General features: G+C 41.1%; 1 protein-coding gene and 1 pseudogene across 2 annotated transcripts; both read right to left on the bottom strand.

The window, feature by feature from the left end:
* Positions 1–25,262: 25,262 nt before the first annotated feature.
* On the bottom strand, positions 25,263–53,673 carry LOC132377652 (D-beta-hydroxybutyrate dehydrogenase, mitochondrial-like). Of its 2 annotated transcripts, none has more exons than XM_059943858.1 (6): positions 53,429–53,673; positions 46,617–46,677; positions 37,337–37,450; positions 36,294–36,435; positions 35,470–35,622; positions 25,263–27,229 (listed from the first exon to the last, which is right to left on the bottom strand). In XM_059943858.1, the coding sequence occupies exons 1-6, from the start codon at positions 53,524–53,526 to the stop codon at positions 26,760–26,762; spliced, it is 1,038 nt and encodes a 345-aa protein (XP_059799841.1). In that variant the 5' UTR covers positions 53,527–53,673; the 3' UTR covers positions 25,263–26,759. The 2 variants fall into 2 exon arrangements, with proteins under 2 accessions (XP_059799841.1, XP_059799849.1); XM_059943866.1 differs by having other exon boundaries at positions 37,337–37,447.
* A 33,946-nt stretch (positions 53,674–87,619) lies between these two features.
* Positions 87,620–132,891, bottom strand: LOC132403356 (D-beta-hydroxybutyrate dehydrogenase, mitochondrial-like; annotated as a pseudogene).
* Between the last annotated feature and the right edge of the window lie 11,288 nt (positions 132,892–144,179).

Raw genomic sequence — 144,179 nt, 5'->3', positions numbered from 1 at the left:
AGTCCTCCAACCAGTGGTCTTCTGGGCACCTGCAACCCCTACTGGTCACCCAGCACCCATGGTGCCACTTTGTCATGGATTCTATTATGGGTTTGCAACCTACCGACGGGGCCACGGTGATCATGACAGTGGTAGACCAGTTCCCCAAACTTTCATTAGCCGCTGATTCGGTGGACTTGGTTCCCAACATGTAGTTCATCTCCACGGTTTCCCTCAGGACATTGTGTTGGACTGGAGCCCACTATTTGTCTCCTGCTTCTGGCAAGCCTGCTGCTCCATCCTCTGCACCTCAGTGAGTTTGTCATCTGGCTAGCACGGGGAGCCAATCAGCAAGTGGAGAAGTTTCTGTGATGCTTTGACACCTCTAACCTTTCCACGGGGAAGAAGTATCTGCTCCAGGCCACACTATCCAACAATCTACACACCTCCTCTGCCACAGGTATGACACCCTTTGAAGTTTTTCATGGTGACAAGCCTCCACTGTTTCCCATGGAGAATGTCCCAGCTGCCAGGGCCCTGGTCTGCCAATGCCATTTCCAACCTACTCAATTCCTCAGTTGATGAAGGCGAGCAGACCAAACACTTTCCTCACAGTTCTACCTGTGCTGCAACCGTAGGGAGCACAATTCTTGTACCCAAAATCTTGCTGTTCAATAACACTCTCCAGGGCTTTGCTATTCGGTGTGTTTGTCCTGGCTTGGTCTGATTTCCCAAAATTCATCAGTTAAATTGCGACATTAAAGGTCTGGGAACTTATTCGTGCAGCACAGCACTGGTTACACGTATTCAACCAGAAAAATAATCTTTTATTACCGCCTTCTGCTTCCTGTCACAAGCCCCGTACTTTTCCAATTCTGGTCTTAATTCTTTCATCATTGCAAGCCATACCTTCACTTGTTAATGCCCTAAGATTATAGTCCTTAATTCCAGACCTCTTTGGAAATCATCTATCTCTTCACCTCTCTTTATTAAAAAAGAGCTTTAACCGGCGGCCAATCCAGAGATCGGATGTTTTGAGAGAGGGGACATCACTCAGGTCCACTGCCTGAGGATAAAAGTAGCTAGTCAGTTCAGCCAAAAAGAGCTTTTACTAGTGGCCAGTGGGCGTTTGGGAATGATTAGCAAGAGCAAATTAAAGGAAGGCGGGGTGGGGGGGGGGGGAGGGAGGTGCAGCAGCCATCGTCACAGTGACTGTTGTCTGAATGGACACAGTCAGAGTGGCGTTCTTGAGGCTTCAGCAAAGGGAGCTTTCAGGCAGAGAAAGTAAAGGAATGAAAAGTTCACTTTTTTGTTCTCTTTTTTTATATCTGCTCAGCTAGAACAGCAGAGGTGCCAGGCAGGATGGTTGAATGCTCATCTCGCAGGAAGTTTGAAGGCAGGGAGATCTCCAGTATCCCTGACCACTACAACAGTGACAAGTGTATCCAGCTGCAGCTTCTAACAAACTGCATTAAGGAGTTGGTGCTGGCACCAGATGAATTCTGGATCATATGGGAGGCTGAGGGGGTGATAAATAGGACGTATAGAGAGGTAGTTACACCAAAAGTGCAGGACGCAGGAAACTGGATGACAGTGAGGAGGAAGAAATGGGTTAAGAAGCCAGTGCAGAATACCCCTGTGGCCTTCCCCCGCAACAGCTGTATCACTTTGGATACTGTTGATGGGGGAATGACTTAACAGAGGAAAGTCTCAGTGGGCAGGTCTCTGGCACTGTGTCTGCCTTTGTGAATCAGAAGGGAAGTGGGGAGAAAAGGCACACTGTGGTGTTAGAGGATTTGTTAGTTAAGGGAATGGACAGGAGGTTCTGTGGGCAAGAACGAGATTCCCAGATAGTATGTTGCCTCTCAGTTGACAGGGAATGGGATATCTTGGATCATGTACTCAGCATTCTTAAGTGGGAGGGTGAACAGCCAGAAGTCATGGTCCATGTAGATACAAATGACCATGGGTAGGGTGAGTAATGAAGTTCTGTATTGGGAGTTCAATGGGTTGTAGCAGGTGTTAAGGGGCAGGACCTCCAGGTTGTGATCCCAGCATTACTAACCATGCCACATACTAGTGAGGCCAGAACTAGGAAAATTATACAGTTTAATGCATGGCCAAAGGAGTTGGTGTAGGAGGGAAGGCATAAGAGTTTTGGATCATTGGGCTCTCTTACAGGGAAGGTGGGGCCTGTACAGATGGACAATGACTTGCACCTGAACTTGTTGGTGGGGGGGTGGAATCTAATATCCTAGTGAGAAGACTTGTTAATGCTGCACGGTGGGGTTTAAACTAGAGTTGCAGGGGAATGGGAACTAGAGCACCAGAGTAGTTAGTGGAGAGGCTGTGGAGGTGGGTGTTGGAAGACCTCAGACAAAGTAAGGAATTAAAAGTTTGAGCATGGTGTGACGAGTGTCCTGAGCTGCCTATATTTCAATGCAATGCAAGAAGTATCATAGGAAAGGCGAATACTAGTGCTGAGGCAATTGGTTTACAAACAGAGGCAATGTGTAGTGAGGAGAGGCTGTTGATAGGGAAAAGCTGCAGTCAACAGGATGATTTGCAACTTAAAAGGCAGACAAAATCGAAAAGGGTGAATAGAGGACTGAAGGTGTTATATTTGAATGGATGTAGTATATGGAATAAGGAGGATGAACTTGCAGCACATTTGCAAATTGGCAGGTATGATGTTGTAGGCACCACTGAATGATGGCTGAAAGAAGATTATAGCTTGGAGTTTAATGTCCAAGGATACACATTGTATTGAAAGGATAGGCAGGAAGGCAGAGAAGGTGGAGTGGCTCTGCTGGTAAAAAAATGAAATTAAATCAATAGGAAGAGGTGACATAGAGTTGGAAGGTGATGAATCATTGTGGATAGAACTAGGGAACTGCAAGGGTAGAAAGACCCTGCTGGGAGTTATAAGCAACCCCCCCCCCCCCCCCGAACAGTAGTAAAGATGTGGTCTACATATTACAATGGGAGATAGAAAAAGCATGCCAAAAGGGCAATGTCACAATAGTCATGGGGAATTTCAAATGCAGGTAGATTGGGAAAATCAGCTTGATGCTAGAATCCAAAAGAGGGAATTTCTAGAATGCATACGAGATGGCTTTGTAGTGCAGCTCAGGGTTGCGCCCAGTAGGGGATCAGCAATTCTGTGTAATGAACCAGAATTAATCAAAGAGCTTAAGGTAAAAGAACTCTTAGGAGCAAGTGATCATTATCCAGTATGATCGAATTCACCTTGAAATTTGAGAGGGGGAAGCTAAAGTCAGATGTATCAGTATTACAGTGGAGTAAAGGGAATCACAGAGGCATGTGAAAGGAATTGGCCAGTATTGATTGGAAAAGAACACTGGCAGGGATGATGGCAGGGCAGCAATGGCTGGAGTTTCTGGAAGCAATTCAGAGGGCACAGAATAGCATGCCAAAGAGGAAGAAGTATTCTAAAGGAAAGAACCGTGGCAAACAAGAGAAGTCAAAGCCAACATAAAAGCCAAATGGAGAGAATATGATGGAGCAAAAATTAGTGGAAAGTTAGAGGCTTGGGTAACTTTTAAAAATCAACAAAAGACAACTAAAAAGTCATTAAGAAGGTAAAGTTGAATATGAAAGTAATCTAGCCAATAATATTAAAAAATATATTAAAAGTTTCTTCAGATACATAAAGTGTAAAAGAGAGGCAAGAGTGGATATTGGACCACTGGAAAATGATACTGAGAGGTAGTACTATGGGACAATGAAATGGTGGACCAATTGTGAATAAGCATTTTGCATCAGTCTTTACGGTGGAAGGTATTAGCATTGTGGTGGAAGTTCGATGTGTCAGGGGTCATGAAGTGTGTGAGGTTACCATAACTAGAGAGAAGGTTCTTGGGAAACTGAAAGGACTGAAGGTAGATAAGTCTCCTGGACCAGATGATGTACACACCTGGGTTCAGAAAGAGGTGGATGAAGAAATTTTGGAGGCATTAGTAATGATTTTTCAAGAATCACTAAATTCTGGAATGGCTCTGGACAACTGGAAAATTGCAAACGTCACTCCACCCTTCAAGAAGGGAGAGAGGCAAAAGAAAGGAAACAATAGGCCAGATAGTCAGTGGTTGGGAAGATGTAGGAGTTGATTATTAAAGGTGAGGTCTCAGGGTACTTGGAGGTACACGATAAAATAGGCCATAGTCAATATGGTTTCCTCAAGGGAAAATCTGTGGATTTCTCTAAAGAAATAACAAACAGGATAGACAAAGGAGAATCGGTTGATGTTGTATTCTTGAATTTTCAGAAGGCCTTTGAGAAGGTGCTACACTTGAGGCTGCTTTAAAAGCTACTAGCCCATGGTATTACAGGAAGACTTTAGTATGGATAAATCAGTGGCTGATAGGCAGTAAGCAAAGAGTGGTGATGAAAGGAAGCTTTTCTGGCTGGCTGCTGGTGACTACTGGTGTTCTACTGGGGTCTGTGTGGGATTCTTTTTACTTTATATGTTAAAGATTTGGATGATGGAATTGATGGCTTTGTTGCAATGTTTGCAGATGATATGAAGTTAGGTGGAGGGGCAGGTAGTTTTGATGATGTAGAGAGGCTACGGAAGGACTTAGACAGATTGGGAGAGTGGGCAGATGGAATCCAGTGTTGGGAAGTGTATGGTCATGCACTTTGGTAGAAGAAATGAAAGACTGTTTTCTAAATGGAGAAAAAATACAAAAAAAAAACTAAGGCACAAAGGGACTTGGGAGTCCTTGTGCAGAATTCCCTAAAGGTTAGTTTGTAGGTTGAGTCTGTGGTGAGGAAGGAAACTCCTCAGATGTTAGCATTCATTTCAAGAGACTAGAATAAAAAAGCAAGGATGTAATATTGAAACTTTATAGAGCACTGGTAAGGCCTCAATTGGAATATTGTGAGCAGTTTTGGGCCCCTTATCTTAGAAAATCTTCACTGAAGCAAGAGAGGGTTCCAAGGAGGTTTACAAAAAATGATTCCGTGAAGGAATGGTGTGTCATATGAAGAGCATTTGATGGTTTTGGGCCTGTATTCATTGGAATTCAGGAGGGGTGACCTCATTGAAACCTTTCAAATGGTGAAAGGCCTTGATAGAGTGTCTGTGGAGAGGATGTTTCTTATAGTGTGAGAGTCTAAGACCAGAGGACACAGCCTCAGAATAGAGGGGCATCCTTTTAGAATTAAGATGAGGAGGAATTTCTTCAGCCAGAGGTTGGTGAATCTGTGAAATTCTTTGCTACAGGCAGATGTAGAGGTCAAATCTTTATGTATATTTAAGCCAGAGGTTGATTCAGATTCAGTTTATTTTCATTTAGAAACCACAAATGCAATGCAATTAAAAAATGAGACAACGTTCCTCCAGAATGATATCACAAGAGCACATGACAAAACAGACCACACCAGAAAATCCACATAATGTTTGGCAATCCCCGATCCAGAGTCCGGAGAGGCTGCTGCGTATTAATATCGCGCTGTCTTAGCGCGTCCCCAGAAAGGAGCTCCAAATCCACCAGACAAACAAGACCAAAAACTAAAGAGATAGATCTGCACAAAACCACATAGTTACAACAGTGCAAACAATAGCATAATTGATAAAAAAAAACAGACCATGGGCTCAGTAAAAATAGTCCAGAGATGTTAGAAGACTATAAGTTCGAAAGAAACCACCACACAGTTTCCACAAGTCCTCAGGGTCCCGATAGACTCATCATCCCACACAGGTGGCAGAAGGGAATACCCCTGCTATGGACTTCCATAGATTGATAGATTCTTGATTGGTCAGGGCATGAAGGGATACGGGGAGAAGGAAAGAGAATGCAGTTGAGAGAAAAGTCAGATCAGCCGTGATGAAATGGTGGAGCAGACCCGATGGGCAAATGGCCTAATTCTGCTCCTATGTCTTATGGTCTTATCTTTTCATAGTGTTACTTACAACCCATCTCTTCGATCAATCATCATTGGCCTTGATAATTCCTCCTGCAATCTGATGTCAGATTTTTGTTGATAATACTTTGGTGCAGGATCTCAGGATATTTTGCAGCACTTAAGTGTACATTAACATTTAGATACTAAACACTTAAATCCAAGCTATTGTTAGAATAGGCATCATCTTTCCAACGTTGACAGATATACCACTGCCATCTGTACTGAGGGTGACGGTGTAATTATCAACAATCTGCGAAAAGACATACACTATGTTGTGCTAATTATATTACACTGGGTAAGTGCTGAAACTCTCTTCCTCAAACTACTAGACATTGTTCATAAAAGATTAAAGATTAACTTTATTTTTCACTTGTAATTGAAACATCAAAATGCATAGTACAGTAAAATGTGTTGTAAAATCTGTCGACAACCATCACAATCCAAAGATGTGCTGGGGGCAGCCCACAAGTGTCACCATGATTTTGGTACCAACACGGTACGCTCATAACTTACTAATCCTAACTTGTGGGCCTTTGGAATGTGAGAGGAAACCGACAAGGACAGATGGACAGCAGTCAAACTCCTTATAGACAGCAGCGGGGACTCAATCCGAATTTTACAGCTGGTGCAATAGAGCATTGAGCAACCTGCTACGCTACCGTGCAAAGATTGTAAACAAAAACACAGCAGCAAACATGTATTCAATAATTTCTAAATGTGGAAGCTCTTGAGCTGCTTTTTAAAAACTTTTTAAAAGCATGAACTTTACAAAAGTAATTATCAGTTCGCTCTCCAGAACTCGAGAATAGTGAGGGACAATAAAGTAACCATTATTCATACAACAAACTTACCGTTGTAAGACAATTGCACCCTCTACTGTTGGTATGCACTCAGCCTTCACCACTGAAAGGGGAGGGCCAAAGAAGCTTCACAGTGGCTGTGAAATAGCATTTAAAAAATAATGAATTCCCAAATTTCTGGCTTGAGTCTATCAAAAGCCTTCACTAACATACGTAAAAGGTGAAATTCAATTATTTTGAAAGGCTGATCTTCCAACTCCATCTGGGGAACATGAATTAAGTTATGTTATGTTAGTTAAGTCATACAAATAAAATTCAGGCAAAACGTGCAAAACATGATAACTGTCATTTTCCTGTTCATTTTTGTTGACAAAATGTTTGTAGATTGATAACAAAAGGGCAAAGCTGGTAATGAAAATCCAGAAGAATGAGATAGAATAATTTTATGAGAAGAACATCAGTTAAAATAATAAGAAACTTCCTCATTAGTTGCATTACAATTATATAGTTCCTATCAGGTTCATACTGCTCTTCAAAATATGAGATATACATGAGAACCAACTAAAGACTTAAAATGTGATTCTTTGCTTTTTTAATCAACGTGCACCAGGCATTATAGCTCGAGTGAGTGAAACCTGTAAAATGTGGAAATATATATTTCTATACAGGCATCCATTAGTCTCGAGAGACCATGAACTTGGAAAGTTCCCAGGGCACAGGCCTGGGCAGGGTTGTATGGGAGACCGGCTATTGCCCATGCTGCCACCAAGGGCCGATACAGCTTGGCACCAGTGTTGTCACAGTGCAATGTGTGGTTAAGTGCCTTGCTCAAGGCACAACATGCTGCCTTAGCTGAGGCTTGAACCAGCGACCTTCAGATCACTAGACCAACACCTTAACCACTTGCCAACACTGGAAATACCAAAACCAGTGCAATTTTTATTGATAACTAGTGTCAACCCTTTTACAGCTTTTGCTACCTCTGATGCTTGGACAAACTGATTTATGTGTCCTAACCAGCTAATCATAGAGTCATCATCATAAAAAAAAAGCACAGAAATAGGCCCTTTGGTCCATCTAGACAGTGCTGAACCATTTAGGCTGCCTAGACTCATTGACCTGCACCCAGACCATGGCCCCCCACAGCCCTGCCATCTATGTACCTATCAAGACTTCGCTTAAATCAGGCTCACAAGCACCACTTGCAGCTCATTCCACACTCTGAGTGAAGAAGTTTCCCCTCATGTTCCCCTTAAAGTTTTCAATTAATAAAATATAGCTCCTTAACAAGTGGGTGCAATGTCCTAGCAATGCTTCCTTACAGCACGACACTCATCTCTGCGTTGCTTATCCCATGATACACACAGTATCCAATGGAATCTTCTAAAGGATCTTAAATGTAACTAAAGCAATGCGGACAAGATGCTGGAGGAACTCAGCAGGTCTGGCAGCATCCATGGAACTGAACAAACAGATGATGTTTCAGGTCAAGACCCTTCTTCAGGACTAGAAAGGGATGGGGGAAGATGTCAGAATAAAAAGATGGGGTGGGTAGGGGGAAAGGGAAAGAAGACTAGCAAGAACCCGCTTTAATATCACTGACATATGTTGTGAAATTTGTTTTTGGCAGCACTCGGCAATATAGTGCAATACATAAAACTACACATTACATAAGAAATAATTATGATTAAATCAGTAGTGCAAAAAAGGAACTGAAATAGTGAGGTGGTTTATTGTTCATTAAGAAAACTGATGGTGGAGACGAAGAAGCTGTTCCTAAAACTTTGAGTGGATTTCTTCAGGCTCCTGTACTTCCTCTCGGATGGCAATAATGAGAAGAAGGCATGTCCTGGGTGATGGGGGTCCTTAAAGATGGATCCCACTTTTTAGAGGCATTGACTTTTGAAGATGTCGTCAATGCTGGGGGACGGGCCATGAGGTACACTTGAAACATCCCAAGACTTGTTGCAGCAGCTTTGTCAAACATTATATGACTTATCAAAAGAGAGTTTTAAAGCGGACAAGCAGAAGCTTGGTTAAAAAGTATTTTAAAGGCAGAGATCTGGAGACGGAATTCTAGGGTTTATGATCTTGTCGGTTGAGATTATCAGTGAGGGTGAGGTTAAAGTCAAAGGTGCACAAGAAGCCAAAACACAATGAAATCTGAACAGTGTTTAGGATAGAAGAAACTATGAATATAGGCAGCGACAAGGACCCTATTTTGAGAATTTTGTGATTTGAGGTTATATATGCTCGTGGTGTACTTTGAAGCCTCAGGAACTGCTCTACATCTCAACACATAGCTAAATGAGCACTGGAGGTATATAATTCACATTTTATGGTGATTGTATATCTCTTGAAATAAATTTGATTACTGACAAGCAACACAGAGTGCTCTTGAAAATTAGGCTAGAAAATGCTGGAAAAAGAAAAAGATGAAGGCTTTTTTTTAAACTCAGATGAATGAATGTGCAAGTGACTCATTTGTTCATCAAATACAAAATAAGAGATTATGTTTAGCTATTCAGATCTTTGGACTCTTACAAGCTGGCTCACAGCCTGAGTTGACAAGCACTGCAAATACCTGTTGCTTCATCTTTCTGTACATGACATGTTAATACTTCTGCTAAGTATAGCATCAAGCTTTCAGCTTCTTTGGAAACATATTTACTTACCAACTTTTCCATATTCTTTTTCTCAAACTACCTTTCTGTCCCTGACTGGGAAGGCTAGAGTGTGAACCACAAATCTGTCAAAATGAATTCAGGCCACTCCAAATTACTGAACAATTTAGATGCAGATGGTGATTGGCTCTCAGAAAAGGCTCCTGGTTACTTCCAGTTCTCCACTTTTTCCATAACCCAAAGAGTTTTTAAAAAAAATATATATTGATCCAAATCCCTTCTGAAAGTTATTGCAGAATTTTTTTCTACTACTCTTTTAGGCCGTGCATTCTGGAAACATTGTTGATCATTCATTGTGTTCTCATAGTTGTTCTCATCTTCTCATGCCAACAATTACTAATTATTTTAATCCTGTCTCCTCTAGTCACCGATTCTCCTTCTTGGAAATTGGTTCTTCCCATCTATAGTATATTAACATCCATTGGAAATCCATTTGTTTCCAACTTCATTCCCACATACAAATCTCCTAAAACATGTTGGACTTTGTTACAGGCATCTTTTTGGATGAGTAAGAACCAGACTCCTCAGTAGTGTAATTTGTGAGGCAACAAATGTATTGAAAAATAACCAAGGTTGGAGAAACTTTTCCTTTAAAGCTTTTCAGTATACCTAGCCAATGAAAGCAATATATTGCAGATGGTGGACATCTGAAATAAACTCAGAAAATACTGTAAGTACAGATTAGGTCAGACAGTATTGTGTTGAGTTAAATCAAATTAACACACTTATCAAAATCAGGTTATTTTCTTTGACAGATGTCATGAACTGTGTTGTTATGCGGCAGCAGTACAGTGGCATACATAAAAAAGACTATAATTTACATTAGGAAATATAAAAAGTAAGTATTGCAAAACAAGAGTAAAAAGTGAGGTAGTGTTCATGGATCATTGGATCATGCAGCATTCTGATGATGGAAGGAAGATAGAGTAGGCATCTTTCAGGCTTCGCTACCTCATCCATGATGTTAGATTTGTTGATCTACCAAGATGAACCTGGGTTTCAGTACCTAAGTTACAGAGAAAGGTTCACCAAGTTAGGTCTTTATTCTTTGGAGTGTAGAAGGTTGAGGGGGGACTTGATAGAGGTATTTAAAATTATGAGGTTGATAGATAGAGTTGATGTGGATAGGCTTTTTCCATTGAGAGTAGGGGAGATTCAAACAAGAGGACATGAGTTGAGAGTTAGGGGGCAAAAGTTTAGGGGTAACACGAGGGGGAATTTTTTTACTCGTAGAGAGTGGTAGCTGTGTGGAATAAGCTTCCTGTAGAAGAGGTAGAGGCAGGTTTGATTTTGTCATTTATAGAAAAATTGGATAGGTATATGGACAGGAAAGGAATGGAGGGTTATGGGCTGAGTGTAGGTAGGTGGGATTAGGTGAGAGTAAGTGTTTGGCACAGACTAGAAGGGCCAAGATGGCCTGTTTCCATGCTGTAATTGGTATATGGTTTATATGGTTATAAGATCAGTATCTCAACATTATAGAGTACCTGGAGGCACATGGCACAATAGGCCAAAGCCAGCATGGTTTCCTGAAAGGAAGATCCTGCCTGACAAACCTACTGCAATCATTTGAGGAAATTACAAGCCGGGTAGACAAAGGAGATGTAGCAGATGTGGTGTACTTGGTTTTTCAGAAGGCCTTTGACAAGGTGCCGCACAGGAGGCTGCTTAGCAAGATAAGAGCCCATGGAATTACAAGGAAGTTACTAGTGTGGGTAGAGGATTGGCTGTTCAGCAGAAAACAGAGAGTGGGAATAAAGGGATCCTATACTGGCTGGCTGCTGGTTACCAGTGGAGTTCCACAGGGGTCTGTGTTGGGACCGCTGCTTTTTATGATGTATGTCAATGACTTGGACAACGGTATTAATGGATTTGTGGTGAAATTTGCTGATGATACAAAAATAGGTGGAGGAGTGAGTGGCGTTGAGGAAACAGAAAGCCTGCAGAAAGATTTAGATAGTTTAGGGGAATGGACAAAGAAGTGGCAAATGAAATACAATGTTGGAAAGTGTATGGTCATTCACTTTGGCGGAAGAAATAAATGAGCAGACTAGTATTTAGATGGGAAGATATTTCGAAATGCAGAGATGCAAAGGGACTTGGGAGTCCTTTTGCAAGATACCCTAAATGTTAACCTCCCGGTTGAGTCGGTTGTGAAGAAGGCGAATGCAATGTTGTCATTCATTTCTAGAGGTACAGAATATATGATGTTGAGGATGTGATGTTGAGGCTCTGTAAGGCACTCATGAGACCACACGGAGTATTGTGTGCAGTTTTGGGCTCCTTATTTTAGAAAGAATATATAACCTTGGAGAGGATCCAAAGAAAATTCACGAGAATGATTCCAGGAATGAAAGGGTTACCATATGAGGAATGTCTGGCAGCTCTTGGTCTGTATTCCCTGGAGTTCAGGAGAATGAGGGATCTCATAGAAACATTCCAAATGTTAAAAGGCCTGAACAGATTTGATATGATAAAGTTATTTTCCATGGTAGGAGATTCTAGAACAAGTGGGCACAACTTCAGGATTGAAGGATGTCCATTTAGCACAGAGCTGCAGAAAAATTACTTCAGTCAGAGGCTGTTAAATCTGTGGAATTTGTTGCCATGAGTGGCTGTGGAGGCCAAGTCATTTGGTGTATTTAAGACAGAGATAGATAGGTTCTTGATTAGCCAGGACATCAAAGGGTATGGGGTGAAAGCAGGAGAGTGGGGATGACTGGAAGAATTGGATCAGCCCACGATTGAATGGCAGCGCAGACTCGATGGGCTGAATGGCCTGCTTCTGCTCCTATATCTTATGGTCTTATATGAAACTTACCTGTCTTTTGGATCAATATTCTTGAAAAGGTTGCCGAAGGCTATTATTTCTTTGGCAAGAACTTTCTCTTATCAACAAAGGAATCCAAGCAGGTGGATGGTCACTAACATACAGGTTTCCTATACTGTATGTGAGTTTAAGTGATTATATTTCTTTTACAAGATAAATATCACAATAAGATTTACTATCTCTGATTTATATGACATGAAATGTGTTGTTTTGCAGCAACAGCACAATGCAAGGATATAAAATTACTATAAATTTCAGAAGTAAAGAAATAGAACAAAAATAGGAATGATGAGGTGTGGACCATTCAGAAACCTGATGCCAGAGAGTCAGAAGCTGATTCTGAATCACTGACTGTGGGTCTTCAAGCTCCTATTTCTCCACTCGAACAAGAAGAGGGCATGTGCTGGTGAGTCAGGGGCCTTCGTGTTGTATGCCACCTTCTCAAGGTGCAGCCTCTTGAAGATGTTCTCGATGGTAGGGAGGGTTTTGCCCATGTTGGAACAGGCTGAGTCCACATCTCACTGTGCCCTCTCGTGATCCTGTGCATGCCACAAGTCAGAACGCTCTCCATTTATGTAAATATCCATATTTTCAAGATAGAAAACCTTTCTTACAATTAAAATACTAGAAGAAAACAGAACATTTTCCAACCCTAAATACTGAAAATGAATTTTTGTACTATGGCAGAAAGACAGGGGCAAATAGAGAAAGATTAGTGATTATTAGTGTGACATAATATTTTTTAAAGTGGGAGACAGAAGTTTGAATCTTGAGGTCAAAGAAAAGCACTTGAAGACTCAACCACCAGCTAGGTGAGACAAAGGAAACACAAAGTACACTGCAGATGCTGTGGTCAAATCAACACATACAACAAGCTGGAGGAACTCAGCAGGTTGGGCAGCACCTGTGGAAGTGAGAGTCAACGTTTCGGGCCGAGACCCTTCATCAGGACTGGAGAAAGAGGGGGCAGGGGCCCTATAAAGAAGATGGGGGGAGGGGGAAGGTGAAAACCAATCAGAGGAAAGATCAAAGGGTGGGGGAGGGGAAGCAGGGAGGGGATAGGCAGGAAAGGTGAAGAAGGAATGTAAGGAGAAAGCACTATGGGTAGTAGAAGTAGACAGATTCATGAGAGAGGTGATAGGCAGCTGGAAGAGGAGGCAGAGTGAAATTGGGATGGGGGAAGGGAGAGGGAGGGAATTACCGGAAGTTGGAGAATTCAATGTTCATACCAAGGGGCTGGAGATTACCCAGATGGTATATGAGGTGTTGCTCTTCCAAACTGAGTTTGGCCTCATCATTCAGATATGTCCATACGTGGCCTACTCTACCGCCATGATGAGGCCAAAGTCAGGTTGGAGGAGCAACACCTCATATACCATCTGGGTAATCTCCAGCCCCTTGGTATGAACATCAAATTCTCCAACTTCCGGTAATTCCCTCCCCCTCCCTTCTCCAATCCCATTTTCACTCTGCCTCCTCCTCCAGCTGCCTATCACCTCTCTCATGATTCTGCCTTATTCTACTACCCATAGTGCTTTCCCCTTAGATTCTTTCTTAACCTTTTCTGCCTATCCCCTCCCTGCTTCCCTCCCCCACCTTTTGATCTTTCCTCTGATTGGTTTTCACCTTCCCCCCTCCCCCCACCTTCTTTATAGGGCCCCTCTCCCTTCCTTCTTCAATCCTGACAAAGGGTCTCGGCCCGAAACGCTGACTGCTTGTTTCCACAGATGCTGCCTGACCTGCTGAGTTCCTCCAGCTTGTTTGTACGTGTTGAGATAAAGGAAAGGATGGTCAGGAGGCCAGAGTTAAGAATGAAGGTGGCAAGAAGGAAGGTGTAAAAGCTGGGCAATATTTCATAGAGAGAGTTGGAAGATGATTAGTATTATTGAAAGTGGTATACTTCGTCAGTCAGTCCATGATACATTTGCAGCAAAATAACAAATCTGCACAATATTCTTCTGACTGAACGATTTGACATGTGGAGGTTTGTAGTTTAGATCCCAGCTTCAGCCTTTTCTACTGGTTGAGTTATTCAGGGCTTATACTGGATAGGCAGTCTGATATAACTGTAGTGGCTATAGAGTGGGGAAATAGGTCAATGTTTGAACATTCTCAGTAATCATTTCAAAGTTGACTCCTTTCATATGGATCATGTTACAAGTAGAATAATAAAAATCAATGGATACTAGTAGAAGAAATGAAATTACTGTTGAGAAAAATGATAAAATATTAATTAAATGAAATAGGAATAAAACAATGAGATTTAGCAATTGTAGTTTTAAAATCAAAGGGCAGGATTCATTCCATTTTAATTAAAGCTAATCCTGCAATATCTACAGCTGCAATATTAAGATAAAATAGGGTTTTCTGATTTTTTAATCTCAAGTATTTCCTTTTGTTCTTTGGTTTCAAGTTTGACTGTGACCCATTCTGTGGTGAGGAGTTGAGATTTGCCTATAAACTCCATACTCCCTTGTTATTATGTTTTGTTACAGCAAAACATCAAACTAATTGAGAGGAAATCATGGACCTGGGGATAACTCGTGTACATTTCATTTTGCTTTAGCTTCTCTTTTAGTGAGGCACACAGCTTTAATGTGGTGACATGGTGACATATGCCATTCATGTACTTTTATATATAAACAGTAATGAGTTATGTAAACAACAAAGAATGCTTAATCAAACAAAACATTTACAATTCTAGTCATATTACAGAAATATTAAATTCACAATGCGCTTCCTTGCTTAGCTATAAATTCCAACTCAATATAGAATGCATCTTGACTCAAATCTGTAACTAACTGCTCTCTAGTTATCGCACACACACACACAAAACTTTATATAATACAACTATGATATAAACATCCACAGCATATTAAATTTTAAATTGCCCCATTCAGGCCTAAAGATTGAATTGCTGTAGAGGATTTCTTACTCTTGTGGGATAACATCTTTCCTGACAGGCGTGGTCACTCTATTTAGCAGCTGACACCTGAGGCTGTGAAACAATCCCAGGTTCTGGGGTTTGCTACTGGTGGTTGTAGGAGTTGATTCTGAAACTTCAGGAAGTCGTTCTGACAGCTCTGGACACATTTTTTCTCTAACAGTAGACTCTGCTCTCCTCAACTGATCGATGTGTGCTCTCCAGATGATATTAGACACAATCTATACCTGGTAGAAGAGCAGTACGTATGTATGTATGTATTTATTTATTTATTTTTCAGTTTTCAATCTTTTTAATTGTCAGTGCTTATTAATAAAATTAAACAGATAGATAAAGCATATTCAGTTAAACCTACTGAAGACCTATATAAAGAAAGGGTCGAACTTCAATCACAGTATGATTTACTTCTGACCTTTCCCATTGAACAGCAAATTTTTAAATCTAAAAGTTTACTTTATATACATGGGGAAAAATCTGCTAAACTTTTAGCAGGTCAGTTAAAGGCTGGGATGGTCAGAAGACAGGTTTTAAAAATTCGCCAACCAGATAGAACAGAAACTTTAAATCCTTATGAAATTAATAAGATATTTATGGACTTTTATTCTTATCTTTATAAATCTGAATTCTCCGATAGTACTATGACTATGAATAAATTTTTGCAATGGTTAAACAGCCCCCAAATTTCGATTCAAGATGCTGATATGTTAGATGCACCTATTAAACAAGAGGAGATAGCCAAGGCTATATCCTCTATGCAACTAGGTAAAGCTCCAGGACCTGATGGTTATACAGTAGAATTTTACAAGACTTCTCATGAAATGCTTATACCGGATCTTCATCAAACGTTTACCGATTCTACATCCTCTGGGAACCTTCCTAAAACTTTTTTATGAAGCACTAATTTCATTGATTCCAAAAAAAGGAAAAGACCCACTGGAATGTGTATCCTATAGACCTATTTCTTTACTGAATGTAGATTTTAAAATCCTCTCTAAGATTCTAGCAAATAGGCTTGAGACTATCATGCCTAATGTTATCTCAAACGATCAAACAGGATTTATTAAAATTGGTACTCACATTTTAATATTCGGAGATGATTAAATGTCATTTATTCCCCCTCAGCCAAAGAATCGGAATGTATTGTATCTTTGGATGCAGAGAAAGCCTTTGATAGGGTGGAGTGGCTTTATCTATTTCAGGTTTTGATGAGGTTCAATTTTGGTCCAGGATTTATTTCCTGGATTAAATCGATTTATCATGCCCCGGTAGCTGTGGTTATAACTAATAATCAAAAGTCTCCTTACTTTAGATTATATAGAGGTACCCGTCAGGGTTGTCCCCTTAGTCCTTTATTGTTTAATTTGGCTTTAGAACCACTTGCTATTGCTCTTAGGGATTCTAATTCTGTGCAGAGTATTAGGAGAGGGGATAAATTACATAAGGTTTCGTTATACGCGGATAATTTATTAGTTTACATTTCAAATCCTAAGAAATCTATTCCTTCTATGTTATCTATATTTATGGAATTTGGTACTTTTTCTGGGTATAAACTGGGTATTACATAAAAGTGAATTATTTCCTATTAATAATTATTCTGATTATTATGACCAAATACCTTTTAATCTTGCCCAGAACCTTTTTACTTGCCTTGGTATCAATATTACAAAAAATTTTAAAGGCCTATATAGGTATAATTTCTTCCCTTTAGTTGAATATACTCAACAGGCGCTTTCTAAATGGTCACCTATGTCAATGTCACCGATTGGTCGAATAAATGCTATAAAAATGGTTATTCTACCAAAATTTTTTAATATATTTCAAGCAGTTCCCTCTTTTGTTCCAAAAACATTTTTTGATAAAATAGATTCTCTGATTTTATCTTATGTTTGGAATAATAAAAGCTCTAGAGTGAATAAACTTTATTGCAAAAATCAAAAAAAGATGGAGGACTGGCTTTACCAAACTTTAGATTTTATTATTGGGCAATTAATATTTGTTATATAACTTTTTGGATTTATGATATAGACGACCAAGATCACCCATCATGGTTACAGTTGGAGGAAGATTCAGTAATGGGGTTTTCGTTAGCTTCTTTATTAGGAGCTCCTCTTCCGTTTTCACTCTCCAGAATAGGTAGACAAGCTCTCAACCCCATTGTTAAACATACTTTAAAAATTTGGTTTCAATTTCGTAGATCTTTTAAATTAAGTAATTTTTTACTTTCTAGTAATATTTATTCTAATTTCTTTTTTAAACCATCAACTTTGGATAAGGCTTTTTTAACATGGAAAAATAAGGGAATGAAAACTTTTTTAGATTTGTTTTTACAAGACTGTTTAATGTCTTTTTCACAGTTAATGGATAAATATAATATCTCTATTACATATTTTTTCAGGTATTTACAGGTTAGGAATTTTTTACGTGATTTTTTACCGAATTACCCCTCAGTCTGCTCTTTAAATTTGGCTTATGCTATTTTTCAATTTAAACCTTTTCTAAAATGATTAATACCTATCATTTATAAACAGTTAATGAATGCTCGCATGTCGCCTAACGATAGGGTTCAACGCACCTGGTAAGTAGAACTTCAACATTCACTTTCAGATAATCAATGGAGTAAAATTTATTATTTAGTCAATAATTCATCTATCTGTGCACGCCGTATCTTAATTCAGTTTAAGACAATACACAGGGCCCATATGTCCAAAGGTAAATTAACGCATATTTTTCCTAATGTAAGCCCTAATTGTGACAGATGTAACGCAGAAGTGGCTATTTTAACTCATATGTTTTGGTCATGTGTAAGTTTAAATAATTTTAGGAGGGATGTGTTTGGAATATTATCTAAAGTTATAGATGTGGATGTTCAACCTAATCCACTTACAGCAATATTTGGGATTATTCCAGAGGAAGCAAGCAAAGTGTCTGCTTCTGCCCAACATGTGATAGCTTTTTCAACTTTACTGGCTGGGAGAGCTATCTTGCTACACTGGAAAGAATCTAACCCACCTACTGTTTTCTATTGGCTCTCCTCCATTATGTCATGTCGAAGCTTGGAGAAAATTAGAAGCCAGACATTTGATACATCCTTTAATTTTGAACAAGTCTGGCGACCCTTTATTCAATATTTTCATATGATTTAATTTATTTTCATTTATTTATTTTTCTTTATTCTCTTTGGGGAAAATCCTTGTCCATGAAGATTCAGAGATGACTGGAAGGATGTGTTTTTTTTACTCTCTCTCTTTTTTTAAAATTTTATCCTCAATTGGACTGCCCAATCTTTATTTTTCTTTCCTTTTTTTTTCTTTCTTTTTTTTGTTTCCGTTTAGTTAGTGGGTTTTTTCCTTAATTAATAAAATTTCCAATCTTTTTTCTTTTTATGATTGCTATGAGGAGTTGTAGTTTTTTTGACCATTGTATATATAACAGCATAATATTTTACCTATTTGATTTTGACATTATATACTTTCTGTTTTTACTGTTGCTGATTATATGTCTTTTATATTATCTACTTGTTAAACTCCTCTTCTGATTTGTATATTCTTTATTTGGAAATCAATAGTAGAGTGGTATAGTTCTGTCCTTAATCTTTCCAAGTACCCACTTTGCATCACCTCTGTAGTCCCTCACCAGGACTGCTTGTCCAGGAGTGAAACATCAAACCTTCTTGTTGGAAGAGCCCTCAATTTGTCTCAGCTGTTTGTCCCGTAAACTCCTTCTGCGACTGGGTTTGAGGAGATCCAAGCAAGGATTGACCCAGGAACAGCATGCCTGGTGAGTTATTGGTTGTGGAGTGCACTGCATTGTGATATGCAAGGAGGAAATTGGCAGACTTCTGATTCAGTGTCAGTCTAGTGTGTTCTGCTGACATTGCTCACAGAGTATTCTTTAGACTCTGGAAAAATCTTTCCATCAAGCCATTTATAATTGGGCCATATAGTCTTCTTCCAATCACTTTCAGGAATGACTGAAACTGTTTCTCAACAAACTGCGGGCCTTTGTCACTGACAAGGAAAAAGCATGCTGCACTTCAACAGATTCGTTTTAAAACTACCTCATCACCACCATTATGTTTTGAACTCCAAAATATAAAACTAATTGAAAGAAAAACATGGAACTGAGGATAACTTGTGTACATTTTGTTTTACCTTAGTGTGGCATGCACAAGTGACATGGTGGTGCAATGATATATGCCGTTTACGTTCTTTTACAAATAGCCCATAATGAATTACTTAAACAGAAAATGCTTAATCAAACAATATATTTACTCAAAATTTACTAAAGTATAAAATATACAATACCTGTATATTTATTATTTCAAACTACCCATTTCACAAAAACCAACGCTACTGTTTCTATAAATATAAACGAGCTTTCCAGGAACATTGATGTTTTGGAACAAAGAAAGAAGAATCAAAGCAGGAAGATTCCATTTGCAACTTGATTACTGACTTCCTAATCAGAGGACCACAATCACTATTGATCAGAAATAACAACTGCTCTTCACTAACAATCCACACTGGTGCACCTCGTTGAGGTGTGCTTAGTTCACTGCTCTAGGCTGTGTGGCTAGACACAGCTCAAATGCCATCTCTGAATTTGCTGACAATACAACATTGTTAACGGAATTTCAGCTGGAGATGAGAAGGTGTACAGGAGCGAGATATGTCACTAGTAGAGTGGTGTTGCAGCAACAAACTTGCATTCAATGTCAGTAAGACCAAAGAACCGATTGTGCAGAAAAGTTAAGATAAGGGAACACACACCAGTCCTCATGGAGGGATCTGAATTGGAAAGAGTGAGCAATTTCAAGTTCCTGGGTGTCAATATCTCTGAGGATCTATCCTGTGCCCAACCTACCGATGCAGCTAAAAAGGAGACATGACAGTGGATATATTCCATTAACAGTTTGAGACAATCTGATATTGTGGTGACCCACTTTCTGCTCAGGTGAACCGACTCACAAATAGCCAGCGCATGGGGGCAGATTTTGGTAATGCACCTCTGATGTCATTTCCGGCTGGAGAGGGCGGGCGCTGGGGATTAAATGCCAGCGCCGCAAAGTTTGAATAAACTAGTCGTGAAATGACTTACCGACTGCATGTCGTTATTTTAGCGCTGTGTGTGTAGCACATCGCTACATTGGTGACCCCGACGGTCCAAACGGGATTTGGACCAAAGATGACCGACTCTTCATCTGTTCACGCAGTTTTGCTAAAACTGCCGACTTTCTGGACGCTGCAACCACGCGTGTGGTTTAGCCAAGCAGAAGCCCAGTTCCAGAGTTGGCAGATATCCTCTGATTCCACGCGTTACTACCATGTGGTGAGCGCCCTTGACCAGGAGACGGCCGCCCAGGTTGTGGATTTCATACAGTCGCCCCCGGAAGAAGGCAAATATGAAGCATTCAAAGTGCTGCTCATTGGGACCTTTGGCCTCTCACGGTGTGAGTGGGGTGCCCGCCTGCCTCACCTGGATGGTTTGGGAGGCAGGCTGCCGTCAGCATTGATGAACGAGATGCTGGCCCTGGCTGACGGACACAAGCCCTGCCTCATGTTCAAGCAAGCGTCCCTAGAGCAACTGCCCGAGGACATACATCTGCTGCTGGCCGACGCAGACTTCAGCGACCTCCGGAAGGTGGCGGCCCGGGCAGACGTGCTGTGGAAAGCCAAGAGGGAGAGCGTGGCATCCGTTGGTCAGATTACCAGGCCATGTGCCCAACAGCAGACCAGACCAGGCCCGGCAGGGGGGCGCACACAACACAGAGGCAGGAGTGAGGAGGACAGTGAACAGTGGTGTTTCTACCACCAGTGGTGGGGCACAGAAGCCTGCCGTTGTCACCCGCCCTGCAAGGGCCAGGGCCAGGGCCAGTTGCCACTAATGACTGGCAGCTGGCCACCAGGACAGACTACGCGAAAGGCTCGGCAACCTGGCTCCCGTACCGACTTCACAGCACGGACGGACCCCAACCCATGTACCCAAAGACCTGCAGGACTGTAAGTTTGTGTTTGTACAAAGGGGCGGACACCGGGCACCACTACAGCGGCCGTACAAGGGGCCGTTCAAGGTGATCAACAACAACGGGTCCACGTACGTTCTGGACATTGGGGGAAGAGAGGAGGTTTTCATGGTGGACCGACTCAAACCAGCCCATGTGGACCTGGCGCAGCCGGTCGAGGTTCAGGCACCGCGGCACTGAGGCAGACCTCCCAAACAGAGGCTGATCCAGACTGTGGACATTGGGGGGGGGGGGGGGGGGGTTATGTGGCAACCCACTTTCTGCGCAGGTGAACTGGCTCACAGCGCACGGGGGGAGACTTTGGTAATGCACCTCTGAAGTCATTTCCGCCCAGAGAGGGCGGGCGCTAGGGATTAAATGCCAGCGCCGCGAAGTTTGAATAAATTAGTCTCGAAATGACTTACCGACTGCTTGTCGTTATTTCAGCGCTGTGCGTAGCACATCGCTACAATATATCACCCAAGACTTTCTTAAATTTCTACAGTTGTATTGTGGAGAGCATTCTAACTGGCTGCATCACCATGGTATGAGGGGGCTATTGCACAGGATCGAAGTAAGCTACAGAGAGATGTAAACTTAGTCAGCTCCACCATGGATACAGTTGCTTGCCCACAGAAGGGTGGTTGTAGACGGTCCGTATTCTGTATGGAGGTCCGTGACCAGTGGTGTTCTGCAAGGATCTGTTCTGGGACTCTTTCTCTTCGAGATTTTTATAAATGACCTGGATGAAGAGTAGAAGGGTGGGTTAGTAAGTTGGCTGATAACACAAAAGTTGGGGGTGTTGTGGACCACTTGGAGGGTTATCAAACATTACAGCAGGACATCAATAGGATGAAGAACTGGGCTGAGAATTGGCAGATGGAGTTGAACCCAGATAGGTCTGAAGTGGTTAATTTTGGCAAGTCCAATTTGAAGACAGAATATAATATAAATGGTAGGACTATTGGCAATGTGGACTATCAACAAAGATCTTGGGGTCTGTGCGCAGGTTGACTGTGTTGTTAAGAAGGCGTCATGGTGTGATGGTCTTCATTAAGTGAGATTGAGTTCAAGAGCTGTAAGGTAATGTTACAGTTGGTTAGGCCCCACATGGAGTTCTGTGTTCAGTTCTGGTCTCTTCACTACAGGAAGGTTGTGGATACTACAGAGAGAGTGCAAAGGAGGTTGACAAAGATGTTGCCTGGATTGGAGAGCATGCCTTATGAGAATAGGTTGCATGAACTTGGCCTTTTCTCTTTAGAGCGAAGGAGGATGAGAGATGACCTGATAGAGATGTATAAGATGATGAGAGGCATTGATTGTATGGAGAGCCAGAGATTTTTTTCCCCCAGAGCTGAAATGGCTAACATGAGGGGGCATTGTTTTAAGGTGCTTGGCAGTAGGTACAGAGGGGATGTCAGAGGTAAGCTTTTCACACAGAGAGTGGTGGGTGCATGGAATGCACTGTCAGCAACAGGTGGATACAAAAAGGTCTTTTAAGAGACTCTTAGATAAGTACATAGAAACATGGAAAATAGGTGCAGGAGTAGGCCATTTGTCCTTCGAGCCTGCACCACCATTCAGTACGATCATGGCTGATCATCCAACTCAGAACCCTGTACCTGCTTTCTCTCCATACCCCCGATCCCTTTAGCCACAAGGGCCATATCTAACTTCCTCTTAAATATAGCCGCTGAACCGGCCTCAACTGTTTCCTGTGGCAGACAATTCCACAGATTCACCACTCTCTGTGTGAAGAAGTTTTTCCTCATCTCAGTCCTAAAAGGCTTCCCCTTTATCCTTAAACTGTGACCCCTCGTTCTGGACTTCCCCAACATCGGAAACAATCTTCCTGCATCTAGCCTGTCCAATCCCTTTAGAATTTTTTAACATTTCAATAAGATCCCCCCTCAATCTTCTAAATTCCAGCGAGTATAAGCCTAGTCGAGCTTAGAAAGAGATTGCTATGCGGTAGGGTAACTCTAGGCAGTTTCTAGAGTAGTTACATGGTCAGCACAATATTGTGGGTCAAAGGGCCTGTAACATGCTGTAGATTTCTATGGCCTATGCTCTATGTACACTAGTCTCCGTAGTACTTAGGACATCTTCAAGGAGTGATGCCTCAACATGTTGGCATCCATCAATTAAGGAGCCCCATTACTCAGGTCATGTCTTGTTCTCATTGCTACCATCAGTAAGTGAGGTGCAGAAGCCTGAAGGAACATACTCAATGATTCAGAAACAGCTTCTTCCTCTGTCATTTGATTCTGAATGGTCACTGAACCCATGAACACTACCTCACTACTTTTTGATTTCCATTTTTGCATTGCTTATTATTCTAAGACCATAAGATATAGGAACAGAATTTAGGCATTTGGCCCATTGGCTCTGCCATTTCATTATGCCTGCTCTAATTTTCCTCTCAGCCCCAATATCCTGCCTTCCCCTTGTATCCCTCATGCCCCAACCAATCAAGAATCTACCAACCCGTCTTAAATATACATAAAGACTTAGCCTCCACAGCTGCTTGCGGCAAAGAAATCCAGATACACCATTCTCTGGCTAAATTCCTCCTCATTTCCATTCTAACAGGACACCCCTCTATTCTGAAGCTATGTCCTTTGGTCTTAAGACTCTCCCACTATAGAAAACATCCCCTCCACATCCACTCTATCATGTCCTTTCACCATTTTTCTTCACCCTCATTCTTCTGAATTCTAGTGAATACAAGCCCAGAGCCAAATGCTCTTGATATGACAAGCCCGTCAATCTTGGAATCATTTTCATGAAAACCCTTTGAACTCTCTCCAGTTTCAGCACAACCTTTCTATGATAAGGAGCTCCAAACTGCTCACAATAATCCAAGGGAGGCCTCAGCAGTGCTTTAGGAAGTTTTAGCAGTACCTCCTTGCTTTTATATTCTAGTCCTCTTGAAACGAATGCAAACGTTGCATTTGCCTTCCTGACCACAGACTCAAACTGCAAATTAACGTTTAGGGAATCCTGCACAAGGACTCCCAAGTCCCGTTGTAGCTCCATTTAGAAAATAGGCACCCCTTCCATTTCATCTACCAAAGTGCATGGCCATACACTTCTTGACACTATATTCTACCTGTAATTTCTTTTCCCATTCTCATAATCTGTCTAATCTATCCTTCAGCTACAATATATTAGATGTACACAGAGAGCAATGCTGACTCAATTATTTGATCAAAGAGGTCGGGGTGTGCATGTGAATGAGGAGTTAATCAGGGACATGGAACTCTCCTCGTAATCATTCACCTGCACCGGACCCACAAACACAAGTGAATTATTAAGTGTTTATCATGACATTCTGAAAGCAAATTTAAATTCTTACGAGCAGCCCTGTGAGAGTGAGCTAGAAGAGGCGGAGTTTTGGGTAACCTCAAGCTTAAGGATGCTGCATGATTGGAAGATGACCAGATTACGGGAACATACATGATTTCAATTTCTTTTGTTGCAAAATTAATAAAAACAAACTTTACATCACCAATAAGGACCAGCAGGGACATTGTTCACAAATATTCTAATGGTTAGCCTAACACTACTACAGCACCAGCAACCCAGGTTCATTTCGCCACTGTCTGCAAAGATTTGTATGTTCTCCCAGTGGGTTTCCTCCTGGTGCTCTGATTTCCTCCCACATTCCAAAGACTTACAGGTTTGTAAGTTTAATTGGTCACATGGGTGTAACTGGGCTGGAAGGGCCTGTTACTGCACTGTATCTCTTAATAAATAGAATATAAATAAAATCTCTTCATATTTCTGCAGTCATGGAAATACTAAAGATTACTCTATCTATACACAAGACAGTTCAATGCAAACAAAAATAAATATCAACCACAAAATATTCTTTTCAGTGCAATTTTATTGGGTATGTAACATTTCATTTGGAATCTTAAACATAATTCACCAAAAATATTCTTGAACATAATTTTGAACTACTTTACAATAAATAAAGGCTAGAAATCATAGGGTCATAGAAAAGTACAGCACTGAAACAGGCCCTTTGGCCCATCTAGTCCATGCCAAACCATTTAAACTGCCTACTCCCACCACCATTTAAAATTCGTTAAATGTGAGACGATTTTGCTGAATTACCTTTAAAGGCCCTACAAAAATGCACACCAATGTAACTTACAATTTTTGCTGCATTTTAGAAAAGGGGTCTAAGAAAAAAAGCAGAGTTCTTTACTGTCTAAGGATTCCTTTTAAAGTTTTATTTAAGGCTTCGTCTTTTCAGGAAGCTGAACAGATATAAATACACAAAATCATATGAAAACTGTGCAGGATGTGTTCTTTAATGCAAAAAAATGTGCTTGTATTTCCAAAGATAAACACAGAGTGCAAGTTTGGAGCAGGTAGATGACTAAAATAGTTCACAGTCAAGCTAAACTGTTTCTGTAATTGCATTTTCATCAAATGCGGAGTTTAGGTCTTGGTTGGCAAATGATGAATGGCTCCACAGAAGAGGCACCAGAGGTAACAGCTTTCATGAGAACATAAAGAAATGCTCAAGGTAGTACTCAAAATGTCCTTCAGATTCCCTATTTATTGAACTAGAGTTAAGAGTGCATTTCATCAACATTCCACATGAACTTAAGGTATGAAGACCTGAGAAGGTACAAAGGCTTCTTAGAAACATTTCCCAAATGCACAGGGACAGCTCTCATGTTGCAATACTTGCACTTCTAAGTCGCACAGCATCCTGAATTGGAAATTACTCATTCCTTTATTGAAAAAAAAATCAGGAACTGCTATCCACTGACATTGCAGCACCTTCAGTAGAAGGAATAAATCTTAACCTTCTGTAATAATAAGATTTTGAGTTCAAACAGCATTCTGAAAACTTGGGCATAAAGGTTGGCACGTCAATACAGTTTTGAGGGAATGTTCCATTAGTGGATTTAATACTAAATCAAGGCCCCCATTTCCCTGCTAATAGAACAACTCCAAAAAAAATAGGAGAGTTATCTTTGCTGTTCTAACCAATATCTGATCAACAATTGTCAATGCAAAAGAAAATTACTGGTTGTAATCTGACTGCTTGCATCACAATCGTTATTGCACTTTGGAAAATACTTGCTTGATTACAAAAACACTGGGACTATCCATGCCTGTTAAAGATGTGATGGAAATTTCCAGTTGTGCTGGAGGGCAGGCATCTCATTTCACAAACCCCATCCATATCCTATGAAAAAATTAAAAAACTCTCCAGTAGTTTAGCAAGATGTTATTTTAGGAGCCAAGTCAGCAACTGTAATATATTACATTACAATCCAGGAATCCAATATTACAAAAACCTAGAATTATAATATCCCTTCTGTATCACCATGCAGTAAGTTTGCAAACTTAGTTCCATATCTGCTGCTATAATACTTCCTACATAAATCCAAGTAATTCAAGTTATGGAAATTACTGAAAAGAATTAATAATATTGAATTCTTCACAGATTCAAATGTGTAACTGTTATATTAAAACACTATGCCAACCATTTTAATTATTACTTTCATGAGCAAGTGGTACAAAGCCTATTAAAAAAGTAGCAGGCACCAGATTGACAATTATTTCAATAAATGTATATCCGGTCAGATATAGCTGCAGGAAAGTGTGTCATAATCTGCATCCTCAGCCACCAGTAGTAATCCATTGGATTGTAGCGGGTGTAGGGGGAAGCAGATGTCAATGCATGAGTGACATCGTTAATAACCACTGAAAGGTCGGCGGAACCGCTCTCAAGATAAGATTTCATTTTATCAACCTGTTCATCAAAGTAGGCCCTCCCATAATCTTTACGGACAATGTCTGGCAGTTCGTTCCACATAGTTTCTAAGATCATTTTGACACGTTCAGGACTATAAAGACTGGTGCCAGCAATGAAGTTACCAGGCTCAACAACACTAACTTTAACCCCCCAGCGATGCATTTCATAGCGCAAGCAGTCTGAGAATGCCTCCACTCCAAATTTAGTGACACAATAAGGAGAGCGTGATGGATTGGCCATTCTTCCCAGCATACTTGTGATGTTAACCACACGACCTTTAAATGAGAATATATTAGAGATTCAAATATTGTATTTTTTTATATACACAAGTATAACCCTTACACATCATTCATTCTTGACCACATATCGAATTAGCAACAGCAATGATTCATGTTGTTAAAAATGTTAAAGTCGAAAGGTCAGTTTACCTATTAAACAAAAACTAAAATCCATAGAGGCACCTGCTACTTTTTGGGAAGTTTAACTTGCTTTTGTAGACAGTTGAGGAGATAAGAAAGAGTTAAGTAGAAGAATTAAAAAATAATGAAAGTAGTTGAAGAGACAAAGTGGGGTCTTGCTGATATTTGGCATCAGATTAGTATCAGTGTGGGAATTCAGCTGCAGTAATTTTCCAACTTGCACAACTTTACAGTGCTGTGAACACTTTCCCCTACTGTCCCTGACTGAGAATTTTTTTTTTGAAATACTGTGTACCAACGACAGTCTTGTAAATTCCACAACTCTGAACTATGATAATCGCAGACCAGCTGGTTATGGAGATAAGCAGGAATTTGGAAGTATTAAAAAAACAAGTTATACAGTGTATGGAAAGGAAGTTGACTTCTATCCATATAATTGATGGTAAACTCAAAGCAATGTCCAGAAAGTTTACAAAGAAGTGTAAAGTAAGGTGCCTCATTAGATGACTGGCAGCATTAATTCTATAGACAAAGAATTGCACAAGATCTCAGTGGATGACTCAAGTCTCTGATTTGGAGAACTCACCACAAAAATCCGGGGCTAGGTTCAACTAGGGCAGGTAATATCTGAGTAGGATTAATGGGTTTTGGAAGGTGTGAAACTAACTAAAAGAGTTGTCTGTTTAAACAGTTAATGCAGATTTTTCGGTTCCTTATAGTCAATTGTTGAGTTGTACTAATTGTGATTAATAAAGAAGTGTATTTAATAGGCAAATTCATTGTCTGGTGTGACTTGTTGTGTACTGCATTTAATTCTATTTTTGCCATGTTCCCAGTAGGATGTGCTACAAAACACTCAACTCTATTTTCAGACCAATCTGGCCTTGAAATGGACAAAGTGAGGAATTTCTGACGAATTGCAGTTATTTTACCTCATTCTATCCCCTTACCTCGGCAAAATGTCTTGAGCTAGATCAATGGAATCTGAGAAAGAAGTAATCTCTGATTATTTCAAATTTGATATGTCATCAAAGACTTGCAATTTCTACAGAGGTACCATTCTAACTGGTTACAGCAGCATTTGGTATGCAGAGGTCATTGCACAGGAATGGGAAGAACTGCAGAGGGATTTAAACTCAGCCATCTCAATCATTGGCAACAGCTTCCCCATCATTGAGGACATCTTTAAAAAGTGATGCCTCAAAAAGGCAACATCCATCATTAAGGTCCCCACTACCCAGGACATGTCCTCTTCTCATTTCTACCATCAGAGAGGAGGTACAAGAGCTTCAAGACACACACTCAACATTTTAGAAACTGCTTATTTCTCTCCACTATCAGATTTCTGAACAGACAATGAACTTATTACTTTGGTTCTCTTTTTGTACTGCTAATTTAATTTAAAATTTTAATATACATTTCATATTTCTTAATATAATTTACAGTATATATTCTGTATTGCATTGTACTGCTACTACAATAAATGCCAGTGATAATAAATCTGTTTCTGGTTCAGATTCCAACAGATAATTAAATAACATGATAAAGTGAACTAGATTGGGAGGCACATAGAGTGGTTAAAAGTACTGACTAAGTAAATTGCAAAGGCACATTCCAAAATTGTTCTGTCAACACATCTTGTATTCTTCTTTGGTTTTCCATAATATAATTATTTTTTTAAACTTCTATTTGCTAACAGATCTGTCCAATAGTTCAAATGAATGAATTGGTTAAAGCTAGTTTTCCAAAGATGATTTAGGTTTTAACCTGTGGGGATTCAGTGTACTGGACCGTGTATTTGGCATCTGCTGAAAGTGCAGGATGTGCACATTTTGTGTTAGTTTGCTGGCCGCATTGCAAAATGAGACAATATCATGAGCATAGATATTAAAAACAACCTTAGCAGTGCTGAAAAATTGGAGGAAAGCTAATGTTGACTTTGTTTAAGAAAGGTTCTAACATTAAACCAGGAGATTATAGGCTGGTGAGCCCAACATCAGTAGGGGAACGTTATTGGTAGGTATTCTAAGGAACTGGATATATAAGTATTTGGATACAGGGACTAATTAGGGATAGTCAACATGGCTTTGGGTGTGGTAGGTCATGTCTAACCAAACTTATGGAGTACTTAAAGAAAGCTTTTGGCAGATTGGCCTTCATAGATTAATGTTTTAAGACCCTATCTACCTGTTAAAACAATTTCAAGGTATTATGGATCTGTATTCCCAGATCCCTCTGTTCTACCACACTCCTCAGTGCCCTACCACACACCATATACAACTTACCTGAGTTGATCCTCCCGCAGTGTGACACCTCACGCTTGTCTGCATTAATTCCATCTGCCACTATTCAGCTCATTTTTCTAGCTGGTAGATCCCGCCGCAAGGCAATGATAACCTTCCTCACTGTCCAGTGCACGCCCAGTCTTGGTCTCATCCGCATATTTGCTGATCCAGTTTACCAGATTATCATCCAGATTCTTGATGTAGATGACAATCAACAATGGACCCAGCACTGATCCCTGCAGCACAACACTAGTCACAGGTCTCCAGTCAAGAAGGCAACCATCTACCAGCACTCTCTGGCTTCTTCTGCGAAGCCAGTGTCTAATCCAATATACTACTTCATCTTGAATGCCAAGTAACTGACCCTTCTTGACCAACCTCTCATGCAGGACCTTGTCAAAGACCTTGCTAAAATCCATACAGACAACATCTACTATCTTGCCTTCATCAGCTTTCCCCAGTAACTTCTCCAAAAATCTCTGTAAGATGATGAAATTGTTTAAGATGTTGAAATTATATCAGATGTTGGTGAGGCTGTATTTGGAGTATAGTATGCAGTTTTGGTCAGCTACTTACAAGAAAGATGTAAATAAGATTGAAAAAGTGCACAGAAAATTCACAAGGCTATTGCCGGTACTCAAGGATCTGAGCTTTTGGGAAGGGTTGAAAAAGTGAGAACATTATTCCCTTCAGCATAGAAGATTGAGGGGAAATCTGATGAGAATATAGGAAATTATGAGGGGTATAGTTGGAATAAATGCAAGCAGGCTTTTTTCACTAGGTTGGGTGAGACTACAACTCGAGGTCAAGGGTGAAAGATGAAATGTTTAAGGGGAATATGAGAGGGAAACTTCTTCACTCTGATGGGGCTGAGTGTGTGAAATGAGTTGGCAGTGCAATTGGTGGATGTGGGGTCAATTTCAACATTTAAGAGAAATTTGAATAGATACATGGATGAGATATGTATGAAGGGGAATGGCCTGAGTGCAGGCCGATGGGACGAGGCAGATTTATGGTTTGGCACAGACTACAGGGGCTGAAGAGCCTGTTTCTCTGCGGTAATGTTTTGATTTTTCTATGTCTCTGTGAGATCCCAAGGTGATTTTGAAATAATTTATGTATTAATGAAGACAACATCACACAGCAACAAAGATAGCTTCTGCTCTGAAAAAATTCCTCATTTGTTCATTGAAGTACATTTCAATTTACTATCAGTCAGAAGTTAATGTTTTGCCAAGATCTTCCAGTGAAGATTTCATGTTTTCCTTTCGCAAGATTGGAGGGAATAGACAGCAAAGGAACATTGACATGATTAGAACAGTACAAGTGTGTTCTATCTATATTTGGAATTAATATTGAAGAATTGTCAACAGATTTTTTTCTTATCAATGCAAGACATAACTAATTATGAATTTAAAACTACCATCTCTAAATTGTGACTGGATTCAGTTCAATTTATAAACTCATGGAAAATAAGCTCATGTCAGTAAATTGATGAAGAATTTTTGCACATCTCTCTATATCCTTCGCCTAACTTGCCCTCTCGTAAGAAAAGCTTTTGTTTTATTACATCTGAAAACTGCATACCACATGAAATTTTGCTCCTGGATTGTGTGGCTTTTAAGTCCATTTCAGAAGACAGTTAACTGGCTACAGCTGGTCATAAAATCACGCAGGGTAAACTGGCAAAGGGCATCCATCTTGGATGGATGTCCACCGAATCAAATCGTCCTCAGCCCAATCCAATAGTTTTACAGATCGAGAGAACTTCGAAGAATGATAGAGAAAACAAAAATAAGCTCAAGAGTAGGAAGTGCTCAATTGTACACCAATTAAAGCAACGAGGGAGATTGAAACATCGAGGTGAATACGGATGGTGAGCATTGGTTACCTGCCTTTGGGTCACGGGGGGGAATTGGTCTGCTATTGGAGAGGGAGACTGCATCTTGATCATGGGGGGGGGGGGGATTGATCTGTAATCGGAGAGGGGAGACTGCCTTTTGATCCCGGGGGCATTGGTCTGCTGTCGGAGAGAGAAGACTACCTTTTGATCGCGGGGGGGGGGGGGGAGATTGGTCTGCTGTTGGAGAGGGATGCCTTTGGATCGCGGGAAAATCGCTCTGCTGTTGGAGAGGGAAGATTGCCTTTGAATTGTGGCGGGGGGGGGGGGTGCGGATTACACTGCTTTTCAAGAGGACAGACTGCCTTTTGATTGCTAGGAGATCACCCGGCTATTGGAGAGGGGAGAGGCTGCTGCTGAGCCTGGAGATTGTTACCCAGGTTTTCTGCGTTTTGGGTATGGCCTGGGACTGTAGACTTATCTTCAATCTTAATGTTTTAAAATATTCCGTTCATTTTTCCCCATTTTTTTTTTGTTTTTTGTGTGTGTTGTGGGGGCGGGGGAGATTTGGGAGTCAAGGTGTCTGTTCTGTTTCTTTTTGTCTGGAGAGGAGGGATATTGGGAGTTGGTGATACTGCTGCCGTTCTTTTCCTTCTTGTTACTATGACTATCTGGAGAATAAGAATTTCAGAGTTGTATACTTTTATAATAAATGAACCTTTGAGGAAGAAAATTCCATCAAAGCACCTTCTTCCCTGATGACCGATAAAAAAACTTGTTTAATGATTAACATATCCTCAGTATTCTCATTTTCACCCTTAATGGGCCCCAATGTTTCACTATCATCTTTTACTCTTAATATGCCCATTGAATACTTTTTGATTCTCATTTATCTATTCTTTTCACTTATTTTACTTTCCACTTTTGCTCTATTATTTTGTAATCAGCCTGGTTCTCACTGTCATTACAGCTTCTTTAGCTTTACCATACTCGATATCATTTTCAGGGAACTCTGAATATTATTTATCCTCTTTTGGGAACGTGCCCCAACTCTACCCGAACCATCTTCCTAAAGGAAACTCCATCATTTTCTTATAGGTTTGTCAGCTTTATGTTTCACTTTACCCAGGGTAGATCTGCTCTCATCCCACTGGTCTTCTTCTAATTAATAACTTTATTGGATTACTCCTCTTTCTTTTCTGTTGCTAACCTAACATTCTGATGTCACGACCATCATCTCCCAGATGTTCAAGAGAAGTTAAAAAAGGAAGTAATACGGTTAAATGGCAGAGATATTAAATTTATAATTTGTCTCTGCCTGAAACAAAGGTTCCAATGAATGAGTGAAATTTACAGAAAATGTTATTAAAAGAAAAGCACATGAGAAATTTGTGAGATGAAAAGCTTACAGATCTGATATTTTGATCTATCTAGGGCAACCAACATACTCTTTACCTAAACTGATGCAATCCTTTGAACAATATGGTCAATTATCAGGATACAAGATCAACATAGATAAAACCCAATTACTTTCATATTACTATAGCCCACCAAGAGAAATTGAAAGTTGGTACCTCTGGGCATGGCACACAGAGTCTTTCAAATATTTGGGCATCATTATGCCAAAAGATTTGGCAAAATTATCAGAATGTAATTATCAGTCTTTATATAAAAAAATTAAGGAAGATGTGGCAAGATGAAACCCGATTCCTTTTTTCAGTCTCAGTTCAAGGATTGAGTCTATTAAAATGAATATACTGCCCAGACTGTTATATCTCTTTCAGACCCTACCAATAGAGATTAATCAAAATCAATTCAATGAATGGAACAAGATGTTATCAAGGGATGTTTGGCAGGGTAAAAGGCCTAGAGTTCTTCTCAAAACTTTGCAATTAGCAAAGGAAAAGGGGGGATGGGGCCTAACTTCTCTTAGAGATTATTACTTTGCAGAGCAGTTAAGAGCTGTGATATGTTGGTGCAACCCATCATATGACGCTCAATGGAAAAACATTGAGGAGTGGGTACTTCCCATCCCCATACAAGCAATTTTGGCTGATAACAACCTGCAAAGGTACATAAATACTATTGATAACCCATGGGTGAAATTGACTCTTAAAATATGGAAAACTACTATAAAAGAATATAATCCAGAGGGATATTTTGCAATTCTTAAATGGTGTGCATATGACTCAGATTTTACACCAAATAAATTGGATGCTAGATTTAAGGACTGGACAGCTCAAGCAATAACAGTTCTTTGCAACATAATGAAAGAAGGTACACTGTTCAGTTTTGAAATGCTTAAAGAGAAACACTTATGAGAAAAACAAGATTTTTAAAATTGGTATTTACAGATGCGACAATATGCTAATAAGACGCTTAAAAATGTAAGCAACACAAGTACATGCTTGATAGAGCTATTTAGAAAAGCATACAATTCAGATAATGGTAGTAGAATCATTTCAAGCATGTATAAGGGTTTGTCAAATCTTAAAACACATTCCACTTCATACATTAAAACAAAATGGGAGAAGGAGGGATAATTATATTTGAGGAAGAATGGACAATAATATGGAGATATCAATGGAAGTGTACCAGTTCACAGAAATGTAGGGAGTTTGGATGGAAAAACTTGATAAGATATTTTATTACACCCTCTCAGAAATCCCATTATAATAGTAACCTCACTGTTTGCTGGAGAAATTGTGGAAATCAAAATCCAAATCTTTATCATATTTTTTGGGACTGTCCTGTTATCAAAGACTATTGGAGGGGGATACACAACACCCTACAAGACTTCCTTAAATGTGAAATACCCTTAGAGAGTATATATTTTGGACCATATATTTTGGATATATACCTCAAGAATGGTTGAAAGGAGATAAATATTTAATGAATATACTGTTGGTGGCTGGTAAAAAGACTCTTACTAGGAAATGGTTATCACAGGAGAGCCCAACTTTAAATGCATGGATGGAAATTACAATGGACATTTACAAAATAGAGAAAATTACAGCATCTGTTAATCATAAGCCGGAGCAATTTGATTCATACTGGGAAAAATGGTTTAACTACATAATGCCTCATAGGCCTGATTTTATTCTCACTAAATATCAATGAATATGTTGTAAAAAAAAGATCACTCCCTAATTGTACATAGTTCTTTCCTTTTGCTTGTTTTTTTCTTTCCACTCTTTTCTATAAGTGTATACCCTCAGATAAATACTATGTGGAGATTTGTGACATATATGATTATATGATATATATTTTATATATATATATATATATATATATATATATATATATATATACATATACACACACAATGCCTGAAATACATCTTATGGAAATGATTGTTTGATGATGAACTTCAATAAAAAAAATAAACTACAAAAAAAAAGAAAAGCTTACAGATCTGCTGGACTGAAGACCAACTATCTAGGATTTTAAAAAGAGTGCCTCTAGAAATACTGGATAAATTGGATTTGATAATCCAGACGTTCTTCAATTTGATAAAAAAAATCTGATGGATTGGAAGGCAGGAAGTTAAAACAAAAGGCAAGGGAAATATGACAGGAATTTATATTTAAGTTAGACTGATATTGAAAATAGAGAAAACGGATATTTCCAACAAGAACATAACATAGAAGCACTTCGAGAAGCAAGAACTTTGCCGGATTTCCTATTATAATTTAAAATCAGTTTCTGAGCTTGCAATGAAACACATAAGAACTATTGCCAATTTTATTATGAAAAAATCCAAATAGAAATGTAGATCAAGTCATTCACCAGTGTTTGTGGACGGGCAGAGCAGCTTCCCTTGCCCACCACATGCCTGATGAACAGATGAGAATTTAGCCCCAATAAATTTATAAAGCTTCTGTGTTGTGTAATGTCAAGTCCAATTAGGTTACTGAATATCAATGTGCATTATAAGCAAGATACACATACTACTCAAGGTCATCACTTACCTTTTGCTCTGCGAATATATGGAAGGAAACCCTTGGTCACACGGATTGTCCCCCACAAATTAACCTCTGCAACCTCCTTATAAGTCTTCATGGTGGTGAACTCTACTTCACCAAAAGTTGAGATGCCAGCATTATTAATCAGTCCCCAGAGACCTAATCAAAGAATTGTGTTGAAACAGCCCAAGTGTGAGATATATTTGAAAAACATGACTGATTATAATATATATATCTTAACAGAGCAGTATACTCCTACGTTCCATCTTGTAAAACACATGCTTTTTTATTTCTTGTGATGTCCCTCTTATCACAGAAACGCAAACCATTCTGTCAGGTTTCTCTTTCCACTCAATGGTATAATTTTGCTACATTCAGCAGTTTTGATACTTGAAACTAACAGTACATTGTAATCAGACCGTAGAAATAATCTCCGGAAAACAAGAGAATACTGTCATCAACTTAAATCACAAATACAAAGCACCAGTAATTCACTGCTCTGCAATAAACACAGTTCCATTCAATTACTAGACTTGAGATGCTGTATAAACACAATAACCTTGTCCTCACCTTCTCATCTGGGAATCAAGTTAAATTGATGGGAATTTAAGGTAGTTACCTTGTAAATTTTTCTGTAAATTATACCAGAATGTTTTAAATGTCTGCACCATAATGAATGCTTAGTGCAGACCTCCATCCTGCTTAATCTAATAGATGTGGATTGAATAAATTAACTACAACAGATATTTAAGAAATATTATTTCATCCTTTTTTATTTTAATAATGTGAACATTCCAACCTTTATTGAGAATTCATTAAAACTAACCAACCTTTTTCTGAATCCATTGAATGTTCTTTCACAAACTCTACTGCTTTTTCCACGTCCTCATCTTTGCAAACATCTAACTGAATCACAACCATCCGATCACTCTTCATATCCTCCAGCTTCTTAGATCCTTCCCCATCTTTATCCTGAAAGCAGAAAGTCACAGTTCGTGAGCAAGTTAGTAATTAATTCACCTTCAGCACAATCAATGGATTTTCTATATTCATGGATCACCACTGGCATTCAAGATTTGTCACAGGTTGGGCTCTTGATGCTCACATTACTTTCAGCACAATAGCAAGATGAGGGTATCCAGGTTGGACTGACAAGACGAAAATCCACTCCGACCAAATATTACCAAATGTAACTGAATGTTAAGCTCCGAAAGAGTTTGACCAAAATACATTTTTGACCCAAGCCTAAACTAGCAATTTAAAATTATGTAAATATGGATATTGATACTGGGCATTCCTGTGATATGTTCACTACTTCCAGCTTCCAAGCAGCTAGTTGATTAAATATTTATTACGACTTTGGCAGTTCAATCAAATTTATTCTTATGGAGTATTCTGAAAGCAGATCTGGATAGCAAAATCTTAGCAAAAATATGAATTACTTTGCAGACCTGTTGATCACATTCCAGAAGAAATTCTATTGGTTGCAAATATTTTACTCAAACGTTAACGCAGAATGTGTTGAATCCTCTGAGAGTTAGAGTCAAAGAGTGGTGGTTTCCTTCCAGTGCTGTTTAACATGTGAATTGAAGATTATGCAACTGAACATTTCACAGCCAAGCTGTTCTGCCCTTTCCAATATCCGCATTTATATGCTTGCAAATTGATAGCTTAAGCATGGATCAAATTAGTATTTTGGTCACATTATAAGTGTATTTAATTATTTTGGTGATGATTAATACAACATAAGAGATTACTTTTCCAATTCAAAATCAATTATTTTTTAAATAACAACTATTACACCAAATAAATTCCCTTTGATTTGAAATTAGATTCTAAATCTTGAAACGTAAAGAAGCAATATCATCTGTACCTTTAATAGGCACCCTGCAAAAACTCTGAATCCTTTTTTGTGCAGGTGCTGGGCCAGTGAAAATCCAAATCCAGTGTCACAGCCGGTGATGACAATACTTTTGCCTTCATTCTGCTTTAAGTAACAAAAATAAAATTATTGCAACTACAAGGCAAATTTAATCAAATAAGGACTTCTCAAAGTGCTCCTCGTCGAGAGAATGCTTTTATTAGCTAGATGGCGGATATAATGGTTGCTGTGCATTTTCTTTTATTCAGTCATGTAATGGAGATGTCATAAGCAAAGCTGTCAATGACTGCTCTTGAGGTGGCTGTGAGTCATCTTCATGAACAATAGGGCAATAGGGGGCAAGACCTCGTTAGTGAGGGTTTAAATGAATTCACTATGCGGAAGGACATTGTAGTAAGAAAAATCAGAGTTGGGAGTAGTGGAATCTCAGAACAAATTATCAGTGAAAAGAAAATATTAGATGTCTTAGAGGGAAATTCATTAGGCATTTCAGAGATTGGAACTTGTTTTCCTTGGAGCAGAGAAAGTTGAGGTATATAGCATTATAAGAGTTGTAGATAAGGCATAGAGTGAGAAATCTATCTCTTAGCAGAAGTGTCTTTGACTAGGGGGCTCAGGTTTAAGGTTGGGAGTAAGAGATTCAGAGTGGAATAGAGAAAGGATTTTTTTTCACCAGTCATCTCTCTCTGCTACCACAGCAGGCAGAACCAAATGCCTAATTCAAGCTGTCATCTGACTGGCACTGCATTCAATTATAGTATATTCTCCATGCTTGGGGTCACACTGGAAAATCAAAGGGATGTAACACAACCCACTCTACTGACCTATTTTGCTACTCATAAGAATCCACAGATACTCCAAGGACCTTTTGTTCCAATGTGCAACTCCTCCAATATCCTCCAATTTATTGCATTTTTCCCTTTGTTCAATTTCTATATCGTGGAGAGGCACCCGACTCTCCGTGACGTAGGGTGCAGCTGTCCAGCAATCGGCCAAATTATGACACCCAGGTAGCCCTAAGCTCCTTATGAGGACTCGGTCTCCCGGCATGAGTTCGGAGAACCTAACTTTTTGATCATACCTCCTCTTATTTTCTTGATTCTGCTTGGTAGCCGCAACCTCAGCTAATTTATAAGCCCTTTTCAGCTCCCTACTCGTATCAGACACATAATTCAGATAAATGTTGGGTGGTAGGTCTTTCTCGCCAGTCTCAAAATAAAGGTTGATGGGCAACGTCGCCTCACACCCAAACATCAGATATCATGGCTAGTACCCGGTAGCTTCATTTCGTGTACAGTTGTAGCAGTAGACCAGATGTCCAATTTGTTGACTCCACTTGCTCTTCTTGCTGATGTCTAAGGTTCCTAGTGTGTCTAGCAAGGTCAGGTTAAACCTCTCTGGCTGGGGATCAGCCTGCGGATGATAAATAGTCCTCAACTTCTCGACTCTGAGCATGCTCAGTAACTCATGAATGAGCTTACTCTCGTAATCCCGTCCCTGATCACTATGTATCCGCCTGGAGAGGCCATAATAAATGAAATACTTCTCCCATACCACTTTGGCCACCATGGATGCCCTTTGGCCCTTGGTAGGGAAAGCCTGTGCATATCTGGTGTAGTGATCCGTGACGACTAAGACATTCGCCGTGTTGCTGGCATCGGGTTCTATTGATATACACACCAGGTCAAGGGGCCCCACACTATGCAAGTGGGACAAGGGAACAGCCCTCATAGGCAGCGTCTTCCTCCACATGCATCGAATGCACGACTTGCAATATTCTTCGAACTCCGGCTTCATTTGGGGCCAGTAGAACCGGTCTCTGAGCAATCCATAGGTCTTTTCAACCTCCAAATGTCCAGAATCATCATGAAGCAACTTCAACACAATCCTCCGTTACTTCTCAGGTAGAAACAGCCGGGAATGCCGAGGTCGGTCCGGAGGTGACGTGACCCGGTACAGGATCTGGTTCCTCGACTCCAATCTGAGCTTTTCTCTCAGTAATGGAGGCACCACAGCGTGTTTTGTCTTCTCCGCTTGGGCCATGGCTCCCCTTCAACCGCAGACCAAATGGTACCGACGCCCGGGTCATCTCGCTGAGCAGCTGCCACTTCCCCAGAACTCAATTCTGGCAACTGATTTGTCTGTGGAGCTGTCAGGTTACAGTAAACTTGTGGAATGGCGTCACCATAAGCTCCCAATTGATCCACCGCTCAATCCAGCCCCTGTTTTCCGTCTGCCTTCACCATGATGGCAAACTGGTACATGGCTTTCACTCCTGGGGAGGAATGTTCTCCTGTTCCTCGTCCCTGTCCAGCCTTCATGTGCGTATCGAGACAAAGCATCAGCATCGATGCTCCTACATCCTGCTCAGTACTTCAGGCTGAAATCATAGTCAGACAACGCTACCAACCACCGATGGCCTGTGGCATCCAATTTCTCCGCTGTCAGGATATAAATTAGGGGATTGTTGTTCGTCCTCACCTCTAATTTGGCACGTTAGAGGTAATCACTCAGCTTATCCAGCACAGCCCATTTCAATGCCAGAAACTCCAACTTGTGTGAGGGATAGTTTTTCTCAGGGAGTGACAGACTCCAGCTGACAAATGCAACAGGTTTCATCCCAGTGCCCTGATCCTGATACAGGAAGCTCCCTAAGCCCTCTCTGCTGGCATCTGTGTGCAGTACATATGGCAATTGGGAGTCTGCAAAAGCCAGCACAGGAGCCTGGGTCAGCAGCTCCTTCAGTGACTGAAAGGCCTCTTCACATTTTCCATCCCACCTCGGTCCAAAGGGCTCTGACGAGCTAAGATACTCTCCACCCTCCTCTCCTTTTGTCCTCCTTCCTTTCTTCCCCAAGTGAGGGTAACTGCGCAGGAAATGATTTAAAGGGTGATTCACTTCACGATCCTCCGATAGTAACCACAGAACCCAAGGGACAAGTGCAAAGTGTTCACAGTCTGGGGCCTTGGCCATGTGGTCACCGCCTCTATCTTAGACGGATCGTACCTACTCCATCCGTGAAACTATGTGCCCAACATAACTGACAGACAAATTGCAGAACTGGCACTTGTCCAGGGGAAGTTTTAACCCTTCGGCTTTCAGGCAGCCCAGCACCTTCAGTAGACTCACTTCATGTTCCTCCAAGGTGGACCCAAACACTATGAGGTAATCCAGATACACCAATACCTCTATAGTATGTTAATAATCCCCATCGGTTTCTCCCTGACATACTGGAAGGTTGCAGGGGCTCCTGATATGCCCTGGGGCATCCTTTTGAACTAGAAGAATCCCAGTGAACATATAAATGCCATCTTTTCTTTGTCAGCCTCACCAATTGGGACCTGGTAATATCCACTCCTCAAGTCCAGCACACTGAACCATTTCGCACCACTCAGACAGGCCGGCGCACCTTCAATCCTCGGGACTGTACACTGGTCAGGGACGGTACGCCTGTTCAAAGTCCTATAGTCCACACACATCTGTACCTTCCCATTCTTCTTCCTGGCCACTGCGATGCATAGAGGCTTTTCAACTTACACAAATGCAGCCGTAAGCATTCGAACTCTGCAGGAGCCAATCGCTGTGACCTCTCTTGGAACAGGGTGTCCTCAGTCACCCGCATAGTGTGACGAGTGCTCTTGGAATAACCCACATCAAGCTCGTCAGTGGAAAAGACACTTTTCAGTTTCGACATCTTCTCTACCGACCTGCTCTTCCAACCCGCAGGAACCGGGGAGTCCCCGAAGTTGAATGACTCAGTGGTCAACTTTCCCCCTTTCTCAGTTTCTCCCCGGCTCGTCTCACAGGGACATGAGACATTACTGTCACTGGGAAAAGATGCGCCGGGGCATCCCCCGCTTGAAGGTTTCCTCCCTCTTCGTAGTGTTCCTGACAGTCACTGCCATCCTGTTCGCCTGTACAACTGAGGGCATGAGCAGATCAGGCCTCACCAGCAGGCATTCCCAACTCCTCTTCGCAGTCTTCTGGAGCACGCCTGGCCTCGCCCTCAGGCATTCCAGGAAATTTGGGGTTTCCCATTCCTCTCGCTACTTCCCCAGGCTGTGACACGACTTGCTTGAACTGTGTGAACCACACAGTCCCTCATCTAAACTCGTTATCCGGCCCAATGCAGCCGCGCACTTCCTTAAAAGCAGCTTGAAACACCGGGTGAGTGGATAACGTTCTCAGGAAGCTCTCTCCACCTTTCTCCTTGCAGGCCCTCATGAGCCTCCTCACAATAGAGGTGTTGGCCCCCCACAAGAATTGAAACAGTGCCCTTTTCAATGGAGTCTGGGCAAACTAGTGTTAATGTATTAAGAGCCTCAGCCATTTCCACATTGGCCTCCGAAAACTCCAGCTTCACTGAAAAATAAACATCACTCGGATAATCACCCGCACTAAGACCCTAGGTCTCCAGAGTACTGAATGGTGTCAATGGTAAATGCGTCAAATACCGGTTGGAAGATGCATGGTACAGCAAAGTGACCCTGTGTCACATATGGCTCTAGCATAAATACCCTCTATCTGCAGCGGTACACTGGAGCTTGGCCCTACTAAGCCTTCAGGAATATTTTGTTTTGCTTTAGGGTGGTCCTTGGTATATTGCTGGGAATGTGTTCCCCTCAATACGCCAGGCCATCTCCTCACTGGGTCTCTTTAAGTTTCCCCAATGGCTCTCTCTGCTGAGATATCCCGGGGCTCACTCTCCGAGGGGTTTCCTGTCGTTCACACTCCCGCCTGAAGTGTCCCTCTTCATCACTGACAATACCGGCCTCTCCCCTTCTCATGTGACACTGGCTGCTAGCAGCTCTCTGTAGTGTTCGTCCCCTTGAGGATCCGCCTCCCTAGCAGCTCCATCATATGAGGCGGGGGGGGGGGGGGGTCACACCTGCTGATAACAACCGGGACATCTCAGTTCTCACATCTGCCACAATCTCCCTTACCACTTCCCAGGGCAGGCTTTCCACGGTCACTTCAACGCAGGGGACCACTACTGAGGGCTGTATCCTGCTGAAAGAGGCCTCCCGTGGCTCCGACACATTCTCCTCCTCTTGTACTTCTCTGATCAGCTCAACAAACGGGGGGGGGGGGGAAATCTTACCAGACAGTCAGAGACTCCAAGCGATCAGGTTCTCGGACTGGGCACCTTTCGCTATTTGCTCCACACTTAACTGATCCACCTCAGCCCCTCTGCGCCGCAAGCAATTTCGCTGCCTCTCTAGCCGAAAGATGTAAGCGGAAAGCCTCTCCCCATTCTCCTGACATGTGTTATGAAACCCCGTCATGAGCTCCGTTGGGCTTCCCTTTGCACCAAACCCCTTCTCTAGTGCTCGCATGTAGGCCGCAGAAGTGGCAAGTGGGTTCCGTGCCTTTACAGCTCTCACTACGTCAGCAGTCCTCCCGCTCAAACTTTCAACCAATCAGTGTCACTTTACATCATCAGTGCACTGCCACTCATCTAACAACAGAGAGGTCTGCTCCACCCAAGTCTCACACTCCTCTTCCCCCTCAGGGGTGAGCTTCCTTCCATAGCTGGGACTTTGAACCTGGGCATTTTTCTATTTATTCGCCAGAGAGGCAAGGGCGGATACTAACTCAGAATTCTCACTCTTCACTGGGGGACGGGACTCATTAGACATTCCAAATCAGACCACTCCTTCTCCTCGCTACGCAGAAATGAGAGAACCCTGTCTTTGAAGTCTCTGTTCCCAACTACGGGAGACTTGACTTGCTATTCGGCCTGCTCACCTACATTCCCCTCCTCCCAGAAAGTACGGACAGTCCACGGCCCCCCCACCTCCTGGGGCCCCAATAATACCAGGCAGTTCCACTGCCGTTACGTTAGCGCTAGTCGAAACTAAAACAAAGTCTGTGCCTGCCATTTTAACAAATCTCCGCCCCACACTTTGCCTACAGCTTTAACAGTACTTAAAAGTCAAGTTAACAATTCATCCGGAGTATGAATATCTACCCCACTCAACACACACGCATTAGTTACTGGTAACCTCGTGGATGCACTCCACTGCTCCACCCTGGCAGCATCCGTACCCATGTATTGAATTCGCTTTATGGGACAATAGTTCAGCACAGAACAGAGTTAAGCACACAACCCACTGGGCAATCACACAGCATCCAACAAAATCAATCCCAAACAATACCCCCACAGTTGTAACCCTCTGGTTCTGTTGGCTGCGTAAGGCTAGGGAGGACAACTTCTGGCCCCATCTGTTTGGGTGGATCAGTACCACAAAGTAACAGATAGTACATCATATGCAATTAAACAATTTAGCTTTATAATTCTTAGTTTCACTAAAGGGTTAGTAAAGTAAAACAAAAAGAAAAGGGCCCATTTTAATGAAATAGTCTAATGTGCCCCAAGTTGGAGCTCATAGTTTCCCCTTCGCTGGTCCTTCATCAATTTCCCCCGGGCTTCGTCGACTCCCGGCCCCGTCCCAAGTCCACTCCGTCCTGGTGTCCATGACCGCTCCTTTCTGGCATCTTCGTCAACTCCCGGCCCCATCCCAAGTGCACTGCGTCCTGGTGTCTACAGCCGCTCCTTTCTGGCATCTTCGTCGGCTCCCGGCCCCATCCCAAGTCCACTCCGTCCTGGTGTCTACAGCCTCTCCTTTCTGGCATCTTCTCTCCCCATCTTCCACCGAACAAAAGACCCAGATCACCTCAGTCTCAGGCACACAACAGGAAAAAACACTCCCTTCATTGGCCAGCACACACTCCAAAGCCCCCGTTATCTCTAACCATAACCCAAACACTGCCGCTACAGAAAGACCATTGTGTTAGCAGTGAAACCTTTCCCAGGGTGTTACAGATGTAAAAGCACTTAAACGGCATACATCATTACTCCACCATGTCATATTTGGGCACCTCACTACAGAAAGACCATTACGTCAGCAGTGCTTCTACAGAAAGACCATTACGTCAGCAGTGCTTCTACAGAAAGACCATTACGTCAGCAGTGCTTCTACAGAAAGACCATTACATTAACAGCGAAACCTTTCCCAGGGTCTTAAACATGTTTACAACTTCCCTCAGAATTCATACCAGAGTTTTCTAATACTGAAGTTAATTTAATTAGTCTTTTTAAAGCACAGTGAAAAATTAATTCTCCAATATTCTAAAACCATTCCTCTGTCAAGTTAAAATGAAAAATAAATGTTCATCACAGCCTTCCAGTCACATAAAAACCCTTCGTACATTACTCTTATTACATAACTTATTACCAAACAACTAATTTTGGATCTAGTTTGCCACTATTCCTCAGATCCCAAACATTTTTACTCGTTTTTTTTGACCAGCCTGCTACTGGGGTCTCGTCAAAAGTCTTAAGGCTGCTTGTGCGTCGCATCTACACCATAGGTACAGCGTACCCTATGCTGTAGGGTGACATGTACCTCCCCAAAAAATTAACACGAGTTGTGGAGACACAGAATGCAACAACCGTGATTGGTCTGCTTGGTAGCATTGCATGTCCTCCTACGCATTTCCAGTTGCTTGTTCTCTGCCATGTCTACACCAATGCGAAATAAATGAACCAAATCGTCAAATCTACCTGCCAACATGTGAAATGTTTGAAATGCATTTCCTTGTCTGTGTCTCTCAAGAAGAAACTCAACATAGTGGCATAGAAACCACACTGCCAACTAGCGTTTTGGCACACACCAACGCATGCTTGCTACGGTATAGAGCCTACGCAGAAGTGAAAATCAGGGCTACGGCATAGGCTGTGGCGTAGCCCGTACGCACAAGTATAAATCAACTTTTACTAAAACAACACAGAATATATCAACCACATTTCCCTTTTGAGCCTCATCACATCCTTTAGAAAACTTAAATTACACACAGTCATTACCTTAACAAACCAATGCTAACTGTCTTTGACGAAATGTTGTTTCTTGCAATAAAAGTTTACAACTTCCCTCAAGATTAGATCCAATGATTTGCCCACGACCAATTTTAAAACAGTGAAATATTAGGTGCCCTCCAATCCTTTGACACCATTCCTGTAACAAATGAGGTTTAAAAAAATGCTGATCAGAATGTCTGAAATCTACTCACTTACTTTCCTTGATAATCTGGAATATGTTATTTTTAATCCTGAGAACCTATCGCCTCTCAAAGGTCCTATGTCCCAAAATAATTTCTTTTCTTTCCTCTTTACCCCATCCAATATATCACACTTTTTCTCCTTAACCGCAACATCAGCACGAATCACCCTTCTTTGTAAAGATGTGAGGAAACTGTTTATCAACAACCTCAAGCACATCCTACTCTTTTACCATGGTCACATCTTTGGTTTCTCGTCAGCCCTAAACTTTTTAAAATTATGTTATTACCACTTACACATTCATGCTTTCTGTAATTTCTTTTTTAATTCACTCCACTCATTACAGGTACATACTCTTTCAGGCTTTGCAGTATTAAGTTCTTGGTGTCTGACGTGAACATCCCATCTTTTTTTGGTCTTATTTTACTTCAAGTCACTTCTCTAAAAAGAGAAAAACTCATAAATTGATGTGCCCTGGAATTTGTGAGAACAATTTTACCCTGAATATCCTTCTTGAAACCTCCTGGGATTGTTTGATCAAACAGTAATATGACATAACACAAATGCAATTTTTCATTGTGTAAGTTTCCCAGACAACCCTGCTTCAAGTCCCACAACTTGTGCTGATCTTATCCATTACTCCATTGCTCTGTTGCACCACCGACACTCAAACTACATCATCAATGTACTGCTTGCTCATTATTTTCCATTTTAGCACAAAGCTTTCTGTAACCTGTTTCACTAAAAGTGATAAACCTAACGTTTCAGAAACAGAGGATGAGAAGTGACTTGACAGAGGTGTAAAGATGATAAGAGGCAAAGATGGAATGGGCAGCCAGCGCTTTTTTTCCAGGGTGGAAATGGTTAATATGAAAGGGCATTATTTTAATGTGATTGGACGAAAGTATAGGTGGGGATTTCAGAGGTAAGTTTTTTTACATAAAGAGTAGTGGGTGTATGGCATGCGCTGCCAGAGGTGGTAATAGAGGCAGATACTTAGAAACATTTAAGAAACTCTTAGATATGGATGATATAAATAAAACGAAAGGCTGTGTAGCAAGGAAGGGTAAGAATGATCTTAGAGTAGGTTAAAAGTCTGCACATTTTGGGCCAAAGGGCCAGTACTGTGCTGTAATGTTCTATGCTCTTTATAACATTTATCTATTTCACCTGGGAACCCTCAACCTTTCTTAAGATTGAAATACTCACCGCCCCTGACTGGCTTGCAAGCAATCGAATAGTTGGGGTGCAAACTGTTGGCAGAACTCTCCTGAAACAGGATATAATAGGCAAAATGTAAATTATTATACTAAAAACATGAAGCAGTTTCTTATAACATTTTAGTCGATGAAAAGACATGGATTCAAATTATTCAGATGAGAAGAACATAAACTTGAGACTCAACACAGAACAAAAGAAAGGGAATGCTTGTTCTTTTATAAATGGACTATCATATTAATTTCAATTTGCAAAGAAAGCCCTAAATCAACCATCTTCCCTATGCAGTCAAATAAAACTCTATCAGTGCAGTAATGTGATTATGTGATGAACCACAATTTGAGCATTCTAAAGAGGCTGTCATTATTTGTACACACCACTGCAGGTTTAGGCTTTCAATTGATTTGAAGGACGTGCTGCTGAAAATATCAGGTTTAATATTGTGGTGAGACAAAGAAGGCGAGCTTCTCAACCAATCAGACTGATGGTTTGTAAAGTTAACAGGAAATACTGCAGAAGTGACAATGGCTAAATTCAACGCTAAATCAAGTTAAAAGAAAAATAAAGGCAAAGGAAAGAAAGACTTGATTGTGAGGGGGAAGAGAAAAGATTAAGGAAAAAAAAAATAACCATTCAGAAATTGTTATAAATGTATTTAAATCTCTAATAACTACTAAAACCTGAGAGAATTAAACTTTATATGCAACGGTTCATTTTTAATGCAAAGGAGACAAATGAATAGCAGCTAAAAATTACATGTAATTAGATTGAAAGGGAGAAAATTTAAACTTCTGTGGTGAGTTTAGTTTGTATTAATGTATTATGCCAATGCTGTGCTGTTCAATGCAATTCAATGAGGAGACAGGTAGCAAGATGTCACTTTTGCTGAGCTAATGGCTCAATTTATCAGTAACGTTTGGGTATTTATCTGGAAGCTTATCCCCTCCTGGTCTGAGGGTGCTATATTATTTTCACTTAATTCCACACTGTTATTTCTTTAGAATTAGAAGACTGTAGAATTTAAAGATATACAGGCTGACACCACATACAGGGAAAACCCAATTGCAACATTCAAAATGGTAAGAAACCAGTCTGAACACCTGCAGGACCAGATATATTGGTTAAAACTTTAAAACAACACGCAGAAGTTGCAAAATAACAGGATTGATTGCCTTCAAAGAACGTGGTACTAGTACATAAATTGAATGACCAGGAAAGAATGGAAATGAAATCATATGTCACCATATCACATTCTCAAGTTACCTGAAGTACTTTAAAATCGTTATACACATTACATTGCCAATCACAACAGCAGTTTTACACAAAGGAATAAACAGCAAGAAGATGAATAACTAAAATCTCTTCTTACATGTTGTTTGAGGACAAAATAAAGAAAACTACATACAATTTTTTTAAAAATAGGGGGAAATTACATCATATATACGCTTGACTTTGCCCACATCTGAAAACTAACACCTACAATTATGCAGCATTTATACAGAGATTCACAAAATTGTCCTAAATTAGGATCAAGTTCACCGTGGATCCCAGAATCAAAGCCATTTCATTCCAATAACAAATTAAATTACCTAAAATATAAGAGACACAAGCTTTTGGAGACATCGGATACCAGAGGATAAAGTATACCCCTTTATGTTGAGTCTGACAACCCTTACTGTCTTAATTTGCTTTACAAACTATTTTGCATCAATACTGAGATCTTCTTGTGGAAGGTGCTCTATTTAAAAAAGTACAAAGAATAGTGGATACAGCCCAAGCCACCGCACATGAAGCCCTCCCCACCACTGAGCACATCTACAATGCATGCTGTCGCAGGAAAGCAGCATCCACCATCAAGGATGTCCACCATCCAAGCCATGTTCTCTTTTGCTGTTGCCATCAGGAAGGAGGTACAGAAACCGCAAGACGCACACCACCAGGTTCAGGAACAATCACCACCCCTCAACCATCATGACCCCTGAACCAGGGGGGTGGGGGGGGGGGTAAGTTCACTCACCTTCACTCATCCCAAAGCTGAATGATTCCCACAATCTATCGATTCTCTTTCAAAGATTCTTTATCTCATGTTCTCAATAGCTTATTGCTTATTTTATTATTATTTTGTTTCTTTCTTTTCAATTTTGTATTTGCAGTTTGTTGCCTTTTTGCACTTTGGTTGTTTGTCTATCTTGTTGTGTGCAGATTTTCATCGATTCTATTGTGTTCCTTTGTATTTACTGTGCACAAGAAAATAAACCTCAGGGTAGTATATGGTGACTCATATGTACTTTGATTCGGAATTTGTACAGATATTCAAGGATGGTCTTAAAGATTCATTGAAAAAAAATGTAGCATCCCGACTGCCTCCTGGGAATATCTTGCTGGGGACCACTCACCACTGAGAATCTCATGGGTAAATGTTAAGAACACAGAGAAATTCAACATAAACAGAGGAAGGTGTGGACCATTCGCAAACTACTCATCTCATTAGGCACATCTTGCCTTGTGTGGAAGTGTTTGAAGTTCTCACACTAACCCTAGAACCAACACCACTAGAATGGACATAAGTAATCCTAAGAAGAAAGATGCTGCCCTGGATTTTTGAGGGAATAATGACAGATTATTTTGTAAAGATGACAACAATAACTGGAATTTCATTCATGGATAGCTTTTTTGCCGAATTCAAAGTTTGAGCCAGTGATCCAGCAAAATTTCCCAAACAGCTTCCACCATCATAATCATCCTGTACTGAGAATTGACATAAAGTAATGAACAAGACACACTATAAAATAATCTGAAAATATTATTTACATGATGTCCAAGTGAGCTTTAAAAACAGCACCTGAAGTCATGGTTACTGCTTCACAAACAAGGTGACCTTAAAAAATAATGAAATATCAGAAAAGGAAATTACATTTTCCATTTTAATTATATTTATATTCCAAATGTTATTTAGTAATACTTAATTTTGAAAAATTCTTGAAATCGTTTCCTTTTTTTCCTTTCTTTTCTTTATACAATATTTTTATTCAGAAGAAAAAACAAGATTTAGAGTGCAACACATAGATATATCTCAACATAAATTGTGTATTCATATATTATAATAAAATTGATCAAAATGTTATAGCATATCCCATAAAGGAATACCACTCTGTAATCAAAAATTTAAAGATAGGTCATACATCATAAAATAAATTTTTTATATGAAAAAAAAGTCAACCCCCTACCAACTACCAAAGAAAAAAGCTGATGGATGATAATGGATAATTAGAAAAAAAACATATTCGCTTATGAAGAGAAGATAAAAATACACATAAAAGTCTGTGCACTGTTAAACTTTATAAATTGGAAAAGTAATTTAGGAAAGGTCCCCAGATATCATAAAAAGACTGTTTTGAATTTAAGACTGATCAGTGGATCTTTTCTAAATTTAAATAAGATATAATATCACATAACCATTGAAGATGTGTAGGAGGGGAGACTCCTTCCATTTAAGCAAGATTGCTCTCCTTGCTAAAAGAGAGGTAAAAACTAAAACCTGTAGGTTAGGAGTATTTAAAGTTATATCTTCATTTGCAATAATACCAAACAAGGTAGTAAGGGGATTTGGACCCTAAAAAGTTGTGAAAAGGTATGGAATACTTCCCGCTAAAACTTTTCAATCTTAGGGCAAAACCAAAACATATGAATTAAAGAGGCATCAGCAGAGTTGCATTTATTACAAAGTGGAGAAACGTTCGGATAAAAACTGGACAGCTTCTCTTCAGAAATGTAAGCTTTATGAACCACTTTAAATTGCAGAAGAGAATGATGAGCACTTTTTTTTCCTACGTTGGGAATTCGTTAACATGATTGTCATCAAGCTGACCTGAGCCAACTACTACAGATGCAGGATATCAGATTCCCTTCAGCCGATGCCTGACAGACTGCTGGATTTTTGTGGTATATTTTCTCCCCCAAAGAAATGCTGTTGATATGACATGGAAATAGAGTACAATAAGTCTTTATAATGTTCGGGTCCATGGGTCTAATTGGAATTATGTTCATGTGTTTAGTATGGCAGAAGTGACTTCAAGTCAACTGGTGAGATTATTAAAGAAACCAGTTAATGAAGAAAGATATGTATATGCAGAAGGTAAAGAAAACATCAATACAGGGTTTTGTGAAAGCTGGCACATGGGATGTGAACCCTGATTCTAGGCAGAATGTATTTATTTTTATATTCTGTTTTTTTTTAATCAATCATGATATTGTTGGCACTGTTGTAACTACGTGGTTTTGTGTAGGTCTTGTAGCTTTAGTTTTTGGTTTGTTGGGTGGTAGAGTTGGTCTCCTGACTTGGTGTGTCTGGTTAGTCTTGTTCTGTCTGGTGGATTTGGAGTTCCTTTCTGGGGGACGAGCTAAGATGGAAGCGTGATATTAATACACAGCAGCCTCTCCGGACTCTGGATTTGGGGATTGCCAAACGTTATGTGGATTTTCTGGTGTAGTCTGTTTTGTTGTGTGCTTTTGTGATATCATTCTGGAGGACCGTTGTTTCATTTTTTAATAGCATTGCAGATAAAATTTTCTAAATGACAATAAACCGAATTCAGATTCAGAACAGCTTACAACATTAGAAATCAAGTGAGTGATGAATAGCTAAGCTAATAACAATGGTCTTATCAATTTTTTTTTATAGGAAGCATGGTACCGTCAGAGATACATTTAGAAGAGAACTAATAATGAAATAAAGCATAATGACGGACAGGCAAAGCAGAACATTCTTGGCAAAAATCTGAAAAAAAATTTCCTTCTGAACAAGGCCACCAAAGAGCAACATAGAAAGGGATGAGAGACAGAATCACTTAGAAATGAAGAAACAGCCATTTCAAACACTGCTCAAGTTGTGTTGCAGGCAAGTCAAGAGTGTGACTGCTCTGATTTTACTTCACATACTAAATTGTCAGGCTCGAGACACAGAAGTCAGAAAGTGCTGGAATATGGAGCATAAAAACAAACTGTTGGAGAAACTTGGGCATCATTATAGAGGGAAAGGAACAGCTGACGTTTTGGGTTGAGAATCCAATGACCTGATGCAGGTTCTTAGAAATACTGACGACTGTCTTGCCACAGACATTGCCTGACCGGTAGTTTTTTCCCCTAAAATTCATCGAGCTGCTGTCAAAAATCCAGAAAAAGATTAACAGAATTTCTTCCAAATGAACATTGGGAAAATCAAACCTATCAATGTCAATGTCCAGCTCCATTCCACTCCTCAACAATTTTCTGAAGCAGGGAGTTTGTAGTTCTGATGTCTAATCTGATGGTTAGTTGTGAACCATTTATCCTCTGCAATATTGACAATTTATTTCTGCCTCAGTAACATCACCTGATTTCATGTCCATCTTAGCACATCTTCTGCTTAAACACTCCTATGATGTGAACCGATTAACTGGTCAAACTCCCATACTGTATCCACAAAATTATTGAAAACTCTTCCGCCAGTTCATAGTCCCTTTTTGACATTGGTAGAGGAGCTTCAAGTCCTTCACCAAGCTCAGGAACAGTTATTACCCCTCAACCATGAGGCTCTTGAGATGATAATTTCACTCACCCCAACACTGCACTGATTCTACAACCTATGGACTCACTTTCAAAGACTCCACAACTCATATTCTCGATATTTAGTATTATTGTTATCGTTTTTTCCCCATTTTTATAGTTGCCTTTTGCACGTTGGTTGTTTGTCTTTGTTGTGTACGGTTTTTCATTGACTCTGTTGTGTTTCTTTGTTTAAACATGCATGCCCACAAGAAAATGAATCTCAGGGTAGTATCTGGTGACATATACTGTATGTACTTTGATAAGTTTACTTTGAACTTTGGTGACCTACATAGGCACACAGTTAAATAATTCAATATTAAAATTCTCATCTTGTTTCCAAATCATTCCATGTCTCTACTCTGCCTACCTCTGCAATCTCCCCTTGCCCTATTAACATCCAAAGATATCTGCACTTCTAGAAATCTAACCTCTTCTCAGCCTTCAACTGACAAGGTCATAAGTTATTGGTGTGATATCTGGAAAAAAGTAAAAGTTCTTTATGTAAAATTGTAACGGGGGTAAGCGCAGAGAAACAATTTCATGGGGGAGGGGGGCGGTTGAGCCAGAACAAATCGGCAGTAAATCACACCCGGATTACTTTTGGTGCCAAATCAAAACACTCGTTTTCACCTGCCACTGGGTGGAACTCTGGAACCAGTTCTCCAAAATAAAAGCTGGGCTAATATTTTCAGCAAGAGATTGGTTTTCATAAAGGTGTAGCAAGGTTAATTACGACAACATAGACACTGGCTTTGATAGAACAAGCTGGAAGATGCACTGCTGCTCCGATGTTAACGCTCTTCCCACAACGACAAAAGTCATGAACTTGAAATACTGGCTGACGACAATAACGGCCTGGGCCCGATTGACGTCTGGCAAGCGCACTGTTAAAGAAGGAAGCATTAGGTACACCGGCAACGTCAGAGAGTGAACTGAACAGTTGGTTTTATGATTGTATAAAATGGCGTGTACAAATTATTACACATACAATTAATAAAAACAAAAATATTATAAAATGCACTATTAGCTTGTGGGAAAACAATTTCACGTTTTAATTAATTTTACAATTCTGCCTCTAGAGTTATTTCAGCGCGAACACGGAAGCCTTGTTGCCGCTGTAGATCCCGAGAGACAAGATTTCTAACACAGAAGCGCCTCGTTAAAACTCCCCACTCGTTAACCTTGTTGAACTTTTCCCGGACCTGTGCGATCCCTACCTCAGCATGGGCGCAGCTGCCCTGCACAGCGCGGCCATGGCAGTCCCGCTCCGATTCACACGATACATGATGCCAGTCAATGGCTTCAAGGTCAGCATGTGCAGCCGGTCTCCGTGCAGTATGATGCTTTAAACGCCCTCTAGCCGAATCTATTCCTATTGCACCTCATTGTTTCTCTTTCTCACTGGGCATTTGTATGTTTCTCCCATTTGATCAGAATAATGTATTTTTCAATTAACGTCACGTTAAATGTTTAATCCATTCATTCGCACGTTGTCTGTTTTTTGGAACACGTCATCTTGCAAACTGGTTGCGACGCTTTCTAGATTACATCAGCCTAGTATTTATAGAATGACTTTGAAAGCAATTTCAGGCAGGAACTTGGGAGCGGACACAAAGGTTGGTGGTGGTGGTGTTGGTGTTGTTGTTGTTGTTGTTGTTGTGGATAGTGTAGAGGATTGTCAAAGATTGCAGAGAGACATTGATAGGACGCTGAAGTGGGCTGAGAAGGGGCAGATGGAGTTCAACCGGGAGAAGTGTGAGGTGGTACACTTTGGAAGGACAAACTCCAAGGCAGAGTACAAGGCAGGATACTTGGGGGTGTGGAGGAGCAGAGGGATCTGGGGGTACATGTCCACAGATCCCTGAAAATTGCCTCACAGGTAGATAGGGTAGTTAAGAAAGCTTATGGGGTGTTAGGTTTCATAAGTTGAGGGATAGAGTTTAAGAGTCGCGCGGTAATGATGCAGCTCTATAAAACCCTGATTAGGCCACACTTGGAGTACTGTGTCCAGTTCTGGTCATCTCACTATAGGAAGGATGTGGAAGAATTGGAAAGGGTACAGAGGAGATTTACCAGGATGCTGCCTGGTTTAGAGAGTATGCATAATAATCTGAGATTAAGGGAGCTAGGGCTTTACTCTCTGGAGAGAAGGAGGATGAAAGGAGACATGATAGAGGTATACAAAATATTAGGAGGAATAGATAGAGTGGACAGCCAGCGCCTCTTCCCCAGGGCACCAGTGCTCAGTACAAGAGGACATGGCTTTAAGGTAAGGGGTGGGAAGTTCAAGGGGGATATTAGAGGAAGGTTTTTTACTCAGAGAGTGGTTGGTGCATGAAATGCACTGCCTGAGTCAGTGATGGAGGCAGATACACGAGTGAAATTTAAGAGACTACTAGATAGGTATATAGAGGAATTTAAGGTGGGGAGTTATATGGGAGGCAGGGTTTAAGGGTCGGCACAACATTGTGGGACGAAGGGCCTGTACTGTGTTGTACTATTCTATGTTCTACGTTCTCAGGGAAATGCACAGCAGAAATGTGGTAAATGTTCAGGGAACATTTGCATGGAGTTCTGCATAGGTATGTTCCATTGAGGCAGAAAAAGGATGGTAGAGTTGAAGAACCATGGTGTACAAAGCATGTAGAAAAGAAGAAAAGAAAAGCTTACAAAAGAGTCAAGACACTAGGTACTGTCAGAGCTCTGGAAAACTATAAGTTGGCTAGGAAGGAATGTAAGAATGGAATTATGAGAGCCAGAAAGGGCCATGAGAAGGCCTTGGGGAGCAGAATTAAGGAAAACACTAAGTTGTTATACAAGTATATGAAGAGCAAGAGGATGAGCCGTGTGGGAATAGGATCGATCAGGTGTGTTAGTGGAAACAGGTGCACGGAGTCAGAGGTATTTAATGAATACTTTGTTTCAGTATTCACCAGGGAAGAAGACGTTAGCATTTTTGGGGGTGACTTACAGCGGACTGAAACGCTTGAGCATATTGACATTAAGAAAGGATGCACTGAAGCTTATTTAAGGTATTAAGTTAGATAAGTCACAGGTACCGGATGAGATGCACCCCAAGCTACCGTGGGAAGCGAGGGAGGAGATTGCTGAGCCTCCAGCAATGACCTTTGCATCATCAATAGGGACGGGAGAAGTACCGGAGGGTTGCAAATGTTGTTCCTTGTTCAAGAAAGGGTGTCAAGATAACCCAGGAAATTAAAGACCAGAGAGTCTTACTTCAGTGTTGGGCAAGTTGTTGGAGAAGATCCTGAGAGGCAGGATTTACAAACATTTGGAGAGACATAATCTGATTAGCATTAGTCAGTATGGCTTTGACAAGGGCAGTTCGTGCATTATGAGCCTGATTGAATCATTTGAGGATGTAACAAAACACATTGATGAAGGTAAAGCAGTGGATGTAGTGTATATGGATTTCAGTAAGACATTTGATAAAGGTTCCCCATGCAAGGATCCTTCAGAAAGGATCATGCAATCCAAGAAGACCTTGCTTTGTGGATCCAGAATTCGCTTGCCTACAGAAGGCAAAGGGTGGTTGTAGATGGTTCGTATTTTGTATGGAGGTCAGTTACCAGTGATGTTCCACAGGGATCTGTTCTGGGAACCCTCCTCCTTGTGATTTTTATAAGTGACCTGGATGAAGAAATAGAAGGCTGGGTTAGTAAATTTCCCAATGACACAAAGACTTGGGGTGACCTGATAGAGGTATATAAGATGATGAGGGGCATTGATCATGTGGATGACCAGAGACTTTTTCCCAGGGCCGAAATGGCTAACATGAGGGGACAGAGTTTTAAGGTGCTGGAAATAGGTACCGAGGGGATGTCAGGGGTAAGTTTTTCACACAGAGAGTGGTGATACATGGAATGCACTGCTGGTGGCATTGGTGGAAACAGATAGGGTCATTTAAGAGCCTCTTAGATAGATACATGGAGCTTAGAAAAATAGAGGGGTATGCGCTATAGAAATTCTAGGTAATCTCAAGGGTAGCTTACATGGTCGACACAACATTATGGGCTGAAGGGCCTGTAACGTACTGTAAATTTCTATGTTCGAAGTGGGCATCTAATTAGACTGAGTCAAAACGGTTGCAAAACCAATAGAGTTGACGGACAGCGCGGTAGCATTTCCTGCCAATACATTGACTGTACTTTTTTCCATAGATGCTGCCTGGCCTGCTGAGTTCCTGCAGAATTTTGTGTGTGTTGCTCGGATTTCTAGCATCCGCATTGTTTCTCTTGTTTGCACGGTAGCGAACGCTTTATAGCAATCAGAAGGCCGGGGCTCAATTCCTAACGCTACGGGTAAGGAGTTTATACCTGGGAACATTAAACACTGGTCACCTGGTGACACTTGTGGACACTTTCTCGGAGTTGCAAAGCAAGAATATTCTGTCGCAAAACAATGCACTTCACTGTATGGCTTGATCTATGTGTGAATCTTGTACTATGATCTAGTACATACTTACAGGCTTTTGTATCTTCCGCCCGATGGGAGACTGGGGTAGGTGGGTCTCTGATTATTCTGGCTACTTTACTGAGGCAGTGAGAAGAGTCCATGGAGGGGAGGCTGGTTTCCGTGTTGAGCTGTGTCTACAACCCTCTGGATTTTCTTGTCATTGTCATACCAAGCCTTGATGTACCCAGATTGAATGCTTTCAATAAAAAAAAAGAAATCGGCAAGGGTTGACAGGGAAATGGCAAATTTCTTTAGCGTCTGGGGGAAGTAGAAGTATTCGTGAGTTTTCTTTGTGTGACATGAACTGGTTGGACTGAGCAGGCTATTAGTGATGTTCACTGCTAGGGACAGGAAACACTCAACCCGAGCACCACTGATATAGACAGGAGCAATGGTAAGCTCTTTTGGTTTGCTGACTTCAAGAGAAAGATTGTTGACGTGGCACCACGTGACTACGCTGTACTTCTTCCTGTCCTCTGGCTCATTGTTATTTGAGATACGGCCCACTATCATCTACAAACCCGTAGATGAAGTTGGAGCAGAAACTGGGTACGCAGTCATGTGTGTACAGGGAGCAGAGTAGGGGGCTCCAGACGTAACCTAGTGGGGCACCAGTGTGAGAATAGCCGTGGTGGAGGTGTTGCTGCCTTTCCTTAATAACTGCAGGAAGTCACGTATTGAGTTGCACAGGGAGGTGTGACTTCATTTGGGATTATCACATTGAAGGTAGAGCTGTAGTCAATAATCCATGATCCAATATGCCTATTACAGAACCGACCAAAACTATCCCCAATTTCAATAGTTAATATAGCAAAACATGGAACTATATAGGTTAGGACTACCTGAGTTATAGAAAAAGTTTGAATAGCTTAGGACTTTATTCACTGGAGTATAGGAGAATGAGTGGGCATTTGATAGAGGTGAGGAATATAAATAAGATAAATACAAGGAGGCATTTCCCACTCTTGCTGGGTGAGACTTACAACTAGAGGCATAGGTTGAGGGTGAGAGGTGAAATATGTAAGGGGAATATCTTCACTCAGAGGACGGTGGGAGTGTGGAACGAGCTGCCAGCAGCAGTAACGGACGCAGATTTGAAATCAACATTTAAGAGAACTTTGGATAAGTATATGGATGTGGGGGGGGGGCGCATATGGAGGGCCATGATCCAGATGCAGTTCGATGGGACTGGGCTGAATAACAGTTTGGCATGGACTAGATGGGCCTAATGGCCTGTTTTGTGCTGTACTGCTCTATGACTCTGTATGTGGATGCATCACAGCTTGCTATGACAACTGCATTTTTCTGGACTGCAAGAAACTGCAGAGGGTGGTGAACACAGCTCAGCACAGAAACCAGCCTCCCCTCCATGGATTCTTCGTGCTGCCTCAGTAAAGTAGCCAGAATAATCAGAGACCCTACCCATCCCAGTCTCCCATTCAGCAAAACATACAGAAGGTAGAGGGTCAAAGAGATTTTGGGATGGGTGCTAGGGATTTTCATCAATGCTTCAGGCCCTTCATATACAACCCTCCCGGTAAATGTAGCAAATACTGAGAAGGGAGACCCTGGTGATTCTCTTGGCATTTTTTACTGGCCTCTGTTGGGTCTTGCAATCCAATATCTTGAAGTTTCAATGATATCACACAATGATGCAGGCACACTGGACACTCTCAATGGTGCTCCTGTAGCAAGTTGTTAGAATGGGGGCGAGCAGCCTTCCATAGCTCAACCTCATAAACTATAGACGCTGCTGTGCCTTCTTGAATAATGAAGTGAATGCTCTTATGGTCCCTAACGTTACCCATAATATTCCTTACCTAAAAATCTCCTTTTTGAAATCTACTCAGCGACTGAGCCTCCACCACCATTTTGGTAAAGTATTCCAAAGATTTGTCACGTACCAGTGTAGAAATTTCTTCTCTCTTCTTAAGTGACAACTGATTTTCTGTTACTATGACCCCTAGTTGTAGAGAGCACAACCAAATGCACCTACCAAATCATGTCTATAAATATTTTATATGTCCTAGTAAAACCTTTCATTTTTCTATACTCAAGGGAGAACAGGCCCAATTAATTAAGTTCCACATATATTGCATAAAGGACAGAGTTCGTGTCAGAAAGCAGAAGAAGGCAATGGGTGACTGGAAATGATTCTATATACCAAGACTTGATTTACAAGTGGGATGTCTTCTAAGAAAACAGTTTGTTACAAGTAATTTTTTAAATTGGGCAAAATAGAGCTGTAAAAATAACAAAATGTTCAAAATTGGAGTAATATTTAAACCATCCAGTACATACAAAGGATTAGGAATTCTTAATTTCATATTTGCATTTTAATTGAATTACAATTAAATTGCGTAACAGAAATCAATAAAATAGATTAAGTAGCAATCCAATTTCAAAGTGTATTAAATATAGCTTCCAATTCATAAAGTCAAAAGTCAAAGTTAAGTTTATTGTCATATGCAAGCACATATGAAATAAAAAAACTTGTAGCAGTATCACAGGCGCATTACATCAGAGATACAACATTAAATATTTTCTCAGGAGCTTTGGAGGTAAAGAGGAGACCTGACAGAAGCATATATAATATGGAGAGGCATGGACTGAGTGGAAAGCCATTTCCTCAGGGTGGAAATGTCATGTACTAGAAGGCTTACATTTAAGATGAGAGGGGGAAAATTTATGAAGATTTATGAGGCAAGTTTTTCTATATGGAGAGTGGTAGGTGACTAGAATGCATTACCAGGGGAGCTGGTGGAAGTTGCTATAATAGCAGTGTTTAAGAAGCATTTAAATAGGCACATGAACAGGCAGAGAATGGAAGGATGTAGACATGGATGTGTAGACAGATGGGATTAGTTTGGATTGACATGATAAGCCAGACATGCTGGCTTAAGGGCTAGTTCCTATGTTCCATACACAGAAAAAAAACAAACATGAATTATACAAAATTATACAAGAATGAACATGATTAGAAATTCATTTTTAGTACAAAGTGATTACAGTGGTGCTATACTGAGGTAGTGATTAGAATTGGTTGGTCAAGTTGGTTCAAGAACTGAATGGTTGAAGGGAAGTAGCTATTCTTCAACCTGGTGGCGTGGAACTTCAGGATTTTGACAGCAGGTGAAACAGAATTTACTTTTAATACGGCTAGGTTTTGTACTATTAATATCTTAAACATTAAATTACATGGGGTTGTTCACAAATTAACTGCAGATATACCTAACAATTGATCACTTTTATTTTAGCACATATAGGTCTAACAAATGCCAATGTTCAATTTTTAAATGCCAAAGTAGAAAATTAGCTGAATGAGTTGCCATATCTTAGGATGGGAAATAAAAGTTGTTTGCAATATATTTCAACTGCAGACACGCCAGTGTCCTACACAATGAGAACAAGACATGTGCACTCTTGCAATAAAGGACAATGCTCGCTTAGCTATCCTAAGTAATTGCTGCACCTTTGTGTTAAATTTGACTGATATCACTGCTTCATTGCACAAACACATTTCAATCTCTCACCATTTAAAAATATTTTGTCTTTTTTTTTGACTTCCAACATGGACAACCTCACACTTTTTCCAGATTGTATTCCTCACCTACCATGTCCTCATTTCATTTCACATCCTGACTATATCCCTCTGAAAACTCGGCATTTTCCTCAAAGCCCACACTGACATACAACAGACTTGGGCTGATCACACTCCATCTTCTTATCCAAATTATTGATGTAGGTTGTGAGCTGCTAGGGCCCACAGCAATTCTCATGGTACACGAGCAGTCACAGCTTCCAATCTGAAAATGGCCCCTTTATTCCTGCTCTGTTTTATGTTCTTTGACCATTCCCCAACATATGCCAGTCTATTACCCCCCTTCTATGTGCACTAACTTGGTTTAGTAATTTTATAAAAGGATTTCTTGAAGTATAAGTAGTTTGCATCCTCATATCTACTCTACCAGCTACAGCTACAAAAAATGTTTGATAAAGATATACTCATAACCCCCCTGTTCTTATATTCCGAGCCCTAGCTTTCTTCAGCACCTTACTATGTACTGTATGTTGCCACTTACAGTGTTCCTTGGACTTGTACAACAAGGTCCTATTGCTTCTTGACATTACTTTTGGTTCTGCCATTCATTGTGTATGCTTTACTAATATCCAGTAAGAAATAAACTGTTTTTCAGTAATTGTTTTATGTGACTAAGTTATGATCCTGACTGATTCCTGAAATAGTGGATATTTTCCTATGTTATATAAACATTCATTTAAATTTTACCTTTAAGAGATTCTAAGATCGTATGATTGGGGGGAAATTCATCTCGGACAGGGAGAAAATATTTTGTATTAAAAGAGGAAAGGGAGGAGCAGAAGATATGGGCTTTAGGGAGCACTGAGTGCTGGTCCCAAACAAATACAATTACCAGGGCTAGGAAGGAGCAACTAAGGAAGAATACCAATGGGCCAGAATCCCGAGATCAGGATTTCCATAAATGGACATTGATAAGTGAAGAAAGTATGAAAAAAATAAGTTTACATTAGATGGAAACCTGCATTGATACAAAAACTTGCCAGGGGCAACATTAAGCACTGCCAGTGTTTGGGATTTAGATAGCACATGGAAATAGGGAAGACCAAAGGCTTCATGTGTTTATTGACATTGTCTGTGAGGGAAGATATATCGGCATATAGAGAATATATGGAATCAGAACCTAGGAGACACAAGAGGGACTGCAGGTGCTGAATATCTGCAACAATACACACAAAATGCTGGAGGAACTCAGCAGATCAGACAGCACATATTCAGTGAAATGAACAGTGGACAACTCCAAATTGATTCTGATACTGTCCAGCTGAAATAATTGCCAGGGTATGAGATGAAACTAGTGATGGTACCCAGATTTGTAATGACACCCAATAACAATGGGTATGGCCAACATTTAAACAAATACTGGTGATTCAAGACTGAGCTTTGAACAAATAGTTATTGATATTACTTCTAAAAGTGAAAATATGAGAAAATGTTTTAGTTTTTATGTGTAGGTTATTAACATTTGTGTAGGCGATATGCTCACTTAGTCTGTCAACACCACCTCTGTGGTCCAGAAAGCACCCTACAGTGCCTCTGCTTCCTAAGGAGATTGATGGGAGTGAGCCCCCAACCTTATAACCAATTTTAACAGGAGCAACATTGAGATTGTCCTGGCTAGCTGCATCACTCTCTGCTATGGGAACGGAAGGGCATCTGACTGCAAGGTCTGTGAGGACTGTTGAGAGGATCATCTCTTCCATCCATTACAGATACTTATCAGGAGAGCTGCTTATGCAGGGCCCTCCCATCCATCCATACACTTCTTTGACCCTCTACCACCAGGCAGGAGGTAACGTAGCATCAGGAAAAGAACTGTCAGAATGGGAATCAGTTTTTTCTCCTCCCTGGCCAGATGACTACTGAACTCCCTGCTATCATCCTGGTCTCATCATGTATGAAGCAGCAGTAGTGTCACACTCACAAACAAGAGAAAATCGGAAGATGTTGGAAATCCAAGCGACACACACAAAATGCTGGTGGAACTCAGCAGGCCAGGCAGCATCTACAGAAAAGAGTACAGTCAACTCTTTGGGCCAAGACCCTTCGTCAGGATGTTGGTCCTACGTTTCCGACCGAGACCCTAAACCATGTCACTGTGTACTTTCTAACTTGTATTGTAAATGCACCTTATTATTAGTTAATTTATTTGTGGTAATATTACTTTATATGTTATGTGTGTGAGTTATATGCACTTAGTCAGAAAATGTTGTTTTGTTTGGCGGTATACAGGTGTACGGTTGAATGATAATGAACTTGAACTGAATGCAGCAGTGGAGAGAGGCTGCATCACCTCCCTTTCTCAGCTAAGTATTAAAAACGTTCTGCTTGAATTTGTTGGTTATTATTTTCTGTCTGAAGCAGAGAGAAATGTGCTCTCACCATGATCCCTCTCCTCAGTCATCAGGGATGCTATCTGGGCAACAGGAAGTGACAAACGATCTGGTGGAAGAACTCGGCAACACACACACAAAATGCTGGAGGAGCTCAGGGATCACGCAGCACCATCGGGGGGAAAGAAACTGTCACTGTTTTGGGTCGAAACCCTGCTTCAGCTAAGAGTGAGGTGAGATGGCTAGAATGACGAGAAGGGGAGTGAGAAGAAAGGACTCCAAAGCCATTGGCGGACTGAGGAAGACCGTAAGAAAACGGCAGGTAGTGCCAGGCAGGGGAGTCGGAAGACTGAGTGATGGATGCAGGCAGAGAAGGAAAGGAGAACAGGTGGGCGGAGAGGAATGTGAAGACGGGAGAGAGCTGCCGGAGGGACGCGCAGGATCACCAGTCCCGGGTTCTGATAATGAGGTGAGAATGCGGGTCGGGAAGGGAGAGGAGATGGACGTTTGTGAACAGATGGGAGGTGGTGGGGGGTGAGGACAAACTGGGAGAAGCGGAGGACCAGAGAGAGGAGGAGCCGGCAGCCGCACATAACTCCCGACTCGGGCACCTGAACCCTTCGGTATCTCCCCATGAAGGAAGTGACCTGGTTCTGTATCCGGGGCGGGCCGAGGCGGAGTCGATCCGGAGTGGGAAGGGGGTTGACAGCATCCGCGCTTCGCTGGTCGCTGGACAGCCGGGGGCTTCAGGGAGGCGGGAAAGATGACCAAGATGTCTCGCCCGCAGATGGCTGCCATGATGCTGTTCTCCTTCCTGCTGACCCTGGGTCTGGGCTTGTGGCTGCCCGAGATGCTGAAGACATTTTTCAAGGTGTTTGGTTGCCCGGAGGAACTAGTGACCCAGAGCATCTTCCTGGCGGATTTGTGCGTGGCAATGCCCGGTCTGCCCCGCGGCTCTGTGAAGGTCGGGCTCACCGAAGAGCTTCACAGGAAGATGCCCCGTTGCTGCCTCCCGCACCTCGGACACGGCAATAGGGTCGTCAGCGAGGGGTCACCGCTCATTGATGTTTCGCTCCCTTAACCGAGCAGTGCTACCCCCTGCAGCCTTCAACGGGGCTAGTCAGACCCCAATTTCTCTCCTCCCTCCTCAGCCACTGCTAAAGGCTGCCCTTCCTGCCTCTTCAGTCAACTCACTCGTGGCTCTCCAGAGTCTCGCTCTAGTCACCGCCCTGTCGATACAACTCTCGATCGGTTTTTCATTCTGCTTAAATGCTGCTTGTTTCCAAGGCAGGCGACGTGTTGCTCTAACACTAGACCCGTCTAAGTCTCTAAATGATCTTCAGATAGACCCGTGTCTTGCTCGGTGGCCGTAAAAGTGTCATTCAGACATCTTAACATCTATATCTGACATGGATTTTCTTTCAGTTTATATTTAAATCTGCGGCAACCAAATTCCTTTGTTATTGAGGGGAAAATATTAATAAATTCCCCCAACTTCCAAGTAACTGCCACGGGATATTTGGCTTACTGTGCTGAATTATACTACTGTTTTCTGCAATACTGTTATATGTCCTAGAAGGCTATTGATTTCGTGTTGAGGACCCAGTTTCAATCTGTTAACTCCTTTCCACTGCCAATGTTTATTCTACCATTCATTCGTGTAAAGGTAAACATAATTGGAGAAAGATGTTCTTTCTATAGAAATCATCTTCTCCCTGTATATTTCCAGCTTGTCTCCTTTCATAAACAAAAAGTTTAGTTTCTATTAATCCTCAACATTTTCTGATGCCAATTTTCACTCCTGTACTATTTAGACATAACCTTGACTGAAGTAATTCAGACATGTTACCTTGGTCTTTTTAGGTTTAAGGAACAATGGTGGATATTTTGAAGCAGGAGGAGATCCTTCCAATAAATGATTCTTAAGCCAAGTCAAGTTTATTGTCATTTAACTCTGTACAAGTATACCATCAAATGAGACAAAATATCTCCAGAGCAGGGTGCAAAGCACAACAGTACATAATAATACACAACAAGGATAAAATGTACAGAATAATTATGTCATAAGTCAGGTGTTGAATCAGGACCCAACTGCAGAACACAGACACTGGAGTCCCAGAAACAGGACGGGACAGAACCCAAGGACAGGACGGGATGCAGTCTAGGCAGGGGAAGCAGGACCAGGACGAGGGACTGGGAACAAGGAGCCTGGGGTGGACTCCAGGCCCAAGACTGGACAAGGACCCAAAACCTGGGTCTTGCCTCAGGCTCAGACCCCCAAACCCAGGGAAGGACATGACAAGGCTTGGCTAGGGACTTGGTTTTGAGGCCAGGGGCCAGAGGCTGCAGGCCAGAGCTAAGGGCAGACTAGGAACTGTACATCAACATGGAGCCAGGACTTAACCTCCAACAAGCCAGGACTCATTTTTAACAGGACACTGACATGAAACAGGACAGTACACAGACAGAGCCAGGACTTATCCACCAACAAGCCAGGACTCATCTATAACTCCAGACCAAGGTGGGACAGGACCATCCATCAGGTAACGGCAGAACAGCCTAGCCTACCCAACAGAGGCAAAGACAAGACAGATTCCCCCCACAGGGCAACAGCAGAACAGCCTGACTTACCCCACAGGGGCAAAGACAGGAAGAGACAAACACCAAGGAATGACAGACAGTTCCACCTCTGCATCGGGGTAGCTCCAAGTAGCCGTTACAGCCAGCAGCCTTGGCTGGCTACAGAAGCAACCGGATCCCTATCTAGCTCAGAGTGGCTGACAGCCACCCAGCTAGCCCTGGAAACAGCTGAATCCATACCACAATGACCACTCCAACTACTACCAGCAAGGCTCCCAGAAGCCATGGTTCTCCAACACAGCCCTAAGGATAGCAAGAGTCCATTCTAACCTTCCACCAGCCATGAATATCTTGACAAGACAACCCCCAACCACACTCAATACCAGGGCCACTTATATTCCCAGTTCCAATTTGAGCCTCAGGTATTTCTAGTTAAGTCTAACTGCAGCAAGGGCCTGCCGGAAAACCCGGAGTCCGCGGACCGGACCACGGACTTCAGACTGAACCACCACAAATTATGCATTAATAAAGAAAGTAACATGAATAAATTAAATATTGTAAGGTTCAGAACAGATTAACCAGTGACACTTCGAATGTGATGCAGTAGGGGGTTCAGAAGCCTAATCGACTGAGGGAAGATACTGTTTCCAACCCAAACCATTCTTGTTTTTATTCATTGCAGTTTCCTGCCTGATGGTAGAAAGTCAAAGAGGATGCTGGATGGATGGGTGGGAACCTATGGGCCCTGCATACGCAGCGCTCCTGATAGATGTCCCCAACGGATGGTAAGGAGACCCCTGTGATCCTCTCAACCATTCTCACAGTCCTTTGTAGGGACTTCTGGTCCGATGCGTGGATGTTCCCGTACTAGATGGAGATGCAGCTTGTCAGGACACTCTCTATGGTTCTCCTGTAAAACGCAGTTAAGATGGTTGGGGAGAGCCTCACTTTTCTCAGTCTTCTTTGGTAGAGGAGCCGCTGTTGTGCCTTTTGTTCAGCAAGGTGATATTGCGGTGACATCATTCATGAACTTCCAGGAACTTGGTGCTCTTAAATCTCTCTATGGAGGAGTCATGTATTGGTAAAGAGGGATGGACCGTCTGCACCTTCCTGAAGTCTGCAATGAATTCCTTGGTCTTCTCCATGTACAGGCTTAGGATCTTCCTCAGACACCAGCTCATCACCCGCTCTACTTCCTCTGACTCATACTTTGACTCATCATTGTTGTTGATAAAACAGTTACGATTGCATTTTCAACCAATATTGCCAACCTCTCCTATATCTCATCTGAAAAACCTGTAAGCAGGAGGGTTGAGCTTCTAGTTCTGCCCCTCTTTACATTCACTGTTTTCACAGTAGCTATAATATCATATGTCCAGTTATCAATTCCGCTCACTGCTCTATCATACTTAATTTTCTCCTTGCATTCAAATAAGTGCCATTAAATGTAGCCAGATTCCTTTATGGTCCACTTTTACTTCCATTTACTCTGCCATTATCTTCTTGCCCTTTATTTCTAGTTCTTTGTTGTCCCCTTTGGACTTTTTGTCAACCTTCTCTTCATCCTGTCAAGCTAATTTAAATCCATCCCAATCGTACTACCCATCAGAGTATTAGTCTCATGTCTGGGGAAGTGCAACCCACCTGTCCAACGTGTCCCAACTCCCTTAGAACAGGTCTCCTTGCCCCTGTACTCTGAAACATTGCTGCACCATCTTTTCAACTGAACATTCATCAAAACATTCCATCAATTTTCTTTGCCCACTTGCCTGTCGCATCAGGAGCAATCCAGAAATTATTACTCTGAGATCCTGATTTTTAATATTCTTGGTTCCATTTTACTACAGGTGGACCATGACCTCTCACGGCTCAGTTTCCCCCTCCAGCAAACGCTCAGTGATATCCTAGTTCTTGATACCAGAGGAGTAGCATGTTATTCTGGAATCATACCTGCAACCACAGATTCACTGTCTGTTCTTTTAAGTAAAATCTCCTTCAACTGTAGTTCGTTTGACTCTGCTCCTCCCTCTTTTCACAGTTGAGCTACTTTTGGTGTCATGGTCTTGTGCCTGGCTGCACTCTTCTGGAGAAGAGTTTTCCCATCACTTTCTGGTAAGAGCAAAGATCTTCGGAGGTCTCGTGAGCTAAATGCCTAGTCTCTTTATTTTAACGTGCCAATCGCCCTTTCCTTCTCTGACTGCACTGCCTTGGAGTACTGATTATCATCTCCGACATACTCTATTTCTGAAAAACTCGAACCATAATGGCATCAGCTGTTGCTTAAGTTTCAAAATTAAGAACTCAGACTCGTTCAGTTGATGATACAACTTCTGCTTACGGTTGTCCCTGACACGGGAAGCTTGTTGGAATTATGCCATGGGGCAGGATGTGCATTCTGTTTGTCTGAGGTACCCTGTCATATTCCCTTCTGTTTCAATTAGCTCAATAAGCAGGATCTAGAATTTGAATGGCTTTGCCTCCTGAAAAAAATGAACATGAAATTGGCCATTCTTAGTCCTTGGCAGCTTATTGGAGTCCTGAAATATTATTTCTAAGATCTGAGCCAATTCTGTTCCATGCTCGTGATCAAGTATGTTACCCATCTGCTCTGTTTTACCCAATGTTAAGTCACATTTGAAACTTCCCTTTCATCTATGTTCCCTTTCACAGTGTTAACTCCACCAAGACTTGGCTCTCTGCCATCCTTTCGTTCAGCAATAGGGGTCAATAGGCTCACATTGCAGAAAGTAGTTTTCTCCGAACACAGCCCCTTCCACAGCATGAGAGTACTGTATTAATTTATTAATATATTCAGAAGCAAAGAGCATGGAAGGTACCTGCTTTGTTAGAAACAAGAATAAATTACACAATGATAATTGCCTGCTAAGTGATAATGGGCAAGTCATAATTAGGAAGGAAATTGCTGAAATGTAAACCACTAAGAGTGAAATGGAGAAATTCAAACTGACAGCAAGGAATGGTTAACTGCAAGTATGAACTATAAATTGTTCACATCACAAGATTGTTTACGACAGCAGTTGTGGAAATGCAAGATAAATAATGCCTGGGTTGGTTATGATGGTATTCCCATGCCTTTCCTGCCTTTGTCCTTGTAGCTGTTAGAGGATGTGTGTTTGGAAGGTGTTACCCGAGGAGTCTCCGTGTGCTACTGCAGTCCATCCTGTAGATGGTACCCACTACCATTACTGTGTTGGTGGTGGGCTGAATGAATGGTTGTGGATGAGGTGCCTGTCAAATGGACTGCTACGCCTTGTATTGTGTTAAGCATCTTGAGTGTTACTGAAGTTGCACAAATCCAGGGAGGTGGCGAGTACCCCATCACGCTATCAATTTGACCAGATCTTGATGTCACATTGAATCTTCAGCTGCTCCAGTCCAGTGTCTGATCAACGGCCAGTGGCCTCCAGGATATTGTTACTGGGGTCTCAGTTCAAAGTACATTTATTATTTTTTTTAGACATAGGAGCAGAATTAGGCCATTCAGCCCATTGAGTCTGTTCTGCCATTCCATCACGGCTGATCCTGGATCCCACAACCCCATACACCTGCCTTCCCACCATATCCTTTGATGCCCTGACCGATCAAGAAATGATCAACTTCTGCTTTAAATATACCCATGGACTTGGCCTCCACCACAGTCTGTGGCAGAGCATTCCACAGATTCACTATTCTCTGGTTTAAAAAATTCCTTGTTACCTCTGTTCTAAATAGTCACCCTTCAATTTTGAAGCTATGCCTTCTAGTTCTGGATACTAAGGTTCTTCTCCACATTCACCTTAGCTAGTCCTTTCAACACTCAGTAGGTTTCAATGAGTTTCTTCCCCATTCTTCTAAATTTCAGTGAGAACTGGCCCAAAACTGTCAAACGCTCCTCATATGTTAACCCCATTCATTCCCGGAATCATCCTCGTGAACCTCCTCTGGGCTCTCTCCAATGACAACACATCCTTTCTGAGATATGGGGCCCCAAACTTTTGACAATACTCCAAATGCAGCCTGTCTAGTGTCTTATAAAGCCTCAGCATTATCTCCTTGTTTTTATATTCTATTTCCTTTGAAATAAATGCCAACATTGCATTTGCCTTCTTTACCACAGACACAACCTGTAAGTTAACCTTCTGGGAGTCTTGCATGAGGGCTCCTAAGTCCCTCTGCACCTCCAATGTCTGAACCTTCTCATCACTTAAATAATAGTCTGCATTATTGATCCTTTTACCAAAATGCATACACTGTATTCCATCAACCACATTTTGCCCATTCTTCCAATTTGCCCAAGTCCTGCTGCAATCGCATTGCTTCCTCAGCACTACCTACCTCTCCACCTAGCTTTGTATCATCTCCAAACTTTGCCACAAAGTCATCAATTCCATATCTAAATAACTGACAATGAAAAAATCAGCGGCCCCAATACCGACCCCTGAGGACCACCACTAGTCACTGGCAGCCAACCAGAAAAGGCCCCTTTTATTCCCAACTGCTGCTTCCTGCCTATCGGCCTTTACTCTATCCATGCCAGTATCTCTCCTGTTACGCCATAGGATTATCAAAGTCTGTCCACATTATACAACCTTGAGATTCATCTCCTAACAGTAGGCAGCCATGAAACAAAGAATCCCAAAAGAACCCATTAAAAAAAAGATGACTAACAAACACCCAATGTGAAGAGAGAATATAAACAAATCATGCAAACAATAACTGCTAGCAAATAGCATTCTGAGTGTAGATTCACAAAGAGAGTCAAAGACCCATAGTGCAGCACAGAGCCGAGTAATTGTCTCGGAGCAGTGAGCCAAACCGGCCCATTCCTCTCCTCTTCCATGTGGCCCATCCTCACCTCCTGTTGCGTTTGGTTGTGGGCTGCTTCATCAGCTGAGGAGTCATTAACGGTGCTGAATGTTGCTCAGCCCTGAGCAGACATCATTACTTCTGATCTCATGACAGCAGTATATACTCAGATATATACTGTCCATTAAAAAAAGACGAATTCATCTCAACTATTGATTACCTATTGAGTGTCTTCTCAGCAAGGTGATGGAAGGTGTTGTGATAGTTCTGTCAAGTGGTACCTAAATTGGTAAATTAGTTTATTACTGTCACATGTTCCATTGCACACTGAAAATCTCATCTTGTATACAATTCATACTGATCAATACTTGTTTTTCAATTTGCATGTGACAGTAATAAATCAATTTACCAATTTAGGTGCCACTTGATGGATCAGTTACAACCTATTCACCGATACCTATTTTGGGTTTTGTCAGGTCCGTTTGGTTCCAGACCTCTTCAGAGCTTTGGTCTAAACATTGACCTGAAGAGTTTAGATCTAGAGGTGAAATGAGATTGACTACCCTGGATATTAGAGCAGTTTTCACCTATATGGCACAGTACGCTCTGTAAAACTGAAGTCATTGACTATCAAAGAGAGACAGTCCAATGGCTGGAGTCATGGCTCACATAAAGAAAGATGGTTGTGATTGTCTGGTGTTAACCATCTCACTCCCAAAACAACATCAGAGGAGTTCCCCAGGGCACTGCCTGAGGCTCAGCAAGTACCTGCTCAATGTTCTTCCTTCCATCATGGGTCTAAATTGTATCTACAGAGCTTTTGCTTCTTTTCAGAACATCTCAGAAAATGAGGCAGCCCATGCCTGAATAAAGTAATACCAAGACGACCTTCAGGCTGAGCTGATGAGCGCTAAATAATCCTGGACAAAAGATGATCCTCTGCAAGCGAGAATCTAACCACCTACCCTTATATTCAAAGGCATCACCGTCTGATTCCCTGACCATCAACGTGGATCAACCATATAAATTGGTGACAAAAGGCTGACATGAAAGGCCGCTGGATGTTCTTGCGTTTAGATGTTTAAAAGGGACAGTAAGGGAGGTAAAAGAGGTGGGAAAGTAGCATTGCTAACCAGGGACAGTATCATAGCTGCAGAAAAAGAGGGGCGATTGTCTACTGAGTCATTGTGGGTGTAAGTCAGAAAAAGGAAGAGCAATCACTCTTGGAAATATTTTATAGACTCCCACCCCCTCATATGCAACAAAGACACCGAGGAGAAGATCAGGAAGAAAGTTTCAGAAAGGTACAAAAATAACAGGGTTGACTTCACCCTCCCTAATACTGATTTGCATCTCCTTAGATGGGGTGGAATCTGTTTGGTCTGTCTCGGAAGGATTCCTGACATATTATGTAGACTGGCCAACTGGATCAGGTACTGGGCAATGGGGCTTAGACTGATTCCAGCAAGCAATGCCCATCCAAATCTCACCTCGTCAATTACCGGGGGAACACCTTCCTAGTCCATGGAGCATCATAAGGAAAATGATAGACGTGTGCTAGAACTAATCTTTCTTGGTCTTTGGAATTGAGGTCCATGGATTTTGACAAAGTGAGAAAGAAATGTGTCTTGGTGAAATGGATAAGCAAGTTAGAAATCCTGAAATAAAACAGGTGATATCCTTAAATCCAGATAAAATAAAAAGTTGAAGACCTTTCTTCAGAATATTATATAGAAAATGCTTACAATTTTGCACTGTGGAAAATTTATTTGGGAGTAAATTCTCTTCCAATGCAAAAATCTCAAGTTATAAATGAATTTAGTTGCAGTGGGATTTTTAGATTTAACAGATGATTTAAAATAATTAAAGATTAAGAAGTTTAGGGAATGTGAATTTTAACATTTTTAATACATTGCTAATTCAAATAAGAACAGTTATTTTAAATGCTAAAGTTGTATGTAGGGTGACGTAGGAGAATTATGGGAGATTTGAGAAAAGGAAGGTTTGTAAAAGCATCAGAAGCACACTATCAACAAAGGTAACAGAGCAAGAACTGTGAACCTATTCAACTGGATGGATTTAATATTTTTGAGTTTATCGTACCATCTTACTTGACTAATGTTAGAAACTAATTTTATTTCCTCACTGATCAACGAATATTGAATAAACTGAAGGCTCAAACTAAAATGAAGTCGATTGGCTCTTTTTCCTCTTGTTCTCTTTCATTGCCACATTGGATCAAGGTCCTGGCTTCAAATTCACTTTAACTGTAGGATAAATGCAAGTTCGAAGTATGTATTGTATACGTCACCATGATTCATTTTCTTGTAGACATTAACAGTAGAACAGAGAAATACAATCGAACCAATGAAAAACTACACACAAACCAAAACTGACAAACGATCAATGTACAAAATTAAGACAAACTGCAAATAAAATAAGTAAGTAATATTGAGAACATGAGTTGTAGCGTCCTTGAAAGTGGGTCCATAGGTTGTGGAATCAGTTCAAAAGTGAATGACAGTATCCATGCTGGTTCAGTAGACTGATGTTTGAAGGGTAATAACTGTTCCCTAAACTGGTGGTGTGGGACCTATTCTCCGATGACAGTGGTGAGAACTGCACTCACAGCACATCTATAGAAGTGTGTCAAGACAACCCTGTGTAGTGTTAGATGAACCAGTTAATGTATGTGTGGTAAACTATGTATACCTGTCTGGACACGCCCCTCTGCTGACTGCTCCTGTGGCTCCTCCCACAGACCCCTGTATAAAGGCGAATGGAGGCACTGCTCCTCCCTCAGTCTCCAGGATGTTGTGTGGTGGGCTCTTGCTGCTAATGAAACCCTATTGTTCGCCTCCCGTCTCCAAGAGTTATTGATGGTGCATCAGTATGTGAAAGTTTGTTAGATTTTAAATCAAAGTTATTGATGTAAATTACAAACGGTGGAGATTGCAACACTGAATGGCAATTGGCTCTTTCTGTAAATCCTCGACCTATCATTCATTAAATCTTTCCCATTTCCTACCAGAGATTTCTTAAGTTCTTGTAATAAACACAAAACAGGCATTTGTTTCTAAACTTGGTGCTCTTTATTTATTGGAGCACAAATCTAATTTGAATAGTTATAACAACCTTTGTTAAACCTTTACAGATAAGGAGTATTATTTGTCATGCTTTTCACTTAAAGAAAAAGAATATTCTCAGAATCAGATTTAATACCACTGGCATATGTCATTAAACTTGTTAACTTTACAGCAGGAGTACAATGAAATCACTGGTTCTCTGAGTCTCAACAGTAGAGGCCTGGACACACACAGTTTTAATAATAAGGAATTTATTTACAAGGGGAAGTCGGGTCAACACAAGCAACTACAATACACAGAAAGCGGTGTGGGGACAGGGTACAGTTACACATACAAAGAACAAGGGAAAAGCACTACGACAGCTATCCCCCTTGACCTTGGATAGCTGCAGCTCCCTTACCGGGAAAAACGATTTCATGATAAATAAATACAGAGAAAAAAACTGAGTTACATTACATATATATTTAAGAACCTGTTCCTGAATCGCTGAGTGTGTGCCTTCAGGCTTCTGTACCTCCTTCCTGATGGTAACAGTGTGAAGAGGGCATGCCCTGGGTAGTGGGGATCCTTAACGATGGAAGCTGCCTTCCTAAGGCACCACTCCCTGAAGATGTCTTGGTTGCTATGGAGGCTGGTACTCATGATAGAGCTGACTAAGAATGCAAGTTCCCCCCACCCCCATACCAGATGGTGTCGCACTCCAAGGTACACTTGCAGAAGTTTTCAAGTGTTTCAATTGACAAATGGAACATCCGCAAACTCCTAATGAAATATAGCCACTGCCTTGCCTTCCAGGTTAGGGCCTCAGAGATATTGATAACCAGGAACTTGGAAACACTCCACTTCTGATCCCTCTATGAGTATTAGTTTGTGTTCCCTCATCTTCCTCTTCCTGAAGTTCACAGTCAGCTCTTTGGTCTTGCTGATGTTGACCAATGTTCTTTATTGTTTATGAGGTAAGTCATTATTAGGGAAAGTGATTTGTTGTGTTCAGATCAGTTTGAATCATATTCAATTTTTTTAAAAAAGCATATCACCTATTGAGAATGTAATGGATTGTATAGTGGGAAATGTCGCAGAAACTTTCCAAGTCAAATCTTATCTTTGGTTGTCTTGTCACGTATTGAGCCACTGTTGTACTAAATATTTATTTGAAGGGTCAGATCTCCAATTTCGATCTGCCTTGTTAATCAGTGACTGTTCAGGTGCTTCAATGTGCAATATTTTGTAATGTTTCTCTGAAATGGCATAGTCAAAATGTTCATTCTGATGTTATTTTTCAGTACTTGGATATCATGTACCGTGGCCACGAGAATGCGTGCCACTCCTGGTTGTCGGTGTTACAACAGTTGAAGCACCATTACATTCCCATGTGGGTCAGGAAGCTGTACATGGTGTTTATCAGCTTTAATCTCTCACTCACAGCAAGAGAATTGTCTGTTTTCTAGAGGTAAAATTAATATATCAGTATTGTTTTATTGTTTCTAGGTTGAGAGTAAGGCCATCTTAATCACAGGATGTGATAAAGGATTTGGTTTTGCTTTGGCAGAGCATCTACATGCCAAGGGGTTTTCTGTTTTTGCTGCCTGCCTCTTAAAGGTGAGTGTGTGACACCTTCTGTGGATCTGGAATTGAATCTGCTTTGTATATTTTCTGATTCTATTTTTTGCTCAATTCAGAATTATGTGGTCATGGAAAAATAATTCAGCTGTGGTTTGGAAAGGATTGAAAATTTTGGGCATGTAGATCGGAATTGTTAATAAATTGTGGACAAAATTTATGTTTGGATTTTTTCATCAATCAATGTGTCTTGTGAATATTCTAGTTGGCAGAGATGGAAGTCTTGCAGTTGACCAGATTAGTTTTGTTATGCAGTCACCTGAGAAAGAGTAATATTTCAGTTTGTTTTTATACTTAATTTCATTGTCTTATCGAGACACCACAGTGCAATATTAATTCAGTATGCTATTAAAATTAGTCACACAGTTAATATGTAGAAAGGGCATTTTATAAGCAGAGAGAGAGAGAGAGAAAAAAACAACTTTGCATCCACAATATGATTGTGTGTACCTGTTTGTATCACGTAGTGGTAATAAGATGAGATGTAATGATAATGTGATGTACTCACTAATGTTATTCACTAATCTCTTTACAATTCCATACTGAAACATAAGTCAATAGAAAATATTAATTTATAGGAATATTAAATAACTGAAAATTACATAATTCAATTTTAGAAAATTACAAACTGGAAGTGCCCATGTCAGTATTCTTACCAATGAATTTTTAAACATCAACTTTGCAAAATATTCTTCCAGGAACACAGAGAACCTTAGCAGCAGATCTTATGCCTCTATTATTTCTAATACTAACACAATTCTTCTTGAACTTTATTAAACTCTGGCATCCATTACCTAAAGTCTGGCATGGCAACTGATTCTCTGACAATCTGACTGTAGTATTTCATAGCTCTGGGTTCAAGAGCAAGACTTTACAGTGCTATTTTCTATCCTTTCAGGTCTTCAACTGCACAACTGTAAAACCTTTACACACTAAAACGCCTGAGTGTATGTTTTTCATGTTTGCAACAAAACAATTTGTTTTGTTCACAGCTCGAACCATATCATCAAGTTTGCCAATGACAGGACTGTAGTGGGTCTCATCAGCAAGAATGACGAGTCAGTTTACAGAGAGGAGGTGCAGCGGCTAACAGACTGGTGCCGAGCCAACAACCTGTCTCTTAATGTGAACAAAACAAAAGAGATGGTTGTTGACTTCAGGAGGGCATGGAGCGACCACTCCCCGCTGAACATCGACGGCAATTCGGTAGACATTGTAAAGAGCACCAAATTTCTTGGTGTTCACCTGATGGAGAATCTCACCTGGTCCCTCAACACCAGCTCTATAGCAAAGAAAGCCCAGCAGTGTCTCTACTTTTTGCGAAGGCTGAGGAAAGTCCATCTCCCACCCCCCCATCCTCATCACATTCTACAGGGGTTGTATTGAGAGCATCCTGAGCAGCTGCATCACTGCCTGGTTCGGAAATTGCACCATCTCGGATCGCAAAATCCTGCAGCGGATAGTGAGATCAGCTGAGAAGATCATTGGGGTCTCTCTTCCTGCCATCATGGAGATTTACAGTACATGCTGCATCTGCAAAGGAAACAGCATTATGAAGGACCCCATGTACCCCTCATACAAACTCTTCTCCCTCCTGCTGTCTGGGAAAAGGCTCCGAAGCATTTGGGCTCTCACGACCAGACTATGTAACAGTTTCTTCCCCCAACCTATCAGACTCCTCAATACCCGAAGCCTGGACTGACACCTTGCCCTACTGTCCTGTTTATTATTTATTGTAATGCCTGCACTGTTTTTGTGCACTTTATGCAGTCCAGTGTAGGTCTGTAGTCTAGTGTAGCTTTCTCTTTTTTTTATTATGTAGTTCAGTCTAGTTTTTTGTACTGTGTCATGTAACACCATGGTCCTGAAAAACATTGTCTCAATTTTTACTATGCACTGTACCAGCAGTTATGGTCCAAATGACAATAAAAGTTGACTTGACTTGACTTGAATTTGTCACCCTCCTTCTGGTTGAAATGATTAAGAGCAGTAAGACCATAAGATATAATAGGAGAATTAGGCCATTTGGCTCACTGAGTCTATTTTGCCATTTCATCATGGCTGAAACACTTTCCTTCTCAGCCCCAGTCTCCTACTTTCTCCCCTTTCCGTTCACACCCTGATAAATCGGAATCTATCAACCTCTGCCTTAAAAATACCACAGACCTGGCCTCCACCGCAGTCTGTGACAGTACATTCCACAGATTCACTATTCTCTGGGTAAAAAATTCCTCCTTACCTCTCTTCTAAAAGGTCACCCCTCAGTTATGAGGCTGTGCCCTCCAGTTCTGGATACACCCGCCAAAGGGAACACCCTCTCCACATCTACCCTATTTAGTCCTTCTAACATTAGGTAGGTTTCAATGAGATTCCCCCTGCATTCTTCTAAATTCCAGTGAGTACAAACCCAAAGTTGCCAAGTGCTCCTGATATGTTAACCCCTTCATTCCTGGAATCATCTTCATGAACCTCACTGGAATCTCTCCAATGACAAGACATGCTTTCTGAGATATGGGAGGCTGTTGACGACACTCCAAATGCGATCTGACTAGTGTTTTATAAAGACTCCTTTTATATATCTCCTTTTTATATTCTAATCCCCTTGAAATAAACATTGCATTTGCCTTCTTTATCACAGACTCAACCTGTAAATTAACCTTCTGGGCGCCTTGCACGCGGACTCCTAAGTCCCTCTGCACCTCTGATGTTTGAAACCTCCCCTTATTTAAATAATAGTCCACAATATTGTTCCTTTTACCAAAATGCATAATCATACATTTCCCAATACTGTACTCTATCTGCAACTTTTTTGCCCATTCTTATGATTTGTCTAAGTCCAGCTGCAATCACATTGCTTCTTCAGCACTACCTACCCCTCCACCTATCTACGTATCATCTGAAAACTTTGCCACAAAGCCATCATTTCCATTATTCAAAATCATTGACAAACAATGTGAAAAGTAGTGGTCCCAATACTGACCCGTGAGGAACAGCACTAATCACTGGCAGGCAACCAGAAAAGGCCCCTTTGTTCCCACTCACTGCATCCTGCCTGTCAGCCATTCCTTTATCCATCTTTATGTTACAGTATCTTTTATCTTGTTAAGCAGCCTCATGTATGGCACCTTATCAAATGTCTTCTGGAAATCCAAGTAAATGACATCCATGGCCTCTATTTTGTCCAATTTTCCTTTTACTTCCTCGAAGAATTCTAACATTTGTTAGGCTTAATTTCCCTTTACAGAAATCATGCTGACTTTGACTTATTTTATCATTATTCTCCAAGTACCCTGAAACCTCATTCTTAATAATAGACTCCAACACTTTCCCAACCACTGAAGTTAGGTTAACTGGCCTATAAATTTCCTTACTTTTGCCTTTCTCCCTTTTTAAATAGTGGAATGACATTTCTAATCTTACAGTCCTCAGGGACCATGCCAGAATCAAGTGATTCTTGAATGATCATGACCAATGTATCCGTTACCCCTCAGGACTCTAGGATGTTGTCCATTGGTTCCTGGTGACTTATCGACCTTAAGATATTTGAGCTAGCCTAGAACTTTTTCCATTGTAAAAACAATGGCACTCACTCCTGCTCCCTGACTCACTGATAGTGTCTTCCACAGTGAAGACAGATGCAAAGTACCCATTAAGTTCATCTGTCATTGTCCCCCATTACTACCTGACCAGCATCATTTTCCAGTGGACATTATCAACTCTCACCTCCCTTTTACTCTTTATATAACTGAAAAAACTTTTGGTATCCTGCTTTATATTATTGTCTAGTTTGCCCTCATATTTCATCTTTTCCCTCCTTATAGCTTTTTAATTTGCCTTTTGTTGGATTTTAATAGTTTCCCAATCATTCAACTTCCCACTCGTTTTTGCTACCTTATATGCCCTTTCCTTTGCTTTTACGCAGTCATTAATTCCCTCGTCAGCCACGGTTGCCCAGCCCTGCCATTGGAGAACAACTTCTTCTGTGGGACATACCTATCCTGTGCCTTGTGAACTATTCCCAGAAACCTCAGACATCTCTGCTCTGCTGACATCCCCAGCAGCATCCTCCTCCAATCCACCTGGGCAAGCTCCTCTCTCTTGCCTCTGTAATTCCCTTTATTCCATTGTGATACAGATACACGTGACTTGTGCTTCTCCCTCTCAAATTGCAGTATGAATTCAATCATATTCTGATCCCTGTCTCTGAGGGAGTTCCTTTATATTAAGCTCCCTAATAAAATCTGGGCAATTGCACAACACCCAATCTAAGATAACCTTTCCCTGAGAAAGCTCAAGCACAGGCTGTTCTAAAACACAATCTCGTAGGTATTCAACAAATTCTCTCTCTTACAATCAAACAACAACCTGATTTTCCCAATCCCCTTGCATATTGAAGTCCCCCATTACAATTGTGTCATTACCCTTATTACATGCCTTTCATATGATCCATGTGTCTCTATCATGCCCACAAAATCTCAACTCTTTTCCTCTGACCATGGAGTTTCCCAACACCACTGCAGTCCTCTTCATCTCTCTCCTCTTCTGAGCCACAGCACCAGCCTCAGTTCCAGAGACCCAGTCAGTGAGGCTCCCCCAGCAGGTCATCCCCCTCAGCTGTATCTAAAGTGGTATAATTATTATTGAGGGGAACGGACACACAGGCACTCTGTAGAAGCTGCATATTTCCTTTCCTTCTCCTCGCAATCCCCAGTTTTCTGCCTCCTGCAACCGAGGGGTGACTAGCTCCCTGTAGCTCCTATCACCTCCTCTTCCCATATTAGCCGAAAGTCATCGAACTGGAGCTCCATTTCCTTAATATGTTCTCCGGTTAGATGCAGCTTGGTGCTCCTGGTGCAGATGTGGTCATCCAGGAGACTGGAGTTCTCTGAGAGTTCTTACATCTCACACACTGCCCCTGGAGCCATTCTCACTGCACTAGCTGTGTCCTAACAGATGAGGAATGAAGAATCAAGAAAGAAAATTTAAAAACTACCAGATACTTACTTCGCTCAAGCCCAATGAGCTAAAGCCACTCCAAACACTGACCCATTCACAACAATGGCCACACCGCTTGCACTTGCGTTACCTTTACTCGCTCTTCCTAATGAATCCAGCTTGCTGATTGGTCACAGTCCAACTCCAAAAAACTGCTGTGAAGTTCTTTTTAATCTTAAGCACAAACCTGATTGAAAAGGTACCTTTCTTCTCATACTTCCACTCAGTCAATAAAACATCTAAGCAAACTGTATGCTTTCCCACATATTGCCCTCTACAAAACTGGCACACACTATTGGCTATTCATTTGATTCAAAATACTGCTCAATTCATTCAGTAGATAATATCCAGTTATCTGTTGTGTCATCAAATGCATCTATCTTTCCAATGTAGCCAGCCATTTCTTTTATTTATTTATTTATTATTGTTATCACCTCTTACTACCTGTTTATGAACCCATGAATTCCATCTGCTTACTGCCTTTTTTTTAATAACTCTAATATCTCACTGTGCTTCTGCAGAGAAAGACTTGCTGCGCTTAAGCAGCTAGGTAGTTACCTTGACTTAATTTTAAAGCTATCTCATTGCAATTGTTATGTTTTCTACTCCGCGCTATAAAACTAATTGAAAGAGAACTATGGAGTTGGTGATAGCTCGTATACCTTTCATTTTACTTTCATTTCTCTTTTAATGCGGCACACACAAGGCAGTGGTGTGATGGTGCATGCCATTCATGTACTGTTACATATAGCCCATTCTGAGTTATTCAAAATCAAAGAATATTTAATCAAACAATGCAAGAACATAAGACATAGGAGCAGAATGAGGCCATTTGGCCCAATGAATTTACTCTGCCATTTCATCATGGCTGATCCAATTTTCCTCTCAGTCCCAATCTCCTGCCTTCTCCCCATATCCCTTCATGCCCTGACTAATCAAGAATCTATCAACCTCTGGCATAAACATACATAAAGACTTGGCCTCCACAGCTGCCTGTGGCAAAGAATTCCACAGATTCAGCACTCTCTGGCTAAAGAAATTTTTCATCTCCATTCTAAAATGATGCCCCCCATTAGACAATAGACAATAGGTGCAGAAGTAGACCATTCGGCCCCTCGAGTCTGCACCGCCATTCTGAGATCATGGCTGAGATCAAGGACATATTCTGTGTCCTCTGGTCTTAGACTCTCCCACCATAGGAAACATCCTCTCCACATCCACCCTATCAAGGCCTTTCACCATTTGATAGGTTTCAATTAGGCCACCCCTCATTCTTCTGAATTCCAGGCCCAGAGAAATCAACTGCTCTCCATGTGACAATCCATTCAATCCTAGAATCATTTTTATGAATCTCCTTTGAACTCTCTCCAGTTTCAGCACATCCTTTCTAGAGGGCCCAAACCTGTTCACAACACATCAAAAGATGCCACACCAGTGCTTTATAAAGTCTCAACATTACATACTTGCTTTTATATTCTAGTCTTCTTGAAATGAATGCTGATAACTGTTAGGGAAATTAATTTGCTATGGAAATTCAATTGAAGTTGATCGCAAGTAAATTAGAGATGCACTTTGAAGTAAAGAGAGCTTTCTTCACAATATTGTGTGAAGTAGAACCTTTAACAGCGGGGTTCAAACTCCCAATAATACAGAGAGTGCAGCTCCTTTTATGCATGAACAAAGTGATTACAGAAGCAAAGGCAGTTTGATTCCTTCTGAATTAGAAAAGATAATCTAGGTTCACATGCAGTTCCCTTGTGATGAACTATACCCAGAGCCACAATTAAAATTTCAGTAGCAAACATGAGGAAATCTACAGATGCTGGAAAATCAAGCAACACACACAAAATGCTGGTGGAACGCAGCATTGATAGGAAGAAGCAATGTCAATGTTTTGGGCCGAGACCCTTCGTCAGGACTAACTGAAATAAAATGTAGTAAGAGATTTGAAAGTAGTGGGGGGAGGGGGAAAACTGAAATGATAAGAGAAGACCGGAGGGGGTGGGGTGAGGCCAAGAGCTGGAAAGGTGATTGGCAAAAGGGATACAGAGCTGGAGAAGTGTGGTGAGGGAGGAAGATTGGTGATTGTTTCAACTATTATAGTCCCTTTCTTCCCTTTCACTCCTTTTCTTCTCCAAGGATCGTCACCTTGATGAAACTTGAGATCCTTGGAGAAGACTCCTGAGATCCTGAGAGCTCCTGGTGGCATCACCCATGGCCTGTAAGGTCGAGGGGGAGGTTTCAGACAAAGAGTGAACCACACAAAACCGCAGCCATGAAGCCATGACACATCATGATTGTAGTGAATCTGGAAGAAGGCTGGAGCAGTGATGGGTCTCCCGTCTTCTTGAATGCCTTGCCACTGGACCCTGACCTCGATTTTTCAGTGGCCGTATGGTGGCTGGTTGTGAATAAACCACCCTACATTAAATAAAAATCTCCATGAAGGGAATAATCCCTTGGGAGAACAACATACCGGACTCGAGTGATTGTACTACTACTGCTGCTCCCTTGTAAAATGATAATGTTGAACACTCTCTTAAGCTGAGCTTCCATTTTAGTTTAGATCTTGTAGAATATTTGGAGAAATTGTGTGTAGATTCCCGTAGGTTGCACGGTCTGTTAGGATGAAGTAAGTTGAGGTGGAAGTCTTTTCAAAAAGCTGTGACAGTGAAATGGTTATCTTTACATGTATAGAATTGTAAATAATAGAGCAGATAAATAGATGGAGTACTGAAGTATTCAAAGTCCACATGTTCTTGCCTTATTAGATTAAATCCATAATAATATTCAGTTCAAACATAGCTAATTTAGAAATTTTAAAAAATCACATTTTGGTTTGGTGCTTTGACTTATGAGCTTTTTCAGTCAGTACCACGAAAGTTCTAACAGAGTATTAATTTGTATTTTATGCATCAGCTTACTTATGATTCATTGGGAATTTTCCACTCTTGGTGATAATCCTAGCTAGAACAGTGGTAGTGCTGGGGGACGGGGACTGACTGTGTGCATTCTGCCCAGAAACGACCTTCAGGTCACATACCTGTCACGAGGCTTGAGAGTTCAGTCAGAATTTTAACAACAGTAGTTATCAACAAATAGAGAACATCTGTGGAAAAGTTTCTGCAATAGATTATTGTGTATCACACAAAGAGAGACAAAAACTCCCAGGCAGTGGGCATGCAGCACAACTCATTTCATTTATGAAACTTTTCAACAGCAAAACCTCTTCAGATACTTCATGGTGCTACAATATATTAGATGTACACAGTGAGCAATGCTGACTTAATTATTTGATCAAAGAGGTCAGGGGTATAGATTCTTGGAAGAAAGAAATCTATGGTTGTATTCCATTAGAAAAAATTACTTATAATTTAAGAGATAAATATGAAACATTTTTGAAAATTTGGAGCCCTTATTTACAAAAGACAGGATTAAATATATAGATGCTTTTAAGATGAAACAATTGGTTATTAGGGGAAAGAAATAAATATACATATTAAAATTATTACGAACTCCATGGAGCATGTGGAGATCTTCCAACCACCAGGCATTCTTTCTTTCTTTCTTTCTTTCTTTCTTTTTTTTCTAAGGGGCAGTTAGGGGGGAGGGGTTAAGGGGAGGGGGTATGGGTTATATACATTGTTTTTTCATACTTTGTAATCATTTAAAAATGCAATAAAAAATTATTAAAAAAAAAAGAAAGAAAAAAAATGAAAAGAAAAAAAAAGAAAAGAGGTCAGGGGTGTGCATGTGAATGAGGAGTTAATCAGGGACATGGAACTCTCCTCGTAATCATTCACCTGCACTGGACCCACAAATACAAGTGAATTATTAAGTGTTTATCATGACATTCTGAAAGCAAATTTAAATTTAGAGTAGATTTGTTGTTCAATTTCTGATTCAAGGCAAGACCTTTTAACATTGTGGGGAGCTTTTTTGAATTACTTTCAAAATCTTTGATTTGTTATCAAGTACAGATGTTGGCTAATAATATGTTTTACTATATGATAAGGATTTTTTCCCCCTTTTTCTTACTTTACCAAACAGCTTTTCTTGGTAGTGAGTTTAGATTTTTTTGGTATGATAATAAAATTTTTACTTTTCAATATTATGATTCAATTTAATTTACATGAATATGGGGTAATGAAACTATAAGTGTGATTCACATATATTGTAATTGATATATGATACACATTCTCCTGTACTCTGTATTCTTTTTTGTAAGAAATCAATAAAATTATTGAAAAAGAAAGAAATTCTTATGAGTAGCCCTGTGAGAGTGAGCTGGAAGAAGTGGAGTTTTGGGTAACCTCAAGTTTAAGGATGCTGCAAGATTGGAAGCTGACCAGATTACTGGAACATACATGGTTTCAATTTCTTTTACATCACCAGTAGGACCAGTAGAGACGTTGTTCACGACAATTTTAATAATTAGCGTAACACTATTACAGCACCAGCAACCCAGGTTCAATTCCACCACTGTCTGCAAAGATTTGTATGTTCTCCCAGTGGGCTTTCTCTTGGTGCTCTGATTTCCTCCCACATTCCAAATGTGTAATGGTTTTTAATTTAAATAAGCACACGTGTAATTGGGCTGGAAGGGCCAGTACTGTGCTGTATCTCTTAATAAATAGAATATAAATAAAAGCTCCTCATATATAGGCACAGTCATAGAAGCGTTTTAAGGTTACGTTTTCCATATGAGGCAGTTCAATGCTAACAGAAATAAATATCAACCTCAAAATGATCTTTTCACTGCTATTTTATTGGCATTGTAACAATTCACTGATAATCTTAAACATAACATCTTGAATTCTGCGTACAATTTTGGTCTCCATGTCGTGTGAGGGATGTGAAGACACTGGAGAGAGTCCAGAGAAGGGCAACTAGACTCATTCCAGGTCTATGTGATATGAGCTATGAAGAAAGATTGAAAGAATGTAGACGTAGAATGAGAGGACACATGATAGAAGTGTTCAAAATTATGAAGGGTATGAGTAAAATGGATGCCAGCTGCTCCTACAAAATTGATCCATCATTAAGGAGATGGGACCATAGGTGGAGACTGGTTAAGGGGAGATTTTAGACTAACATCAGGAAGCATTTCTTCACACAGTGAGTTGTGGTCACATGGAACAAACTACCTAGTTGTGAGAGTAGTACTTGAGATACTTCCAAATCTAAACTCGATAGTTATTTCAACACACTATGTGAATAGGAAATTGGCAAATTTTGTTGAACCGAATGGCCTGTTGTCAAAAGCTTTCTAATATTCTAATAATTCGCCAAAAAAATATTTAGACACATTTTTTAACAGACGGAAATAATAATAAAGGAATGCTCCAAATTATAGGGTCACAGAAAAGTGCAGCACTGCCATCTAGTCCATGACAAACCATTTAAACTGCCTACTCCCATCACCACTTAAAACTCATTAAATGTGAGACAATTTTGCTGAATTACCTTTAAAGGCCCCACAAAAATGCACACCAATGTCAAAATAACTTACAATTTTTGCTGCATTTCGAAAAGGGGTTTACAGTTATATTAGAAAATGTAGAGTACTTTACTGTCTAAGGTTTCCTGTTAAAGTTTTATTTAATGCTTGGTCTTTTCAGGAAGTCTGTCAGATATAAATATACAAAATCATATGAAAACTGTGCAGGACATGTTCTTTAATGCAAAAAGATGTGTTTGTATTTCCAAAGACAAACATAGAGAGCAAGTTTGGGACAGGTAAATGACTAAAATAGTCCACTGTCAAACTAAACTGACTGAAATTGCATTTTCATCCAATGCGGAGTTCAGGTCTTGGCTGGCAAATGATGAATGGCTCCTCAGAAGAGGCACCAGAGGAAACAGATTTCATGAGAACATAAACAAGGTACTGCTCAAAATGTCCTCAGATTCTATGATTATGAATGTGCACTCAATGTTAAGACAGGGACAGCACTTATGTTGCAAAACTTCCACTTCTAAGTCGCACAGCATCCTGAATTGGAAATTACTCATTCCTTTATTGATAAAAATCAGGAACTGCTATCCACTGACATTGAGCACCTTCAGTAAAAGGAATGAATCTCAACCTTCTGTAATAATAAGATTTTGAGTTCAAACACCATTCTGAAAACTTGGGCATAAAGGTTGGCACGTCAATACAGTTTTGAAGGAATGTTCCATTAGTGGATTTTATGTTAAAACAAAGCCCCCATTTCCCTGCTAATGGAACAACTCCAAATAATAAAGGAGTTATCTTTGGTGTTCTTACCAATATCTGATTCTCAATCAACAATGCAAAAGAAAAGTATTAGTTGTAATCTGACTGTTTGCATTGCAATTGTTATTGCACTTTGAAAAGTACTTGCTTGATTGCAAAAAAACCGGAATTATCCATGCCTGCTAAAGATGTGCTGGAGATTTCCAGTTGTGCTGGAGGTCAGACAATGAACACTCATCTCACAAACCACATCCATATCCTAAAGATTGATTTAAAAAACTCTCCAGTAGTTTAGCAAGATGTTATTTTTGGAGCCAAGTCAGCAACTGTAATATATTACATTACAATTCAGGAATCTAAAGTTAGTATAAACCAGAAATACAATATCCCTTCTATATCACCATGCAGTAAGTTTGCAAACTTAGTTCCATATCTGCTGCTGTAATACTCCCTATATAAGTCCAAGTAATTCGTTATGGAAATTACTGAAAAGAATTAATAAGATAATGAATTCTTCTCATATTCAATTGTGTAACCATTACATTAAAACATTCTGCCAACCATTTTAATTATTACTTTCCATAGAACATAGAACTATAGAACATTACAGCACAGAAACAGGCCTTTTGGCCCTTCTTGGCTATGCCGAACCATTTTGTTGCCTAGTCCCACTGACCTGCACCTGGCCCATATCCCTCCATACACCTCTCATCCATGTACCTGTCCAAGTTTTTCTTAAATGTTAAAAGTGAGCCCACGTTTACCACTTCATCTGGCAGCTCATTCCACACTCTCACTACTCTCTGTGTGAAGAAGTCCCGCCCCTCTGATATTCCCTTTAAACTTCCCCCCTTCACCCTTAACCCATGTCCTCTGGTTTTTTTTCCTCCCCTAGCATCATTGGAAAAAGCCTGCTTGTATTCACTCTATCTATACCCATCATAATTTTATATACCTCTATCAAGTCTCTCGTCATTCTTCTACGCTCCAGGGAATAAAGTCCTAACCTATTCAACCTTACTCTGTAACTCAGTTTCTCAAGACCTGGCAACATCCTTGTAAACCTTCTCTACACTCTTTCAACCTTATCAATATCCTTCCTATAATTTGATGACCAAAACTGCACACAATTCTCCAAATTCTGCCTCACCAATGCCTTATACAACCTCATCATAACATTCCAACTCTTATACTCAATACTTTGATTTATAAAGGCCAATGTACCAAAAGCTCTCTTTACTACCCTATCTACCTGTGACGCCCCTTTTAGGGAATCTTGTATCTGTATTCCTAGATCCCTCTGTTCTACTGCACTCCTCAGTGCCCTACCATTTTACCTTGTATGTTCCACCTTGGTTTTTCCTTCCAAAGTGCAATAGCTCACACTTGTCTATATTAAACTCCATCTGCCATTTTTCAGCCCATTTTTCCAGCTGGTCCAGATCCCTCTGCAAGCTTGGAAAACCTTCCTCACTGTCCACTACACCTCCAATCTTTGTATCATCAGCAAATTTGCTGATCCAATTTGCCACATTATCATCCAGATCATTGATATAGATGACAAATAACAACAGACCCAACACTGATCCCTGTGAGACACCACAAGTCACAGGCCTCCACTCAGAAACTCATTAGAAATAATAAAATTTTAAAAAACATTTTTAAAAAAAGCAGGCAACAGATTAAAAATTATTTCAATAAATGTATATCCGGTCAGATACAACCACAGGAAAGTGTGTCATAATCTGCATCCTCAGCCACCAGTAGTAATCCATTGGATTGTAGCCAGTGTAGGGGGAAGCAGATGTCAACACATGAGTGATATTGTTAATAACCACTGAAAGGTCGGTGGAACCGCTCTCAAGATAAGATTTCATTTTATCAACCTGTTCATTAAAGTAGGCTTTCCCATAATCTTTACGGACAATGTCATAGTTTCTATAATCATTTTGACATGTTGGTGCCAGCAATGAAGTTACCAGGCTCAACAACACTAACTTTTAACACCCCAGTGATGCATTTCATAGTACAAGCAGTTTGAGAATGCCTCTGCTCCAAATTTAGTGAAAGAATAAGAGAGCGTGATGGATTGGCTGTTCATCCCAGCGTACTTGTGATGCAACTCACACAACCTTTAAATGAAAATAAGCAAGAGTTTCAAATGTTGTAGTTTTTATACACAAGTATAACCCTTATACATCATTCAATCTTGACCACCTGTCGAGATACAACAAATGGCACATTTAAGCAATGATTCATATTGTTAAAAATATAAAGGCTTCAAAGTCAAAAGGTTAGTTTACCTATTAAAAAAAAACTAAAATCCATAAAGGCACCTGCTACTTTTTGGGAAGTTTAACTTCTTGCTTTTGTAGACATTTGAGGAGAAAAGAAAGAGTTAAGTAGAAGAATTAAAAATAATGAAAGTAGTTGAAGAGACAAAGTGAAGTGGTGTCTCGCTGATATTTGGCATCAGATTAGTATCAGTGTGGGAATTCAGTTGCAGTAATTTTCCAACTTGCACAACTTTACAGTGCTGTGAACACTTTCCCCTACTGTCCCTGACCGAGAAAAACAATTTTGAAATACTGTTGCACAATTGCACAAGATCTCAGTGGATGACTCAAGTCTCTGATTTGGAGAAGAACTCACCTCATCGATCCTTGGCTAGGGTTAACTAGAGCAAATAATATCTGAGTAGGATTAATGGTTTTTGGAAGATATGAAGCTAACTGTCTAATTAAAGAGTTAATGCAGATTCTTCAGTTCTTCATAGTCAATTTTTGAGTTGTTTGAACTAATTGTGATGTATAAAGAAATATATTTGATAGGCAAATTCATTGTCTGGTGTGGCATGTTGTGTACTGCATTTAATTCTATTTTAGCCATTGCTCCCAACAGGATGCACTATAAAACACTCAGCTCTATTTTCAGGCCAATCTCTCCTTGAAATGGACAAATTAGGGAATTTCTGAACAAATTGCAGTTATTTTATCTCATTTCATCTCCTTACCTCAGCAAAATGTCTTGAGCTAAATCAATGGAATCTGGGAATGAAATAATGTCTGACCATTTCAAATTTGACATGTCATCAAAGACTTGCAGTTTCAACAGATGTATCATTCTAACTGGTTACATCACCTTCTGGTATAGAGGGGCTACTACACAGGATTGGAAAAAGCTGTGGAGGTTTGTAAACTCAACCAGCACAATCATTGGCACTATCCTCCCAACCATCAAGGACACCTTCAAATGGCGAGGCCTCAAAAAGGTGACATCCTTTATTAGGGAGTCCACCACTCAGGACGTGTCCTCTTCCTATTTCTACCACCAGAGAGGAGGTACAGGAGCTTCACAATACACATTCAACATTTTAGGAACTGCTTCTTTCCCAACACCATCAGATTTCTGATAGGAATATTAACACATGAACACTACCTCACTACTTTGAGTTTGTTTTTGGACTAATAATTTAATTGGTTACAGCGGGACAGCAACAGGATGCAAAACTGGGCTGAGTAGTGGCAGATGAAGTTCAACCCAGATAAGTGTGAGGTGGTTCATTTTGGTAGGTCAAATATGATGGCAGAATATAGTATTATATAGACTCTTGGCAGTGTGGAGGATCAGAGGCATCTTGGGGTCCAAGTCCATAGGACACTCAAAGCTGCTGCGCAGGTTGACTCTGTGGTTAAGAAAGCATACAGTGCATTAGCCTTCATCAGTCGTGGGATTGAGTTTAGGAGCCAAGAGGTAATCTTACAGCTATATAGGACCCTGGTCAGACTCCATTTGGAGTACTGTGTTCAGTTCTGGTCACCTCACTACAGAAAGGATGTGAAACCATAGAAAGGGTGCAGAGGAGATTTGCAAGGATGTTGCCTGGACTGGGGAGCATGCCTTATGAGAACAGCTTGAGTGAGCTCGGTCTTTTTTCCTTGGAGTGACAGAGGATGTGAGGGGACATGATAGAGCTGTATAAGATGATGAGGGGCAATGATTGTGTGGATAGTCAGAGGCTTTTTCCCAGGGCTGAAATGACGAGCATGAGAGGGCACAGTTTTAAGGTGATTGGAAGTAGGTACAGAGGAGATGTCAGGGGTAAGTTTCTTTGTGCAGAGAGTGGTGAGTGCGTGGAATGCGTTGCCGGTGATGGTGGTGGAGGTGGATATGATAGGGTCTTTTAAGAGACCTCTGGACAGGTACATGGAGCTTAGAAAAATAGAGGACTATGGGTAACCCAGGGAAGTTCAAAGTTAAGGATATGTTTGGCATAGCTTTGTGGGCTGAAGGGCCTGTATTTTGCTGTAGGGTTTTTATGTTTCTATGAACCTTCCAGACTGACCTCCCATGCAGGACTTTGTCAAAGCCTTTCTGAAGTCCATGTGTACAACAAATAATGCCATGCATTCATCAGCTTTCCTGGTAATTTCCTCAAAAAACTCTATCAGATGTTGAAATTGTGTAAGATTTGAAATGCTCTAAAACATCAGTGAAGCCTAATTTGGAGCACTATGTGCAGTTTTGGTCACCTACATACAGGAAAGGAGTAAATAAGATTTGAAGAGTTCAGAAAAAAATGCCTGCTACTGGGACTTTGGAACCTGAGTTACAGGGAAAGGTTAGGACCTTATTTCCTTGAACGTAGAAGATTGAGGGGAGATTTGACTGATCTATACAAAATTATGAGGGGTACAGATAGGGTAAATGTACTGAGGTTTCCACTGAGATTGGGTGAGACTCCAACTATAAGTCATGGATAAGGGTGAAAAGTGAAATTAAGGGGAACATGAGGGGAACTGCTTCACTCAAAGGGTGGTGAGAGTGTGGAATGAACTGTCAGTGCAAGTGGCAGATGCTGGATCAATTTCAACATTTAAGAGAAATTTGGATAGGTACATGGATGAGACGTGTACAGAGGGTTCCGGGTGCAGGTCGATGGGACTAAGATGATAAACGGTTCAGCATAGACTAGGTGGACCACTTTCTGTGCTGTACTGTTTGATGGAATCCCAAGGTGATTTTGAGATAACTTGTGTATTGACGAAGCCAGCATCACACAGGAACAAAGGTGGCATCTGTTGTGAAGAAAAATTCTATTTGTTCATTGAAGTGCATTTTGATCTATTGTGAATCCGAAATTAATGTGTTGTCAAGATCTTTCAGTAAAGATTTCATGTTTTCCTTTAGCAAGTTTGGAGGGAATAGACAGCAAAGGAAGATTGACAAGATTAAAACTGTACAAGTGTGTTGAATCAATATTTGGAATTAATATTGAAGTATTGTCAACAGAATTTTTCTTATCAATGCAAGTCATAACTAATTATGAATGTAAAACTATCATCTCCAAATTGTGATTGGATTCAGTTCAATTTTTTATTTCATTTATGAACTCATGGAAAATAAGCTCAAATCAGTGTTTCGTGGGGCTTGGTGCATTAGCGATGGACCAATCGATTCACAGAGAGAAGGAGCTTCGCACAAGTTGGGGAGAAGAGTTTAAAAAAGAAGCGTTTCATGGGACCCGGTGAAGTAGTGGCTGACCAATCAATTCATGATTCATTAGCAGGGGCAAATAAAAGTAAAGCAGGGTCAGAGCAGAGTGGCCATTGTGTGAGTGGACCAGTGTAGGAGTGGGAACTTGAGGCTTTGGCGAGGAGGGACAGGTAAGTAGCAGGTAAGGCTTTTGTAGTGGTTGAATAAAACATCACTAAATAGCAGCTAATTAAATTAAGTAGGGATGATGCAGGATCAGGTGATGTGCTGTATCTGCATGATGTGAGAGCTGGTGGACCCCATTGTGGTTCCTGGTGACCACATCTGGAGCAAATGTTGGCTGCTCGAGGAACTCTGGCTCCAAGTTGATGATCTGATACCCGAACTTCAGAAACTTTGGCACATTGGGGAGGGGGAGAGTTACCTGGATTCTCTGTTTCAGGGGGAAGTCACACCCATTAGATTAGCTGCCTCAAATTCAGTCTGTGGTCAGGGACAAGAAGGTGTGACTGTGACTGAGGTGAGTAGTAGGATCCAGGAGACAGTGCTGGAGGAGCCTCAGCCCTTGAGCTTGTCCAACCGGTCTGAGGTTCTTGCTCTCTGTGTGGATGAGAGTGGGGGCTGTAGGAAGGACGAGCAACCTAACTGTGACAGCGTAGTTCAGGGAGCCATTCAAGAGAGGGGAGAGAAGAGAAATACAGTGGTAATTGGGGATAGTATAGTCTGGGTAATTGACAGAGTTCTCTGTCACAAGGATAGAGTGTCCTGAAGGCTGTGTTGTCTGCCTGGTGCCTGGGTTCAAGACATCTTATCTAACCTGCAGAGGAACTTTTAGTAGGAAGGGAAAGATCCAATTGCCGTGGTCCGTGTGGGTACCAACGACTTACATAGAGTGAAGAAAGAGGTTTCGCTGAGAGAATTTGAGCAGCTAGGGTAAAAAGCAGAACCAAAAAGGTGGTAATCTCTGGATTACTACCTGAGCCACATGCAAATTAACATAGGATCAAGATTAGAGAGTTAACTGCATGGCTCAAGGATTGGTGTGGGAGAAGTGGATTTGAATTCATGGGAAATTGGCACCAGTATTGGGGAATGTGGGAGCTGTTCCAATGGGACAGGCTCCATCTGAACCATGATGGGACCTGGATCCCAGTGAATCGCATAACTAGGGCTGTGGATCGGGCTTTAAGCTAAATAGTAGGGTGGTGGGTTCATCAGATTGGAGAAGTATGGACAAAATACTGTAAAAGAGAAAAGTGTGGATAAAGATAAAGTAAGAGCAAAAGACAAAAAAGAGAAAAGTAAGAGTGGAGTGAAGAAAAGTCAAGTGCAAAAGAGAAAAAAGATTACAAGATTTTAAAAGCACAGTGAGTGAAAGGGCTTTTATCTGAATGCCTGCAGTATTTGAAACAAGGCCAGTGAACTTGTGGCGCAAGTCAGTTAGTGGCTGTAACATAAACATGGTTGCAGGGGAAAGAAATGGGAAATAAATATCCAAGGACATCAGGAAGTAGGCAGGAAGGTAAGGGAGGTGGGATGGCACTTTTAATTAAAGATGAAATCAGGACAATAGTGAGAGATGATATAAGATCTAAGGAACAGGAAGTTGAATCCATCTGGGTAAAGATTAGGAATAGTAAAGGGAAAAAAAATCCCTGGTGGGAGTTGTCTATTGGCCACCAAATAATAACATCACAGTGGCACAGGCAATAAACAGAGAAATGTCTGAGATATGTAAAAATGGAACAGCGGTTATAGTTGGGGACTTTAACTTGCACATAGATTTGGGTGAATCAAGTTGGTTGAAGCAGACTTGAGGAGGACGTGATAGAATGCATCCACAATAACGTTCTTGAACAGCTTGAACCTTCACTGAACCTCCGAGGAAACATGCTACCTGAGATCTGGTCTTGTGCAACGAGACAGGTAAAATTAGCGATCTTGTGGTTGGGAATCCTCTTGGAAAGAGTGACTGAGCTTTTCTTACAAATGAAGGGTGCAACAGTTAGATCTAAACAGTGGAGACTACAATGGGATGAGGGAGGATTTGGCTACTGCAGACTGGGAACACAGGCTATATGGTGGGACAGTTGAGGAACAGTGGAAGACTTTCAAAGAGATTTTTCACAGTGCTCAGCCAAAGTATATTCCAGTTAAAAGCAAAGACGGTAAGGGTGGGGAGAGCCAGCCTTGGATAACAAAGGAAATAAAAGAAGACATCAAACTAAAAGTTCGTGTATACCATGTTGCCATGAGCAGTGAGAAACTGGAAGATTGGGTAAACTTTAAAAAGGAACAAAAAACAGTAAGCGAGCAATAAAGAAAGGAAAGATAGAATATGAAAATAAACTAGCTCAAAATATTAAAAAAGATAGTAAAAGTTATTATTGTAACGTTCTCCTTCGCGTGTAACGAACGCCGAATTAAACGTCGAGATAAACCACAGTTAATAAGAACCAGATCGCAGTAAGATTAACCATTTACTGTTCACTCTTCACATTAACATATGGTGAAAACTGTTGATAAAACAATACAAGATTGATACAGTATTTGTTCCTTCCTTAATATCACATTTCAAGTGTAAATACTTGCAAAGGTGACTATAACTACATTACACTAAGGTGCAGTATACAGGGAGAGTTTACCTGCTCCATTGACTACTTTAAATACACTTCCATGCAAACTATCCGCGACTCTTTAACTAACGAAAGCATAAACATTATCTACCGTCGTTACTTCTAACAGGATCGGCATTAACATCTTAGTTCAATATATCGATTATCTATTAACTTACAGCGTTGCTCTCACTGTGATTTCTCATGCCTGCAAACAACTTCTGCTCGGGTCTGCCTCGTGGTGAGCCCCCACCCTCGCGCTAATTTCAAACCGGTATTTTCCCACAAGACGCGGCGAAACCGGATGTGACGTCATCACATGCCGATATATTTTACATGCAATGAATATACTTTAAACACTTCTAATTCTAACTAGAAAATACTATCGAATGAATTACTAAGCGGAAATATTATAAACTAAATAACTGTCGTAAAGACAGCACAATTATAATGATATAAAAAGAAAAAGGGTGGCTAAAATGAACATTGGTCCCTTGGAGGACAAGAAGAGGGAATAGAATATGAGGAGAGGGAGATAAGGGGGTTAGAATATGAGGAGAGATTAACTCACTGGGGACTGTATTTGCAGGAATTCAGAAGAATGAGAGGAGATCTTATAGCAACATATAAAATTATGAAAGGAATAGATAAGATAGAGGCAGGACAGTTGTTTCCACTGTTAGGTGAGACTAAAACTGGGGCACACAGCCTCAAGATTCAGGGGAGTAGATTTAGGATGGAGATGAGGAGGCAGTGCTTTTCTCAGAGAATGGTGAATCTGTGGAATTCTCTGCTCAATGAAGCAGTGTGGGCTGCCTCAGTCAATATATTTAAGACAGGGTTGGGTAGATTTTTGAGTAGTAGGGGAATTAAAGGTTATGGGAAAAGGCAGGTGGTGGAGATGAGACCATAGCCAGATCAGCCATGATCTTATTGAATGGTGGAGCAAACTCAATGGGTCAGGTGGCCTTCTCCTGCTGCTATTTCTTATGCTCTTATGTCAGTAAGTTGACAAAGAATTCTTGCATATCTCTTCATACCCCTCTCCTAACTTGTCCTCTCAGAAGAAAAGCCTTTTTTTATTAAGCCTGAAAACAGTATAGCACATTATCTCACAGCAAACAAGAGAAAATCTGCAGATGCTGGAAGTCCAAGCAAAATGATGGAGGAACTCAGCAGGCCAAGCAGCATCCATGGAAAAGAGTACAGTGGACATTTCGGGCTGGATTTTCAACATGAATGAAGTGATTGCCACATGAAAATTTGCTCCTGGATTGTGTGGCTTTTTAGGCCATTTCAGACAACAGTTAACTGGCTACTGCTGGTCAGGAATAACATGCAAGGTAGACTGGCAAAGAGCACCCGTCTTGGATGGATGTCCACTGAATCAAATCATCCTCAGCCCAATCCAATAGTTTTATGGATCAAGAGAACTTAAAAGACTGATAGAGAAAACAAAAATAAGCTCAAGAGTAGTGTTCCATTGTTCACCAATGAAAGCGACGATTGAAACATCGAGGTGAATATGGATGGTGAGTGTTGGCTACCTGCCTTTTGATCACGGGGGTATCGGTCTGCTATTGGAGAGGGAGACTGTATTTGGATCATGGGGGGATTGGTCTGCTATCGGAGAGGGGAGAGTGCCTTTTGATCACGGGGGTATCGGTCTGCTATTGGAGAGGGAGACTGTATTTGGATCATGGGGGGATTGGTCTGCTATCGGAGAGGGGAGACTGCCTTTTGATCACTCTGCTGTTAGAGAGAGAGAGACTGCCTTTTGATCACTGGGAGGTCACCCTTCTATCAGAGAGTGAAGACAGCCTTTTGGTTGCTGATGGATTGCTCTGCTATTGGAGAAGGGAGACTGTCTTTTGATCACTGGGGGAAATCGCTCTGCTATTAGAGAGAAAAGGCTGCCTTTTGATCATGAGGAGATTGCCTTGAGAAGGGTGAGACTGCTGCTGTGCCTGGAGAATGTTACCGAGCTTTTCTGCGTTTTAGATATGGACTTGGACCGTAGACTTGTTTTCAGTCTTATAGTTTTTTATAGTTTTTTAATATTCTATTTTTTTTTGCTCGATCTTTCTGAATTTTTGTGGGCAGGGGAGAGGATTTGGGGTCAATGCGCCCATTTCTTTTTATGTGGGGAGAAGGGATTTGGGGGTTGATGATTGGCTGCCGTTCTTTTCCTTCTTGTTATTATGGCTATCTGGAGAATAAGGATTTCAGAGTTGTATATTTTGATAATAAATGAACCTTCAAGGAAGAAAATTCCATTAAAGCACCTTCTTCCCTGAAGACAGATGAAAGCACATGTTTAATGCTTAACGACATCCTAAGTATTCATGGGCATGATCCCATTTTCACCCTTGAGGGGCCCCAATTGGTCATTATGATCTTTTACTCCTAATATGCCCATTGAACATTTTTTGATTAGAAAACCTACAGCCCACAAAGCTGTTCACCAGACATGTCCCTTCCCTAGGGTTACCATAGCCCATGTACCTGTCCAGGATTCTCTTAAAAGACCCTATCGTATCCGCCTCCACCACTGTCACCGGCAGCCCATTCCACACACTCACCACTCTCTGTGTAAATAAAGCAGTTTTTTATATTCCCATTTATGTTAAAGAAAATCTATTCTTTTCACTTATTTTCTTATTTTACTTTCCACTTTTGCTCTATTATTTTGTAATCAGCCTGGTTCCCACTGTCATTACAGCTTCTTTAACTTTACCGTACTCTGTATCATTTTCATCATCCAGGGAACTCTGAATATGACTTATCCTCTTTTGGGAACGTGCCCCAACCCTACCGGAACCATCTTCCTTAAGGGAACTCCATTATTTTCTTATAGATGTGTCAGCTTTTTGTTTCACTTTACCCAGGGTAGATCTGCTCTCATCCCACTGGTCTTCTTCTAATTAATAACTTTGTTGGATTACTTCTCTTTCTTTTCTGTTGCTAACCTAACATTCTGATGGAATGATCGCTATCTCCCAGGTATTCATGAGAAGTCAAAAAGGGGAGTAATACTGTTAAATGTTAAATTCATATTTTGCTTCTGCCTGAAACAAACATTCCAATGAATGAGTGAAATTTAAAGAAAATAATAGCACATGAGAAATTCGTGAGATGAAAAGCTTACAGATTTGTTGGACTGAAGACCAACCATCTAAGGGTTCAAAGTGGTGTCTCTAGAAATACTGGATAAATTGGATTTGATCTTCCAGAAGTTCTTTCATTTGAGAACAATTCTGATGGATTGGAAGGTAGGAAGTTAAAACAAAAGGCAAGGGAAATATGACAGGAACTTATATTTAAGTTAGACTGATATTGGAATAGAGAAAATGGATATTTCCAACAAGAACATAACATAGAAGCACTTTGAGAAGCAAGGATTTCCTGTTATTGTAATTTAAAATCAGTTTCTGAGCTTGCAATGAAACACGTAAGAATTATTGCCAATTTTATTATGATCAAATCCAAATAGAAATGTAGATCAAGTCATTCACCAATGATTTTGGATGGGCAGACCAGCTTCCCTTGCCCACCACAAGCCAACATGATCTATACGAAGGTGAAAATTTAAAATTTAAAAAGTTTATAAAGTTTCTAACTGAGTTGTGTAATGTCAAGTCCAATTGGGGTATTGAATATCAATGTGCATTATAAACAAGATACACATACTACTCAAGGTCATCACTTACCTTTTGCTCTGTGAATATATGGAAGGAAACCCTTGGTCACACAGATTGTCCCCCACAAATCAACCTCTGCAACCTCAAAGTCTACTTCACCAAAAGCTGAGATGCTGGCATTACTAATCAGTCCCCAGAGACCTAATCAAAATACATATGAAATGTATTTGAAAAACGTGGCTGATTATAGTACATACATCTTAAAAGAACAGTATACTCCTATGTTTCATCTTGCAAAACACATTTTTTCTATTTCTGCGATGTCACTCCTATCATTCAAATGCAAATTATTCAGTTAGGTTTTGTCAGTATGTTCGGATATGGCCCAAGTGTGTGTGTGGCGGGGGGGGGGGGTGGAGAAAGAGGAGTGAGGGAGGGAGTGAAGAGGGAGAGAGGGGGAGAGGGGGAAGGGAGGGAGGGCAGGAGAGAGAGAGAGAGAGAGAGAGAGAGAGAGAGAGAGAGAGAGAGAGAGAGAGAGAAGGGAATGTGAATTTTGCATAATTTTAAGGGAAAATCTTCAAGTCTGAATGAGTATGACACAGCTGCCCCTGATTTCAATAAACTTCTGTGTATGCCCATGAGAACTTACTGTAGATACCCATATCAAAAGCCATGGATGAACCAGGAAGTTTGTAGATTGATGATGGCTGGATCTGTGGCATTCAAGTCTGATGACCAAGGTCTGTTCTAGAAAACCAGGTATGACTTGCAGAGAGCTATTTCCAAGCAAGTTTACAAGCAAGATCGGATGCACCTCAACTCTGGCATGGTTTCCTGGACATTACTTCCTCCAAAACAAAACTCAGCATCACAAATAGCAGTGATGTTTCACTCCCAGATGAGCTCAATGTCCTTCACGCTCGTATTAAAAGGGAGAATGAGACTACAACTATGAGAGTCCCTGCAGCATCTGGGGACCATGTGATGTTTGTCTCAGACATAATCTATGCCATTATCAGGAGGCCTTTCAAGAAAGTGAGCCCTGGCAAGGCGACAGGCCCTGATGGAGCACTTGGTAAGGATCTGAAACCCTCTACCAACCAACTGCTGGGGCTGCTCAAAGACATTTTCATTCTCTCATTGCTACATTAAGAAGTTTCCACCTGCTTCAAAAGGGCGACAATTATTGCCAGTGCCCAAGAACAGCAGGATGAGCTGTCTTAACGTCTATCATTCAGTAGCACTCACATCTATGGTGGTGAGATGCTTCGAGCAGTTAGTTAACACTAGAATCAACTCCTGCCTCAGCAAGGACCAAAACCAACTGCAATTTGCCTATTACCACAGTAGATCTGTGGTGGACCTGATCTCAATGGCTCTCCACGTGACCTTGGATTAGCTGGACAATCTAAATACTTATGTCAGGATGCTGTTTATTGGCTATAGCTTAGTGTTTAACAGTTCTAATTGAAAAACTCCAGAACCTGGGCTGCTGCACCTCCCTCTGCAATTGGATCCTTAACTTCCTGACAGTGCAGGTTGGAAATAACATCTCCTTCTCGCTGACCATCAACACTGGTGCACCTCAGATGTGTGTGCTTAGCCCACTGCTCTACTCTCTCTATACCCATGACTATGTGGCTAGTCACAGCTCAAATGCCATCTATAAATTTGCTGATGATAGAAACATTGTTAGCAGAATCTCAGATGGTAACGAGATGGCCTACTGGAGTGAGATATATCAGCTAGTTGAGTGGCATCACAGCAACAACCTTGCACTCAATGTCAGTAAGACTGAAGAACTGATTGTGGTTTCAGAAGGGTAAGACAAGGGAACACACATCAGTCTCATAGACAGCTCAGAGTGGAAAGTGTGAGCAATTTCAAGTTCCTGGGTTCCTGTGGGTTTTCCGAAGGGGTCAGTGTTAGGACCGCTTCTTTTTACGCTGTACATCAATGATTTAGGTGATGGAATAGATGGCCTTGTTGCCAAGTTTGCAGATGATACGAAGATTGGTGGAGGGGCAGGTAGTGTTGAGGAAACAGGTAGGCTGCAGAAGGACTTAGACAGATTAGGAGAATGGGCAAGAGTGTGGCAAATGAAATACAATATTGCAAAATGCATAGTCATGCACTTTGGTAGTAGAAATAAATGTGCAGACTATTTTCTAAATGGAGAGAAAATCCAAAAATTGGAGATGCAAAGGGACTTGGGAGTCCTTGTGCGGAATACCCTAAAGGTTAACTTGCAGGTGAGGAAGGCAAATGCAATGTTAGCATTCATTTCAAGAGGTCTTGAATAAAAGAGCAAGGATATGATGTTGAGTCTTTTTAAGGCACTGGTGAGGGTGCACCTTGAGTGTTGTGAACAGTTTTGGGTTCCTCATCTAGGAAATGATGAGTTGGCATTGGAGAGGGTCCAGAGGCAGTTCACAAGGATGATTCCAGGAATGAAAGGATTATCATATGAGAAATGTCCGATGGCTCTGGATCTGTAATTGTTGGAATTTAGAAGGATGAAGGGGATCTCATTGAAACTTTTTGAATGTTAAAAGGCCTAGACAAAGGAGATGTGGAAAGGATATTTCCCATGCTATGGGAGTCTAGGACAAGAGGGCACAGCCTCAGGACAGAGGAGCGTCCATTTAAAACAGAGATGCAGAAAAATTTCTTTCGTCAGAGCATGGTGAGTTTGTGGAATTTGTTACCACAGGCAGCAATGAAGGCCAGGTTGTTGGGTGTATTTAAGGCAGAGATTGATAGATTCTTCATTGGACACAGTATCAAAGGTTACAGGGAGAAGGCCAGGGAGTGGGACTGAGGAGGGGGGAAAGGATCAGCCATAATTGAATGGTGGAGCAGGCTTGATGGGCCAAATGGCTTAATTCAGCACCTATGTCTTATGGTCAATATCTCCAAAGACCTAACTTGGACTCAACATATTGATACAGCTATGATGGAGGCAAAACATTTGCTTTGTTTCATTAGGATTTTGAGGAGATTTGGTATGTCATCAAAACACTGGTAAATTTCTACAGATGTACCATGGAGCGCGTTCTGACTGGCCGCATTACTGTCTGGTATGGGGCGGGGTGGAGCAGCTGTGGTGGGGGGCTACTGCACAGGATCAAAGTAAGCTGCAGAGAGTTGTAAAATTAGTCAACTCCGTCATGCCTTCATAGTATCCAGGACATCATCAAGGAGCAGTACCTTAAAAAGACGTGACATCCATCATCAAGATTCCCCAGCACCCAGGTCATGCTCTCTTCTCCTTGGTACCATCAGGAAGAAGGTACAGAAGCCTAAAGGCACACACTCAGTGATTCAAGAACAGCTTCTTCCCCCCGTCGTACAATTTCTGAATGGAAGTTGAACCTTAACTTAACTACTTGATACATATTTCATTCTGTAAAATGCCACATCCTGGCTGAAAACAATATATAAATATTAAATGAATACCGCTGCATTCCAACGCCAGTCGAAATGGTAGACCTCTTTCTCAGACAAGGATGAAAGTAAGCAGGGAGCCTAACGTTGCTGTGCTTGGTCAAGTCTCGATAATACTACATCGAAAAGAAGGGAGTTAAATAGAGCTAATGATGAAATAGCAGTGAGCTGGAACTTGCATATTCATGAGCACAATTGCCAAACTGGCAGTGGCGTGTGGACCCTGCAGCAGAGTCCATGGTTGTGACAGGGCCCCCCTCCCTAGGCATACCTCCTGAGCTGCCTCAGACCTGTGCTTGCTGTAAGTGCCAGATGAGAGACTTGTCCAAGCTGTCATTCGCCAGGATCCAAGAATGTTCCTCAGGACCATACCCTTCCCAATCCACAAATACAGGACCTTACCACATACCTGGTGAGATGCCAGGAAGCACCAGACAGTATTTACCAGTAAAGAGAGGGAGGTGGGGTGACTGGAGCCAGGGGGTGTTAATACTTGGCTTGAGCTGGAAAACATAGATCTTCATTGATGCTAGTGGATGCAATCTGTACAAGACCTCGTTGATATCCTTTTCCACTACAAATGGTCTTACATAGCTTGGAGCTAATTTGCGACCCTCAATTTTCAGGGAAGGATCCTTTGATGCCAGCCAGATCTCTTCTCCTAGCTTGAGAGGCCTCACCTTTTGGTGGAGCTGATTGGCATGCTGAGCACGTGATTTCTGAACATGCAACAGAGAAGCTCTGACTGATCTCCACATGCACTTGTAATGCTGGACCAGCTGTTCAGCAGCAGGACTCCCACATTAATCTCTTCATCAGGGAAGAACGGTGGCTGGAATCCCTTCTGGTATTCAAAAGGGTACATACCAGTGGAGGAGTACTGGAGGTTAATGTGGGTAACCTCTGCCCAAATAAATTGGGAGGTTCCCCACCTGGGCCTGGATCAGACTGATGGGTGGCCCTCACCTCCAACTCTATTCCCCAAATCATCAGAGCAGCAATGCACAAGTGAGGAAGGACAGGCTCTAGATTGGCATTGCCCACAGACCCGTTGAACTTCCAGGAGAGAGCATTGGCCTTGGTATTTTTGCTGTTGGGACAATAGGTGAGGATGAAATTAAACCAGGTGAAAAAGGGAGCCCAACATGCATGACAGGAGTTGAGCCTGTTAGCATCCTGAATAGAGGAGAGTTTCTTGTGATCTATCAAACCAAAAAAGGATGTTCTACCCCCTCCGGCCAGTGTCACCATTCTTCCAGAGCCTTCTCAACAGCCATAAGCTCTCAGTTCCCAACATCGTAGTTACTCTTGGCCTGAGTCAAGCAACCAAAGAGGAAGGCACAAGGATGCAGCCAGCTATCCGCAGAAGGGTGCTGAGAGAGTACAGCTCCAAAGCCAACATCAGGTGCATCCAGCTCGTCAATGAATAGCTGGGATGATCTGGGTGTTGCAGCACTGGGGCAGTGTTGAAGTGTCACTTTAGTTCCGATAACGCTTGGAATCCTGCTGAGGTCTTCCTGGTAAACACATTATTGCAGCCATGACAGAGCTGAAATACCAGATGAAGTGGTGATAAACGTTTGCAAGCCCCATGAAGCACCGCACCTACTTGACTGTAGATGGTTTTGGCCACTTTGTTACTGCCTGAACTTTACTCAGGTCCAATTGAACACTGGAAGGGATAAGTATATAGCCCTAAATCGACACCTGGTCTTTATGGAAATCAATGCCGGGACGGAGCTTGCCATTCATTTTGTTCACAAAAGATAAGCCCACTCTTGCTGGTGAGGTTGACGGACAGATAAACCCAAAGGCAAAGCCTCCTTGATGCACTCTTCCATGGCCATCATTTCTGGGCAAAAGAGAGAAAAAAAGAGCTGGCTCCAGGGAAGTCTAGTACCAGGTAACAGGTCAAAGGCTCAGTTATATGACCCGTGTGGAGGCAGGGAGGTGGCCTTCTTTTGTCTGAAGACTTCAAGAAGATTAACATATTCCAAAATCCCAGAGAGGTCCATATCTTTTGCTGACACAGGAGGGGCTTCACAGAAGTGAGCTTAAGTTGGACCCAGACAGGTAGACAGGCATGCTGGTCCCCACTTGTGGACTGCTTTAAGGGACCAATCAATCCTTGGGTTATGTTGGGATAACCAGGGGAGACCAAGCACCAGTGGCAGTTCAGGGGGATCAACCAGATAGAAGGATAGTTGTTCCCTATGGTTGCCTTTGAGCAGAAGTTCGGGGGGTTTGGTGGAAAGGTGGATCCAGCCGATGCCCTGAGGTTGACTGTCCAGGGCCTCGACGTTGATCGTTTCTCTTAATTCCTGAGTTGTAACTCCCCATCCTTGAGCCAGAGGGACGTTCATAAGATTCCTGGCAGCACTGGTGTCAAAACATGTCTTAAGTTCTTCAGTCTGAGCCCCCCATGACAAGAAAGCTGGGAGCATTACCAAATTAGGGGAAACCAATGGCAGGGGAAAACAACCCATGAGGACTCCCCTTCCTCTTTTACTGTACACTTTTGAGATGATGCCTAGAAATGTTCTGGATCACCACAACAGAGGCAGGAACCTGTTCTCTTGCACCAATCTCATTCTTCTTGAGACAGGTGCATATACCCCCTTGCATAGACTCCTCTGCAGACTGGGTGCTGGCTGATGAGGAAGAGGGCGAAGACTTACAGTGAGTAGGAAGCATGAGACAGTCTTTCCTTGCATCACTCAATTACCTGGTTGTCCACTCGAACAGCCAGAATAATCAGGTCATCCAGACCATCGTGCTCATTATAGACAGGAGTCTCATGCTGGATGCCTGCGCCCAGTCCATGCTGGCAGGCAGTGATGAGGGATCTCTCATTCTATCCCGTCTTGATGCAAGTGTGCAAAATTTGACCGCATAGGCTCTCACCATCCCTCTGCCATGGCACAGGTCCATGACTCCGTACTGGAAGGTCAGAAAACTCTCCTTAACTCAGCAACAAAATGGCAAAACAACTGGGCTGTAGAGTATCCTGGCTCCGGTACAGCACTGAACAGGCTGAGTGCAGGTCCATCTCGGAGATTCACCACATACGCCAGTGTTCGTGCACCAACACCTAAGAGACAAGGTTGGGCCAGTAAAGTCAGCTCACCGTGGGTAATAAAAATCTGCAGCCACTGGAGTCACTAGATGGGGGAATACTCGATCCTTGTACAGATGTGGAAGTAATTGCTGGTTTGGACGCGGAAGTGGGAACATTACTGGCAGGGGCTGTCGTGGCAGCAGAAAAGCACAATGTGTGGGATACCGGGAGTGGGACTGATGAGATCAGAGGCTGCTGAGTTGTATTGGTGAGAACACTAATGGCTGTTTGCTGTAAGTTCATGGACTGCCGCTGTGACTGCAGAAATCACAGACACCTGACTCCAGCTGCTGGACAGTTGCTGAGAGGAACAATACTTGTTCCTCTGGATGAGACTGGCTCTTTGGTATGAGATTATCTGCCACATTGCCTTAGTATCTTTGCCCAGAACAGATTCAATCACTTGTCTCCTACCTGGCCAATGAAGCACAGGGCCAAGTTCAGCTGTTCTCTCACTGCTGCATCCATTTCACTGGTCAAGACTTGCTGTCAGAACATTCAAATACGGCCCAACTATGGAGAGAGAGACACACACACACACAATGTACTAAGTTAACAGTTCACTGTCTTTAATGCAAACTTTGCAAAATTTTAAGGGGAAGGAAAACAACAAACACTAGGCCAACTGGGTTGTTACCGAGAACTCTCAAACAGAAAGTAAAGTGCCACGTTTGCAGCTGAAAACAATATCTAAATACTAAATGAATACCACTCCATTCCGGCATCAGTTGAAATCAGACAAGGACGAAAGTAAGCAGGAGCATGACGTTGTTGTGCTTGCTCAAGTCTCGACGGTACTACAAAGAGAAGAAAGAAGTTAAATAGTGCCATAATGAACCATAATGGAACAGCAGTTAGCTGGAAAATGCATTTTCACAAGTGCAATTGCCAAACTGTTGTGCAGCCCGCTTGTAGGGGTGCATAGACCCTACTGCAACTTCCGTGCTGTGACAGGTTTCTCTTTCCACTAGACAGTATTATGTCCCCAAATGAGGCAGTTTTGATACTCCAAACCAATATTATGTTGTAATCACACTCCAGAAATAATCTCGAGAACACAAGAACACACTGTCATCACCTTGAATCACAGAAGTGATTCACTGCTCTGCAATAAGCACAAACACAGTTCCATTTAATTACTACACGTGAAATACTGTATAAACACACTAATTCCCTCATCCTTAACCTTCTCAGCTGGGAATCAAGTTAAGTTGATGGGAATTTAAGGTATTTATTCAGTACAATTTTCTGTAAGATATATCAGAAAGTACAGTACTTTAAGTAAATGCAGATTCTTTTTAAGTGTCAGTCTGCACCATAATTAATAACATCATAAGATACAGGAGCAAAATTAGGCCATTTGGGCCATCGAGTCTGCTCTGCCATTTCATTATGGCTGATCCAATTTTCCTCTGAGCCCCAATCTCCTGCCTTCTTCCCGTATCCCTTCATGCTCTGACCAATCAGGAATCTATCAACCTCTGCCTTGAATATCCATAAAGACTTGGCTCCCACAACTGCCTGTGGCAAATAATTCCCCAATTCTACCACCTTCTGGCTAAAGAAATTCTTCCTCATCGCTGTTCTAAATGAACAACGCTCTATTCTGAGTGTGTGTCCTCTGGTCTTAGACTTTTCCACCATCAGAAACATCCTCTCCATATTCACCTTTCACCATTCGAGGTCACCCCTCATTCTACTGAATTCTAGTGTATACAGGCCCAGAGCCATCAAACGCCATTTATGCTAAGCGCAAACCTCAATACTGCTTAATCTAATAGATGTGGATTGAATAAACTTCTAACCACAAAAGGTTTCTAAAAATTATGTAATTTCATCACTTTACTCCAATTGTGTGTACACTCGATTTTTATTGAGAATTCATTAGAAGTAAATAACCATTTTCTAAATGCATCATATGTTCTTTCACAAATTCTACTGCTCTCTCCACGTCCTCATCTTTGCAAACGTCAAACTGAATCACAACCACCCGATCGCTCTTCATTCCTCCAGCTTCTAAGATCCTTCGTCACCTTTATCCTCAAAGCAGTAAGTCACAGTCAGTGCAGTTTATGAGCAAGTTAGCAATTAATTCATCTTCAGCACAGTCACTGGATTTTCTACATTCATGGATCACCACTGGCATTCAAGATTTGTCACAGGTTGGGTTCTTGATGCTCACATTACTTTCAGCACAATAGCAAGGTGAGGGTATCCATGTCGGACTGACAAGAAGAAAATCCACTCCGACCAAATATTACCAAAAGTGACTGAATGAAAGCACTGAAAGAGTTTGACCAAAATACATTTTTGACTCAAGCCTAAACTAGCAATTTTAAAATTATGTAAATATGGATATTAGGTCTGGGCATTCCTGTGATATGTTCACAGTTATTTCCAACTTCCAAGCAGCTAGTTGATTAAATATTTATTGCGACTTTGGCAGTTCAATCAAATTTATTCTTATGGAGTATTCTGAAAGCAGATCTGGATAGCAAGATCCTAGCAAAAATATGAATTACTTTGTAGACCTGTTGATCATATTCCTGAAGAAATTCTATTGGTTTCAAATATTTTACTCAACCTTCATTCTCTGTGTAGAATGTGTTAAATCCTCTGAGAGTTAGAGTCAACGAGTGGTGGTTTCCTTCCAGTGCTGTTTAACTTGTGAATTGAAGATTATGCAACTGAACATTTCACAGCCAAGCTGCCCTTTCCAATGTCTGCATTTACATACTTGAGTAACCCACTCACTGTTGGCTCATAATAAGTTAGCTATTACTGTGAATACAATCTCTACAAAACACGGGAATAACAATGAAAAGCCCATTTTCATTAACAAAAACATGACTAGGTAAATATGATTCTGGTAAACACAAAAGATAGAAGTTTACATGCTCTTTCTAAGGGAAATTGAAAGAATTACCTGCATGAGCACTGACATACCCATACCAATTCACTGTACGCCAGTAAGCAATAATTCACCTCACACCAGTATAAGCTTAGATTGAAGTTGTATTGGCAAAATATTTTGAACTATAACAAAATAATACCATATAATACAAAATAAAGATAAAGCCCTAAACATAAATATATATATCGATATTAGTCGATAGAGTTCACATAATCAGTGGAGATAATTTTTGAGCAATCAATCCACTTTTCTTCACTTTGTTTACTTACGGTACCAAAACGTTTCTGCGCTGAAAAATCCGTCAAAGGACTAAAGATATCCACGCAATTTCCAAGGATAAAGGTGTTGTACTTTCTCCAATGTTGTGTGCTAATTGCCCAACTGGAAGTTATCTGCACATTCTTCGTGAAGAAATAGTTTGCATGAGGCTTTTCAGACATCTATATCTGTCCGTGCAAATTTGGTTCTATGAGCATTTTGCTATGTTTTTCCACCATGTTCATTGTCCATTTCCCAAAATTCCTTCGATCCCATGCTCCCTCGAGAAAAAATGGCTACCCCACTTTTCTTGTGCTCCCTCTAGAAAAAATGTTAACAAGCCAAAACCTACTGGCTAATTCAACAAGCCTAACTTATCAACTGAATTTATTATTTTAAAGAGGCAAAAAATAAAAATACCCAATTGTATAATGAAATTAAAGGTACACTTTTTAAAAAATATAGATATGCATTTTGAAAAAATATGCAGAAAATAAAATGCCCAACAGCATAGCAATATTAATGAAATAAAGCATGGTCCTAAACCAGGGTACCACACTTCTGAATCGATATCTAAGCGTAGATCAAGTTAGTATTTTGGACACATTATAAGTATATTTGATTATTTTGGTGGTGATTAATATAACATAAAAGATTATTTTTCCTGTTCTATGCCAAATATTTTTAAATAATAACTTTTACAACAAAAAATTCTCTTTGATTTAAAATTAGCTTCTGAATCTTGAACAATAAAGAAGCAAACAACAACACACACAAAATGCTGGTGGAACACAGCAGGCCAGGCAGCAGGTCTTCTCCTATCATTTTGCATTTCCCCCTCCCCTCACTACTTTCAAATCTCTTACTATCTTTCCTTTCGGTTAGTCCTAATGAAGGGTCTCGGCCCAAAACGTCGACAGTGCTTCTCCTTATAGATGCTGCTTGGCCTGCTGTGTTCCACCAGCATTTTGTGTGTGTTGTTGTTTGAATTTCCAGAATCTGCAGATTTCCTCGTGTTTGCTCTTTAAATAAAGAAGCAATATCATCTGTACCTTTAATAGCCACACTGCAAAATTTCTGGATCCTTTTTTGTGCAGGTGCTGGGCTAGTGAAAATCCAAATCCAGTGTCACACCCAGTGATGGCAATTCTTTTGCCTTCATTCTGCTTTAAGTAACAAAAATAAAATTATTGCAACTACAAGGCAAATTTAATCAAATAAGGACTTCTCAAAGTGCTCCTCGCTGAGAGAATGCCTTTATTAGCTAGATGGCGGATATAATGGTTGCTGTGCATTTTCTTTTATTCAGTCATGTAATGGAGATGTCATAAGCAAAGCTGTCAATGACTGCTCTTGAGGTGGCTGTGAGTCATCTTCATGAACAATAGGGCAATAGGGGGCAAGACCTTGTTCGTGAGGGTTTAAATGAATTCACTATGCGGAAGGACATTGTAGTAAGAAAAATCAGAGTTGGGAGTAGTGGAATCTCAGAACAAATTATCAGTGAAAAGAAAATATTACCATTGAAAAGGAAATATTAGAAATATTAGAATCTTGGAGATTCACTCTGAATTTCAGAGATTAGAATTTGTTTTCCTTGGAGCAGAGAAAGTTGAGGTATACAAAATTATAAGAGGTGTAGATAGGGCAAAGAATGAGAAATCTATCTCTTAGCAGAAGTGTCTTTGACCAGAGGGTTAAGAGTTGGAGATTCAGAGTGGAAAAGAGGAAGGTTTTTCCAATCAGGTTAAAATCTAGTTTTCAGTCCCTATTAGAATAAAAGAAATAATTATAAATATTTTAACTGTATATTCGGTATGTTAGAGATCAAAATTAGATATTCCACTGCTGCACTATAGCCAGAGGATACAGTCCAACCATCTGCTTACTCAAGGCATCTGAATAACCCTGTACATTGGAACTGAATTTTTCCATCAGACGCCGTGCAATGATTTTACAGCTGAACTACCTACCCTGAAAACTTAAGTAATACCACCATAAAAAACTAGAAGTCACTCTCCAGTTTCAATATTAGACAAATCAGAGAATCAGATCCCCAAAAATAAAAATCATGCACACTACTGCCCCGTGTTTAACCTTTGGCACAAAAAACACACCATTCTACATTAAAAAAGAAAGCACTTTTCATGGTTGTTTTACTCTATGCAATTGTTGACAGAACTGCTTTAAAATGATTTTTTTTATGCAGAATCAGCTGAAAATGAATTGTAATGCAATTAGAAGAAAAACAAATTGGTTATGTGCATTATCTTTGAGAATTCATGAACTGGCGAGAGAGTAAGGAGAAAATTGTATAACATTGAAGTGTGAAAAGCTGACGGGTATTTCCAATGTGTGTTTTTTTTGTGCTAAAGGTTAAATAAACATGGGGCAGTAGTTTGCATGATTTTCGTTTTTGGGGATTTTCCAAAAGAACCCAATTAAAAGAGAAACTTACACCCAATGTTCAGAGAAAGAGGGAGAAACACAAATCATGCAAACAATAGTTAACAACGGTATTCTGAACCCAATAGAATCCATAGACCCCAGTATAGGTGGAGCAGGCCCTTGGTCTCAGTTCATCATATAGGGGGGCAAATCACTGCAATGTTTGCAGACACAAAGCGCGCAGCAGCTGGAGCAGTCTCACAGCCTCAGCACCAAGGAGAGCAGCGTCCACGTTGCAGAGCAGAACCAGCGCGCCCCTCGCCTCCAATCCCAACTCCCTGCCTTTCCAGTTCATCTAGCCCGGCATTTAAATGGCCAAAACACCAGGATCTGGACCCCACAGCAGTGATACGCTGCTTCTGCCTGTACTCGACCTTTCCAAATCATCGCGGTGCTTCGAAGGATCAAACTTCACTCCGGGTTTAGGTGGACGGGCTCTGGAACAACTCCACACCACCTTTTCTCCACTCTGCTTGCTCCAACCTTGTCGCCGAAGTGCCAACTTCTCCTGAAGCTTGCCCTGAGCTCGCCCCCGACTCTGTCTCAGAACCGCACATCTTGACCCCCGGATCAGCCTTGCCTTCGCTCGCTTCTTTATTGTTTGTGGTGATTGTTTACCACAACTTTCCATTTAAAAAGTCCTATTAATAGAGTATTTAGTCAAATTTTGTGCTTTGAAAACCTCAGTAAGCTGTTGCCCATGTTCCGTAGCGCCATCATAATCAGGAATTGCTATGTGTCAAATAAATTACTTTTTTTCTCTTTACCCCATCCAATATATCACACCTTTTCACCTTAACTGCGACATCACACGAATCACACTTCTTTGTAAAGATGCCTGGAAACTGTTTATGAACAACCTCAAGCATACATTACACTTTTACTGTGGTCACCTTTTTGGTTTCTAATAGGCCCTAAACTTTCCTAGTTAGTTTATTACACATTGCTCCTTACACATTCATAAAACATTTCTGGATTTTCTTTGATTTTAATTACAATATGTTTTCATGCCTTCTGTAAGGTCTTTTTTAATTTCACTCCACACATTACAGGTCCATACAGGATTAAGCCTTAAGCGGTGTTACGCTCTTGGTGTCTGACATGAACTTCCTATTTCTTTGTCTTATTTTACCTCAAGTCACTTCTTTAAAAAGAGCATAAATACGCATCACCTGGATTTGTGAGAACAATTCTACCTTGAATCTCTTTCTTGAAACCTCCTGGGATTGTTTGATCAAACAGTAATATGACATGCCACAAATGCAATTTTTCATTGTGTAAGTTTCCCAGACAACCCTGCTTCAAGTCCCACAACTTGTGCTGATCTTATCCATTACTCCATTGCTCTGTTGCACCACCGACACTCAAACTACATCATCAATGTACTGCTTGCTCATTATTTTCCATTTTAGCACAAAGCTTTCTGTAACCTGTTTCACTAAAAGTGATAAACCTAACGTTTCAGAAACAGAGGATGAGAAGTGACTTGACAGAGGTGTAAAGATGATAAGAGGCAAAGATGGAATGGGCAGCCAGCGCTTTTTTTCCAGGGTGGAAATGGTTAATATGAAAGGGTATTATTTTAATGTGATTGGACGAAAGTATAGGTGGGGATGTCAGAGGTAAGTTTTTTTACATAAAGAGTAGTGGGTGTATGGCATGCGCTGCCAGAGGTGGTAATAGAGGCAGATACTTAGAAACATTTAAGAAACTCTTAGATATGGATGATATAAATAAAACGAAAGGCTGTGTAGCAAGGAAGGGTTAGAATGATCTTAGAGTAGGTTAAAAGTCTGCAGATTTTGGGCCAAAGGGCCAGTACTGTGCTGTAATGTTCTATGCTCTTTATAACATTTATCTATTTCACCTGGGAACCCTCAACCTTTCTTAAGATTGAAATACTCACCGCCCCTGACTGGCTTGCAAGCTATCGAATAGTTGGGATGCAAATTGTTGGCGGAACTCTCCTGAAACAGGATATAAAAGGCAAAATATAAATTACTGATCGTGTTAATTTCAATGAGCAAAGAGAGCCCTAAATCAACCATCTTCCCTATGCAGTCAAATAAAACTCTATCAGTGCAGTAGATGTGGTAATGTAATGAGCCACATTTTGAGCATTCTAAAAGAGGCTGTCATTATTTGTACACACCACTGCAAGTTTAGGCTTTCAATTGATTTGAAGGACGTGCTGCTGAAAATATCAGCTTTAATATTGTGGTGAGACAAAGAAGGCGAGCTTCTCCTTAACCAATCAGACTGATGGTTTGTAAAGTTAACAGGAAATACTGCAGAAATGACAATGGCTGAATTTAATGTTAAATCAACTTAAAGAAAAATAAAGGTGAGGGAAAGAAAGATTTGATTGTGCAGGGGAAAAGAAATGATTGAAAAAGCAAAACCAATATCAATTTAGCCCCTTTTTGATGTTGGTAGAAGGGCCTCAAACCCCAAATCAGGTTCAGGAACATGTATCACCTTTCAACCAGAGAGGATATCCCAACACTGAACTGCTTCCACAAACTATGGACTCACTTTACAACTCACTTTCTTGATATTTATTTCTTATTTATTTGTTATTATTATTATTATTATTATTTTGTTTGGATTTCTATGGTTTGTTGTTTTTTGCATTTGGTTTATCTGTCTTTGTTGTGTGCGGTTTTTCATTGATTTTGTAGTGTTTCTTTGTTCTACTGCGAATGTCCACAAGAAAATGAATCACAGGGTAGTATATGGTGACATACATGAACTGTGATAGTAAATTTCTTCTGAACTTTGAACTTTGGCGACCTACATAGACTCCTGGTTAAATAATTCAATACTAAAAGTCTCATCTTAATACCAAATCACTCCATGCCTCAGCTCTGTCTACCTCTGCAATCTCCCATGGGCCCATAACATCCAAAATATTTGCCCTTCTGCAATTTGAACCTCTTGCTCTGATTACTGTCATTCAACAAATTACTTGTAGTACCAGAGCAGCCAACACACCGGACCACTGTTACACCACTATCAAAATGTTTTACATGCCAAGCGTTTTAAACTTGGTATCGTTTTCGTGAACCTCCTCTGAACACTTCCCAATGTCAGCACATCCTTTCTAAGGTGCCCAAAACTGATCAAAATACTCCAAGTGAGGCCTCAGAAGTGTTGTATAAGGCCTCAAAATTACATCCTTGCTTTTATATTGTCGTCCTCTTGAAAAGAATGTTACAGCAATTTGATCCAAGAGATAAAACTTTGACCAAAGTCAAATTTTTCTAAAACTGCAAGGAGGTAGTTCCACTCTATACGACCAAATGCTTTCTCTGCATCAAGAGAAATAACGCATTCAGGAATCCCAGTTGAAGGTGAATATAAAATGTTAAATAAACGCCGAATGTTAAAAAAGGAAGACGGTTTTTAATAAAACCAGTTTGATCATCAGAAATACTAAAGAGAATAACACTTCCTAATCTATGGTCCAAAACTTTGGCCAAGATTTTAACATCAACATTAAGCAAAGAAGTTGGCCTGTGCGAGGAACACTCTGTTGGGTCTTTACCCTTTTTTAATAAAAGAATAAAAGATGCCTCATTAAAAGAGGGTGGCAACTTACCATAATTAAATGAGTCAGATAGTACTGAGAGTAACTGAGGAGAAAGAAGTGAAGAGAATGATTTATAAAATTCTACAGGGAACCCATCAGGTCCAGGAGATTTTCCTGAAGACAATGCAGAAATTGCAAAAGATATTTCTTCTGATGATATAGGCACATTAAGTTTGGCTTTAAAATCAGATGGAAGTGAAGGATTACTCAGATTATTTAAGAAAGGATCAACAGAAATATTCTCATTCAGAGATTCAGAGGAATAAGGCCGAGAGTAAAAATTTTTAAATACGTCGTTGATTTCTAAGTGATCCGATGTAAAATCCCCATTTTCCTTCCAGATCTTTGTAATATGTTGTTTAGTTTTAGAATGCCTCAGCTGATTAACTAGAAATTTACCAGATTTGTCACCATGAATATAAAAGCGACTCTTACATTCAAGAAGTTGGTGTTCAACAGGTTGAGTAGACAGAAGATTAAATTTAGTTTGAAGTTCTACACGCTTCTTATATAATTCAGGATTCTTAGTTTGAGCATACAATTGATCTTATTCTTTAGTCTGATTAATTAGGTCCAATTGATCTATATGGGACTTTCTATTAAGATTTGCTGTATAGGAGATTATTTGACTCCTCAAATATGCTTTCATGGCATCCCAGACAATCTGGGATGACATTTTGACATTTCAATTATCTTGATTTTACCCTAATATTAGTCCTCTTTGTGATAAATGCAAAAGGGACGAGGCTTCTCTTATTCACATGTACTGTCCTAGCTTAGAGAAATTTTGGAAGGATGTTTTTATAACTATCCTGTATTCTGAATCACCACTTAGAACCTAACCCTTTAATTGCTCTGTTTGGTTTTTTGGGTGAGACAGATATATGTTTGAGTTTGACTAAGTGTCGAATATTATCTTTTTCTTCTCTCCTGGCTAGACGTTTAATCCTCCTTAGATGGAGAGATGTTGCCCCGCCCACGCATGCTCAATGGCTTAATGATATCATGTCCTGCTTAGACCTTGAAAGAATCCATTATTCAATTCTTAATTCGGATATAAAGTTTCATAAGGTCTGGGGACCTTTTATTGAGTACTTTCATAACCTTCCTCTTAATTAAGGTTTTTTTTTTCAGTCCCTTACTTTCAGCTCTTTTTTTTTTTGGTAGTTGGCATTATTATCTTCTGTTTTTAAGTGTATTTACAGCTTTGGGGGTTTGATTGTCCTGATTTATATTCTCTATATTGTGTTGTGGTTGGTCTGGAGTTTTTTTGTTGTTGTGGGGCTTGGGGAGGATACTAACCTTACATGACTTCAATTTGGGTGCTTTCTCAGTTATCTTTTTTGTATAATATTATTATTGTATGTTTATTTTTGCAATTTATTAATTTTTTTATTTTGGTTTGGGGGTTTTTCTTATTTGTAGTGTTGTAGAAAATGCATTAAAAAACCAATAAAAAAAAAGAAATGAATGTTGACATCACATTTGCCTTCTTCACTATGACTCAAACTGTAAATTAACCTTTAGGGAATCCTAAATGAGGACCATCAAGTCCCTTTGCATCTCAGATTTTTGTATATTTTCTCCATTTAGAAAACAGTTAACCCTTTTATTTCTTCTCCTGAAGTGCATGGCCATACAATTCCCAACACTATTTATCTGTCACTTCTTTGCCCATTCTCCTAATCTGTCTAAGTCATTCTGTACCTGCCTTTCCACCCATTTTCGTATTGTCTGCAAATTTTGCAACAAAGCCATTGATTTCATGACCCATGCCATTGGCATATGACTGTGGAACACTACTAGTCACTGGCAGCCAAACAGAAATTCTTCAAAGGATTCCTACAGATCTGTCAGGCAAGATCTTCCCTTAAGGAATCCATGCTGACAATGGCTTATTTTATCACATGCCCCTAAGTAGCCCAAAACACATCCTTAACAATCGACTCCAACACTTTCCCAACCAGACTAACTGGCCTATAGTTCCCTTTCTTCTGCCTCACTTCCTTCTTGAAGAGTGGAGTGACTTTGGCAATTTTCCAGTCTTCCTGAACAATTTCAGAATCTAGCAATTCTTGAAAAATCATTACGAATGCCTCCACAATCTCTTCAGCCAACCCTTTCAGCACACTGGGGTATACACCTCCTAGTCCAAGTGACTTATCTACCTTTAGACCTTTGTTTCCCAAGAACCTTCCCCCGAGTAATGGCAACGTCACACACTTCATGACACTCTTGTACTTCCAGCATACTGCTTGCGTCTTCCATAGTGAAGACTGATTCACTTTGTCTGCCATTTCATTGTCTCTCATTACTGCCTCTCCAGCATTGTTTTCCAGTGGTTCGATAGTCATCCTTGCCTCCCTTTTATACTTTGTGTATCTGAAAAAACTTAGGTATCCTCTTTAATATTATTGGCCAGCCTATTTTCATATTTCTTCAGCGGTTTGAACGGGGCACGACTGCGCTAGCACGTGGAGGTCAGCCGGTAGGAACAGCGAGAAGAGTTTATAGAGAAGACAGATTTATACAGTGGGCATCGGAGTAGAGGGAGACAGAGTAGGAAGGCTTTGGCACAATGGGGCTTCGGCGATTAAGGGTCGAGGCGAGGTAGATTACCTGTGTAGAATACAGACAGAAGGTATGTGTGTGAGACTGGTTTTCTGCGCTCCCAGCAAGACTCCCAGCCTTCCAGATGACCATAACTGCACCAGAAGCGTTGAACTGCAGCTCCTTAGGGACCATGTTAGGGAACTGGAGATGCAGCTCGATGACCTTTGTCTGGTCAGAGAAAGTGAGAAGATAGAAGCTATAGGCAGGAGTCACTCCGGGGCCTTGGGAGACAGGTAAGTGGGTAACAGGAGAGGGAAGGGCAAGAAGCAGATGCTAGAGAGTACCCAAGTGGCTATACCCCTTAACAATAAGTGCTGCTGTTTGAGTACTGTTGGGGGAGGACAGCCTACCTGGGGGAAGCAACAGTGGCCGTGCCTCTGGCACAGAGTCTGGCCCTGTGGCTCAGAAGGGTAGGGGAAGGGAGAGGAAGGTGGCAGTGATAGGGGACTCTATAGTCAGGGGTTCAGACAGGCGATTCTGTGGACGCAGGAAAGAAATGCGGATGGTAGCTTGCCTCGCAGGTGCCAGGGTCCGGGATGTTTCTGATCATGTCCACGATTTCCTGAAGTGGGAAGGAGAACAGCCAGAGGTCGTGGTACATATTGGTACCAATGACATGGGTAGGAAAAAGGAGGAGGTCTTGAAAACAGACTTCAGGAAGTTAGGAAGGAAGTTGAGGAGCAGGACTTCAAAGGTAGTAATCTCGGGATTACTGCCTGTGCTACATGACAGTGAGTATAGGAATAGAATGGGATGGAGGATAAATGCGTGGCTGAGGGTTTGGAGCAGGGGGCAGGGATACAGATTACTGGATCATTGGGACCTCTTTTCGGGCGGGTGTGACCTGTATCAAAAGGATGGGTTGCACTTGAATCCCAGGGGGACCAATATCCTGATGATGAGGTTTGCTAAGGCTACTGGGGAGAGCTTAAACTAGTATTGCTGGGGGGTGGGAACTGAACTGAAGTGATGGAGGAAAGGGAGGTTGGCTCACAACTAGAGAAAGCTTGGAGACAGTGTGAAAGGGAGGATAGGCAGGTAATAGAGAAGGGATGTGTTCAGACTGATGGTTTGAGATGTGTCTATTTTAATTCCAGGAGTATTGTGAATAAAGCGGAGGAAGCTTAGAGTGTGGATCAGCACTTGGAGCTATGATGTTCAGCCCATTACAGAGACTTGGATGGCTCAGGGGCAAGAATGCCTACTTCAAGTGCCAGGCTTGAGATGTTTCGGAAAGGTCAGAGAGGGTGGCAAAAGAGTTGGGGGTGTGGCACAGTTGATCAGGGGTAGTGTCACGGCTGCAGAAAAGGAGGAAGACATGGAGGGGTTTGTCTACGGAGTCTCTGTGGGTGGAAGTTAGGAACAGGAAGGGGTCAACAACTCTACAGGGTGTTTTTTACAGACCATCCAATAGTAACAGGGACATCGAGGAGCAGATAGGGAGACAGATTCTGGAAAGGTGTAATAATAACAGGGTTGTTGTGGTGGGAGATTTCAATTTCCCAAATATTGATCGGCATCTCCTGTTATATTTTCGTAATGTACCAGCAGCGAGAGATTATACACTGAGTCGGGTTTTAATGTTAAAACCACTATCTTTATTTTATTAGTATCTACTTATAATATAGTAATTTAAACAAGATAAACAAAAGTGTGTGTGTGTGTGTTTCAAACTGAGGAACAGTTATTAAAGTCTTAAGATGGCAAGTTAATAATGTTCAGTAATCCAAAAAATAAATGATGGGGGAGAGATTTGTAATCCATATAGAAGTATGTAGAGAGAGGGTGATATGAAGAATTACAAGTTCCATGCTGATAAAACAAAATAACAGCCATTGAACATCCTGTTTGAGTCATTCCGAAATCCACTTAGAGCTATCACGAGGTGATAGTCACAGGAATATCGTTCTTCAACTGATTACCACACAACACCCCGATTCCAGGTAAGGGCCAACAAAAGTGATACCACAGGATACTCCAACAAATCCACACATATAGATTATATGAAGTAACAGTCACAAGTCCATTGTGCACTGTGTGCCGATAATCAACCCAACCTTTTGGGCCTGGGAGAGTATGGAACTCCCAGTCTTACGATGACAGCAACAAACTGAAGTTCCAACAGCTTTTCCAGTCAGTCAGTCTCTCTCTCTCTCTCTCTCTCTCTCTCTCTCTCTCTCTCTCACTCTCTCTCTCTTTCTCTCTCTCTCCGTATGTTTTTATGTCTTCAGCAGGTTGTGACTGACGTCATAGACCCACCTCACTCAGGTGCTTAAAGTAAAACTCACAATACAAGCCCGCATCTCTCATAACACTCCCTAGAATAAGGGGTTTAGATGGGGTGGAGTTTGTTAGGTGTGTTCAGGAAGGTTTCTTAACACAATATGTAGATAAGCCTACAAGAGGAGAGGCTGTACTTGGTCTGGTATTGGGAAATGAACCTGGTCAGGTGTCAGGTCTGTCAGTGGGAGAGCATTTTGGAGATAGTGATTACAATTCTATCTCCTTTACCATAGCATTGGAGAGGGATAGGAACAGACAAGTTAGGGAAATGTTTAATTGGAATAAAGGGAACTATGAGGCTATCAGGCAGGAACTTGGAAGCAGATGTTCTCAGGGAAATGTACAGAAGAAGTGTGGCAAATGTTCAGAGGATATTTGCGTGGGGTTCTGCATAGGTACATTCCGATGAGACAGGGAAAGGAACTGTGGTGTAAATTTAGTCAAGAAGAAAAGAAGAGCTTATGGAAGGTTCAAAAAAACTAGGCAATGATAGAGATCTAGAGGATTATAAGCCTAGCAGGAAGAAGCTTGAGAATGAAATTAGGAGAGCCAGAAGGGGCCATGAGAAGGCCTTGGTGGAAAGGATTAAGGTAAACCCCAATGCATTCTACACATATGTGAAGAGCAAGAGGATAAGAAATGAGAGAATAGGACCAATCAAGCGTGACAGTGGAAAAGTGTGTATGGAACAGGAGGAGACAGCTGAGGTACTTAATGAATACTGCTTCAATATTCACTGTGGGTAAGGATCTTGGCAATTGTAGGGATAACATGCAGCAGACTGAAAAGCTTGAGCATGTAGATATTAAGGAAGAGGATGTGCTGGAGCTTTTGGAAAGCATCAAGTTGGATAACTTACCAGGACCGGAGGGGATCTACCCCAGGCTACTGTGTGAAGTGAGGGAGGAGATTCCTGAGCCTTTAGTGATGATCTTTGCATCATCAATGAGGAAGGGAGAGGTTCCGGAGTATTAGAGGTTTGCTGTTGTTGTTCCCTTATTCAAGAAAGGGAGTAGAGATAGTCCAGGAAATTATAGACCAGTGAGTCTTACTTCAGTGATTAAGATGGAGAAGATCCTGAAAGGCCGGATTTATGAACATTTGCCAAGATCCTTTTCCTTAGTGAATACTGAAGCAAAGTATTCATTAAGTACCTCTGCTATCTCTTCCTGTTCCATACACACTTTTCCACTGTCACACTTGATTGGTCCTATTCTCTCATGTCTTATCCTCTTGCTCTTCACAAACATGTAGAATGCCTTGGGGTTTTCCTTAATCCTGCTCGCCAAGGCCTTCTCATGGCACCTTCTGGCTCTCCTAATTTCATTCTTAAACTCCTTCCTGCTAGCCTTATAATCTTCTAGATCTCTATCATTACCTAGATTTTTGAACCTTTCATAAGCTTTTCTTTTCTTCTTGACTAGATTTTCAACAGCCTTTGTACACCACGATTCCTGTACCCTGCCAACTTTTCCCTGTCTCACTGGAATGTACCTATGCAGAACTCCGCAGAAAAATCCCCTGAACACTTGCCACATTATTGAGAAAATCTATTCTCAATTTATGCTTCCACGTTCCTGCCTGATAGCCTCATATTTCCCCTTTCTCTAATTAAACACTTTCCTAACCTGTCTGTTCCTATCCCTCTCCAATGCTATGGTAAAGGAGATAGAATTATGATCACTATCTCCAAAATGCTCTCCCACTGAGAGATCTGACACCTGACCAGGTTCATTTCCTAATACCAGATCAAGTACAGCCTCTCCTCTTGTAGAGTTATCTACATATTGTGTCAAAAAACCTTCTTGAACACACCTAACAAATTCCACCCCATCTGAATCCCTTGCTCTCAGGAGATGACAATCAATATTTGGGAAATTAAAAACTCCCACCACAACAACCCTGTCTCCCTATCTGCTCCTTGATGTCCCTGTTACTATTGGGTGGTCTATAAAAATCACCCAGTAGAGTTATTGACACCTTGCTGTTCCTAACTTCCATCCACAGAGACTCAGCAGACAATACCTCCATGACTTCCTCCTTTTCTGCAGCTGTGACATTATCACTGATCAGCAGTACCACAGCCCCACCTCTTTTGCCTCCCTCCCTGTCCTTTCTGAAACAACTAAAGCCTGGCACTCTAAGTAGCCATTCCTGCCCCTGAGCCATCCACGTCTCTGTAAAGGCCAGAAATTCATAACTCCAAGTAGTGATCCACACTCTAAGCTCATTCGCTTTGTTCACAATACTCCTTGCATTAAAATAGACACATCTCAAACCACTGGTCTGAGTGCGTCCCTTCTCTATCACCTGTCTATCCTCCCTCTCACACTGTCTACAAGCTTTCTCTATTTGTGAGCCAACCGTCTCTTCCCCAGTCTCTTCAGCTCAGTTCCCACCCCCCTCCAGCAATTGTAGCTTAAACTCTCCCCAATTGCATTAGCAAAGCGGTCTCAATCATCCAGAAATCTGAATTCCTGCCTCTTGCTCCAATCCCTCATACACACATTTATCCTTCATCTCACTCTATTCCTATACTCACTATTGTGTAGCACAGGCAGTAATCCCAAGATTACTACTTTTGAGGTAATGCTTCTCAACTTCCTTCCTAACTCCCTGTAGTCTGTTTTCAGGACCTCCTCCCTTTTCCTACCCATGTCGTTGGTACCAATATGTACCACAACCTTTGGCTGTTCACCTTCCCACTTCAGGAATCGTGAACACAATCAAAAACATCCTGGACCCTGGCACCTGGGAGGTAAACTACCATTCGTGTTTCTTTCCTGCGTCCACAGAAACACATGTCTGACCCCCTAACTATAGAGTCCCCTATCACTGCTGCCATCCTCTTCCTTTCCCTAACCTTCTGAGTCACAGGGCCAGACTCTGTGTCAGAGGCACGACCACTGTTGCTCCCCCCAGGTAGCCCCCACTAACAGACTCAAACAGGAATACTTATTGTTAAGGGGGACAGCCACAGGGGTACTCTCTAGTATCTGCCTTTTGCCCTTTCCTCTCCTGACTGTTACCCACTTATCTGTCTCCCAAGGCTCCGGTGTGACTATTTGCCTATAGCTCCTCTCTGTCACCTCCTCACTCTCCCTGATCAGACGAAGATCATCGAGCTGCATCACTGGTTCCCTAATTTGGTCCCTAAGGAGCAGCAGCTCGACACACCTGTACAGATATGGCTGTCCGGGAGGCTGGGTGTCTCCAGGACTTCACACAGCTAACACCAAGCACAGAACACCAGCCTCACACACATACTTTCTGTCTGTATTCTACACAGGCAACCCACTTCACCCTGACCCATTATTGCCAAAGCCCCTTAGAGCCAAAGCCCTCCTACTCTGTCGTCCATTACTCCGACACTCGCTGTCTCCTTTTAAACTCGTCTTGCTGTTCTAACTGGCTGACGTCCACGTTTTGCACAGTCGGGCCTCGATGAAACCACTGAAGAGATAACATTTGATGCTGCGTCTAAACAATAACTTAACAAGCTCTGCCTTAAATACACCCAACAACCTGGCCTCCATATCTGCCTGTGGTAATAAATTCCACAAATTCACCACCCTCTGGCTAAAGAGATTTCTTCTTATCTCTCTTTTAAATGGATGCCCCTCTGTCCTGAGGCTGTGCCCTCTTGTCCTAGACTCCCCCACCATGGGAAACAGTCTTTCCAATCTGCCCTGTCTAGGCCTTTCAACATTCAAAGGTTTCAATGAGATCCCGCCTCATCCTTCTAAATTGCAGCGAGTACAGACCCAGAACTCTCAAATGTTCCTCATTCCGGAATCATCCTTGTGAACCTCCTCTGCACCCTCTTCAATGCCAGCACATCCTTTCTTAGATGAGAAAACCAAAACTCTTCACAATTCTCAACATGAGGCCTCAAAGGTGTCTTAGAAAGACACAGCATCACAACGCTGCTCTTCTATTCTAAACCTCCTGAAATGAATACTAACATTGCATTTTCCTTCCTCACAACCAATTCTACCTGCAAGTTAACCTTTAAGGTGTTCTGCACAAGGACTCCCAAGTCCCTTTGCCTCTCAGATTTTTGAATTTTCTCCCCGTTTAGAAAATAGCCTGCACATTCATCTCTACTACTGAAGTGCATGACCGTGCATTTTCCAACATCGTATTTCATTTTCCACTCTCTTGTCCATTGCGCTAATCTGTCTAAGTCCTTCTACAGCCTACCTATTTCCTCAACACTACCTGCCCCTCCACCAATTGTTGTATCATCTACAAACTTGGCAACAAGGCCATCTATTCCATCACCTAAATTATTGATATACAGCATAAAAAGAAGTGGTCCCAACACCGATTCCTGTGGAATACCACTAGTTACTGGCAGCAGACCAGTAAAGGATCCTTTTATTCCCACTCGGTGCCTGCTACCAATCAGCCAATGCTCTAACCATGCTAGTAACCTTCCTGTAATGCCATGGGTCTTAACTTGGTAAGCAGTCTCATGTGTGGCACCTTGTCAAAGTCCAAATATACAACGTCCACTGCATCCCCTTAGTACTCCATAACCTCACCCTTCAGAATTGACTCCAGCATCTTCCCAACCACTGAAGCAGGTAAATTAGTCTATAATTTCTTTTCTGCTGCCTTCCTCCTTTCTCAAGGAGTGGAGCGACATTTGCACCATGCCAGAGGCCAATGGTTTTTGAAAGATCATTACTAATGCCTCCACAGTTTCTACCACGACCTCTTCCAGAACCTTAGGGTGCAATTTTTCTGGCCTGGGTGGCTTATGTACTCTTAGGACTTCCAGCTTTTTGAACACCTTCTCCCTTGTAATAGTAACTGCTCTCACTTCCCTTCCTTCACACCCTTTAACATCCGGCACACTTCCTCAGTGAAGACTGATGCAAAATATTCATTTGGTTCATTCAGTCCTGACGAAGGGTCTCGGCCCGAAATGTCAACAGTGCTTCTTATAGTTGCTGCCTGACCTGCTGTGTTCCACCAGCATTTTGTGTGTGTCATTTAGTTCATCTGCCATTTCCTGTTATTATTTATCCAACCTTGTTTTCTAGAGGTCCTATATCCACTCTCATTTTTTTACATATATGAAAAAGCTTTTACTATTGTTACGTACTCGTGACACATGACAGTGGAGCCCTTGTCATGTGACTGGGGTTGAAGCTGTACTGGACTTGAGGTGATGGTCTTATGATGGTGGAATGACGTCATTTTCCCGCCAGTAGAGATCATGTGACGGGTTTTTTTTACAGGTTATAAAAGGTAGACCCCACCCTGTGAGGAGGAGTAGTTCGTGGCTGGATTTGCCAGGTTGACTTCATGCCACTGCGTGTTTGAAGAGATGACGCAGTTTAGTTGAAAGATGAAGTTTTTATTTAATGCCTAAAGTTTAAAAGGTTATTGCCAACAGGTTCTTTATGATTCTGTTAGTTCGAAATTAGAGGAGAGTGAAGATTCAAAGTTGGAAGTTAAAGATCAAGGAGAATCACTTTCTACGGTGAAACGGGGGCGACCTTTGTTTGATCCTTATTTGGAAGGATTTCGTTGACTATCTTCGTGTTAATCCCTAGGTTTACCTAGAAAGGATTGAAGGTAGTGGAGAAGGAAAGGTCAGTGCCTTTAAGCCGTTCTGTTTCATGAATTCTTCATGGGAAGTTCGACGTCAGGGATCGAAGCCAAGCGACGTGAAAGAGAATTTAAATCGTCCTATAAAGTCTCTCCTTTTAAATGGACTGTGAGCATATCGAACTTTTGGCAATACCACTTTCAAGAACTGTTTTGGAATATCACTTTATGAACTGTTTGAACAGCCGCTCAGCAGCTGTTTCCGGTTACGGTAGTGTTTGTTTACTTTTGCGGGGTTTGTTTTCTGTGTTTAATAAACGTGTTGTTTGTTATAAGAAACCCTTGCCGATCTCATATATTTATTGTTGCCTGAATACGTAACATTAAATATGGGGGCTCGTCCGGGATTGAATCATTTGAGTTTAAATGCTTGCTGACTTTTTAGTCCGTGTTTTGGAAACGGGTATTACTCGGTACTTTTGTTTGGCTTGTTGTGGTATTCGGCAGCAATGAATATTGATGAGTTTCTGGCTTCGCCAGCTGCGGAGGTGTTGGCGAAGGCGAAAAAAACTGAGGTGTTTGAGATAGCTAGTAGATTGCAACTTAAAGGTATTTTGCAGACTACTTCTAAGGCTGTGATACAGAGAAAAATCGCGTCACACTATGTGGATTCGGGTGTTTTTGATGAATCGATTTTAGAGTCATTTCAAATAAGTAATCTGGAGATGCAGTTGCAAATCGAACAAATGAAATTGGAGAGGTATAAATTGGAGATGGAACAAAAGCAGAGAGAATTTGCATATGCAATGGAGGAATTAAAGTCTGGGAATCAGTCTTCTGGTTCTAAAAAAACGTTTGTTGCTAGTCAAGAAATTAAATTGGTCCCTCCATTTAGTGAAACAGAAGTGGAAAGGTATTTTCAACATTTTGAAACTATTGCTCGGATGTCAGAGTGGCCGAAAGATAAATGGTCAGTGTTGTTACAGAGTGTAATTAAAGGCAAAGCACAACAAGTTTACACAGCTTTAACAGCTGCACAAGCTCTTGATTATGATATTGTAAAGAGGCATATTTTAAACGCATATGAGTTAGTCCCAGAAGCATATAGGGAAAGATTCAGAAGTTTGAAAAAGTCTGTGGAAAAAACTTATGTGGAATTTGCCTATGATAAAGCTATGTGTTTTGAGAGATGGGTTTCTTCTAAAAATGTAAATGGGGACTATGATACATTGAGAGAGCTGATTTTAATGGAGGAATTTAAAAGAAGCATTCCTGTTGAAGTAAGGACCTACTTAAATGAGAAGGATACTGATAAATTGCAGGACTGTGCTAGATTAGCTGATGAGTATGTTTTGATCCATAAGAACAAATTTCCTCAGGGCAGAATTTTTAAGAGGAAAAATAACACGGAGACTCCAGGTAAATTTGAAATTAAATCGGAGGTTAATGAGAAAGTTGATGAGAAAGGAAAGACAGTTTGGTCTTACTTGTAACTATTGTAAGAAGCCTGGCCATGTAATAGCTAACTGTTACAAATTAAAAAAGAAAGAGAAGGAAGCAGTTCCAGATGCTTGTGTGCAACATACTGAAGCACCTGTAAAGTTATAGGGTTTGATAAACACAAATGAGGCTTTGTTAGAGTCTGACCGTTAGAAAGGGATATGATCATTTTGTAACTGAAGGGTTTGTATCCTTGAAGGAAGGATCTACTCTGGTGCCAATAAAAATCCTTAGGGATACTGGTGCTTCTCAATCATTGGTGTTAGACAGTGTGTTGAAGTTTGATGAAGAGTCTGATACTGGTGAGGTAAATTACATAAGAGGTGTTGGAAGTGATTTTATGCCTGTACATTTACATAAAGTAAATTTAAAGTCAGGGTTAGTTACTGGATTTGTTAAAGTAGGATTACAGCATAGCTTACCTGTGAAGGGTATTTCTTTATTGTTAGGTAATGACTTGGCAGGTGGACAAGTTTTTCCTGAAGTGCATTTGACAATGGAGTCAGAGGAACCAGAGTTGAATTCTAACACAGATTCTTCCTGTGTTGTGACTAGAGCTATGGCTAAAAAGATTGATGCGCAGAATGAGGTTGTTATTCAGGACTGTTCAACTCAGGATTCGAGTTTTGAGGATGTGTCAGAGACTTTCTTATCTTCGTTGTTTGAACAAGATTCTGGGAGTAAGTCTGACTATAAAGATTTATCTTTGTCTAGGAAGGAGATGATAGCAGAGCAGAATAGAGACTCTGAGATTATAAAATTAAGAGAGCAGGTTTTACTAGATAGTGAAATTGATAAGGTGCCAGTAGGATATTACTTGGAAAAGGGAGTGTTGATGAGGAAGTGGAGATCACCTACAATTCCTGCAAGTGAGGATTGGAATGTTGTTTACCAGGTAGTTGTTCCAAAAGCTTATCGAAATGAGATTTTGACTTTAGCTCATAGTGTGCCTTTAGGTGGACATCAAGGGGTAAGGAAAACTGTGGACAAGATTTTAAAACATTTTTACTGGCCTGGTCTAAGAAAAGATGTGGCGATGTTTTGTAAAACGTGCCATACTTGTCAAATTGTGGGTAAACCAAATCAGGTTACACCAGTAGCTCCATTACAACCTATCCCAGCATTTGGTGAACCATTTTCTAAAGTTATTGTAGATTGTGTTGGTCCATTACCAATGACAAAAACTGGTTATCAGTATTTGTTGACTATCATGTGTACTTCTTCTAGGTTTCCAGAGGCAGTACCACTTAGGAATATAAAAGCTAAGACTGTGACAAAGGCCCTTATAAATTTTTTTACTTATTTTGGATTACCTAAGGAGATACAAACTGATCAAGGCAGTAATTTTATGTCTGGATTGCTTCAACAGATAGTTTATAAATTGGGAGCTAAGCAAATCACTTCGTCTGCATACCATCCAGAATCGCAGGGTGCCTTGGAGAGGTTTCATTCTACCCTCAAGAATATGATTAGGATATTTTGTGTGGAAAATGAAAGTGACTGGAATGAGGGTATAAACTTACTTTTATTTGCAGTAAGGGAATCGGTACAGAAATCTTTAGGTTTTAGTCCATTTGAACTTGTGTTTGGGCAAAGAGTTAGAGGAACTTTAGCTTTGTTGAAAGAACAGTGGATTAATAAGGAAGTACACACTAATTTGTTGGACTATGTGTTGAAATTTAAGGACAGGTTACATAAAGCTTGTAGCTTAGCTAAGGAAAATTTAAAGTTGGCTCAGGAGAAAATGAAGACTTGGTATGATAAAGAAACTAGGATGAGGATGTTTAAGCCTGGAGATAAGGTGTTGGTTCTTTTCCCAGTGCAGACAAATCCTTTACAAGCTAGATTTCATGGTCCTTATGAAATTGTGTCTAAAATCAATGATGTGGATTACGTGGTAAAAACTCCAGATCGTAGAAGGTCAACACAACTTTGCCATATAAATATGTTGAAACCATATTTTGAGAAACAATCTGATACTGTGACTGTTGTGGCTAGTGAGAATGAGTTTGATTTAACTAGGAACATGATAGATGATTCATCTGACTTTCATTCTAAATCCAACATTGTTTCTGTTAGGTTACCAAATTCAACCATTCTGGAAAATATTGATGAAAAATTAGCACATTTACAGTTAGAGCAGAGACAACAGATGAAGGAGTTGATTTTTAAATATAGGGAGTTGTTTCCAGATGTTCCGAGAAGGACTACTATAGCTTCACATGATGTAGATGTTGGGGATGCCAAACCTATTAAACAACATCCATATAGGATGAACATGGAAAAATGTGAACTTGCTGAGAAAGAAATTGAATACGTGTTAGAGAATAATATCATTAGACATTCTAACTCAAATTGGAGTTCGCCATGTGTTATGGTGCCAAAGCCAGATGGTAGTATTAGGTTTTGTATGGTTTATAGCAGGGGTCAGCAACCTTTACCACTGAAAGAGCCACTTGGACCCGTTTCCCACAGAAAAGAAAACACTGGGAGCCGCAAAACCCGTTTGACATTTAAAATGAAATAACACTGCATACAACCTTTTGTTTTGCCTTTATGCTATGTATAAACAAACTATAATGTGTTGCATTTATGAAATTGATGAACTCCTGCAGAGAAAACGAAATTACATTTCTGCATGCAACAAAAACATTTTGACCTCCGAAAAAAAGACGTTGGGTTGAAGGTTACTTTTAAGTAAAATACTCGACGTCTATTTGAGTCCTTCTTGTATTTATGAAAAACGCCAAACTTAAATTTGCCGCCAGCAGCAAACCAAAAATAACGTCAGCCAGCTGTCAACCTGAAAAATAAAAGGACTATTTCACTGAACAATGAAAACATATGAATATACGTAAAATAATAGGCAATTAAAATATTTATCATCCTTGTTCAGGTTGACTCACACCTGACAATGCAGTCGTATTCGGTAGGGATGGATCGATGCTTAGGGGAGTGACCGGGAAGGATAATGAACTCTCTGAACTCACAGAAGCGTTTCCCAAACGATGTTTGCATTGCGATGATTGCAGAATGTAAATACTCCGAATTTATCATGTCGTGACCTTGTTTGAACTCTCTCAAATTGGGGAAGTGAGACAATGTGCCTTTCTGTAAATCTCTGGCAAGCACTGTCAACTTGCGCTCGAATGCCAAAACATCCTCCAACATGTGCAGGGCTGTACGTCCTTACCCCGTTGAAGAGCTGTGTTCAGCGTGTTCAGGTGCGCTGTCATGTCTACCATGAAGTGTAGCTTTTCCAGCCACTCTGGCTGTTCCAGCTCAGGAAAGGTGAGCCCTTTGCTGCCCAGGAAAGTTTTCACTTCTTCCAGACACGCGACAAAGCGTTTCAGCACCTCCCCTCTGGACAGCCAGCGATAAAAACACGTTGTAGCGGTGTGCTACACGCAGTCAGTAAACTGCAGTCAAAGATAGCGTTATTCGAACTAAACAGCCTTGCTTTTAAGCCTCCCTCAACCCGCCCCCCATGGGCGCGGATGCTGCAAAAGACGTACTCACAAACCCCCGTAGGCTATCTCCCTTAGCCTGAACGCTGGCTAATTGTGAGCCGGTTCGGATGTGTCAGGAAATGGGTCGCCACAACGTCTTATTTAGATTGTACAAGATCACCATAATCTTCAAATTTAGATTTACATTTCAAAAACTAACAAACTAACATAAAATACATTTTAATTAAATACTGACCATGTAGCGGTGTGCTACACGCAGCGCTAAAATTATGACACGGAGTCGGTAACTGCAGTCGAAGGAAAAAACTTTATTCGAAATCTTCAGCCTCACTTTTAAGCCTCCCTCAACCTGCCCCCCATGGCGCAGAGGCTCCAAAGCTCTGTGCTCGCAAACCCCCGTAGGCTATCTAATTGTGAGTCGGTTCGGATGTGCCAGGAAAAGGGTCGCCACAACCAATTATTTCCCAAAGCAACAGGGAGCCGCAGCACAGACGTAAAAGAGCCACATGTGGCTCCGGAGCCGCGGGTTGCCGACCCCCGGTTTATAGGAAGGTGAATGCTGTAACGAAAACAGATGCATATCCAATTCCTAGAGTAGATGATTGTGTAGATAAAGTTGGAAAGGCAAAGTTCCTTACAAAGATTGATTTATTGAAAGGGTATTGGTGTGTTCCATTAATGGACAGAGGTAGAGAGATTTCTGCATTTGTAACTCCATCTGGGTTATATGAGTATAATGTTCTTCCATTTGGGATGAAGAATGCCCCAGGTACTTTCCAGAGGATGATTAACTTTGTGATTCAGGGATTGAAAGATACTGATGCTTATATTGATGATTTAGTGACAGGAAATGATACTTGGGAAGCACACATTATTGCGATGGAGAAATTGTTTGAAAGGCTTTCAAAAGCTAACTTAACTATTAATTTAGCTAAGAGCGAATTTGGACATGCCACTGTGACTTACCTTGGTTATGTTGTGGGTCAAGGTAAGGTAGCTCCTGTTCAGGCAAAAGTTCAGGCAATTTTAGAGATTCCCACTCCAATGGGGAAAAAAACTCTCAGAAGGTTTTTGGGATTGGTAGGATATTATCGGAAATTTTGTAAGAATTTTGCTAATGTTGCCCTTCCATTAACTAACCTTCTGCGGAAGAATGAGAAGTTTGTATGGACGGTGCCTTGTCAAGAAGCATTTGAAAAATTGAAAACAATGATATGTCAACAACCTGTGCTTAAGGCACCTGACTTTGGAAAACCTTTTTCATTGGCTGTGGATGCTAGTGATGAGGCTGCAGGAGCAGTATTAATGCAAAGGAATGAGGGTGATGAGGTTGATCATCCAGTAGCTTACTTTTCTAAGAAATTTAATAAGCATCAAAGAAATTATTCGACAATAGAGAAAGAATTGTTATCTCTTGTTTTAGCTTTGGAATATTTTGAGGTATATGTTAGTGCAACTCAGAAACCACTTATTGTTTACACTGATCATAATCCGTTAGTTTTTCTGAGTAAGATGAAAAACAAAAACAGAAGATTATTAAATTGGAGTTTGATGTTACAAGAGTACAATATTGTGATGACTCATATTAAAGGTAAAGATAATGTGGTTGCTAATTGTCTATCTCGATGTCGAATGTACACTGAATTTTTTTTAATGGAGTGGTTTTTTTTTCGATTGTAACACTCCTACTGTATTGTGACATAAGCTGTTATATGCTGGTGTTGTGTATTGTATATGTTATAAAATTTATATCTTTGTTTTTCTTGTAAGCAATTGTTAAAGATTTTTGTTCTTGTCAGACCAAAAATGTTTTTTTGGAGGGAGGTGTTACGTACTCGTGACACATGACAGTGGAGCCCTTGTCATGTGACTGGGGTTGAAGCTGTACTGGACTTGAGGTGATGGTCTTGTGATGGTGGAATGACGTCATTTTCCCGCCAGTAGAGATCATGTGACGGGTTTTTTTTACAGGTTATAAAAGGTAGACCCCACCCTGTGAGGAGGGGCAGTTCGTGGCTGGATTTGCCAGGTTGACTTCATGCCACTGCGTGTTTGAAGAGATGACGCAGTTTAGTTGAAAGATGAAGTTTTTATTTAATGCCTAAAGTTTAAAAGGTTATTGCCAACAGGTTCTTTATGATTCTGTTAGTTCGAAATTAGAGGAGAGTAAAGATTCAAAGTTGGAAGTTAAAGATCGAGGAGAATCACTTTCTACGGTGAAACGGGGGCGACCTTTGTTTGATCCTTATTTGGAAGGATTTCGTTGACTATCTTCGTGTTAATCCCTAGGTTTACCTAGAAAGGATTGAAGGTAGTGGAGAAGGAAAGGTCAGTGCCTTTAAGCCGTTCTGTTTCATGAATTCTTCATGGGAAGTTCGACGTCAGGGATCGAAGCCAAGCGACGTGAAAGAGAATTTAAATCGTCCTATAAAGTCTCTCCTTTTAAATGGACTGTGAGCATATCGAACTTTTGGCAATACCACTTTCAAGAACTGTTTTGGAATATCACTTTACGAACTGTTTGAACAGCCGCTCAGCAGCTGTTTCCGGTTACGGTAGTGTTTGTTTACTTTTGCGGGGTTTGTTTTCTGTGTTTAATAAACGTGTTGTTTGTTATAAGAAACCCTTGCCGATCTCATATACTTATTGTTGCCTGAATACGTAACACTATCCACTTTGATATTGTTTTCTAGCTTGGTTTCATATTTCATCTTTCCCCTCCTAATTATTCTTCTGGTTGCTCTCTGTAGGGTTTTAAAAGCTTTCACTCCTCTGTCTTCCAACTATTTTTTGTTTTGTTAATACTTTCAACAGGAGGCTGATTTCCAGAAAGCTGTGGTAAAGAATGTGGATCAAGTTTGACAGCAACGTCAATTGAGACAACTGTCAGTGCCTCCAGTTGAACTTTTGTCTTTTTGTGTGTTTCCCCCTAGCTGTCAGTCTGTGGTTTTGTGTTGCCATGTGCTCCTGTGCTCTACTCCAGCCGTTGAATCACTGAGTCCTCTGTCTCCCATCTGCTTCTCGTTATTACCTGTATTGCCGCCACCTGTCTCTCATTGTACTCCACCTATCACCTGTCTCTCTGTTTATTGTCAGTCGAATAGCCCCTGGGCTTCACCCCTCCATGTGGTCCCTAAGTCCGATGGGGGTTGCTGCCCATGTGGTGATTACCAGTGTCTTAACGAGGTTAAGGCATAATCACCCTAAGATGATTACTCGGTAGGGTGGCCAAATCCTAATTTCCAAAAAGGAGGACGTTGCATACGTGGTCATAGGTTACTCTATATATACACACACACACACATACACATACAGTTTGTTACAAAAAATGTTATTTTATTAATAAAATTTAAACTGTATTGCCAAAACAACAAATGCAAACAGATTAGTTTAGTTATCACTTTAGTTATTTTATCAAATAAAAATTCTAACATGATACTTTTTTTTGCCTATATAAATCCAGCAAGATCCTTGCTGTTTCATCATTAATCTGTGATTTTCTGCCAGAGCCCTTTTTCCTATTCAATGATTCATCATTCTGCATATTACATACATGCATTCTTACAGTATAAATAAAGAACTGAGAGAAATTAATATTCATTTTTATTACTGCTGAAGCAGATATGCTAACCAAATTAACTTACTTCACAAACTAAAGGACTACTTGGGGCTACCATGGACTGCCAGATATGGAGGCCCTTTACTTGCCATCTCTGGGAGTTTTCTGTTGGCCAGGAGTTTTTTGTATATGGCTGGGCATTTGTCTGAGAAATTGTTACATATTTGGAGCTCTGCTTTGACTGAGGTCATCACTGAAAAAAACTCGTTCTGTGTGAGCATTGCTGCATGGAATAGAGAAGATATAAACACTCACCTTCTTCAGGTTTGTAAAAGAGACCTCAGATTTACTGAACAGCTTGAGATAATGTTCTTCACTATGGCTATCTCCCATCTCAGGAGTATTGATAATTGCCTCCACAGTCCCAAACTCTTCAAATAATTCATCCATATCAATATCTTGACTTTGACTGCATCACAGAATTCTCCAAAAGTTAAGGCACTTGTTAGGCTCAATTTTGACACTTTGTTATGAAAGGTGTTTTCAGAGAAGTCATACCTGTCACTTAAGTACTTTATGATTCTTTCATAGAAAGCAATGAAGTCTGCTTCACATTTCTTAGACGCATCAGGGGTAAGCTGGCTAAGCTTGGTATTCACTGCAAAGCCAAAAAAAGTCCTTCACTCTTCTCTCAAGTTTGCTTTTCAGTTCAGCTATTAGATTAAATACTGAAATTATGCTGAATGACTTGGCTTCTAGTCTGAGAATAATTTAAGAGTGTGACTGAGGAAGAAGAAATAGATCTCTGATGATTCACAGGCATTTCCTTCATCTCCAAAGCACTTCCACAGTACCTTGCGGCACTCCTCCTCACCTAGACTCTGAAAATAACTTTTTAGGACTTCCCAGCACTTAAGTATTCTGTCAATAGATGGCAAAAGAGAGAGTCATCTAGTCACAACATGCCGTAATAGATTACAATTATCAACACCCACAAATTCACAGAATTCCTTTAACTGTGCTGTTCTTTCAGCTGTGATGCCGAAATGGTTGCACAATATTTTCAACATCAATTTCCGGTTTTCCTGTAGCAAATCTTGTTGCATTGTACAAAATATGGGCCAGACAATTTGCAGCGATAATGTTCTTTCCAGCCATTTTCAGTTTTTGATAAACACTGTTGTGTTTTCCATAGGTTACACCTGCATTGTCAGCAGTGTATGCAGACACTTTTTTCAGATCCAGACCTGACGTCTCTAGTTTAACCAGTAGCTAATTTGTTATGTCCTCTGATGATTCATTATAATCACTGGAAAAGTCAGGTAACACATGTTGCACTCCCTTCTCTAAATATCTCATTTGTTTGAAGTTTCAGTTGCTACTGAAAAGGGCAGGCCATGTTCTTTGACATATTCCACATGCTTTTGTATAGAATACAGTGCTAGAATATTTTCACACAGAGTTTTTGCTTTAGTTTTCCCACGTTTCACTATCAATGAGTCACTGTATATTTCCTTGTCAACTTTTACTCCACAATCAACACTTCAGTATGACTGATGATGCTTCACAGCATGATACACTTTACACAGTCCTGCAGCCAAGATTTTGTTACCTTAAGTTGATCAAGCTAGGGAGAAAAATGATAACAATGATGATGTACCAGCAGTATGAGTTTTAACTTTATGTCTATCTGTGGTAGCGTGTCGTTCAACTGCACTTTTTCCCTTACTGCCAATCTCCACAGCACAATGGCATAGTGTACAAAAAACATGAAAGGCATCTTTTCTGCTTTTAGCAATAAATCCAAATTCTTTGGCCCATTCATGGTTAAATAGAGTCTTTCTTTTCGGCATTTCTTTAGGGGCAAGAACAAAAAAAGTCAACCCCTCTGCACTGCGGCAGCGGCCTTGGGCAGACTGACCCTCTCGGACGTGACTCATACGCTGTGGCTCATCGGCAGCGTTGAGAACGGCAACTACATATAATAAAAATACGTTGACAGTTGTTATAGCTTTCAGTTCCCACTGTTTAAGTATATCTGAGGTAATTTTTATAAGTTTTTTAGTTAGACCCGAAAAAGAAGGGCACCCTTCAAAGCCCCCCTTCAACGTCCGGCTCGAGGTGGTGTCGAACGGAGGACAGAGTGTTCAAAAGCCGGACTATCCGGCCTCCCTATTACTCAGTCCCACACATCCAAGACTTTCGGCACGTTTAGTGTTTATCCCAATACGGGTTGATTATTAACCCTGCTAAGTGCCAGTTTGGGTTGTCAACCATTGACTTCCTCGGCCATCGCATCTCAGCAGAAGGTGGGAAAGCTCTCCCAACCATCAAAAGTAGTCGCTAGTATGGATTTCCCATCGCTCCGCACTACTAAAAACTACAGGGGTTTTTAGCTATGGTAAATTTCTACCACTGCTTCAAACCGCGAGCTGCTGAACTTGTGCTTCCCCTGTATCGTGCGCCTACAGGCAGTACCCCTAATCATGTGTTTGACAGGTCAGCGCGTTCGATTACTACCAAACGAGCTCTTGCTAACGCGATCCTACTGCCGCGTCCGCTCGCCAGCGCACCTATAGTCATTATGACCGATGCTTCAGACTATCCTGTGGGTGCTGTGCTTGAACAGTTGGTCGGGTGTGTGTGGCAGCTGCTCACCTTCTTCAGTCAGCAGCTCCGTCCCCCCGGAAGGAAACACATCAAGTTAGACCGTGAGGTTCTCGGGCTCTAGTTGGCTGTCCGCCATTTTCTTCTAGATAGTCTCCGTCTCACAACGATCATTGACCGCAAACACTTTGTGCACCCGATGGCCAAAATATCAGATCCTTGGTCTACATACAGCAACACCAACTGGCCTCCATGTCTGACTTCACAAAGGCTATGCAGCAAATCAAGGGGAAAAATAATGCTGCGGCTGATTGCCTATCACGGCCAGCCATTGAGGCTGGGATTGGGATTGTTCATGTGGGTATGACAGCTGACCAAGTTACTGACCCAGTTCGTTTGGCATAGCCTCAGAAAGTACCATGTGATTGGACTGCAGCCTGTGTGGAGTGGCAGTGGTTGAAAATTAACCATCATGGTCAGGCGCCTTTGGCACCTTTTGAGGTTTTTGAGCAATGGTTTGACCATGTCAACGTGGACATTGTTGGTCCTCTTCCCCCCTCCCACCCCCCACTGTGGTTTCATGCACTTTCTTACTATGTTGTACTATGCCACTAGGTAGTAATATGTTGTCCCTCTAGCATGGACAACAACCACTGACGTGTCTTGGACATTCATCACCTGGATTGCTCATTTGGCACCTCATCTGATATTTTCTCTGATCGCAGTCGCAAATTCGTATCAGACTTCTGGGCTGTGATGGCCCAGAAGCTTGGCGTATCACCGGCAGACCAAAGGCCTATGTGAACAGTTTCACCGCTCCTTAACAGGCTGCTCGGAGCACTTCCCTGACCCGATGAGTGTTGGCACGATTGTCTTCCATGGTCCTGCTGGGGCTCAGAACTGCTACAGAAGATGTTCTGCAGTCATCCATGGAAGAGTTAATATTCCGGCAGTCGTTACAAGTTTCAGCTGATCTAATTCCTGCTGCTACAACTACCTAGTTGGCCTCTCAACAGCATTCCACCCTCCTCAGTAAATTCAATTCCTTTTCACTCATTCCTAGCTCCCAACATGGCATACAACACTTGAGTTCCTGTTGACCTACATTCCACCTCGTTTGTTTTCATCCACTACGAAGAACATCAACACCCCCTTCGGCTCCTTATGATGGCTCGTTCCACATTTTGGAACTTTTATCATAGATAAGAAGGGTAAACCTGAATGTACTTTGGTAGATCGCCTTAAACTGGCCCACCAAGTACTCTGCTGCAATGGCCTTGGAGTCACAATGTTACCATGAATGTGTCTAAACACCTCAGGATGAGCCAGAGGCACCCGCTGTTCTTCTACTCGTAGAACTTAGGACCTGAATCGGGTGGTTCGGTTGTGCTCCAGACAGGCTCACAATACCAGTTTTAGTGAATTCTGGTGGGGGGCTTGTGTAGGGTAACGTAACTGAGGGAAGTGTACATAATTCACAACCACCGACATTGAATTTCACTTTAAGAGGTTGGTCTGACATAGTGACGTTAGTATGAAAGGTTTTTTTTTAGCTTTGATAGGTGTACAATATTATGAAGGGTTGTTACAAGATGCATTCAGTTGCGCCAGCTTCGGAGGTTGTGATGCTCTAACTTTCTGGGGTACGGAGAACTGGCATGGCCCCTTTAGGATTCAGGACTGTACCACTAATTGACAATTGAGTATTTAAAGAGCACCAGAACCAAGTCTCAATGCTCAATCATAAGCCCAACTAGAGATATTGTCCAGCATTTTGTTTATGCTCAGTTCGCATTCCAGCTTTATATTGTGTTTCGATCCTTCCCTCTGATACCCCAGCATTTGGGTCCTAACCATCCTTGTTATGATCTCTCCTAACGTAGATAAGATAAATACGAGTAGGCTTTTTTCCACTGCCAATGGGTGAGACTACAACTAGAGGCCTTAGGTTGAGGGTGAAAGGTGAAATATGGAAGGGGAACATGAGGAGGAACATATTCACTCAGAGGACGGTGGGAGTGTGGAACGAGCTGCCAGCAGTAGTAACGGAAGCAGATTTGAAATCAACATTTAAGAGAACTTTGGATAAGTATATGGATGGGGGGCAGGGGCGCATATGGAGGGCCATGATCCAGATGCAGTTTGATGGGACTGGGCTGAATAACAGTTTGGCATGGACTAGATGGGCCTAATGGCCTGTTTTGTGCTGTACTGCTCTATGACTCTGTATGTGGATGCATCACAGCTTGCTATGACAACTGCATTTTTCTGGACCGCAAGAAACTGCAGAGGGTGGTGAACACAGCTCAGCACAGAAACCAGCCTCCCCTCCATGGATTCTTCGTGCTGCCTCAGTAAAGTAGCCAGAATAATCAGAGACCCCACCCATCCCAGTCTCCCATTCAGCAAAACATACAGAAGTCTGAAAGCTTGTACCACCAGGTTTAAGAACAGCTTCCATCTCGCTGTTTTAAGACAATTAAATGTTTCCCTAGTACAATAAGATGGACTCTTGACTTCACAGTCCACCTTGTCACCTTATTGTTACTGTGCATTGCATTTTGTCTGTAGCTGATAGAATTTATTCTTAATTTTGTTACTGTTTTATGTTGTACTATCTCAGTGTACTGGGTGATGATGTTAACTGTTTGAACAATGCTTCAGTATAATGCTACAGAAAAGGATCTTGGCAACCGTAGGGATGAATTACAGTGGATTGAAAAGCTTGATATACAGTATAGACATGAAGAAAGAGGATGTGCTGGAGCTTTTGGAAAGCATCAAGTTGGATAAGTCTCTGGCACTGGATGAGAAGTACCCCAGGCTACTGTGGGAGGTGAGTGAGGAGATTGCTGAGCCTCTGGCAATTATCTTTGCATCATCAATGGGGACGGGAGAGGTTTCAGAGGATCAGAGGGTTGCAGATGTTGTTCTCTTATTCAAGAAAGGGAGTAGAGATAGCCCAGGAAATTATAGACCAGCGAGTCTTACTTCAGTGGTTGGTAAGTTGATGGAAAAGATCCTGAGAGGCAGGATTTATGAACATTTGGAGAGGCATAATATGATTAGGAATAGTCAGCATGGCTTTGTCAAAGGCAGATCGTGCCTTACGAACCTTATTGAATTTTTTGAGGGTGTGACTAAACACCTTGATGAAGGTAAAGTAGCAGATGTAGTGTATAATTTTTTCAGCAAGGCATTTGATAAGGTACCCCATGCAAAGCTTATTGAGAAAGTAAGGAGGTATGGGATACATGGGGACCTTGCTTTGTGGATCCAGAACTGGCTTGCCCACAGAAGGCAAAGAGTGGTTGTAGACAGGTCATAATCTGCATGGAGGTCGGTGATCAGTGGTGTGCCTCAGGGACCCTTACTCTTCATGATTTTTATCAATAACCAGGATGAGGAAGTGGAGGGATGGGTTAGTAAATTTGTTGCTGACACAAAGGTTGGGGGTACTGTGGACAGTGTGGAGGGCTGTCAGAGGTTACAGTGGGACATCAATAGGATACAAAATTGGGCTGAGAAGTGGCAGATGGAGTTCAACCCAAATAAGTGTGAGGTGGTTCATTTTGGTAGGTCAAATATGGTGGCAGAATATAGTTTTAATGGTAAGAATCTTGGCAGTGTGGAGGATCAGAGGGATCTTGGGGTCCAAGTCCATTGGATACTCAAAGCTGCTACGCAGGTTGACTCTGTGGTTAAGAAGGCATACGGTACATTGGCCTTCATCAACTGTGGGATTGAGTTTAAGAGCTGAGAGATAATGTTACAGCTATATAGGTCCCTGTTCAGACCCCACTTGGAGTACTGTGCTCAGTTCTGGTCACCTCACTACAGGAAGGATGTGAAAACTATAGAAAGGGTGCAGAGATTTACCAGGATGTTGCCTGGATTGGGGAGTATGTCTTACAAGAATAGGTTGAGTGAACTTGGCCCTTTCTCAACAGAGGATGAGTGGTGACCTGATAGAGGTACATTAGATGATGACAGGCATTGATCATATGGATAGTCAGAGGCTTTTTCTCAGGGCTGAAATGGCTATCATGAGAGGGCACAGTTTTAAGGTGTCCTGAAGCAGGTACAGAGATGTCAGGGTTAAGTTTTTTATGCAAAGAGTTGTGAGTGAATGGAGTGGGCTGTCGGTGATGGTGGCAGAGGCAGAAACAATAGGGTCTTTTAAGAGACTCCTGGAGAGGTACATGGAGATAGAAAAATAGAGGGCTATGGGTAACCCGAGGTAATTTCTAAAGTGAGTACATGTTTGGCATGGCATTGTGGGCCGAAGGGCCTGTATTGTGCTGTAGGTTTACTATGTTTCTATGTTATGCAAGACAAGTTTTTCACTGCATTCAACATATGTAGCAATAATAAAACCAATAAAAATTACAATAAGGAAAATGAGTTAAACTTCTTCCTGAAACTGTATCTCACAAGCCTGAATTTCCTACATCAACTGTGTCCAGAATCGCAATTAACCTTGGGTCAGTTAATTGGCTGTGTACTCTCTTGCTGTGCTACACTGAGGTTCCACGCATCCACCAGTCTGCAAGTGTCACCACACATTCCGGTGCCAACACAGCTTGGCAGAACGACGCAGAACACAACAAACAACAAAAAACATCAGCGAAAAGAAGCCCTGTTCCTCTCTCTTACCCACACACATAGTCCTTTAACCCCAGGATAGGAGTCCAGCTCCAGCCTCCAGTAGTAACGGATCTGGCTTCCCCTGCAGCTTGTAGAAAAATCAGTTTTAGTGAATCCCAAACATTTCTACTCTGGCTGAAACTCAGCATTTGAGGGACGCATATAATATCTGTTCTGTCTTCTTCATTATCCATCTCAATGTTCATTACTCAGTACATTGTTGAAATGGCTGGAGATGGGTTAATTGTGGAGTATTTTTGGCCTCATGCATATTGTGGATAATTAAGTATATGTGGTGTGTGAATTCTTAAAACTTGGAGTTTGAATAAATTGTTTAAGTTCAAGTTGATTAACAATTGCACATATATACAAATAAACAAATAATCTTCTTCTGGACCAGGAAACGTCCACAATACATGTACCACACTCAGCACATAAAACAAAATACTACCACAAATGAGTTAATGAAATATAATTGAAAATGCATGTGAAGTGTAAACAATAAATAGCTCGCTCTTCCAGTAATGAGATCTTAATGGTTGCAGGGTATTGTTAGTCTCACAGCCTGGGTGAAGAAGCTGTTACATTCACACTAGACCAGATAATTTTGAAAGTGCCTGTTTCGTGTGAAAATGAGAGGAGTGCAGGTGTTTTTGAAAATATCTCTGTCCACACTAAAACGGGTATTCCTACTGGGCATGCACAAGACTCAGCTACAGGAAACAAGCGACTGGTTTGGTGTTGAATCCCGCCGTGAAAGACTTCTGTCCAGTGTGTCCAGTTACACAGACTTGAAAAACTTAAAAGGAAATTGCCAAAAGTCGGACAGCTGTTGGCTGTCACGCAGAAGGGCTTAAAACTAAAAAAAACAAATACTGGGAGCGTATGGAGGCAACCGATAGGGAGTATGACCCGGCTGACAACAAGCATTAAAAAACTGACTAACTCTGTTGCAGAGGGATTTACAATGATGAGGAATATGATGGCTCCCCCCCCCCCCCCAGTACTTTTCACTGTCACAACACCAGCCTCACAGCCACTACAACAGCTACACATACGGACACACAGACCCCTGGGTGGCCCCATCAACACCTTCCCCACTCCCACAGAGGGGTCACCCTGGAAACATTTCCTATAGCCAAAGTCTCTTCACTGATGAAAGGGACGACAGCTACAACTAAATGCAATAAGGCTTGTCTCACTGGGCAAAAGTGAAATTTGCTGTTACCTCATTTGTTTGCCTTTACTTTTGCCATGTCTTTCTGTATTGCTTTGCTGTATTTAACATGTGCAATAAAACGAGTTACTGGGGAAAAATGATTTTATTTTTACCTGAGTAAAAGTGAAACTTACAATTTTCATTTTTCGGCTTTAACATTTTCACGTCTATGCCAAACATAAGCTGCTACTTAAAATGACATTTTGAAAATAGTGACAATTGCATCTATTGAATGTTTGCACAAGCAGTACATTAATAAAGCACCTTGGTAAGTGTATAAAACATGTCTGCATCAGTGTTATCTTGTATTTCCATACAATGTTACATTAGGCTGTTACACATCTATTGTCAGAGAAGTACTTGCATTAATAGGTAAACCACCTTCATTCAAGCAAGGACAGAAAACAGGGCAAAGTGAGTATACTTATTTATTCAGTAAGTTATGGGTCAAAGTATTTGGTGAGTACACTTCTAACTCTTCTGGCTTCAGTCTTGTTGCCGTCTGTTCTGAAATTGTTAGGTTGTGTGGGGGGTTGAAATTCTCTGTCATACTGCAAAGCTGCGGTAACATTCTGCTCAGGGAATTCTCCTGAAGCCGTCTGCCATTGCTGTTGTGATGTTGGAGGTTGTGTCAAGAAAACAATGAAATGCCGCGCTCCCACTACCATCTGTTCCGTCACGTCATGACAGCATTTTTAAAAAGCTTCTGTTACCTCATACATACTACACCGCCCAATTGGTGTTTTCAGATTTATACACTCTGGAGAGCATTTTAGAAAAGCTCTGGTTTCGGGGGAGGAAAACACCATTTCAGTGTGGACGGAAGGTCTAAACAAAGAGAAAATGCTTCAGTTACAGATTTATCCAGTCCAGTGTGGATGGAGCAGTCTCGCAGTCCTGGTCCTCCTGTTCTTGTACCTCCTTCCTGAAGGTAGTGGGTCAAAGAGATTTTGGGATGGGTGGTAGGGATTTTCATCAATGCTTCAGGCCCTTCATATACAACCCTCCTGGTAAATATTACAGTTAGCGGGGGAGGGAGACCCCGGTGATTCTCTTGGCATTTTTTGTTGGCCTTTAGGGTCTTGCAGTCTGATGCTTTGCAGATTCTGTACCGCTCAACTATGTAGCCAGACAGGACACTTTTGATGGTGCTCCAGTAGAAAGTTGTTAGAATGGGGATGGGGAGCCTTCAATGGCACAACTTCTTCAAAACGTACAGATGCTGCTGTGCCTTCTTGACTAACGAATAGATGTTGTGGGTCCAAGTTAGATTGTTCATTATGTGCACTTCAAGGAGCTTTGTACTCTTCATTCTCTCCATAGCAGAGGTGAGTGATTGGCCTACTCTTTCCTGATTCCCACAATTATCTCCTTTGTCTTGTCCACATTGAGACTCTGATTGTTGATAAGCAAGTTGCAAATTTAAACAGGCAAAATCTTGGCAGTCTTTTGGTGTCAATGACAACTGTCGGTTGGAAATGAGGTGACACTCTGTTTCTGCTGTTTATGTGGAACTTCTGATGCTCCAGTGAATGATCTTAAGGTTCCTAATGTTGCCCATAATATTCCTTACCTAAAAATCTCCTTTTTGAAATCTACTCAGCGACTGAGCCTCCACCACCATTTTAGTAAAGTATTCCAAAGATTTGTCACCTCCCAGAGTAGAAATTTCTTCTCTCTTCTTCTTAAGTGACAACTCATTATCTGTTACTATGACCCGTAGTTGTAGAGAGCACAGCCTACCAAATCATGCTTGTAAATATTTTATAAGTTCCAATGAAACATATTGTTTCTTGACATTACTTTGGGTTCTACCATTCATTGTGTATGTTATACTAATATCCAGTAAGAAAGAAATTATCTTTCAGTAACTTTTTATGTGACTAAATTATTAAATGATCCTGATTGATTCCAAATATTGTGGAAATTTTCCAATGCTATATGAACGTTCATTTAAATTGTACAAATGAAAACAGATTCTAAGATTGTACAAAGTGCATAGATGGGGGTGGGGGGAGTTCATCTCAGATGTAACCTGAAGCTTTGTATAGGCAGTGAATTTACCTCAGAAAGGAGGAAAGGGAGGAGCAGAAGACATGGGCTTTAGGGAGCACTGAGTGCTGGTCCCAAACAAATACAATTACCGGGGCTAGGTAGGAGCAACTAAGGAAGAATACCAATGGGCCAGAATCCCGAGATCAGGATTTCCATAAATGGACATTGATAAGAGAATAAAGTATGAAAAAAATAAGTTTACATTAGATGGAAACCTGCATTGATACAAAAACTTGCCGGGGCACCATTAAGCACTGCCAGTGTTTGGGATTTAGATAGCACATGGAAATAGGGAAGAGCAAAGGCCTCATGCATTTATCGACATTGTCTGTGAGGGAAGATGTATCTGCATATAGAGAATATATGGAATCAGAACCTAGGAGACACAAGAGGGACTGCAGGTGCTGGATATCTGCAACAATACACACAAAATGCTGGAGGAACTCAGCAGATCAGACAGCACATATTCAGTGAAATGAACAGTGGACAACTCTGAACTGATTCTGATACTGTCCAGCTGAAATAATTGCCAGGGTATGAGATGAAACTAGTGATGGTACCAAGATTTGTGATGAAACCCAATAACAATGGGTATGGCCTTTCCAATATTTAAATTAAACAAATGTTCTTATTCAAGACTGAGCCTTGAACATATAGTCTTGTTTTGGAGTTGCCAACTTTTCTGAAATTATCAGTATTTTGAAGCTATTTGCTTTAATTAGCTTGGTTTGCAGTAATACTGGTGATATTACTTCTAAAAGTGAAAACTTGAGAAGATGATTAAGTTTTTATGTGTAGGCAATTAGCATACATGGAGGCGATAGGCTCTCCTGGTCCCTCAACACCACCTCTTTGGTCAAGAAAGCACCCAGCAGCGTCACTACTTCCTGAGGGGATTAAGGTGAGTGAGGTCCCCACCACTATTTTAACCAATTTTAACAGGAGCAACATCGAGACAGTCCTGACTAGCTGTATCACTGCCTGATATGGGAATTGTTGAGCATCTGACAGCAAGGTTTGTCAGGACTTCTGAGTAGATCATTGGGGTCTCTCTTTCACCCATTTAGAGAGTTTGATCAGGAGCATTGAGTACTTGGGGCCCTCCTATCTGTCCAACAACCTCTGTGACCCCTATCATCAGGCAGGAGGTACTGTTGAATTAGGGCAAGAACAGCTTCTTTCCCCAAGCCATAAGACTACTGAACTCCCT

This window comes from Hypanus sabinus, chromosome 2 (genome assembly GCF_030144855.1).
Source record: "Hypanus sabinus isolate sHypSab1 chromosome 2, sHypSab1.hap1, whole genome shotgun sequence".
Lineage (NCBI taxonomy): Eukaryota > Metazoa > Chordata > Chondrichthyes > Myliobatiformes > Dasyatidae > Hypanus > Hypanus sabinus.
Note: the sequence above shows the minus strand (reverse complement) of the source record. Positions and strands in the feature narration are given on the sequence as shown.

Coding starts and splice junctions, on each gene's coding strand:
- LOC132377652 (XM_059943858.1), bottom strand. CDS start 53,526: ATGCTGACCTTGAAGCCATTGACTGGCATCATGTATCGTGTGAATCGG. Junction 36,436..37,336: donor TTGCAGGGTGCCTATTAAAG/GTACAGATGATA, acceptor TTCTGCTTTCAG/GATAAAGATGGGGAAGGATC. Junction 27,230..35,469: donor ATATATTCGCAGAGCAAAAG/GTAAGTGATGAC, acceptor TCTCATTTAAAG/GTCGTGTGGTTAACATCACA.